At 41.7% G+C, this 144,179-nt stretch overlaps 3 protein-coding genes, 2 long non-coding RNA genes and 1 other non-coding gene across 8 annotated transcripts; 1 reads left to right on the forward strand and 5 right to left on the reverse strand.

The window, feature by feature from the left end:
• The first annotated feature begins 3,587 nt into the window (after window positions 1-3,587).
• Window positions 3,588-23,350, forward strand: LOC127533959 (uncharacterized). Of its 2 annotated transcripts, none has more exons than XR_007941856.1 (3): window positions 3,588-4,338; window positions 17,708-17,881; window positions 19,126-23,350. It is a non-coding gene; the product is annotated as an uncharacterized LOC127533959 (long non-coding RNA). The 2 variants fall into 2 exon arrangements; XR_007941855.1 differs by having other exon boundaries at window positions 17,760-17,881.
• On the reverse strand, window positions 11,408-12,969 carry LOC127533942 (uncharacterized). 2 transcript variants are annotated; one of them, XR_007941834.1, is made up of 3 exons: window positions 12,710-12,969; window positions 11,873-12,017; window positions 11,408-11,713 (listed from the first exon to the last, which is right to left on the reverse strand). It is a non-coding gene; the product is annotated as an uncharacterized LOC127533942 (long non-coding RNA). The 2 variants fall into 2 exon arrangements; XR_007941835.1 differs by having other exon boundaries at window positions 11,873-11,981; window positions 12,710-12,964.
• A 33,325-nt stretch (window positions 23,351-56,675) lies between the features above and the next one.
• trnap-cgg (transfer RNA proline (anticodon CGG)) lies at window positions 56,676-56,747 on the reverse strand. Its single transcript has one exon. It is a non-coding gene; the product is annotated as a tRNA-Pro (tRNA).
• Window positions 56,748-63,018: 6,271 nt separating this feature from the next.
• Window positions 63,019-64,935, reverse strand: LOC110969041 (bile salt-activated lipase-like). Its single transcript, XM_051948720.1, has 4 exons — window positions 64,736-64,935; window positions 64,069-64,323; window positions 63,592-63,789; window positions 63,019-63,366 (listed from the first exon to the last, which is right to left on the reverse strand). Exons 1-4 carry the CDS (start codon window positions 64,933-64,935, stop codon window positions 63,207-63,209), a joined length of 813 nt encoding a protein of 270 aa, XP_051804680.1. The 3' UTR covers window positions 63,019-63,206.
• A 9,442-nt stretch (window positions 64,936-74,377) lies between these two features.
• Window positions 74,378-97,757, reverse strand: LOC110969045 (serine/threonine-protein kinase 35-like). The gene is made up of 3 exons (XM_022219071.2): window positions 97,141-97,757; window positions 95,411-96,152; window positions 74,378-77,875 (listed from the first exon to the last, which is right to left on the reverse strand). Exons 1-2 carry the CDS (start codon window positions 97,604-97,606, stop codon window positions 95,434-95,436), a joined length of 1,185 nt encoding a protein of 394 aa, XP_022074763.1. The 5' UTR covers window positions 97,607-97,757; the 3' UTR covers window positions 74,378-77,875; window positions 95,411-95,433.
• A 4,731-nt stretch (window positions 97,758-102,488) lies between these two features.
• Window positions 102,489-129,180, reverse strand: helz2b (helicase with zinc finger 2b). Its single transcript, XM_022219070.2, is given in 21 exon segments — window positions 102,489-103,198; window positions 104,020-104,187; window positions 105,435-105,591; window positions 106,391-106,600; window positions 106,772-106,918; window positions 108,331-108,523; window positions 108,757-108,873; window positions 108,955-109,099; window positions 109,328-109,483; window positions 109,558-109,695; window positions 109,871-109,956; window positions 110,103-111,222; window positions 111,225-113,519; window positions 113,637-113,712; window positions 113,874-114,672; window positions 114,795-115,433; window positions 115,530-116,044; window positions 122,300-122,407; window positions 122,935-123,118; window positions 124,601-126,093; window positions 128,974-129,180. Coding segments are annotated over 20 exon segments (8,709 nt in total). The 5' UTR covers window positions 125,953-126,093; window positions 128,974-129,180; the 3' UTR covers window positions 102,489-103,094.
• Window positions 129,181-144,179: the final 14,999 nt, after the last annotated feature.

Here is a 144,179-nt window from a genome sequence, read left to right on the forward strand (position 1 = left end):
AATATTGTTTATTACGTTACTACTTAAAGTTCTCCGCAGCCCGGTACGCAGCCTCCGCTGCCTCTCAGTTCCCGCTGTCTCCGTTGTCTCTCCGCTGCTCCTCAGTCCATGCAGCCTCTGCTGTCTCTCCGCTGCTCCTCAGTCCATACAGCCTCTGCTGTCTCTCCGCTGCTCCTCAGTCCATACAGCCTCTGCTGTCTCTCCGCTCGCCCGACCTTTTATCCTCTGCTCCGGCTGCTACTGTGGAGATAATCAGGTCAGCCGATTATCATCACCTGTGTCAATTACCTTGACGCTGCCTCCACGCACCCCTCCACACCTCTCTCTCCTGCAGCTGAGCTCTCCCACGCCCATCGCCACAACAATACAAATGCAAATATGGCAGTACAGTATTGTGCTGCTGGTGTAAACTTCGGTCAGCAGTTTAGGAGTCTGATGGCAGTGGGAAAGAAAGAGTTCTTAAACCTAGTGGTCCTGCATTTCATACTCTGTACCTCCGGCCTGAGGGTAGAAGTGTGAACAGACCGTGCTGGGGGTGGGTGGGATCCCTTAGGATGGAGGCAGCTCTACTAATGACTCTGGTGGTAAATGCTCTGCAGAGAGGGCAGTGGAGTTCTGGTGATCTTCTCAGCAGTCTTCACCACTCTCTGCATGCGTTTGCGGTCCATAGCAGTAGTGCTGCCATACCACACGGTGATGCAGCTGGTCAAGATGCTCTCAACGATGCAGCTGTAGAAGTTGCTGAGGATCTTAGGTGACATGCCAAATTTCCTCAGCCTCCTCAGGAAGTACAGCCGCTGTTGCGCCTTCTCAACAAGCTGTGTGGAGTTGAGTGTCCAGGTTAGGTCCTCACTGATGTGAACGCCCAGGTATTTAAAGCTGCTCACCCTCCCCAGATAGCAAACTATGGGTGAATCAATGTTGAATCTATGTTGAGACCTAACGTCGAAATTATACAGAAAGCGCAAGGTTGATAAAATGTTGAGTCAACGTTTGCTTACATAGATTACATGTTTGCAAACATAGATTCAACATTAATTAAACATTGACCTGTCAAACATTTTAATTAAACCAAAATACAATGTAGATTCAATGGTATCTTTTAAACACAAACTTCAATGTTGACAAAATGTTGTTGAATCAACGTTGATCCAACCATCAGTCTTCAACCGTAACCACAATTCAACCTTCTTAACCCTAATTCAACATTGATTTAACATCTTTTTCTATCTGGGTAAAGTGTGATATATGGTTGAAAATCAAACGTTGACTCAACATTTTATCAACCTTGCGCTTTCTGTATAATTTCGACGTTCGGTCTCAACATATATTCAACATTGATTCACCCATAGTTTGCTATCTGGGTCTCCACTTCAAGCTCCTGGATGTACAGTGGCTGCTGAGGTCTTCTCTCCTTCCTCATGTCCACTATCATCTCCTTCGTCTTGTCTGCATTGAGGGTGAGGTTGTTGACTTTACACCATGACACCAGACTGGCCACCTCCCTCCTGTAGGCCGCTTTGTCTCCGCTGGTGATGCGTCCTATCACTGCAGTGCCATCTGCGAACTTTAGGATGATGTTATCCTTGTGGGAGGCGACACAGTCATATGTGAACAGGGTGTAGAGGATGGGGCTGAGGACACATCCCTGTGGGGTGCCAATGTTGGTTGTAATGCTGGCTGAAGTCCTATTACCGATTCTGACAGACTGAGGCCTGCCAGTCAAAAAGTCTAGGGGCCAGTCACAGAGGGCGGGGTGCAGACTAAGTGAGGACAGTTTGTGGGTGAGCTTGTGGGGGACAACTGTATTAAAGGCAGAGCTGTAGTCAACAAAGAGTATCCTGATGTAGGAATCTGTGTTTTTCAGGTGGGAGAGAGAATAGTGAAGGACGGCAGCAATGGCATCAGAGGTGGACCTGTTGGGCCTGTAGGCAAATTGCAGGGGGTCCAGGGTGTCGGGTAAGCTGTTCTGAATGTGGGCCAGCACCACTCTCTCAAAACACTTCATGATGATTGGAGTGAGTACTACTGGCCTGTAGTCGTTCAGACAGGTGGGTGGGCTCTTTTTGAGGAGGGGGACGATGGTTGTGGTCTTAAAGCAAGAGGGAACAATGCTTTGACTGAGTGAAAGGTTGAAGATGGAGGTGAGAACATCAGCCAGCTCGTTGGCACACGCTCTGAGTGCCCTCCCAGGGATGCAGTCTGGTCCTGCTGCCTTGCGGGGGTTGATCTTCCTCAAAGCTCTGTGTACCTGGCCTGATGAGACAGTCAGTAAGGGGGAGGGGAATTGCGTGGACCCAGCATGTGTGTGCCTCCTCTCTGTGTGGTAGTTGGAGGTCTCAAAGCGAGTGTAGAAGAGGTTGAGGTCATCCGGCAGGTTGTCTGTGGAGCTGATGGTACTGGTGGTGGTCCTGTAGTCCGTGATGTGCTGCAGGCCTTGCCACACTCGCCCGGCGTCAGCAATGGAGTAGAAGCCATTCAGCTTTTCTCTCTTAGCTACTGTGATGGCTTTTCTCAGTCTGTACTTCCCAGCTTTGTACTCCGTCTCATCGCCTGATCTAAATGCAAGAGAGCGAGCATGCAGCATGTGGCGTACCTGACTGTTAATCTAGGGCTTCTGATTGGGAAATTTTCTGACTCATATGGTGGCCACAATGTTTTCAACACAGGTGCTGATGTACCCAGTCACATACTCAGCATAATCCTGTATGCTGACAGAAGAGTCCTCTAAAGTGGCACCAGTCTTAAACACATCCCAGTCTGTCTGAGCAAAACAATCCTGCAGAATACTCTCAGACTCTTGGGTCCAGAGTTTTACCTGTTTGTTAACAGGGTTAGTTTGTTTCAGTTTTTGTCTGTAGGCTCAACACGGTCTCACGGGGATTCGTGAAACTGTCACGTCAGTTTTTGTTTCGGTTTCGTGCGCACCAACACGATGTCGTCATGTTTTTCGTGCCGCTCACCACGAGCGAAACCCGCTGTGGTAATCACATCTGAAAGTGGTTTATATCGGTGGATTCATGACGATCTAAGCTGTCCATCGGCGTTTGCGGCTGCCGCTGCGGCCGCGGACATCCGGCCGCAACAGTTTTTGTTTCGGTTTCGTGCGCACCAACACGATGTCGTCATGTTTTTCGTGCCGCTCACCACGAGCGAAACCCGCTGTGGTAATCACATCTGAAAGTGGTTTATACCGGCGGATTCATGACGATTTAAGCCGTCCATCGGCGTTTGCGGCCACCGCCGCGCCGCTGCTGCGGCCGGATGTCTGGCAGCCGCGGCGGCCGCCGCAAACGCCGATGGACAGCTTAAATCGTCATGAATCCACCGAATTTGCATAGGAATTTAAAGAATGTCCGGCGGCCGCAGTGGCGGCCGCAGCGGCGGCCGCAAACGCCGATGGACAGCTTAGATCGTCATGAATCCACCGGTATAAACCACTTTCAGATGTGATTACCACAGCGGGTTTCGCTCGTGGTGAGCGGCACGAAAAACATGACGACATCGTGTTGGTGCGCACGAAACCGAAACAAAAACTGACGTGACAGTTTCACGAATCCCTGTGAGACCGGGCTGGTAGGCTGGATACAGGAACAGAGAGATGTGATCCGAGTGTCCGAAGTGGGGGCGGGGTGAAGCCCTGTAAGCACCCCGTATATTACTGTAAACATGATCCAATGTGTTCTTCTCACGGGTGGGAATGTCCACATGTTAGTAATATTTTGGGAATACAGTCCGTAAATTGCACTGATTAAAGTCGCCAGTGGCAATAAAAACAGCATCAGGATGAGCTGTCTCTGATGCGCTGATGACGTCATGGAGTTTGCCGAGTGCTGCTGTGGGATTGGCTCGCAGGGGGATGTAAACAGCGGCCAAAAACACAGCAGTAAATTCCCTTGGTAGATAATAGGGGCGGCATTTTAGCAGTAAAAACTCCGTGTCTGGCGAACAGTACTTATGAACAGTCAGAATGTCTCCGCACCACGATCTGTTGATAAACACACACACATCTCCTCTGGCCTTTCTGGAGGCTGCAGTCCGGTCTCCTCTGTGTACGGAGTGAGTCTGCAGCTGAACGGCGCATCCCGGGACTTCGTCTGAGAACGAGGTCTCAGTGAAAATCAGAGCACAGCACTCTCTCACTTCCCATTGTGTTGTAATCCTGGCTCTTAGCTCGTCCAGTTTATTTTCCAGAGACTGCACGTTAGCTAGTAAGAGGCTGGGTAGTGGTGGTCAGCTAGCCCAGGCTTTTAGCCTAGCATGGAGCCCCCTCGCCTCTTGCCTCGCTTATGTCGTCGTCTCTTAAGCGCTCTTCTGGGGTCAGCTGGTTCACTCGAGGTCGGTGCATCGGGGCCTTCTTGGGGGTGGTGGTAGTGATGGGGTCTGGGGGGCGAACGTTGAGTCGTAGCTCTGGTGGTATGAAGCCATTAAATTCAAAATGACCGTGTGAGTTGGCAATGTCCAGCAATGCCTGTCTGCTGTATGTTAGCAGTGCACAACAAACTTGCACTGAAAAAAAAGGCAATAAGAAGAAAAAGCCAGCATAATATAGTGGAGCGAGCAAACACATCTGCCTTGGTGGGCGCCATCTAGACACTAGTTCCATTATGTGTGTCTCCATTTTCTTCATGAGAGAAGCAACAGCAGCCATCAAACAACAACCTACCATATTAAAAATGTCAGGTTTTTCAGAGAATTTGGATCAAGCAGTGAAACAGCCATGGTGTTTTTATTTTTGTGGTGGATTATTGGCTTTAATGACTCATCTCCCTGCAAGCAAATGCTTCACCTCAACAATTCCACTCGTCACTATTTTAGGGCAATATATTGGTATCAAACAGTTCAAACACAAAGTAATTCAACGTGCTTTACAATGGCCAAGAAATACATTCAGAAAAAAAAATATTTAAGGTAGACATGCATTAAATTCATAGAAATAAAACATATACAGTGGTATGCAAAAGTTTGGGCACCCCTGATAATTTTCAAGACTTTCATTTATAAATCACTGGTTGTTCGGATCAGCAATTTCAGTTAAATATGTCATTTAGCAGATGAACACAGTGATAGTTGAGAAGTGAAATTAAGTTTATAGGATTTACAGAAAGTGTGCAATAATTATTTAAACAAAAGTAGGCAGGTGCATAAATTTGCTTCCTATAGCTTCCAATGAGGGTCTGGATTCTGGTTGAAGGTATTTTTGACCATTCTTCTTTACAAAACATCTCCAGTTCAGTCAGGTTTGATGGTTTCCGAACATGGACAGCCTGCTTTAGATCACACCACAGATTTTCAGTAATATTCAGGTCTGGGGACTGAGATGGTCATTCCAGAACGTTCTACTTGTTCCTCTGCATGAATGCCTTAGTAGAATGCCAGCAGTGTTTTGGGTCGTTGTCTTGTTGAAGTATCCAGCCCCAGCATAACTTCAACTTTGTTACTGATTCTTGAACATTGTTGGTAAGAATCTGCTGATACTGACTGGAATCCATGCCACCTTCAACTTTAACAAGATTACCAGTACCTGCAGTGGCCACACAGCCCCACAGCATGATGGAACCATCACCACATTTTACTGTGGGCAGCAAGTGTTTGTCTTGGAATGCTGTGTTCTTCATCCACCATGCATATCGCCCCTTGTTATGTCCAAATAACTCCATTTTAGGTTCATCAGTCCGCAGCACCTTATTCCAAAATGAAGCTGGCTTGTCCAAATGTGCTTTAGCAAACCTCAAGCGACTCCGTTTGTGGCGTGTGTGCAGAAAAGGCTTCTACTGCATTACTCTCCCATACAGCATCCCCTTCTGCAAAGTGCACTGAATAGTTGAACGATGTACAGTGAATCCATCTGCAGCAAGATCATGCTGTAGGTCTTTGAAGCTGGTTTGACTGTTCTCACATCCTTCATCTCTGCTTATCTGAGATTTTTCTTGGCCTGCCACTCTGGGCCTTAACTAGAACTGAGCCTGTGGTCTTCCATTTCCTCACTATGTTCCTCACAGTGGAAACTGACAGCTGAAATCTCTGAGCTAGCTTTTTGTTTCCTTCCCCTAAACCATGATGCTGAACAATCTTTGCTTTCAGGTCATTTGACCGTTATTTTGAGGCTCCCATGTTGCCACTCTTCAGAGAAGATGCAAAGAGGAGAACAACTTGCAGTTGTCCACCTTAAATACCCTTTCTCATGATTGGCTCCACCTGTGTATGCAGGTCAAAGGTCAATGAGCTTACCAAACAAATTTTGTGTTCCAATAATTAGTGCTAAAGGTGTTCAAATCAGTAAAACAACAAGGGTGCCCAAATTTATGCACCTGCCTACTTTTGTTTAAATGATTATTGCACACTTTCTGTAAATCCTATAAACTTCATTTCACTTCTCATATATCACTGTGTTTATCTGCTAAATGACATGTTTAACTGAAATTGCTGATCTGAACAACCAGTGATTTATAAATGAAAGTCTTGAAAATGATCGGGGTGCCCAAACTTTTGCATACCACTGTAAGTAACACACAAGAAAAGAGACTGAGCATCGAAAGGAAAGCTGCAGTAAACAATCTGGTTTTCTGGCCTGATTTCAAAGAGCCGACAGTCTGAGCAGACCTCAGGTGTTCAGGAAGTTTGTTCCACAGGTGAGGAGCATCATAGCTGAATGCTGCTTCAATCTTTTTGTTTTTGGTTCTGGGAACACACTAAACCTGTCCCTGATGACCTGAGGGCTCTGCATGCTTCACATGTTAAGAGAACACCCACAGCACCCACAGCAGCTGTGACTGGATTGAATAAATACAGCAAGCTAGAGCGTTTTTGTCCCTCAGACCATAATGTTCTACAGAAGCTAAGTGAGACTCCACAGTGTCAGATGTCTTATGGATCAGAACTGTTCTGTAGGGAGATCTACGGGTGGTTTTAATGTTGTGACTGACTGATGTATGTATTAAGTTTATACAGATATTGTCGGCTGCACTTTTGGTGTGAATTCAGGTCTCTGTGGTGAGGAGCTGCTCTGAGGCCGAGCATGACCTTTAACCTCCACAAGGGTTGGTAAGCCAGTGGAGACTGTCACTGCAGACAGTTGTGAAGTAATAAATATTACTTTTTCCTTGGCCAACAATAAAAAACAAACCTGTTTAAATGCAATATACGTACTAAAGTGTCTGAGACAGGAGGTAAATGCAGTAAGTAGTCACTTTAACCATTTCTGTGGCTGCCAGAGAGATGTCCAGTGTTGAGCATACACTGGGTTCAGTGTCTCTGTGGAGGCACTAAAGAGGAAAGAATGAACCCAAAGAAAAAACGAGTACCGATAATGCAGCGAGTTAGAGGATGTTTTTTCTGGAGAATGCACAAACGATCTGAGGGCAGAGTGTACTGAGAGAAAGCAGCAGTAAAACACCGTCTGCTCCACCATTCGATCTACTGAGAGACTCGATATTCTGTGAAAAGATGGAGGCTGAAGCGTAATCTGAGTGTGATTCATCCCCGGGTGCACCTTATGTGTGTGAATGGCACATTGTTACTCAGCTGTAACAGTAATAGTTCATGTGGGTTTCATAGTGAAAGAGCAGAATGGGACGCTCCCAAAGGACCTCTCAATGTGTTCAATGACTTTACCATCACAGGTTTGATGTGTGATGGAAGAGACTCAGCAGATTTATAGCTGAGTTCACTTTAGAAAAAAAAGATCAATTAGAGCAAGGCCAGTCTTTAACAGCGTTTTCAATGTTTATCAATCTATCATGAAATTATATCTTTTCTCACCAATCATGGTCGTGATATTTGATGTACAGATATCATGTTTCTGTCGTTTTTGTTTTTGGTTCATCGTGAAATGTTTGAAAAATGTATAATTCTGAAATGATTGTGAGGAATCAGGTTTGGTAAACACAGATGACCTTTAAAAGAAGGCAAGAGTTTGGAGGAGCTTCAGTATTTTGTGCTTGGCATGTTCAGTTTATCCCTTTGAACCTAGTAGTAGTTTGCTGGCCATTTTTTGCTTCTGTGACATTTTTACTCACTGTGGACTCCTTTTTCCCTGCAGTATAAAGTCCTGCACCTCTGCACAATCATGACCAGAAGGAAAGGGAACTCAAAAATATCAAATGAAGAGTTTATTTGCAAAAACAGATAACTCTGTTTTGATACATTTTCAGAAAACATTTTATTTTATTGTTTACTTGAGATAATATCAATCAAACTGAAGCTGAGTGGATTTGACTCAGTAGAAAAATACATGACAAAATAGAGAAAAAATAAATTATTAGTTATTATTATTATTATTATTATTATTATTATTATCTCAAATAAACAATAATAAAAATGAGTTTTCTGAAAATGTATAAAACGGAGTTACCTGTTTTTGTAAATGAACTCTTCAAATGTACAATATGACACACTGGTAAGGACATACATTACTTAGTAGTTTTTCTTTATTTTCATGACTATTTCTATGTAGATTTTCACTGAAGGCATCAAACTATGAATGAACACATCTGGAATTATGTAGTCAACAAAAAAGTGTGGAATGAGTCAAAAATGAAAATAAAGAAAAACTAGGAGGCCCAAAAAGCTCGGCGGGGTGAGTGGGCGACCCATGAACAGGGGCTATAGTCTCTAACACAGGTCTGATTCCAGCTCACGGGTCTTTGCTGCAGCTCTTTCCCCTGTTCTTCTCCCTACTTTCCTGACTGCCTCTCTATTTACCTGTTGAATAAAGCCAAAAAACAAAAAAACAACTTTAAAAGAAAATAAAGAAAAAACTGTAAAGGAGAAGGTGTGTCCAAACTTTTGACTGGTAGTGTACAACACTGTTCCAAACAGCACTTTCCCCCTGCTGGTCCTCTCTCTGCTGTGTAAACACAGCCTGCAGTTCAGTTAGGCAAGGCAAGGCAAGGCAAGGCAAGGCAAGGCAAGGCAAGGCAAGGCAAGGCAAGGCAAGGCAAGGCAAGGCAAATTTATTTATATAGCACATTTCAACAACGAGGCGATTCAGTTGAATAATCTTTGAAGTTTGCCATGTCATTGTTCGTCGTAGCTGAGTAACTAACGATTTCACAGTAGTGACAAGGAAGCCAGAATTATTTGTTTTTTACAGAATCTCTTTTAGGGCACATGATACATTTTTGCTTTTTCAAAGCCTTTCAAACTCAGCGGTGGGAACCGGAAAGATTCAAAGTTCACACCAGGTGAGCAAGAACAACAAACTGATTTGTTCTCCAGGGGCCTATTTCACGAAGCAGGTTTTACAAACTCTGAGTTTCTTCCACAACTCTGAGTTGATCTACTCTGAGATAGAAAACTCTGAGTTTTCGGTTTCACAACGGCTGATATGAGTTGAGTTAATCAACTCGGAGTAGTTTGACCCGGAGTTACGCGCGTGCACCGCAACTCTGAAAAGACAGCATCAATGGAACCCCGATTCGACGAGTCACCATGGAAACGGGGAAGCGAAAGGCTGCGTTTTTGAACTGGAAGTTTTTAACGCGCTCATATGGCGAGTTTGAAGACGTTTTTAGAAAGAAGTGCAACACCGCTGCAGCTGCAAAAGAGAGAGAGACGGCGTGGAGAACAGCCCGGATCAATGCGTAAGTTTAAATGTAGTCCTTTGTAATCGTAATAATATTACAGGGAATAACTGTCTGAATGGCAGCCTAGTAAGTTATTTCATTTAGGTGAAATCCCGACGGGGCAGCAGCTTAAGATGAAATATAAAAACATTGTTCAAACAGGTCAGACCTCGGCATTATCTCATGGAGGTACTTCATGTTGATCATGTTTTACATTGTAAAGTAGCCTAAATATTAAGTGGCTGTTTGACTGTGCAGTTGTTTTATCCACACATAGCCTAAATGTCTGCATCCATATCATGTCCTGTTAAATAATTAAGACTATTTAAACTAACATAGACTTCTGCTCAGCCAACAGAAAGAAAGCAGATGCCTGTAAAACGGGTGGAATAAAAGGTCATGGATGCATATATATATATATATATATATATATATATATATATATATATATATATATATATATATATATATACAATATATATATATATATATATATACATATATATGGCATGCCGTTTAGGAAATTATATATATAATGAAAGTCGATATATATATAATGAAACTTGATATATATATAATGAAAGTTGATATATATATAATGAAACTTGATATATATATAATGAAAGTCGATATATATATAATGAAACTTGATATATATATAATGAAACTTGATATATATATAATGAAACTTGATATATATATAATGAAAGTCGATATATATATAATGAAACTTGATATATATATATAATGAAACTTGATATATATATAATGAAAGTCGATATATATATAATGAAACTTGATATATATATAATGAAACTTGATATATATATAATGAAAGTCGATATATATATAATGAAACTTGATATATATATAATGAAACTTGATATATATATAATGAAACTTGATATATATATAATGAAAGTTGAGATATATATATAATGAAAGTCGGAATATAGAATGTTCAGATTTTCATTCCATCTATTCAAAGTTTCATTCCATATATTCAGACTTTTTCCTACTGAGCCCTGGAAGGACATGGCAAACAAAAACAGGAACCTTATTGGACATTTGCTCTTCAGATGAGCTCTTCTGTGATTATCTGTCTTCATGGTTGTCACAGGGAACGGCGACTACGTTTGAGAAAACAGGTAATTTTTAGAGATGTTTTGATTCTGAACACTGAACGTGTTAGCATTAGCTTAGCTACTTAGCTTCGACTACATTTGCATCCCTACATAGCTTAAAGGTTAAACACATGCACCATATGTTGATGATAATGATAATATCTATGTTTATCTTTATAGCTGGTCTTAAGGCTAATTACGAGGCAGAGGTCAGCTGCTGCCTGGACACATCCATGATCACGCCACTGGTGGGACACAATTGTACTGGATTTCAGCTGAAGGCTGTTGTTCTGTCCAAACTGAGACATTTTTATTGTGACATACCCTCCACTGTTGTTAGCTTTTGATTCAATAAATTTTTTTGAGATGAGGAAATCACTATTGCATGTTTCTAGTTAAATACCCTATTTTTATGATATATCACTAAAGCATGCACTTTTTATATTTTCCATCAATTTCACCCAAAAGTTGAATAACTATTTGTGTGCAGTGTATGTAGACACATAATAGAAGCACATTTCAATAATATGTCTGCTGCAGTAGTGCAGTTTATCTACCAAGATTGGTGTAACAGTAAAAAAAAACACATATGCTACTGATGTTTCTGACTAAAATCTGCTTGAAAAGCACAACTGCTTATCTGTCAAAATGTGTGTAACAAAAGTGTGCACTGAACACTGAATAAAGTCTCTGTAGATTATAGACAAAATTTGCATCTCTCATCACAAATTTCTGTTTATTCACCCAAAGTGCATGAGTAAAATACAAAACAGGTGAAGTACTAAAAAAGATTTATTTTCTAGAAAAGCCAATAGTCAACAATGCAGTTTAATTCTGGGACAGTTGCTCCAGCACCGACGCCATGCGTCCCATCAGTGCAACCAAGGTTTTCATTCATCTTCTGGATGTTCTGGAGAATGGCAGAGGTCACGTCTTGGTGTCTTCCGATCTGTTCCAAGAACCGTTCCTCTGACCTCTCCAGATACTGCAGAGGATCCAAAGCAGCTTCCTGGTTCCCTTTTCCTGCATAAAAGCACCAAAAAGTACTAGTTGTCAGTAATTATTTTCTATTTTCATAAACACAGTTAACTTAAAGTAAATGTTCTATTTTGTGATTTTAGGATGGGTCAAAAGATAACATACTGATCATGTTGATGTCTGCATAGTCTAAACAGATCTTACTTGATTTGGTCTGTAGAGAGGAGGACGGCGTGGAGGAGCTGCAGGACGGAACCAGTAAGCTGCAGACTAGTGCTCCTGGTAACTGGACCTCATCATCCAAGGCCGACAACTTAATAAAATGAACAAGACATGCTGTTGATAGCATCTGTAATACAAATGATTTTATCCATTAACTGATTTATTGCTTTGTCCATACAATGTTAGAAAGTGTTACAAATAATACCTGTAATAATTTCCAACAGTGATAAATGCCTTGTTTTATTTTACAACAAAAAACACCAAAAGCATCTGTGTATAAGAAATCAGTGCATTGGATTTCCACATCTGCAAAGCTAGAAAATCACACATCAGAATTTTACCTTGAAATTATGAAAATAGCTGCAGATTACCAGTACTCTTTACTTCATTGTGTTAACTTGATCATTTGAATCAGTTTTTTAGACTTGTATTACTGATACGAAACATAATCAACACATAAATTAAAATGTGTTCGCAAAGAGTTCACTGGTTCTTCAAGGAAAATTTCAATGATAACCATATAGTTCAGTAATATGATTAATGGGTCATTGTGTAACAGCGTGGGAGGTTCTGAATACAGGTCTTGGACTGAAATATTGCTGCTGCTTTCCTCCGGTTTTATAAGGAGTTGTTTCATAGCTTGTTAGCTTACCAGCGGCTAACTGGCTGGCAAACAATAGTTCAACGCCAACCTCCAATCAGTGATCCGGTGTCCGGACCGCGTTAGCTGGCGGAACGTTCATAATACTGATGTGGGACTGTTGTAGCTAGCGTATTCATAGTAGGATAACAGCAGGATGTTGGAGAAATAAAACTTACCATTATCAGGATCGCTGGTCTGCATGGCAGACTCTTAGCGCATCGCACTGCTTGAATGTCTGTGTATTTCAGGCCGATTTCAAAATAAAACTCAATAAAATTCTCGTCCGGGTGAGTGTCCTTCATTGTCGCTTCGCCATACGGACATGTCCCTTCCGGGGCTCGGTAGGAAAAAAAGATTTGATATATATATAATGAAAGTTGATATATATATATATATAATGAAAGTCGATATATATATATAATGAAAGTTGATATATATATATAATGAAAGTTGATATATATATAATGAAAGTCGATATATATATAATGAAAGTTGATATATATATAATGAAAGTTGATATATATATATAATGAAAGTCGATATATATATATATATATATATATATATATATCAAGTTTCATTATATATATATCAAGTTTCATTATATATATATCAAGTTTCATTATATATATATCGACTTTCATTATATATATATATCAAGTTTCATTATATATATATCGACTTTCATTATATATATATCAAGTTTCATTATATATATATCAAGTTTCGTTATATATATATCGACTTTCATTATATATATATCAAGTTTCATTATATATATATCAAGTTTCATTATATATATAATTTCCTAAACGGCATGCCATACATATATATATATATATATATATATATACATATATATATATATATATATATATATATACATATATATATATCTTGTAATTGTAAGTAGGCAACACTCCAAAGATTGATCCAAATGGTAGTTTAAGTTTACTGAAACATGTCACTGATCTAGGATGAAGAGGATGAAACTGTGTCTGCTGCCTTTACAGAGGGGGATCCAGAAAGGCATACAGAGCTATGTTACTGATAGTTCTCTTCTCATTCACATTTTGGGTGGAATATAGAGTGTGACATTTAGCCTACACTGAAGTATTGCACATTCTCATCCTTTTTAACAGAGCATGGCTGGACAGCAGCAGGATGGTTCCTCAGCTTCCACTGCACAGACTGACACAGTGAGATGGATGTTCAGGAAACACCAGAGCTTCATTCTGTGGAATTCATGTGCAACTGTATAATTGAATGTCCTCTATGTATTCCCAGTTATCAGTAAAACAGATTTACAAACTGCATTTGCGGAGAAAAATCCAAAAAACAGATTAGGAGGGCAGATTTGGAAATTGAAACACTGGAGCACAAGTTAGAGGTGGTGATGGTCACAGGAGAATTATGTTAACTACTGGAACATGAACTGAACTATCTTTTATTTGTAGGAAATAAAGAAGAGCAAATGAAATGTGTATCATGTCTTTATTTGCTGTGGTGGTGATGATGGTGACTTCAACTCTAAAGTGATTATTGCATACGGTGTCTCTGACTGCTCTGCTGTCCTGGATAGCTGCAGGTGGATGGGCTCATCATCTGGGTCTTCAGTTTGTAGGGCAGGGTGTTGCTCTCCTCTAATAGTGGTAATATTATGAAGAACAACACATGCCACAGTAATATCACAGGCCCTCTCAGGGGTCACCCTGAGGAGACGTAGACTCTGGAAACGGGCTTTCAGCAGGCCTATGGTCATCTCCACCCGGGCTCTGGTCCTGCAGTGAGTCCGGTTGAAGTTCTGTTGGGGGCCTGGTTCAGGGTCAGGGTATGAGGTCATCAGCCTGGGTTGTCATGGTAACCCCTGTCACCCAGCAGAAGGCCATCAAACTCTCTTGTAATGTATAGTGGATACATCAGAGCATATTAAAGGAGGGAGACAAGAGAATTCTATTGTGAAAATCTTTAGTCTGCTGACCACGCTGCAGTCTGTTGCTCAGGTTAGACTCTCCATAAATCCTGGAGTCATGAACAGACCCAGACCACGTGGCCTCCACATTAGAAATGATGTATGCAGCATCACATATGATCTGGACAGTGCAGAGAATGACAGATGTTGAACTATGATGCAGTCTTTAACATTTAGAAACAGTAGTCAGTCTACCTGTAACCTACCTGCACATTTATGCTGTGAATGGACTTCCTGTTCATGATGTGAGGGAGCTGTGATGGGGATGTGTGTGCATCTATGCAGCCACTCACACTGGGAAATCCTAAAAGAAATTAAAATGACTAATCCCAGTCTGAGGCTGCAGCACAATGTCATTAACAGAATATGATTTAAAATGAAAATAACAGATCTCTACATCATTCACCTGCAATCCCATGCACAATGAGTAAAAGTCGTTTCAGAGCCAGGAACACTTTTCTGAATGTCCTCCATACAGTTGCCTTACTCTGCATCTCTGACATTATATAAAAACTTCCATTTGCAAAGAACCGCAGCGCAACACACAATATCTGCTGGATGTGAGAGCATGACTGGTTGGTAATGTAAATGTAAGGACGGATTAGGTTGTTTATGTAGATTATGGACTTGAAACGATTACGAAACGGTACCGCTCAAACCGATAATTGTCCGGAAATGCAAGAACATTTATGCTCAGTCTGATAACAATCTACCCACAAATATTTAATTATCTGTGCAGTAATGCTGCTCCTTTATCCACTGGATCGTTAATAAAAGCTGTTCTACGCCAAAACTCGCTCGCTTACTGACTGAATGAATGAGGAAATGAAACAGCGTGTGGCTGAAAGAGGGCGGAGACGGAGAGAAACTCGAGGTTTCTCAGATAAACCTGCTGCCGACCAGGTTAGAGTCATAGAGTCTGTTACTGCGGTAACTGACCGAGAGTTGAAGTTACCCCTCTTTGTGAAACAGGCTAGAGTTACCCCTCATTCCCTGGTTAGAGTTACCTCGCTTCGTGAAACGGAAAACTCTGAGTTTCCCTCATTTCAGGGTTAACAAACTCAGAGTTTTCCCTAAACCTGCTTCGTGAAATAGGCCCCAGGTCTGTAGGCGGCAAAAAAACGTATTTGGAATAGAACAGAATAGAATAATTTATTGATCCTTTACAGGAAATTACTTTGTTACAGCAGCATGTCAACATGTAGACAACCCACAAACCCGACAGAATGCTAACAGTCATCAGTATAACCATACACACAGCATATAAGTTAGAAGAAAATGTAAGTTATTAAAACATACGCACAACATACATTTCATTCAGTTAAATTATCTTAATTAATTCATTAATATTGCCTTTACAAATTTTCATGCATTCCAACTTTTCTCAAAGGATCAAACTAAATTCACAAGTAGGAACTATTTCAGTAGCTCCAAGTGCTTCTAGAAGTCAAAGCTTCAGCTGTCATTTATCAGAGCTTTATGTTGCAGAAATTATTTTGCAAAAAGCTTTCAATGTGTTTTTAGGAGTGAAGAGGTTCCCTGAATGCAGCAGTAGAGAACTGACAGGGTTCTTCTGGATCTCGTCCAATACGTCCACACCTCCCTCATACTTTGTCCCTTTTAGCCCTCATCCTTACAATGTTAATCCAGTTAAAAGTGTCTGGCTGCAGCCAAACTCATCAAGCCAACAAATCCGATTACACTCAACTCTGTTTTACACTTTGTTCCTAATGTATGTTTGATCTTTGGAAGTTATGAGTAATTAAGTTTGTGGTCAAGAGTCCAACCAAAATGCTCTTTTGTTCCAACTAAGTGAAGCAGGAGGTAATAACACGAGCATGACAGGACCTCCCACATGGCTGCATCGCTCTGTAGTAAACCCAGATTTCATTCCCTTTTCACCCTTCACATGCTTCTCATTCTTAACGTGGCTGCTTCTCATCGGCTCAGACATTATCTGAGGAAGTTCTTTCTTTGTTCAGATCAGCTGTTTTCAGTGGTTTAATATGTGTGATAGTACACAGCCACAGATCACTTTCTGCCAACGTGATCATGTCCATGTTTTGGTGGTTTCATATCATTCAAAGTGTGAACTCACTTCACCTGTTCTGAAGAGCAGCAGACATTAATCTGATGACCTGAGATGAACTCAGCAACTATACAGGCAGTAGTTCTGTGTGTTCTTTACAGTACAAAGTCATATGAAAAAAAGAAAAGTCAGATTAAAAATGTATGTTTTATTAGTAATATTCGGAAAACCACTTTGAAATTCTACAACTCTGTCTCAAGCCAGCTCAGTCAGTTCTAAAAGTTCAGGAAAAAACTTTTTTTTATTAAACTGTATATAAAATGGAACAACATATGGTTCAGGAAATATCACTAGTTGAATTTTACCTCATCATTCTTTAATGAATTGTTTTACAGTAGGGCTGCACAGTGACCCTGATGAGGATTAAGTGGTGTATAGATCATGTATGGATGTTTTCCAGTAAATTAAGCCACATGAGGATCTACACCATGAGATAAATCAGCTATACCTCAGTCAGCTTCAGTATATAAAGGTTGCTTGCATCTTAAAGCATCAGCAATGACTGTGCAGTTGTATAACATGAATTTTGGTCAGTAATTAAAACTATATATGTATATATAGACATATACGTTAGGTACATAAGGTACTTAGATAACAGATCAATTATAGTGAAGTTTGGAGGTTTGGACTTTTTCTTGTAACTGAGTGTGGCGGTGGGCGTGGGAGAGCTCCGCTGCAGGGGAGAGAGGTGTGGAGGAGGGCGTGTGGAAGCAGCATCAGGTTAATTGATGCAGGTGTTACCGATTAGACTCACCTGATTCTCTCTGCAGTTGCACGCTGGAGGAGAGGACAAAAAGGACACAGAGGATGTGGACTGGTGAAGACGCACGGGTGGTGGGAAGGTTACAGGACGAGGTCCGGTGGAGCGCTGGGCAGAAGTTGGAGACTGTTTTATTTGTGTTTGTGATTCAGCCGGTGAATAAAAGTCTGTTTGGTACTGCCAACCCGCCGTGGTTATTGCGCTGAGTGGACCCACCGACAACACATTTGTTACACTGAGTATTTTAATATTGTGGAAGAGCTGCTTTTACTTAACCAAATGATTTGGATATTTCTTCTAGCACTGGATATCTGATTACAAACAGACTTCAGTGATCTTGTTCTGTTCTGCAGCCTTGGTGAGCTTGGCATAGCAGCACATGAACCACTTCTGCATCTGCTGTAGGTTCTGGTTGGATCGGCCCTCCAGCCTGCAGCACAGAGAAGAAGAGGACTACCATCACAACTCGCAAGATGAGAGAACTGGGTCAGCTGGATGAACCCTAACCCACGACAGCAATCTGACAGGTAGGAAAACACAAGGAGGGGCAGGCTGGAGCTAACTGGCTAACACTGACTGGCGTTTGTCGCATCTTTAAAGTGGGATCCATACTTAGGTGAAGCCAGCAGCTTCACAGGAGAGCGAGGAGAAACTGGAGAGTCCAGATGTTCAGGCTGATGAGATCTGTCCGCATAGACTCAATGCTGTAAATCAAAGATGGATCTACTAAATACTGGCTTCAAGGTGGCAAATACTTATTTTGCATTCATTACTTTGTAAAAATCTGTTTTCACTTTGATGTGAAAGACTCATTTTTTGTGAATTCCTGTGAAAAAAAGCCAAATTAAAGTGACCATGGTTCAGTGTTGGAAAGAAATAAAGGGTGAAAACTTCCAGTGGGTACTCTATGGAGTATGTGGTGCTTAATCTAACCATCCAGGCAGCCAGGGGAAGCCTTCACCTTCACTTCATACCTCACGTGTCTGATATTCAGAGGGGAACAGAACGGCATGTGTCTTTCTTCCTGCACTCCTTCTGCCTTCCTCTTCTCCTCTTCCTCATCATTAGCAAGACAAACATGTGTGAGAGAAAGGAGGAAGGAGACGGATAGAAACACAAGACCATGCGGTCTGTGGGCTCCTAATCTCTATCATGTGGGAGAAACTTCAAACTGAGAGATTCACGTGCCCAAAACACTGACGCCCGCCACGTTTTCCCTCCATCCTGATGAATGAGAAGCCATATGAAAGAGTCCATTTGTAGGTTGCCATCTAAAGGAACACACCCTCATTCTTCATTCAAACCTCTAACCTCCTGCACTGTTACATAAAGAATCCACTGACTTTAAACTCACCCTGAGTGTCGTCTTTCTTTACCACTTAAAAACAGGAAGACAGTCTCCACTTGCCACACTGGTAACCTGTATTATTGATGTTACTATACTGCTCAGTTGTTCACTCAGCACACTTTATGCCGCTCTTTATGCCGCTGCAATTACAGTGTTTTCACAGGGTTAGGACCATCTCAGAGCCCTGCATTCAGTATTCAGTTGTGTTAATACCTCCATCTAAAAGTCAAAAGCAGTGTAATTATCTTTCAATATGAATGTTTTGCAGAGTAGTAACATGTTTCAGAGATGGCACCATACGACAGTAATAAACCTAAAAACATCAAAACTTCACCGCCAGGACTGACAACGTAATGAAAAATGTGAAATTATTCAGAGGCAGCAGGTTAAGCGGGACATTCTGGATGTCTCTCTCTCCTACAGTGTTCTCCAGCTCCTCCTGGGGAATCCTGAGGTGTTCCCAGGTCAGATGAGATATACAATCCCTCCAGCAAGTTCTGCATCTACCCCGGGTCATACCCTGAAAACCTCCAAAGGAAGGTCCTGAGGAGAAGCCGTAGCCACATCAGCTCGTTCCCTTTGGCTTGGAGGAGCAGTGACTCTATTCTGAGCTCCTCCAGATGTCCAGCTCCTCACCACATCTCTAAGGCTGAGCCCAGACATCCTACAGGGGAAGCTGTAAACCCATTTGTTTAGTCATAGCACAGACCTCGTGACAGTAAGTAAGGGTTGGAACATACACCACCAGTCAAAAGTTTGGAGTCAGACAACTCCATGTTCTCCATGAAAACTCCCACTTTTATCCATGTGCTAACATAACTGCACAAGGGTTTTCTAATCATCAATGAGCCTTTCAACAGCATTAGCTAACACAATGTAGCATTAGAACACAGGAGTGATGGTTGCTGGAAATGTTCCTCTGTACCCCTATGGAGATATTCCATTAAAAATCAGCTGTTTACAGCTAGAACAGTCATTTAGCACATTAACAATGTCTACACTGGATTTATCACTCATTTAGTGTTATCTTCATTGAAAAAACTGCTTTTCTTTCAAAAATAAGGACATTTCTAAGTGACCCCAGACTTTTGAATGAAGGTGTGGAATATTACCAATGCTGCTCCCATCCATCTGTCCATTTTATGCTCCTTTTTATCATCATTTCTGATTAAGCTCCTGAGACACATGGACTCCTTTGGTCCAAACAACAAGCCACCATTTTCCTGTAGCCTCAGATTTGGAACTCTTAGAAATGATCTCCTGTCTGGTTCAAAGTGCGGTTCTGGAGGATAATTTGATAACTTGAATCTTTTTTTTTTTAAAGTTGTTCTGCTAATTTAACAAATATTGTTGAAGATAAAATGCTTTGTGTTTTCTGAAGAGGGATATGATCGTAAAAGTTTGAAAACCACTTGTGTTGACAAAGCTAAACACATAAACTGATGCTGACGGGGCAGTGAAAGGAATGGGTTAAGGTCAGGATTAGATGAAGTATTCAGGTTAAGAATAAGCTGAGAGTGAAGGTCACTGTGTTAAAGTGGGTGATTCATTTTAGGTTGAAGGATCTGGGAAGCAGGATTAGAAGAATCCTTTCTGTGAGAACATGTGTGCATGCAGGATCAGTGTTCTTGAGAGGCCCTCGACCTTCTCCCTCCAGTTTCAGCACTCATATCCTGCACAGTGTGGTCGAGGGGCCCTGGTCCCTCCGGCTTCTCTTTGTGTATTACAGCTGGATAAAGGAGCCTACTGTCCTGCCCTGCTCTGCTTTACCACAGTCCTCTTCCTGCATATCATCACCTCAACATCACTGTGATGGACAGGCAGCAGGGTGAAAAACGAGAGAGAAAACACGAGAAAATACAGGGAGGCGAAAAAGAGGGAAGGACAGATGCAGGAGACGAACAAAAACACCACAGCTTAGAAGAGCATCTAGAAAAGAAAATGATTGGAAACAGACAAGGAGGTTTGAGAGATAAACAGGCTGAAAATGATGATGAAGTCACTGAATGGAGAATGCCAGAGTAAAGATAAGTGAAAAGGAAAGATAGAATCATTTAAAGCATCAGTTCAATGTAATGTCCAAAGAAAGGAGCATAAAATAAACAAGAGGAAACAATGCATGAAGCTCTCTGGTCAACATTAAGACGTAGCGGTGTGTCCTCAGTGCAGGAGATGGAGCTCATCGGTGGACATCTGTTGCTGCTCACAGCTGTTCAGCAGCCGTTGGTGACAGCAGCCGTCAGTGAGGAATCCTCCTGTCAGAGCAATTGGAGAAATATGAGCAGAATGCTAATTGTTAGAAGCTAACGGAGCATGGGAAATATGGCAGGAATGCTAATGATGGTTAATAGAGATTATACCCAGGTGGGAGTGTAAGTTATGCCCTGGAACAAAGGAGGATTTAGGGGAAGATGATGGGATGGCCATGCATACACACTGAACGGACAGTCTTCAAAGCAAATGCTTTTTTCCACAAAATGATTCTGTGATTGATTGATGAGTGAATCCAGGTGAAAGCTGTGGTTTCCCTGTGGTCACAGTCTAACTCTGCTTTTCAGGATTATTCCTCACCTGCAGCACCTCTCCTCTGGTTTATTAGGAAGTTCGCTTGTCAGTCACTGACACATGTTTAGTGTGAGGAGTGGTTTTCTGACTTCTGTGATAATCCACACTACCATTCAAAAGTTTGGGGTCATCCTAAGACAATTTAGTGTTTTCAATGAAAACTCCCAATATTTCAAAGATGTTCATTTTGTCGTTTTTTATAGTTCCATCCATTCTCTATACACCGCTTCATCCTCACTCGGGTCGCGGGGTGCTGGAGTCTATCCCAGCTGACTCGGGTGAAGGCAGGGGACACCCTGGACAGGTCACCAGTCTGTCACAGGGCTACATATACAGACACACAATCACACCATAGACTGTATATAAAGATGGACGTAGCATCTGGCTCCAAAAATGAAGCCCACCCGGAAGTGTCAAAAACTTGCAATATCACGCCGTCCACTAGGGTTGGCTCCAAAAAGCTTTTTCTCCATAGACCCTAATTCATTTTTGGAAAAAAATAAATTTGATAGACTGATTTTCTACAGCTCAGGATTTTTTTCCCGTTAGTTTTCATGGTCAAAATGAGAGATCAGGTGGCCGATCTTAAAATAAATAAATACTGAATTTTAAATAAATCGTTAAAGTTGGCGGAGCCAAGGGGCGTGGCTATACTTGATAGACAGTCTTGTCTGGAATGATTGACAGCAACAGAAGCCTCTGCAGTAAAATGTGGGCGGGATAAGAGAGTCTTCAGCTCTCAGTCTGGCCTGCCCATAGACTGGTCCTGCCCCTAGTTGCTCTCCGGTCCAGCCTGTTTGATGACGTTTTTTTCGTCACTGGCTCCAAAAAATCCAAAATGGTGACCAGGAAGTAGCAAAATCCGGGCTTCATTTTCTCTGCATTGAAACCAACGGGTGGCGTCACGGTTAGTTCACGCCTGAATCACACTCACATTCACACCTACGGACAATTTAGAGTAATCAGTTAACTTCAGCATATTTTTGGACTGTGGAAGGAAGCTGGAGTACCCGGAGAAAACCCACGCATGCACAGGGAGAACATGCAAACTCCATGCAGAAACATCCCAGGCCCAGGCCGGGATTTGAACCAGGGATCTTCTTGCTGAAAGGCAAAAGTGCTAACCACTACAGCACTGTGCAGCCCCATTTTTATAGTTTTCCTACGAAAACTCCCATTTTTATCCATGTGCAAACATAACTGAACAAGGGTTTTCTAATCATCAGTGAGCCTTTCAACACCATTAGCTAACACAATGTAGCATTAGAACACAGGAGTGATGGTTGCTGGAAATGTTCCTCTGTACCCCTATGGAGATATTCCATTAAAAATCAGCTGTTTACAGCTACAACAGTCATTTACCACATTAACAATGTCTACACTGGATTTATCATTCATTTAATGGTATCTTCGTTGAAAAAAAATGGCTTTTCTTTTAAAAATAAGAACATTTCTAAGTGACTCCAGACTTTTGAACGGTAGTGTATGGATGGATATTATTACACCTCATCATGTAAAACTGTGAATAAGCAGCTGCTTATGAATACATCTAACACAGAGAAACATAACTGTTCATTACCAACTGCTTCTGTCAACCTCAGAAATGTAAAAGACAGTTTGTGGTCTTTCTGAAATCTGGGGCTGCAGAAGTGTTGATCGTTCCGTGTGTCGCCATGATGTCAGTCTGTCTATCATTTCCATTCTCTGTCTGCCTCATCCTCTCTTCACATTAATTTTTCCAGTTGTGTCGATGTTCCAGGGTGTCTTTCCTTAAGATGTGTCCAAAAAATGTTTCTTCCCATTTCCTAATCTAATCCTTAAAAGAGAATAAAAACGGAGCAAGCAAGATAAAGAAGATAATCTAAATAATCATTCCATAAAGCAGAAGGGAAACAAATCAAGGACATGAGGGGCTAGCAGGCCCTGAATGTAATCTGTAACAAGGAGGTTTAATGCTTCAAACATGAAGAATGAAATATATCTTAAGCTCAATACAGGATTTTACAGGTAGCTGGGATTTAGATCCCAGCAGCGCATTCTGAACAGTTTGGATTGGGTGAATAAAGTTCACGTTCATGAGAAATCATTGCTTGTATAATCTTCTCAAATCGCTGGCAGACAGAAATGATCAGATTTTGGTCATTTGTTTTAGCTGATAGAAGCATGACTGAACACAGCAGACCAGAACAGCAGACTTCTTTATTGCTGTTTAATGATACTAAGTTCTGCACATTAAATAAAACAGAGGTTTGACCTCAGAGCCCTCCAGTGTACAGGAGCTAGCACACATGCAGTTGAAGTGTTGATGGGTTCTTCTAAATAAAAGCGAACAGATCTCAGTTCAGTCCTAATCACAACACAGCTCCCCCCAGGACCCTTTCTACCGGTCAGTCCACCTCAGTAACAGAGTTTTTGAATAGTTTTTTGCTCAGCCGTCTCTGATTTGCCTGAAAACATGGATATTTATGAAAACAGTTACATGTTAGCTTAAAATATCATATACTTTCCAAGATTTTATTTTAAAACAAAAAAGATATTTCAACTCACCCATAATTTGAGATTATTTGACTTACATGTTCAATATGACATTATAAAAATGTAAAATTTCATATATACCATTTTAACTATTGATTGTTTACGATAAATAATTGTTTAAAAAAGTTTCAAGCAAATCAAAAATGACGGAGCAGAAGGCCCCTGTTGTCATCAGGGTCATGGGGGTGGAGTCTATCCCAGCTGACTGAGGGTGAAGACAGGTAACAGGGCTACATATAGAGACAAACAATCACACTTACATTCACACCTACAGACAATTTAGAATCACCAGTTAACTGTGGAGAAAGCCGGAGAACCTGGAGAAAATCCATGCACAGGAAACATGGAAACTCCACACAGAAAGATCCCAGGAAGGCCGACATGAACCGGAGGTCTTCTATCTGCAAGGCGACAGTGCTAACCACTGATCCACTGTGAGTAGAGAGTAGAGAAAGAGTGAAATGAATATTATTTTTTTAGAAGTTCAAGTGAATATTATTGTTAGAATGAACATCTGCATCTCATCCACAGTTGGTGTCTATCCGTGTCAGCATATACAATGGGTACGGAAAGTATTCAGACCCCTTGAAATTTTTCACTCTCTGTGTCATTGCAGCCATTTGCCAAAATCAAAAAAGTTCATTTTATTTCTCATTAATGTACACTCAGCACCCCATCTTGACAGAAAAAAACAGAAATGTAGAAATTTTTGCAAATTTATTAAAAAAGAAAAAGTGAAATATCACATGGTCAGAAGTATTCAGAGCCTTTGCAGCAACATTCATATTTAACTCACATGCTGTCCATTTCTTCTGATCCTCCTCCAGATGGTTCTGCTTCTTTACTGGGGTCCAGCTGTGTTTAATTAAACTGATTGGACTTGATTAGGAAAGACACACACCTGTCTATAAAAGACCTTACAGCTCACAGTGCATGTCAGAGCAAATGAGAATCATGAGGTGGAAGGAACTGCCCAAGGAGCTCAGAGACAGAATTGTGGCAAGGCACAGATCTGGACAAGGTTACAAAAGAATTTCTGCAGCACTCAAGGTTCCTCAGAGCACAGTGGCCTCCATAATCCTCCAGTGGAAGAAGTTTGGGACGACCACAACTCTGCCTAGACCTGGCCGCCCAGCCAAACTGAGCAATGGTGGGAGAAGAGCCTTGGTGAGAGAGGTAAAGAAGAACCCAAAGATCACTGTGGCTGAGCTCCAGAGATGCAGTCGGGAGATAGGAGAAAGTTCCACAAAGTCAACTATCACTGCAGCCCTCCACCAGTCGGAGCTTTATGGCAGAGTGGCCCGACGGAAGCCTCTCCTCAGTGAAAGACACATGAAAACAGAGTTTGAAAAAAAACATGAAGGACTCCCAGACTATGAGAAATAAGATTCTCTGGTCTGATGAGACCAAGATTGAACTTTTTGGTGTTAATTCTAAGCAGTATGTGTGGAGAAAAGCAGGCACTGCTCATCACCTGCCCAATACAATCCCTACAGTGAAACGTGGTGGTGGAGTATCATGTTGTGGGGGGGTGTTTTTCAGCTGCAGGGACAGGACGACTGGTTGCAATTGAAGGAAGGATGAATGCGGCCAAGTACAGAGATATCCTGGAGGAAAACCTCTTCCAGAGTGCTCAGGACCTCAGACTGGGCCGAAGGTTCCCCTTTCAACAGGACAATGACCCTAAGCACACAGCTAAAATAACAAAGGAGTGGCTTCAGAACAACTCTGTGACCGTTCTTGACTGGCCCAGCCAGAGCCCTGACCTAAACCCAATTGAGCATCTCTGGAGAGACCTCAGAATGTCTGTCCACCAACGTTCACCATCCAACCTGACAGAACTGGAGAGGATCTGCAAGGAAGAATGGCAGAGGATCCCCACATCCAGGTGTGAAAAACTTGTTGCGTCATTCCCAAGAAGACTCATGGCTGTACGAGCTGAAAAGGAGCTTCTACTAAATACTGAGCACAGGGTCTGAATACTTCTGACCATGTGATATTTCACTTTTTCTTTTGAATACATTTGCAAAAATTTCTACATTTCTGTTTTTTTCTGTCAAGATGGGGTGCTGAGTGTACATTAATGAGAAATAAAATGAACTTTTTTGATTATGGCAAATGGCTGCAATGACACTGTTACGGCCATAGCCGTATTCTGGCTCCTCCCCTGTGCTTTGTGTGTGTGTATGTGAGTGCTTGTGCATGCGTGTGTGTGTGTGGCTGTCAATCTTCTCAGGCTGCTGGCAATCCGCTCCACCTGTGCTGAGTAATTGGAATCAGCTGCTGTGCCCTCGTCAGCCAATCCGGTGCGGCCCTGGTTCAGCATAAGAAGCTGGAGTGCCTGAAGATGGACGGCTTGTCACTGTACTCCAGTCTTGCCCACGTGCCTCATCGTATTAGAAACTTTGTTAGCCATCCGGTCGCTCTGTTATTGTGGAGGCACTAGTCTTTTTTCGTTGCTGTTGTTGACACACGCTGTGTTTAGGTTTATTGGGTACATTTAGGATCTTTTTGTTAATCGATAGCTCTAGTTTAGAGTCTCTTTTTGTTCTCGTTTATATTTATTTTTACGTCGTGACTAGTGTTCTCCATTTTTCTATTAATTTGTACCTCATTTTCATTTCTTTGTAATAAAAAAATCTTTAAAGCCATAACCACCTGGCTCTTATGTTGCTTCCCTTACCCATTACACGAGCCAGGGTTGTAACAGACACAGAGAGTGAAAAATTTCAAGGGGTCTGAATACTTTCCGTACCCACTGTACATCCAACACACAAACAAGCCTTCAGTCCAGTCCTGACAAGAACAAATACAGATGTACATTCCTCCTGTTCACTGCCACATAGGGATGTGTGTGTGTGTGTGTGTGTTGTCCTGGTTATATAATGACAGGGTTTATTTGATTTTCAAAGACTTTCTAAGCATTTAGCTGTGGTATGCATGTGTATTTGTCCAACATCTAGATCAGAGGATGATATCTCTCGTGTCTCTGGATTGTGTGTTTGATTAAAGTTGTGGGGACACAAATCAGTTCACACAGTCAGTCAGTGGGAAATCAGAAAATAAATCCTCATGATGTAAATCCTAAAATGTTAGGGTGAAGTGATATTTAGGTAAACGTTAGTGTTGTGTGTTTGTGTCTGCGGAAGTTATCCGGGCGATTCAGGACATGTGTACATTCAGTACGTCTGTGTGTTTGTGTTTGAGCACAACAGAGGAAGTTACCCCAGATACCCAGACAGTCCAGGGTCAGATGTGGTGCTCTGCAGATTGTACAGCGAAAGAATTTACAAGCCTCTGCAGACATGAAATGCCTCCTATCGCCGTGTGAAAAATGTTTTACGAGCTCACCGCGAATATCATCCATCATCATCAAATAGTCCAACAAGTCTGAAACAGCCCAGATTCTAAAAAAAATCACCTGGATGTGGAAATACCCACTGAGATGTGTTATCCAAGCGTACAACTTGGTCAACAGGCTGGGTGATGGAGCGCTGCCATTTATGGGGAATGCTTTTATCAGGGCAAGTCTGTTGAGCTCCAGATGTCTGGAAATGAAACTAGGTTTTTACAATGTGAGTGCACTTTAAATAGAGTTCAAAGATTTTCTTTAATCCATCCATATACCACTTAATCCTCATTAGGGTCACAGGGGGCTGAACTCTGTCCCAGCTGATTCGGGTGAAGACAGGTAACAGTCTGTCACAAACAATCACACTCACATTCACACCTACGGGAAATGTAGAGTAATCAATTAACCTCAGCATGTTTTGGACTGTGGGAGGAAGCCGGAGTAAAGGAAAAACAAAGATTTTTAAAAAAATTGACAATTTGACCCATTTTTCTGGTTAATACACGGTCTGAACATTAACCACCTTAATGAGACTTTTTGTCACTCACATCCAAAATGAGGAAAATTTGAATTTTAACTCTGGACACATGAAATCAGATCATAACATGTCTTTAATGTGCCCCCACTGTGAGCAGACATGTGTGTTTTAATGACTGTTGACCTGCAGTGGGACTCACTGACCTTCACATCCTCCTGCCAACCTGTGAACTGGATACCACAAGACACAACCGCACAAACACACACACACAGACAGGAGAAAATATAGAAATACATGTCACCAGGTACAAACAGACAGACTCACAAGATTCACATTCACAGCATGAAACTACAAATTAACGTGTTTTACTCACTCCAGTCACACGTGTGATGAAAATAGAACCAGCAGGAGGCAGTGTGTCCTCCTGACCAGCTGGAGAGTTGAGCTACAGTGCTAGCTTGTAGCACATCGTGCTCAGCTTAGTGGAAAGTGCAGGTTAAACTCTGTGTCAAGCTCTCTTAGCAAACTAAGCACCAGTTTATTAGGTAGACCTAGTAAAATTAACGATTTGGTTTGAGTCTCTCCTTGGTGAAGTTGATGATGTTCAGTTTTTGCTGAGTTTGTTGGTGTTTAATTGTGTACTGTCATTTTCTTATTGCACCATATCTGACTGGAAACCGGTCGTCTCAGCATAGACTGATTTTGGGGGACAGACAAATGAACAGTGGCGGCTGGTGGTGAAATTTGTTGGGTGGGCTAACAAATCATAGACTGTATATAAAGATGGACGTAGCATCTGGCTCCAAAATTAAAGCCAACCCGGAAGTGTCAAAAACTTGCAATATCACGCCGTCCGCTAGGGTTGGCTCCAAAAAGCTTTTTCTCCATAGACCCCAATTCATTTTTGGAAAAAATAAAATCTGATAGACTGATGTTCTACAGCTCAGGATTTTTTCCCCGTTAGTTTTCATGGTCAAAATGAGAGATCAGGTGGCCGATCTTAAAATAAATCAATACTGAATTTTAAATAAATCGTTAAAGTTGGAGGAGCCAGGGGGCGTGGCTATACTTTTGAAATGTACACATTTCAGTGAGTTTTCACGCCTGCTGAAGCGATGGTTGCTCTTGGGTCAATCTTGTACCCATTAATGATGATTTTGAAAGTGCTTTGGTGGTCGTATCTTTTGTAGAGACTATGGATTTTAATTTTATGATTTTCTTTGTGTTTAATGTTGGGAAATGTTTATTTGTTGTGTTGTCGTTGTTTTTTTTATTCTTATTTTATCCCAACACATCCTTTGCCTGCTCTGGGACTGCAGGTGGAAATTAGCATTCGTGCTATAACCTGGCATAATGCATCTCTCCCTTAAGGGTTAATGTTTATTTGTGCAATGTCCCATGGATCAAATAAAGTAAAGTAAAGTAAAGTATACTTGATTGACAGTCCCATAGACTGGTCCTGCCCCTAGTTGCTCTCCGGTCCAGTCTGTTTGATGACGCTTTTTATGTCACTGGCTCCAAAAAATCCAAAACGGCGACCAGGAAGTAGCAAAATCCGGGCTTCATTTTCTCGGCGTTGAAACCAACGGGTGACGTCACGGTTAGTTCACGCCTGTAACAAATGCATAATACCGATTAAATGGTTAACACAGCTGCAAAAACATCACCTATGATACACACAGTTACATCAATTACAGGTACACTATACTTTTAGTGCTCTACATCAACACTCTCTCACTCACACACACACACACACACACACACACACCACTACAAAACGTGTTCCAACTGCAACGACTGCCCACAGACAGCCTGCTGCAACTGTCTTATTACAACTGTTTGGCGACATGTAGTGCAAAACACACCTTCAGTTCAACAGATGACCTCAGCAAAAACAAGGTGTCACAGTCCTTTAACAGGTCAACATGGGCCTACCTTATTTGAAAAGAAGCTCACATCGACGGCCTTTCTGGGATGCAAACAGGTTAATCACCATGTCATTGAAGTCTGGTCATCTTTGGATGAAGTCCTTCTCGATAGACAGCATGGCAAGTGCGTTCAATCTGTCCTGCCCCATCGTACTTCGGAGAAACGATTTAATCCTCTTGAGCATACTGAAACACCTCTCTGACTCTGCCGATGTCATCGGAGTTGTGATGGCTATTTGTGTTAATTTCAGTGTCTCAGAAAAAGTGCTCTGAAGGTTGTTCTCCGTCAGCATCCTCAAAAGTGACAAACTGGCACAAATAGCAGCACCGCTGTGTTAACTCGCTGCTATTGGTCAAAGTCAAGGCCTGTGGGCTGAGTGAAGTTAGCCCAAATGATCAGTAAATCAGGGGGGCGGGACATGACACCTGTCAATCACTTACAAGAACGAAATGAATGAAAGCGGACTGTATCTGCTGGGGCTGTAAAAATAAGCCCATTTAGAGATATTCTATGTTTTTCTTCTGACTGATTGGTGCTGCTGCTACCTTTGGTTTCACCTAAACTTAAAACAATCTGTTGTAAGTTATTTAAAAAATAATTTTCTCATCTTTTTTGTGTTGGCCTGGGAGGGCTTAGCCCTGTTAGCCCATTTATACCAGCCGTCCCTGAACGTGAAACAGGATATAGAAGTCTGACATGATCCATTCAGCACATTAAACACATTATCATTTTTTTCTTATTGTAAGTTTAAAGATGGAACTTTTTGCTTCACTTTTTCATTGAATAATTACAGAATATCTAATCTACTTGTCAAGTATTTCAGAATCGGAATTAATGACACGGTGAGAAATAATACTGAAAATTGCAGGATTTTATGTTTAATTGTATTGTCATTTAAATACAGCCTCAAACCTCAATGTGTGGAAAAATGTACTGAAAGCAGGTCAAAAGACAGTTCTTGTCCCAGAAAATGGGATGATTTGAGACAGAATGACTCTATTATGAAAACAAAACCAACTATAAGGTCTTGGGTTATAATTTAATGAACATAGTAATGACTTGTTAATCATCAATTCATGATCAGTTGCTCATTTTCAGAGAAACACAATACTGAGTTCCCAGGTTGAGCTGAGCAGCTCTCAGTGATGTGAGCGGTGTCTGTTAGATAACTAGTGTCAGAAACAGAGTTACAGTCTGAAGAAGGTCCAACCTCAATGTAAGGAGTGTGGTCTTAGACTTTCTGACATGACCAAGGAGAATTTCTGAGGTTAAACCTATGGACCCATTCAGAACAAGTCATAAAGAAGTCATAATAGAAACAAGAAAAGCTCTCAGAGGACAGTGCTCCACCAAGGCTGCTCAGTCGTTGTATGGTTTACGACGGATGACATTTAAAAAATCTGTGGTCTGCATTTGTACAGTAGTAGGATCACCATTGTGATCATCAGCAGGCAGCTGACGTAGTGTTCACCTGTTGTCATGGTTACAGTGGCACTGTGCCGCCATCTGTCAGTGATACAGAAATCTTTACCAAATCCATGGATCTAGACTATAAGCTGCATCACTGTGAAGATCTGATCACTTGGTCCTTGTATCATTTCTGACCTTTCCTGAAAATTTCACCCAAATCCGTTTTAGAGTAATGTTGTTAACAGACAGACAAACAGAAGGACAAACAAACGCCCATCATCACATAACTCCGGTGCGTTCCTTGGTGAAGCAAAAAGACGTCACTCCTGTTGCTTTTTGAGGGAGATGGTGGGCAGATTTAGTCCAGCATGTTATTACTGGAATATTCTCTGTAACAGATGTTACAGATGTTTCATCTGTGTTGTATTTGATGCAGCACCAGCAGTGTAGAACGGGTCTGGTAGCAAATTAAAACATAAAAACTGGGGCATTTAATCACACCTTTCTCAGTTCCCGAATTTCTGGCACACGGTAACACTAATGCACAATTCAACCCAGTAGGAGGCGCTAATGAACCTAAAGTCTGTTTGCGATAAAGATAAAGAGTGAATCAGTGCAGGAACGTCAGACCACCTTGGTCACAAACTTTCTCTTTTATTACAAACTGTTCAGCAAAAGTATTTTTAAAGCATTTGAGGGTAGAAATATAAGCTGCTGGGTCTGTCCTCGTTTTAATGCAATGACGGCTCATTTAGACGTTTAATGAAAGTTTTGCAATGTGTCAAATCTCCTTTCCCTGCACCGCTTTTGTACAAATGAAACTTCATTGTGCAAATGAGCTCTCAGGCGGCTTACCATACGTTAGCTAGGACAGCTCTGGTACCGGCTAACGGAGTAGCCATACCATAATAGACCACTTTTTAAGACACTGAAAGTGCTTTAGTTTACAAAAAGTCTCAAAATGTTTGAATTGAAAAACTTTGATTATTGTGTCAAAATATTCCTATTGTTAAAGGAAAATGTAATCCATGTGTGTAACTGTTTTTCCTGATGTGCTTTTTCTCTTTCTTTTATTTTTGTTTGAAATTTTTGTTTATTTCTCTTTTTTTTCGTGGAAATGTGAGATTCTTGCGGGAATTATGCGCTGTTTAGCGGGGATTATGCGGCCTTTTGGGAAATAATTGACCCCCGCATAATCAGCGGCATTTTGGTGATTAATGCGGGAATTCATGCGATCGCATAATCGCATTTTTCTGGAGGGTCTAATAAATACTGTATAATTACTTTAAGCACAAAATCTGTTGGTTGGGTGAGGTTAGAAGTGTTTGCGTTAGCTTAACATCAGTGGCGTGCACAGACATTTTGGGGGCAGGTGCTCAGTGGAAAAAAAGGGCACTTTGTGCAGCGTGCAGAACATTAGGGTACAACAAGGCAGAAAGCTACTTTTCCTTTTTCTTATTCAGCAAATAGATCACAGCAAGTGTTGCCTCTACCTAATGTAGGCTACTAATAAAGCTACACAAACTAAATGTTCAGTTATAGTATACTGATCATGTGCTGTACCAATTCACCAAATAACACTGGTTGTGTGGTCATCGTCGTCACGTTATGTCGATGAATTGATTGCTGTGTTATTTTATCTGATTCCATTATGTTGTTTCTCACAGTAAAGATCAGGGGTGTCAAACTCATTTTAGTTCAGGGGCCACAGAAAGCCCAGTTTGATCTCAAGTGGGCCTCAGCAGTAAAAGCACAGCATAATAACTGATACATAACGACAACTCCTAACTTTTCCCTTTGCTTTAGCACAAAAAAGTACATTCTGAAAATGTTCACATTTAATTAAGTATCGTTTTGCAAAACTTTATGAACAAACTGAAACTTCTGAAGATAAATAAATAAGTGGAATTTCAACAATATTATGCCTCACTTCCTCGTTTGCACCATACAACTTACAGATGACAGAGTGCCTACAAAGGCACAAAACGTTCAGTCTCAGCTATCTGGAACTGAACAATCTAGTATTTTATTTATGATCAAAACAACTTGTCAAGATAGAGATATTATTTTAATTCTAAACATCACAGCACACAAATTGAAGTGGGAATTATTACAGAAGAAGGCTAAGTTTTCCTCCTGCTTTCTAGACGTAGAAAATTTAAACATAAAAAATACACAAAAATTGTGGCAGTACAGTGAACACATTTTGAACAGCAGTAACGTTTGCTGAAAATTTGCAGTTAATTTGTAATTTTTACCCTTTATGCAAAGTCATCTCACGGGCCTTATGTTTGACACTTCTAGTAACCATTTACTAATTTTCCTCGTCTCCTTCTCTGTCTGTCACTCCAGACTCTTTCTTTTAACTAAACCAGCATTATACATTTAAACTGTTCAGCAGAGAGCATAGTGTAAAATTCTACAAATAATTGTTTTAATGACCACAAGTGAGAAGTGATATTGAGTGACAGTGAGAAGACGTGAGGAACTGGAGGAAGAGGAGGCGACTGGAGGGGAGGAGCTACAGTCATGGTGGGTTTGGCTGAGGAGGACAGGAGGAGGTGGAAGTGAGCAGAGTGGGAGGGCAGAGAACAGCGGAGGGCTGCCAGGAGGTGCCTGTGTGGAGGGTACAAGCTCATAGCGTTTATTACTGCTGAGCCTGACAGCACATGCATCACTGCTGCTCTTTTTGTAAATATTACAACACTGAACTGATTTTCCTCTTTGTTGGGCCGATGTTGCTGCAGTGCACGTTTAATAAGATAATTACGATATTACTTAATTTGCATATTTGTACATACTTTTCTACACTGTAAAAAGCAGTCTTTTCTTTTTCTGGCTGCTGACTGGCTTGTGGTCCACGGAGTGATTAAAACAGATATCCAGACCTTTCTGTAACAATCTTTTATTCTAATATGCCAACAAACAAACAAAGGCTCTTAACCTATCCATTTATGTTTAGATTTCTGTTCTAGAAATGTATGCACATTAGCATACATTTAATGAGATAATACCTAATTTGCACGTTTAGACATAAAATATTAGAAATTAGCAATTATTTAAAAATGTTACTATTTAACTGCAGTGCCTCTTTTTAAGCTTGCAGCACCTGTTTATTTCTTCTGTTCCAACTGTTTTTCAGGAGAATCATCATAACACTGGCATGTCCACATGTTCCAGGTTGAAACAGCAAACCTTTTACCTTCTTAATTACCCATCTAGAAGTTGTGAAACAACAAGATAATTTATTTGGTGTCATGTTTGTGTCCATCTGGAAGTCATTTTTTCCTAATTCCATTCTGGTTTTTGCTCTGTTTTTGGTCTCCACCAAGGTCTGATAGAAATATTTGTGTCTTTAGGTCCTAAATGCTCCACTTTGTCAGCCGGCTCATCTCTAGCTGTGTCTGTCTACTGTTTGCTGCTTAACAGGTCAGATAAGCAGCAAATGGAAACCTTCATGGCTGAGAAATGGAGCCAATGCAGACGTACCAGAAACTGCAGTTTTTTGAATGTTCGCTTGAGGCTTCTCCGAAAACAAATTAATACACTTATCAACGTTTTTTAAAAGTTACCTGACATTTACTGGATCATACAACTCATTGATATAATAAAGAAGGAAATAAGCAAATTAATTAACAATAAAAATAAAATTAAAAAGGACAATAGAACTGCAACCAATGATAAAGTTTTAAAGAAGAAAAGCACTCAGAGATCCCAGTACTCCTCCAAAGCTGCTCAGCCTTTGTATCATTTCTGACGGCTGAAATCTTGAAAAAAAATTTGGCAAAAATCACAGCACTATAGAATGTGTAAAGGGTTAAAAATGTTTATTTTAGAGATGAATGGGAATACAGTTAAAAGGTTAAATATGAAGAGTTCATTTGCAAAAATAGATAACTCCATTGTGATACATTTTCAGAAAACTTTTTATTTTATTGTTTACTTGAGAAAATAACAATCAAACTGAACTTGAGTGGATTTGACTCAGTAGAAAAATACATGACAAAATAGAGAAAAATAAATTATTAGTGTTATTATTATTATTATCTCAAATAAACAATAAAAAAAGAGTTTTCTGAAAACGGAGTTACCTGTTTTTGCAAATGAACTCTTCATATGTCCTAAGAAAATATTAAAAAGTCATTTAGACTGGTACAGTTAATTGCTAAAAATAGGTTATGTTAAAAAGTGTGTTTAAAAACAGATATCCCTTTTAAAAACTATTTCATTGTGTTTAAATATGTTAAAAAACCCAATTTCATGGTGTATTACTGGTTTCTGTGTTAAAGCAATTTTCAAACAGGTCACTGGATGGCACACAGTGCCAGAGAGGAGCATAAAACCGCATTGAGACACATTGAGGCCAATGTTCCCTCTAATTTTTCACGAGTCGGAGCAAACACACAAACTCACTGAGCAGACCCTTACATCAGACGTGTGCACTGTGGTCACGCCAGCATCGCATCCATCCAAGTTACATAGTTTATTAAAAGAACCAAATTACAGCATTTACATTTCTGCTAAAACACGTTGTCAGCAGGAGCCAGTTGAAGGCTGCAGTGATTTTGGTAACAACGTATAAGAGTGAAGTTATTGAATATTTTTGTCTCTTTGCTGTTGCAGACGGTCCCTTTCACTCCATAGACACCCGTGTTATTTCTGCAGCTGGAAAGACAGCTACTTTAGATAAAACTGGGCTTGTAGCACATTGTCTGCCTTACAACGATGGGAAAGAGGCATCGTTCTTGTTTTCACAACCTATATCTAATGAGTTATTGATGCTGGAACTTGAATCTGTGAATATCTTTCCAACTTTACTGAACTTGGGGCCACAACCACCCAAGGAGTGGAATATTTAATTTCGAAAAAAGCATTTAGACTTAAAGCTTTAAGTGCTTTATTAACATGGAACTAAGAATTTTGCATTCTGTTATGATCACAGGTTCTGTCTGAAAAGAAGTGGCATCATTTTAAACAGTGAAACCATACTAATAAAATGTAATGACCAACCAGTGTGCAATACTGGATTCTGCAAAAACATGAAAAACTGAATGCAGAATACTGGATAAATAAATTCTCTACAGATATTTTTTCATCTATATCTAAATCTTATCTTAACACAGTTAATATATTAACTTATTTATGTGTCTATGCACGTATTTATTTATTTATTTGGTACTTTTAACATAGAGTTTTGAGTGAGTTTTTCTTTAGACAGGCAAAGGCCATTTATTGATCACATATAGGCTATTAAATAAATGTTTATTGAAAACTAAAAAACATTTAAATAAAACTTAGGAGTTTATTGAGTCACTAAAATATTGTAGAGTCTACGGCCACATCAGCATGATTATAAGCATCCTCTGGTAAATTCACAAACATATACTGTAGAAAATCTAGCTGATCTCATCATGATGTCCCTTACTATATGGACTTCACAAGATGATTGGGGATGATGGACTGTGACCTGCTGGTTGGGTTCTCTCTGTTCTCATGTTTCTTACATGTTTGTCTCCTGATACTGCTTTACTTAAAGCTAGTCCATGAGCAACAGGGGTTCCAGTCTTCCCACTCAAACATTTTTTGCTTCTTTGGACGTGGTGGAGTTACGGATGTACACATTTTTAAATGCGCAGAGCAGTGCGCAGCAGCGTCTGTAACCAGGAAACCCACAACAGGACCATAGTACCGGTCGCGATACATACACTGCCCAAAGAAATTAAAGGAACACTTTGAAAACACATCATATTTCAATACGGGGGAAAAACTAACTGCATATTTACAATGACATGGACTGGTTAATGTGTTAGGAATGAAAAGTGCCACATTGTTTGATGGAAATGAAAACTATCAACCCCCCAGGAGGGCTAAATTCAAGACACCCCAAAATCAAAGTGAAAAACTGATGTGGCAGGCTGGTCCATCTTTCTGAAATTCCTTGGCAGCAACTCAAAATGGTATTCAGTAGTTTGTATGGCCTCCATGTGCTTGTATGCATGACTGACGATGCCGGGACAAGCTCTGAATGAGACGATGGATGGTGTCCTGGGGTATCTCCTCCCAGAACTGGACCAGGGCATCACTGAGCTCCTGGACAGTCTGAGGAGCAACCTGATGGTGTCGGATGGAACAAAACATAATGTTCCAAAGGTGTTCTATTGGATTCAGGTCAGGTGAGCGTGGGGGCCAGCTAATGGTATCAGTTCCTTCATCCTCCAGGAACTGCATGAGTTCTCTTACCACATAAGACTGGGCATTGTCGTGCACCAGAAGGAATCCAGGACCACTGCACCAATGTAGGGTCTGACAATGGATCCAAGGATTTCATCCTGATACCTAAAGGCAGTCAGAATGCCATTGTCCAGCCTGTAGAGGTCTGTGTGTCCCTCCATGGATATGCCTCCCCACACCATCACTGACCCACCACCAAACCAGTCATGCTGAACAATGTTACAGGCAGCATAACGTTCTCCACAGCTTCTCCAGACCCTTTCATGTCTGTCACATGCGCTCAGGGTGAACCTGCTCTCATCTGTGAAAAGCACAGGGCACCAGTGGTGGACCTGCAGATTCCTGTGTTCTATGGCAAATGTCAGCCGAGCTCCACGGTGCCAGTCAGCGAGCACAGCGGGCACTAGGCCCTCAGACCACTCTCATTACATCTCTGATTGTTTGATCAGAGACATTCACACCAGTGGTCTGCTGGAGATCATTTTGTAGAGCTACGTCCACACACACACTTGCTGGCTCTCTGTAGGAGCTGTAGCTCACATGACCACCCGGTGCTGCTCTACCTGACCGAACTAAAGGGGTAAATAAATTTATGTGACCGAGCTAAAGGGCCAACACATTGTGTGCGTGCACGTGTTGGAAATGAGGTGTCTATCTGCTCTGCCTAGCGGACTTCTTTCACTGTGAGCAGCTGCTGTGTTTCTGCAGAACCAGACAGTTATTTGTGTCTTAGAGCTGATCATTATCAACACTTCTGATTGCTTTTGTGTCAATAACTTTAAAATTTAAGCTTTTAGAAAATGGTTTATTTAGAACTCCATGACGTCAAGCATATTTAGATAAAATTAGTGTCAATTTATAGTAAGATCACAATCATGTGATTGTCAGCAGCAGCTGATGTAGTGTTTACTTGTTGTCATGGTTACAGTGACACCGTGCTGCTTTCTCACAACAATACAGAAATGTTTGACAAATCCGTGGATCCAGACTATAAGCTGTATCACTGCCAGAATCCAATCACTTGGTCCTTGTTGTAATGGAGGCTATGGAAAGAGTTGAATTGTGGAATAAATGAGTAAATGACCAAGAGAGCAAATATTGCAAACCTTGAGTAATGACCGGGTGGAGCTCACTTAGAATTTGCCAAGGAGGACGAGACAAGGAGGTGTAATCATTAGGATTTAATACAAAATATGATTAAATCAATTTTAAAAAAAATGCCCTTGAATAAAAACAGGTTTATCCTAAAAGTCCATTAAAATTCAATAAAAACAAGTGGGCCGAAAACGCACAATGCGAGTTAAAATACTTAAAACAAACTAAAAATGGCACCGTCCTTGAGCAGGGGGCTAAAGTGCAGTCGGGGATGCAGGCAGCCTTCCGATCCAGGTCGGTGAGGTCCCCTCGGTCACACGCACCAGGTTGCACCGGAGGTGAAGGAAACCGCTGCCCCTGTGTGTGTCAGCTCACGACGCCGCTTCACTCGTCTCAGAATTCCACCCGGCTGGCCGCTCCTCTGGCACGCTGGGAACCCTTACGTAGACACAACAACAAGCGGCAGTATGCGTTCTCATACAACGACAGTGTTAGCTTAGCTCGTGTCCGACAAGTGCTACTACTTTCTCTCTCAGTACTTACACGGCAGGCAGGGACTTCTCCCTGCCGCTGTGTGTGAATCATGTCGTAACACTTGCGGGCTCGCGGGCTCGCGGTCTCCGGTGCGTGTGCCTTTCCTTCAGCCCTTTTAGCCCGGTTGCGATATGGGTCGGTGCTCTCGGCGTCTCCCGCTGCTCCACGTCCACTCCTGTTCAGCTGCTTTATTGTCCCTGGCTCCAACCACACACAGCTGAGAGCAATTGCCCGGGACTCAGTGATTGGGGAAAAACATCATGTGATTTAGGGTGGTCATAGCAACAACAGGTAGGTGGCAACCACTAATTTCACATGCAAATAAACCCAAAACACACAGCAACCCAATAAACCCAATACATGCACAGCAAACAATAAAGGTATAAGGAAAAACACAAATAAAATGCCACATCCCCTTGTGCCAGATCACATTCTGTCATTTCTGACCTTCACTGAGGTCAAAATGTACCCATCTTCCATTGAATATGGGTACATTTTGACTCATGTTGTGCATCAAAGGGCTAAAAAAAAGAAGTCATGTTGCAAACAGATAGATAACCAGACGGATGAAGGTACACCAATCATTACATAACTCTGTCACGTTCCTTGGTGGAGTAATAAAGTATCTTGCCGAAAATAAGAATAAAGGGCAACAAAATCAAAGCAAGGACAGCATTGCCTATGGTACATTATTAGGGGTGCACGATAACTATCGGGCCGATAATTATCGGGCCGATAACAGGAAATTATGACGTAATTCCGATAAGTCCGATGTCATGACGAAAAGCCCCGATAACATATATATTTTTGTCAGCACGGCAGTGCCTCGCTCCCACTATGAGACCTGAATGGCCTGCAGTGAATACTGCGTTCACGAGATGTCGGCATAATCAGAAAATCTCTTTCTCACTGGGAAAAATCAAGAATACCCCCTCATGTCAGAAAACAACTTGTTAACTCGGTCATAATTTTGGTAGTTGCTGACTTAAATTGATATCCGCACTATTTTTCCACGTTACACATAAAAATAGAAACACGAACTTAAAAAGGTCGAAAGAACGATTAGCAAACGAGGGAACGGGGGAATTTACGTTACACCTTGAATGCAGCATGCAGCAGCGTGCTTATGAAAACAAAGAACATGGCGTCGATTGTGTGGGACTTCTTCAAAGTTTCCGAAGAAGACAGTTCGCTGGTTACTTGTAACAAATGTTCCAAGCGAGTTCCACGAGGAGGGAGAACTAGCACTGGCTTTAATACTTCGAATCTGATCAGCCACCTGAAACACAACCACCACTTCGACGGAGTTTTGAAAGCGTATGAGGACGCCCGGGCTGCTAAAGATGCTAACGTTAGCAACTTAAAGCCACCCGCAAAGAAGCCACCAGGACTTAGACACATTGGCGAGGCTGTCGAAAAATCCAAGAGGTTTTCCAAAGATGACCCACGGGCTAAGGCTATTGAAGATTTAATCATGGACATGATGGCGCTTGATGACCAGCCCTTCACGCTCATCGAGGACAGAGGCTTTTCCCGTCTGATTAATCACTTGGAGCCACAGTTTACATTGCCGAGCCGCCGCTACTTTTCTGATGTGTGCCTTCCAGCTAAGTATGATGCGATTGCCAAATGTATTCACACTTTGATTGATAAGAACGTGAAAGACATGAGCTTCACCATGGATATATGGACTTGTGATGTCAGCCCTGTAGGCATGATGAGTCTGACCGTGCAGTGGATAAATACAGACTTTAAAATGTACAGAGCGGTGTTGCACTCCCAGGAGCTGCCCGGATCACACACAGGTATAATGATTCAACACACTTTTGAAGCTATGCTACAGCGGTGGAATATTAAGAAGGAGATGGTGCATGTTGTCTTACGAGATAATGCTCGTAATATGGAAAAGGCAATGAATGAGGGTGGTGTTGCAAGCCTGGGCTGCATGGCCCACTCTTTACAACTTGCAGTGAACGAAGCTGTGTTAAGTCAAAGAACTGTGTCTGACTGTGTTGCCATTGGGCGCAAGATTGTTGGACACTTTAGACAGTCTCAAGTAGCGTCCTCTGCCCTGAGGAAGTTACAAGAGCGGCTGCATGTGCCACAAACACGACTCCAACAAGACATAGCTACGCGATGGAATAGCCCTTTTTACATGCTCAAGAGTCTAGTGGCACAGAAGAAAGCTATTGCAGCATATGCAGTTGAATACATTTGCCCGCAACCCTCAGCGCCCACCAATGGACCCTGGTCGAAAACATCCTGACCATCCTCGATCCATGTGAACAGCTGACCAGGAACATCAGCAAGGCCACAGCCACAGCTGCAGACGTTATCCCCTCCATCCAAGCCTTGACGCGTCTGCTTAAGCAAACTGTTCCAACAGACCACGGCGTGAAGACGTCAAAGGACACGCTGTTAAAAGCAGTGCAAACATGTTTTGGTCACGTCGAGGAGGAGCCCCTGTACTATCTGGCAACAATAGTGGACCCGCGGTATAAGGATCGCTACTTCACCCTCGCATCAAAACGGCAAGCAACAGGTATGCTGCGGGAAAAGTTGCTGGAGAATGATGGTGCCACAGCTGCCACTCCCCAGCCAGGGGAGCCACCAGAGAAGAGGAGCAGGAGAGACGGAAACAACTCGTTGTTGGGAATGTTTGAGGCAATACTGGAAGAAAACAACGAAGCTGCCATTCATCAGGAAAACAGCAGAGTTGATGCAGAAGTAAGTGTATAGGTTTATTTAACATTTTTTAAAGACACAACTTATAACTCATGTTAATGGTCAGAACACCATAATAATTAGATTGTATTTTTCTGCTTGTGCTTTAACTTTTAGCTCCAGTCATATCTGTCGGAGCCAACGCTTCACGTGAGCCGTTGCCCACTGGAATACTGGAGGAGCAACCAGTCCCGCTTTGAGTGCATGGCCCAGCTTGCTCTGAAATATCTGTCAGCACCTTGCACTAGCCTCGACAGCGAGCGTTTGTTTTCTGCTGCTGGACACGTGATGACCGAGCAAAGAAACAGACTTGCATGCGAAAAGGCAGAAAAGCTGCTTTTCATTAAAAAAATCTTCCCCTGATCCATCCAGAGGTAGAAGAGTAGATAAGTAGTTCTCCTCTTAAAGGAACCAAAAGTTTGAGTGTTGAGAATACAGTGTGATATCAGGTCAGAACATCTGCCACCTTTTGAAATATTAAAGCTTGTAGCTATTTCCCTCTTGTCTAAAGCTTTCATAAGGTAAAAGAACAACTCAACCTCATTTACTTTAATTAATGGTATTCATTTGAATGGACCCACAAGCCAAAATCCTTTAAACTTAATTTTTTGTTCCTATCGAGTGCGCTTTTTCAGTTTGTTTACATAGACAAATCTAGCTTCTGTTATTTTTTATTGTCATTGAGGAATGCACTTTTTCAGTTTGTTTACATAGACAAGTCTATCTTGAGCCAGTCCATTATGCACTGTGCATCATTTTTTATTGTCACTGAGCAATGCACTTTTTCAGTTTGTTTACATAGAAATGTTTGAATATGACTTGTGTCAGTGCATTAATTTTCTATGGTTTTTTTTGTTGCACTTTTTCAGTTTGTAATCCTGATGCATTTATTTGCATCAATTCAAGGGGCCTTCATTCTTTATATCAATAAGTAATGCACCTTACTTAAGTTGATGTGAGATATCAATAGGTTTGTTTGATAGCCTTAAGAAAATGTTTGAGAGGCTTGCTAATAATTTTTCATTGGAAAAAATAAATATCTCTTCATTTAAAGAGTCAAAACTGTTTTTGGTTTTGTTCATAGTATTGATTTCATGATCTTAGGTATATGTGTGTGTTATCGGTTATCGGTATCGGCCTTTAGGAGCTGAAAGTTATCGGTTATCGGTTTTAAAAAACAGTTATCGTGCATCCCTATACATTATGGTCTATTATGAAAATGTTTGCTGTATGCTGTCCTTGAGTAAAATTCTTATTATTTTCATCATTATTACATGTCAGACCAAAGAAAATTTTTTATTTCAAGCAATGTTAGTAGAGCATTAGTAAATAGTCTATCAATACATAAAGTAAAACATCAAGTTTCATCATGATGTCAAACATGCTACTGACAGAATTGATTTGATAAAAATAGTATTAAAATCCCAAAATCATCTCCCTTCTGAACACTGTCTGGACTCGGCTTCCACTGTCCTAAAGTAAGAGGACAATAAGGCACACCTTTGTCTTTCTTCTGTTACAATTTGTCAAGGCTCTATGGCGGTTAGAACCCAAGCAGCAGGCAAACAGGCAGGCGGGTGGATCATAAGGATTTTAATAACACAAACTCAACATAAACACTCCTTATGGGAGGGACAGGGATAAACAGAACGGGGAACTAAAACTAAACTAAAAGTGACGGACCTGATGGCCGTGGTGGGGGACTAATTCAACTAAACAGAAGAGAGGTGACTCACACAGTGTCCAGGGGTTCGGGAGACGAGGTGGGGGCAAGGCTGAGGGAGCCGATGGCGGACGAGTAGCGAGGGCTGAGGAGCAGACTGACCAGGAGCAGACGGAGGAGGGGTGTAGAGCGGACGAGGGATTCCGGGGTAAGGAGGTGGGAGAAGGAGGCAAGGTAATCCATAAGAAGGCGGAGTCCAGGTAGCAAGGAGCGTGTGGCAGTGTGCGGCATGTAGCATGAAACAATGATCACGCAGTGGGAGCAGAGGAGAGCCAGGCTTTTATGCTGCGCTGACTGTGAATTTGCGCCGGCTGTGCTTCCAGCACAGCTGCTCATCCTTAGCCTGACGAGCCAGAGCACAGGAGCAGGAGGGGGCGTGACACAATTTCAATCAGCTCTGGTGTCAGATTGGATTTCTTTGGATACATCTTGTTTTAAAGGTTCACATTTTAGCCCTGAAAGAAAAAAGTGACAGTAAATAAGGAAAGCTATCACGGGGGCATTGATCACCACTTCAGAGCCACATAATACCTAAATGTTGGTGTTATTTACAGCATGAACATCCTTTGAATGTTCATCACTAAAATACAAGAAAAGAACACAACCACTTTGACTCACAAAACCCGAACATTTGTAAGACATATTTACTTAGTCATGAAAGATTTTTGAAACGTGAGAATTAATGTACGTTGCTCTGAAAGCTATATCTGAGGCTTTCTACATCGTCAAAAGTGGCTCTGTAAGTATTAAATCAAAGCTATAGACTTCAAAATATTTGCAAAAAATGCTTATATATCTTCAGTCCAGCTCTAATGTTCTCGATCTGGAGTCCAAAATAAATGCTGCTGAGAAGCATCGATAGCTTTATAAGTGCAGAGCTGCGATCATTAAGGAAATAAAAAGCAAACACTTGAGAGATGAGACAGGTGGCATTTAAATTAAAGAAAGCACAAATGTCAGTCATGGGACTCTGGAAAAGGGGGAACATCAAGCAGTGTGTGCGTGGGTCAGAGGGACGCAGTGAACAGCCCAGAGGCAACAGATGTAACGATGACTGGTGATAGGACTGGTGTTTGGTGGCCTTCATAGTATTACCTGACATGAAATCAGAATCGGGAACATGGGTAATGTACACTGATGCAGGAACAAGGAAACAAATCTGTCGACTCTGATGTCAGATGTCAGTTCTTAAGCCTGTTTTATCCTTTCTGCATTCGTGAGGTCCGTGTGGCTCCGTGCCATATAGATGTACCCAAAAACAAAGTGATACTGCCCTGAGCACAGACATGTGTTATGCATGTGCACGTTATGCACAGATAACGAATCACAAGACCTAAATATGTAGCAGTCAGCGGGAATTGGTGAGACTCAGAAACACCTCCACAATTTAATCAGTTGTTCCTTGTATGATTTCCAATGGATAAGTCCTGATAAGTCCACAGTGGTGGATTTGTAGTAGGATCACAATCATGTGATCACGTAGCGTTCACTTGTTGGCATGGTTACAGTGACGCCGTGACGCTATCTCAATGATACAGAAAACTTCAACAAATCCATAGATCCAGACTATAAGCTGCAGACAGACAGATGGACAAACCAACGCTGGTTGTCACATAACTTTGCCGAGGCTCTGGAATAATCAGTGCATCCAAGGCCTGAGCGGAACATGTTACACCTGAATGTAAAAGCAAAGTGGCTGACTGGAGTCAAAAACATTCTGGAGGTGAAGGTCTTCAGTCTTCAGTCTTCTAGATATTAGTCCTTCAAAGAAAGTTTTTCAACTAAGAATGCCTCCAACAAAGAGAGTGGTAAGACCAGAGTTTGTATTCTCATCATAGCCTGTATTGATAACCCATTTTGTATATTTTCAGTGCTAATCTCTAGACTTGAGCAGGGTCAGCTACATGCAATCAGCCAGACGAGCGTGAAGTGGACCAAAGCTTACAACCAAATTTTCTCTCATTTGAGAAGCAGGAACCACAGAATGTTTTTTCTGGAAGGAAGTTTATCAGAAAATGGAATTTCATGTGAAAACACTGATGTTGTAAAGTTGAATTCATAACAAAGTATTTAAGTTTATATCGTCTTTATATGTACCAGTGTGAGTGGTAAATAAAACTGTCCGATAAATGTATCACATTCAAAAGTAAAACACTTTTCTTTCAGTTACAGTAAAAAGTAGCACGTGAAGAAAATACTGACGTTCCTCAAAACTGAAGTTACATACAGTACACGAGTAAATGTACTTAGTTACATTCCACTACCAGCCATAGTATGAATATAAAGTTGTTGAATTTTGGATTCATACATTTTAAAAGGTAAATATCATTTACTTAATTAACTAAAGCTGATGTAGGCAGGTGTGTTTGTAGCTAGACTCTGCTGCAGCACAGTCTGCTTCTGCTGAAAACTCTTCCTCGTCACTCAGAGTCCCTGGTAGTAAAAAGATATACAATGTCAGGATCATATGTATATCTGTACAGACAAATGTTAGACTTAGTTCTTAGTGTATCAGTTATCAGGTACCAGTTAATTAACACCTTTCCATTAATGCCAGTGGTTTCTCCTCGACAGACCATAAATAGTTCACACAGGATAACAGAATAATTAAGTGACATTCAGTTAGTTCTCTCATCAACCGGGTCAGAGATGAAGAAGCTTCCTTTAAGTGAGGTGAGAACAGTGATGCAGGAGTTGGGAAACAGAGTTAGCAGTAAGTGCAGCAATGTATACGTCTGTGGAGCTCCAGTTTGTTTGCGTTGGCTGTGCAGCTGCTCTCCCTGCAGATATGGTAGAAACTCTGGGAGAGCGAGCTGCTGACAGTGCAGCAAGTGTTCCTGACTGACAAACAGCAGCAGAGGACGTTATGTAACACACTCCAATGTGCAAACTTGCAGTGCATTGCCACACATGGGCAGGACATATACTGGCTGGTCATACAGATGTGAACATTAATGTTTAATTCAATTGGCCGGCTGCCTGTTAAGCTAGCTAACTCACAAAGTCAAGCCACTGTACAGGTTAAAGACCCATTCAGCCATTTTGGCCCATCAAAATGAGAACTAGAAAAGCACTCTGACAGCGCAGTCTTCCTTCAAGGCTGCTCATTCCCCATATGGCATTGTCAGCAATGCAGTTTTGTTTTGTTTTTTTGTTGTTTTTTTAAATGCAGCATTTTTTATTAATTATTGATGATAAGAAATCATGTCATTATAGAATGTTTCATTTAGTATAGATGTACCCACAAACAAAGTGACCTTGCACTGAGCACAGGAGTGTGTTCTGCATGTGTACATCATGTATGGACATTGAATCACGTGATCTAAATATGTAGCGGGCGGTGGGAATTGATGGGACTCAGAGACACCCCCACAATTTAATCAGTTGTTCCTTGTATCATTTCTGATGGATAAGTTCTGATAAGTCCTCAGAGGTGGATTTGTAGTAGGATCACAATCATGTGATCATCAGCAGGCAGCTGATGTAATGTTCATTTGTTGTCATGGTTACAGTGATGCTATGCCGCTATCTAGCAATGATACAGAAATCTTTAACAAATCCGTGGATCCAGACTATAAGCTGCATCACTGCCTGATCTGATCACTTGGTCCTTGAGTCATTTCTGACCTTCACTGAAAATTTCATCCAAATCCGTTAGTCTGTTTTTGAGTAATGTTGCTGACAGACAGACAGACAGTCAGACAGACGGTGATCATCACATAACTCTGCCGTGTTCCTTGGTGGACAGGGGTGGACTGACCATCTGGCATACTGGGCAGTGTCCCGGTGGGCCGGTGTCTAGTTGCGGCTGGTCAACAGGTTCCTCCGGACCTGTCATCAGTAAATTGTTACAAGATTTTAAATTTCACGGGTCACTTCTATTACCCTGGCGCAGCTTCTGGTTGTGGGCTCAGGAAACACACAGACCAATTAGGTATGAGTTCAGCCATCCCATGTGATGCTACTCAGCCAATGAATTGATCTCTGCATTCCAGCTGCTGAACATCACAGCTGAGCTCAGAAAACAGGTGAGGGGCAGATGAGAGGAGGACAGACAAAAAGATAAACATGAAAAGCACTCAGAGAGTTCAGTGCTCCGCCAAGACTGTTTATTCCTCAATTTGTGTATTTAGAAATCACGGCAACACAGAATCTGACCGTTTAATATAGATCAACCCACAATTTAAGAAGACCTCGATGAAAACACAACATGGTGAAGCCGCTACCTCGCCCGGGTTAGGGAAACTGGGACCTTCCCCTGGAGTCAGGCCTGGGGGGGGGGCTCGTAGAAGAGCATCTGGTGGCCGAGCCTTGGGGTCCCGTGGGGCTCAGTCGGGCACAGCCTAAAGAAGTAACACCGGGCCACCGCCCAGTAGGCCCACCACCTACAGGGCAGGAAGTTGGGGTCGGGTTCTATGTCCACCGGGCAGTAGGCAGGAGCCAGCACCTGGGCGTGCCACCCCCTGGTGATGTAGACTAGCTCTGGGGTCGTGGAACGTCACCTCACTGGCGGGGAAGGAACCTAAGCTGGTGTGGGAGGTGGAGCGATACCGGCTGGATATAGTTGGGCTCACCTCCATGCACAGCAAGGGTTCTGGAACCAGAATCCTGGAGAGGGGTTGGACTCTCTCCTACTCTGGAGTTGCCCAAAGTGAGAGGCACCTGGCGGGTGTGGGGATACTCACAAGCCCCTGACTGAGTGTGGCTTTGTTGGAGTTCTCCCCGGAGAACGAGAGGGTCGCCTCTCTGCGACTTTGTGTTGCAGAGGGAAACCTCTGACTGTTGTCTATGCGTATGCGCCGAACAGCAGTTGAGAGTATTCGGCCTTCTTGGCGTCTCTGGGTGGTGTCCTGGAAGGGGTACCGCCCGGGGATTCCATAGTTCTCCTGGGAGACTTCAATGCTCACGTGGGCAACGATGGAAAAACCTGGAGGGGGGTGACTGGGAGGAACAGCCTGCCTGATCTGAACCCGAGTGGTGTTTTGTTATTGGACTTCTGTGCTAGTCATAATTTGTCCATAACAAACACCATGTTTGAGCATAAGGTTGCTCATAAGTGTATTTGGTACCAGAGCACCTTAGGCCAAAGGTTGATGATCGACTTTATAGTCGTATCGTCAGACCTGCGGCCGTATGTTTTGGACACTCGAGTGAAGAGAGGTGCAGAGGTGTCAACTGATCACCACCTGGTGGTGAGTTGGATCCGATGGCAGGGAAGACTGCCGGACAGACCTGGTAAACCCAAACGTGTAGTGCGGGTGAACTAGGAATGTCTGGCGGAGGACCCTGTCCGTAGGGTTTTCAACTCCCACCTCCGGAAGAGTTTCTCCTGCATCCCAGGGGAGGTTGGGGACATGGATTCTGAGTGGTCCATGTTCAAAGCCTCCCTTGCAGAAGCAGCTGCTAGGAGCTGTGGTCTGAAGGTCACTGGTGCCTGTCGCAGCGGCAATCCAAAGTCCCGCTGATGGACACCAGCGGTGAGGGAGGCCGTCAGACTGAAAAAGGAGACTTTTTGAGCCTGGTTGGCTCGGGGGTCTCCTGAAGCAGCTGACAGGTACCGGCTGGCCAAAAAGGCGGCAGCTGTGGCGGTTGTGGAAGCTAAAACTCGGGTGTGGGAGGAGTTCGGGGAGGCCATGGAGAAGGACTTTCGGTCGGCCTTGGGGAAGTTCTGGCAAACTGTTCGACACCTCAGGAAGGGGAGGCAGGGCTTCACTCAGCCTGTGTAAAGTTGGGGTGGAGAACTGTTGACCCGTACTGGGGATATCGTCGAGCAGTGGAAAGAGCACTTCGAGGAACTCCTGAACCCAGTAAACACGTCCTCTATGAAGGAGGCAGAGCCTTGAGACTCAGGGGGGATCTTCGTCCATATCCATGGCAGAGGTCGCCGAGGTAGTTAAGAAGCTCCTCGGTGGCAAGACGCCAGGTGTGGACGAGATTCACCCTGAGACGCTGAAGGCTCTGGACATTGTTGGACTGTCTTGGTTGACACGTCTATACATGTCACGTGGGCATCGGGTACAGTGCCCGTGGAGTGGCAGACCGGGGTGGTGGTCCCTATTTTCAAAAAGGGGGACCGGAGAGTGTGTGCCAACTACCGGGGTATCACACTTCTCAGCCTCCCCGGGAAAGTTTACTCTGGGGTGCTGGAAGGGAGGATCCGACCGATAGTCGAAACCCGAATTCAGGACGAGCAATGCGGATTCCGTCCCGGTCGTGGAACATCGCACCAGCTCTTTACCCTTGCGGAGCTGCTGAGGGGGTCATGGGAGTATGACCTGCCAGTCTACATGTGTTTTGTGGATCTGGAGAAGGCCTACGACCGTGTCCCTCGAGGGGCTTTGTGGGGGGCACTGAGTGAGTATGGGGTCCCGGGCTCATTGCTACGGGCTGTTTGGTCCCTGCACGACATAAGTGAGAGCTGTGTCCACATACTTGGCACTAAGTCAGACACGTTTCCAGTAGGTGTATGACTCCGCCAGGGCTGCCCCTTGTCTCCAGTCCTGTTTGTGGTTTTCATGGACAGGATTTCAAAGTGCAGTCATGGTGGGGAGGCTTTTCGGTTTGGGGGCCTCAGGATCGCATCTCTGCTTTTTGCGAATGATGTGGTTTGTTGGCATCCTCAGACCGTGACCTCCAGCACGCACTGGAGCAGTTTGCAGCCAAGTGTGAAGCGGCAGGGATGCGGATCAGCACCTCCAAGTCCGAGGCCATGGTTCTCTGCCGGAAACCGGTGGATTGCTCCCTCCGGGTTGGGGGGGAGTTGCTTCCCCAAGCGAAGGAGTTTAAGTATCTCAGGATCTTGTTCACGAGTGATGGGAAAATGTAGCGAGAGATGGACTGGCGGATATGTGCGGCGTCAGCAGTAATGCGGGCGTTGTACCGAACCGTCGTGGTGAAGAGGGAGCTGAGCCTTAAAGCGAAGCTCTCAATTTACCAGTCCATCTACATTCCAACCCTCACCTATGGTCATGAGCTTTGAGTAGTGACCGAAAGAACAAGATTGCGGATACAAGTGGCCAAAATGAGCTTCCTCTGTAGGGTGGCTGGACTCAGCCTTAGAGATAGGGTGAGGAGCTCAGACATCCGGAGGGAGCTCGGAGTAGAGCCGCTGCTCCTTCGCATCGAAAGGAGCCAGTTGAGGTGGCTTGGCCACCTGATTCGGATGCGTCCAGGTAGACTTCCTTTGGAGGTTTTCCGAGCATGTTCGTCTGGGAGCAGACCCCGGAGTAGACCCAGAACTCACTGGAGAGATTATATATCTCGTCTGGCCTGGGAATGCCTCAGGATCCCCCAGAAAGAACTGGGAAGTGTTGCTGGGGGGAGGGACGTCTGGAACGACCTGTTTAGCCTGCCTCCGCGACCTGGCCCCGGATAAGCAGAAGAAAATGGATGGATGGATGGATGGACAATTTAGGTGAAAAAATACTAAATTACCTGCCTGAGCACAGGCATGTATTGTGCATGCATACGTTATTGTAGTAGAGACACCAAATTGCGTGACCGAAATGTTTAACGGGTCGAGTGAATTGATGCAGGTAATTGAAACAGCGTTCTCTTGTTGTAATGGTTACGGCGACGCCGTACCGGCCACTACATCTCGCAATGGAAAATCCTTAACAGATCCGTGAATCCAGACTATAAGCTGCATCACTGCCAGAATCTAATTTCTGGTTGTTGTGTCATTTCTGACCTTTCCAGAAAATTTCATCCAGATCTGTTTGTCTGTTTTTGAGTGAAGTTGCAGACGGACAGACACATTCACAGACAAACATACGCTGATGGTCACAGAATAAGTAATAAACAAACGGAAATCGAGAGGAAAGTCGCGGGCAAGCAGCAGGGATATAATAGGAGTGATATAAGAGAAAAAATGTGTTCAATATTTTAAGTTTTTTGAGATTTGGGTATTGTTAAAGATGAATATAAGTCGGTTCAGGTTGTTCAGTCATTATTTTTCAATCAATCAATCAATCAATCAAACCTTTATTGTCATTGCACACTTTCATATACAATGAAATTTCATTTGAGCTGCCCTGCCAATGGCAGCTCGAGCTGCTGCACCTTTAGGAGCGCACCTGTCTTGAGGAAAAGGAAAAACAAAGACATTTGGAATCGGGGTAGGGATAGCAGAGGGTAAAATGAAAAAAAGGTTTGTTATACCAAATGAAACCTCCAAGTTGGGAAATTCAATTTGAGAAGGAACCTGAAAAAAACAAACCCACAACAGGCAAAGCATAACATTAGACAAGGTCAGTTTTCACTTTATTTTCAGATGTACAGTTATATCAAAAGTTATTTATTAATTAATGTTGTCAAAATGTTTTTTAACCTTACTGAATTTATTTGAATTGACAGTCAGTTATTGATTATATGCGGACACTAACAAAACTACCAGGTTACATCAACATACAGTATATCACACTAATTCAAGTTAGACATTATGATTTTTATTATGATTTGCTTTATTATATTTTCTCTGACTGGAACTCTTTGAATGTTAGTTTAATACCTCTGCTCTACTGGATTGCAATTTTTTTCTAACTTGTGCACACATTTGTTTCAGTCTCTAAAGATGTTTTAGAATTTTTGTGCTGAAAATCAGACCTTTCCGTTAGTTTTTGTCCTTGCATTCAAAAATCAGTGCTTGATTCAGTCGACCGATAATGCTGCGGGGCGATCTGGGCCAAAAATGCCAAGGCTGATTTTTTTGCCCCAGTTGAGTTTCACTTTGGTCTTTTTGTGTTTTATTTCAATTGTTTTGTGTCTCTTTGTCATCAATTTGTGTTTTATTTCAGTTGCTTTTTGACTTTCTTTAGTTATTCTGTACTAATTTCCATTATTTTATGTCTCTTTGTGGCCATTTTATGTTGTGTTTGATATTTTATGTCTTTTTGTAGTTAATTTATGCTTTGCTTTGATTATTCTGTGTCTCTGTGATTATTTTGTGAATTATTTCAGTTGTCTTATGACTTTTCTGAGGTTATTTTTGTCCGAAGTTTGGTTGGTTTGTGTCTCTGTGATCAATTTGTGTTTTGTTTTGATTGTTTCATGTGGGGCTGCACAGTGTCGTAGTGGTTAGCACTTTGGCCTTGCAGCAAGAAGATCCCCGGTTCAAATCCCGGCCTGGGATCTTTCTGCATGGAGTTTGCATGTTCTCCCTGTGCATGCGTGGGTTTTCTCCGGGTACTCCGGCTTCCTCCCACAGTCCAAAAAATATGCTGAGGTTAATTGGTTACTCTAAATTGTCCGTAGGTGTGAATGTGAGTGTGATTGTTTGTCTGTATATGTAGCCCTGTGACAGAATGGTGACCTGTCCAGGGTGTCCCCTGCCTTCACCAGAGTCAGCTGGGATAGACTCCAGCACCCCCCATGACCCGAGAGAGGATAAAGCGGTGTATAGAGAATGGATGGATGTTGTCACTAAGTGGTTGATGTTTCAGACTGTAGTGCACCCTGAAGTAGTTTTCCCTTTTAGAGTATTTACACAGTACTCCTATTATTTATCTACAGTATGAACATGTACTATTATAGGATGGGTGGATGGATGTCTCCTGAGGTATGCAGAGAATTACATCAGCAGATGTTTATGAATGTCTCAGTCCTTAAAAAAATGTTTTGTAACACTTGTACATAGAAAAAAAGAATTTGCAAAAAAAACAGAAACCCTGTGTATTTACATGGAGCACTTGTACGTAAAAATAAAGCACAAAACTATACAAATGAAGTACAAAGAAAAGAAGTGCATTACTCTGCCACAGCATCATTTCTCCGTACTGGGTCAGGCCACAGGACTTCATCTACATCACAGGACACATTTTCTCTGGGCAGGCAACAGGGTAAAAAAACCCTGGCATGCTGTATTCATGCTCCTCTTCTTAGATTTCTATCCATTGTAGTGCCTCACAAACCAGTGCTTTGGCTTATATGTACCCTCACATCATTAGCAACAAGTGTGATCAATTCTGAGTTGTGTTCAACCGGTGACGCCTGAGCTTTAACTGTGTTTGACTTTTGCCACCTGTGCTCACCATTATGCAACACAGGTGCATCACAATGACAATGTGTTGACAAGATGTGTCTAAACAGGTGAAAAGGGCTTATGGTTTTGCCAAAAGAGTGACTGATTCAGTAAGTTGGTTCAGGCAACTGAGAATTTGGTTCAGACAATAGTGAATTAGTGTTTTAGCAATTGAGAAAAACTGTAATTTCGATTGACTTGAGGCATGATTTGACAGCATAGTTCAGTTTTGAGCACAGATTGAACTGTTTTGGGGTGAAAGTTTGGTTTTGCAAGAAGAGACAGAGGTTTTGTGAATGTAGCTTGAAAATTGGGTTTTGTGTTCACAGTTTAGGAAAAAGGAGAGCAGCTTTCCAGGAATGTGTTTTAGCAATCGAGAAAAACTGTATAACACTGAATCCTCGAAAGTTTGGCCCCAGAGACATTTACACATCCTGAAAATATATACAATGTGCTTGTCCAGGATTTAAATGTGGGACGTTTCACAACTTATGCATATCCAAAGTTGTTGAAATTAATCCACTGGACTTTAAGAACGTTCCTTGAAGACGTTTCACCTCTCATCCAAGAGGCTTCTTCAGTTCTGGTGGTGGTTGGTGTTGCCTCAGCTTTTAAACCTCTGTCAGGTGTGTTCAGGGCTATTATTCCAACGACCAATACCAAGACAATGGCTTCAACAAGACAACACCCTCAGTGACAGATCTAACCTCAATCCAGACCAGATTTGCCAACTTTTGGAACTCTGCCTGAACACCACCTACACACGTGGACAAAATTGTTGGTACCCCTCAGTTAAAGAAGGAAAAACCCACAATTCTCACTGAAATCACTTGAAACTCACAAAAGTAACAATAAATAAAAATCTATTGAAAATTAAATAATCAAAAACAGCCATTACTTTTGAATTGTTGATTAACATAATTATTTAAAAAAACAAACTAATGAAACAGGCCTGGACAAAAATGATGGTACCTCTATAAAAGATTGAAAACTATTTGACCAGAGTGACATGATTAACTCAGGTGTGTCATTTAATTGACATCACAGGTGTTTCCAAACTCATAATCAGTCAGTCTGCCTATTTAAAGGGAGACAAGTAGTCACCCTGCTGTTTGGTGAAAAGGTGTGTACCACACTGAACATGGACAACAGAAAGCGAAGGAGAGAATTGTCCCAGGACATCCGAAAAAAAATGATAGACAAACATCTTAAAGGTAAAGGCTATAAGACCATCTCTAAACAGCTTGAAGTTCCTGTGACAACAGTGGCTCATATTATTCAGAAGTTCAAGACCCACGGGACAGTAGCCAACCTCCCTGGACGTGGCCGCAAGAGGAAAATTGATGACAAATTGAAGAGACGGATCGTTGGAATTGTATCCAAAGAGCCCAGAGCAACCTCCAAAGAAATTAAAGGTGAACTCCAAGGCCAAGGTACATCAGTGTCAGATGGCACCATTCGTCGTTGTTTGAGCCAAAGTGGACTTCATGGGAGACGACCAAGGAGGACACCACTGCTGAAAGAAACTCATAAAAAAGCCAGACTGGAATTTGCAAAAATGCATGTTGACAAGCCACAAAGCTTCTGGGAGAATGTCCTTTGGACAGATGAGACCAAACTGGAGCTTTTTGGTAAGGCACATCAACTCTATGTTCATAGACTCAAAAACCAAGCATACGAAGAAAAGAACACTGTCCCTACGGTGAAACATGGAGGAGGCTCAGTAATGTTTTGGGGCTGCTTTGCTGCATCTGGCACAGGGTGTCTTGAAAGTGTGCAAGGTACGATGAAATCTGAAGACTATCAAGGCATTCTGGAGAGAAATGTGCTGCCTAGTGTCAGAAAGCTTGGTCTCAGTCGCAGGTCATGGGTCTTCCAACAGGACAACGATCCAAAACACACAGCCAAAAACAGCCAAGAATGGCTGAGAGAAAAGCGTTGGACTATTCTAAAGTGGCCTTCTATGAGCCCAGATCTGAATCCCATTGAACATATGTGGAAGGAGCTGAAACATGCCATTTGGAGAAGACACCCATCAAACCTGAGACAACTGGAGCTGTTTGCTCATGAGGAGTGGGCCAAAATACCTGTTGACAGCTGCAGAACGCTCATTGACAAATACAGAAATCGTTTAATTGCAGTGATTGCCTCAAAAGGTTGTGCAACAAAATATTAAGTTATGGGTACCATCATTTTTGTCCAGCCCTATTTCATTAGTTTGTTTTTTTAAAATAATTATGTTAATCAACAATTCAAAAGTGATGGCTGATTTTGATTATTTAATTTTCAATAAATTTTTATTTATTGTTACTTTTGTGAGTTTCAAGTGATTTCAGTGAGAATTGTGGGTTTTTCCTTCTTTAACTGAGGGGTACCAACAATTTTGTCCACGTGTGTATTTCCACTACAGAGGGAGCTTCTATAGGCAGAAACATGGATGTGGCATGGGCTCGCCAGTGTCTCCTATTGTGGCCAATCTATACATGGAAGAAGTGGAACACAGGGCCATGACCTTGTTCAACGGAGAAACACCGAGCCACTGGTTCCGATACGTGGATGACACATGAGTCAAGATCAGAATTCATGAGGTGCAAACTTTCACTGAACACATCAACTCTGTGGACAGCAACATCAAGTTCACCAGAGAGGATGTACAGGACAACATTTTGCCCTTTTTGGATTGTGAGGTCCGCATAGAAGAGGACAGAAGTCTGAGTGTTGGGGTGTACAGGAAACCAACACACACGGACCAGTACCTGCTTTTTGATTCTCACAATCCACTGGAGCACAAGCAAGGAGTCATCAGGACCCTGCAACACAGGGCTGACAAGTTACCCACAAGTACCCGAGGCCAGGAAAAAGAACACAAACACCTGAAAGGGGCACTGAAAACTTGTGGATACCCTGACTGGACCTTTGTGAAGGCTCACACAAGATCCAGAAAGGAGAACAACCCAGTGAAGACCAAAGAGAAGGAGAGCAGGCGCAACAACACAGTGATCCCATATGTGTCTGGTGTGTCTGAAAAACTGAGGATTTTCAACAAACACCAGATCCCTGTCTTTTTTAAGCCAAACAACACCCTCAGGCAAAGACTGGTCCACCCAAAAGATCGATCTGTTGAAACATGGCGACCTGGGGCTCCACACTTGGTGGTCACATGTCAGTACAGTTACAGGTGATTTCTTGTTGGTATCATGTTCAAATCCATTTTGTTTTTATGTAGATTAGATTCTTCTGTACAAGCTCCTGTGAATCTGACTAGCTATGACAAGAATTGTTATTTTTGTCACAGCACTGTTGGAAAATCCAGCAACTTAAGGTTTTCACTTGAACTTAATTGTTGTTTAAATATCTGTGAGCTTCAGAGGTTAAAGCAGGGCTCATCCGGGATTTGAACCCGGGACCTCTCGCACCCGAAGCGAGAATCATACCCCTAGACCAACGAGCCACACGTACAGCTATTCATATGTGCAATTCTCTGCTGCTCAGACCTAAATTTGGACCATTGAAACGGATAATGTCGAATCTTGGAATTCTGCATTCATCTGATCCAACAGTACCCCTAGTAGAGCATTTTATATGGCCACCGGGCTGTGTTCTAGATATCATAATAAATCCTAAAATGTTCTCAGCTTCACCAGAAAACATATGACATATTTTGTTGTATGTATGCTATATAGTTGGTATGGAACAGCTGACTTCTTGTTTATAATCCACACAAGTGACACTCAAGACCACAAGCATTTTGTTTTCGAATTGTCTGTCTAAGCCTCCCATTCCCAATAACATAAAATCCCAGGAATCTTCAGAGGGTTTCTTTAGATTTGACTTTTATTCACTTGGACTCAATCGTGGACTGATTAGAATGTGGTGGTCAAATGTCAGTACAGTTACAGGTACACAGTTGATTTGTTTTTTGTATCATTTTCAAATATGTTGTGTTTTTTGTCTTGATTAGATTACTTCGTACCAGATATTGGTAATCTGATTAGCTATGATAAGATTGGTGCTACATTTGCCCCAGCTGTGTTGGAAAACCCAACAACTTAAGGATTTCATTAGATATCAGTTGTTATTTTTAGATTTCTGTGAGCTTCAGAGGTTAAAGTGAGAACTTATCGAGGATTTGAACCAATGACCTCTCACACCCAAAGCAAGAATTATACCCCTAGACCAGGGATCAGCAACCTGCGGCTTTGTAGCCGTATGCGGCTCTTTTATCCCTCTGTTGCAGCTCCCTGTAGCTTTGGAAAGTAAAACATCAGCAGGCTATTTAATTAAAATTTCTTTTATTTTAGATTGTTAATTTTTAAAATTTAATTGTAAATTTGAAGATTATGGTGATCTTGTAACATCAAAATAAAACGTCTTAAAGGGGCACCGAGGTAGCCTAGCCGCGGTAGACAACCCACAGCAACAAATTTAATTCTCTGCCAGGGTGGGTCTAGTTACCCTCCATAAGGCTCGAGGCTGGATTCTCCTAAAACTGGCCGGACCAATCACCATGAAGTGTAGAGTCAGAAGGCGGGCGTAACGAAGTGACGACAGAGGCGTGACGATTCTGACAGAAACAACCGGCGCACAATAAACAGTTATCTTTCGACTCGGCTTTGGCCACAGCCCTTAAAGATTTGAAGCTAAAATTCAACTTGAAAGATAAACAAAGGACGGCACTGAAGTGTTTCATTGAGAAGAAAGACGTATTTGGACTTATGCCGACGGGATATGGCAAATCCTTAATATACCAGTTGGCTCCGCGGCTCCGCGGGTTGGGAAGCTAATGGGACTTAGCCACAATCCACCGGTGCTCTCGGAACTACGTCAGCCTATTCGTTGCGTTGATTGGTTGTATACCTACCCAATTGCTGCAGAGGGATTTGATAGACAACCTTTTAGCCCGCCTCCCTCCCTGTCAAGCTTCCCTAGACACTTGTGCCATCAGAAACATGGGTCTAGCATGGCTAGGCTAGCACCGAGGAAGATTTTAGCAGAAATGTAGCGTTGCCTACATTTCCCATGAGCCTCGGCGCGCACTGTCGCAAACCGTCATAAACGAGCGAGCGAGCCTCAGGAAAGCGTTGAAATCATTGTTGAACAATAACGTGTGTAAATGACTCTGCGGTCTAATGTTGTAAAACCGAGTTGTCAAAGCTGCTCTGAGCTATGGAGTTAACCGAATGTTAGCTCGGAGCTAACGTTCAGTAGCTCCGAGCTAACGCTACATTAACCAATACCCACACAGTGTTTTTGCCACAAAGTTAGTCAACTAAACCAGTCACAGTCAAACGAATCCCATAGTCTACTAACCACACATTGCAAGCAACACACACAAAAGACAAAAGAATTGTATCAAACTTACAAAGAGCTAAAGTTACGTACCTGTCTAGGAGAAGCACAGCCAGCTCCTTTTTGCTCCCGGAATTCTCTCCACCTCTGAAATGCCTGTCCAAGATGAGCTTTTCTTTTGCTTCGTTGTCGATCTGACAACCTTTTTGCTTGCAGACTTTGCTCCGTTCGCTTCCTTTTGCGCTCCATGTGTGCCGTCTTCTCAACCAACTCTCCGCTCTGCTACTGCTAAAAACAACTAGCTCCACTCTGCTACGCTCCGTCAGCGCACGCGCACCGTATTTGCTGTAAATCGCTCCGTCTCTCACAGGAAATTCTAGACGAGTCGACAAAAAATTAATAAAATACAAATATTTACAAAACCAAAATGATTCATGAATTGAAAATGGGGGCATTAATAAGTGTAAATAACGAAGATTCATCCACATTAATATGAGACTTTGTTACGAGCATAAAAATCTTCCTCGGTGCCCCTTTAATTTTTGTCTGTCAAAATATGCCTTCCAGCCTGTGATGTAATGAGTCTTTTGTGTAGAAGAACTCCATAACCCAGCATGCCACGGGGGCAGAACCAGGAAGTGGCCGGACATCGAGTCACGTGTAGATCGGCTGGATGTAAGAGACACGCGAGTATATATTAAGTATTGTTGTGGTCATAATAAAAGTTAAAAGACCGGCAAGCACGCCTCAACCTACGTTTGAATTTATCCACTAATTATGACAAAAATGTTGAAATCACGACATGGCAGAGTGAACAGTCCAATTTTAGATCTTAGCTGGACAGAATTACAGCTGTGAAGAGGCCCACATGTGGCTCGTTGGTCTAGGGCAGGGGTCGGCAACCTTTAACACTCAAAGAGCCATTTTGACCCGTTTCCCACAGCAAAGAAAACACCGTGAGCCGCAAAATCCTTTTGGCATTTTAAAAGAAGACAACACTGCATATATCGCTTTTTTTTAACCTCTATGCCCTTGTTAATCAGTTGTGATTAATTAATTACAAAGCCCCTAATTAGATAGATTCATTTTTTAAATTGTGTCCTACCACTAATATTTATCTTACTTGGTTAATGTCATTTTTGCTCCTGGACCTTATATGTTACGTAATGTTAGCTGGAAATCAATAATTTGTGAATGTCTATTTAACTTGTAAAATCTATTTATCTATTTATCTTAAGCTAATAACTATTCTCCGGTAAGTCGCTGCCCTATTTTCCAAGATGACACTCCTCTGACACTCTGACCTGCTGCCTGGATGCTGGACGTGACATCGAGCCGTGCTCTCACGAGTAACGTCGTATTAACCTGACATCAAAGAGTAGATACTGAGCAAGACAATTATCCGTAGTTTACCTTAGTACTCACGAGTACCTGACACATTGCAGGACTCTGCTGTGAAGGCGGAGACGTGCGGCAGTGGCGTATTTGCAACAATTAAAAAAAAAGAAAGAAATTTTAAGGAGCGATGGCTAGGATTTAGGAATGGTGGCCTGCCGCTGGGGTGCACAGTGACGTAGTGGTTAGCATTTTTGCCTTGCAGCAAGAAGATCCCCGGTTCAAATCCCGGGGTTGAGCCTGGGATCTTTCTGCATGGAGTTTGCATGTTCTCCCTGTGCATGCGTGGGTTTTCTCCGGGTACTCCGGCTTCCTCCCACAGTCCAAAAATATGCTGAGGTTAATTGATGACTCCAAATTGTCCGTAGGTGTGAATGTGAGTGTGATTGTGTGTCTGTATATGTAGCCCTGTGACAGACTGGTGACCTGTCCAGGGTGTCCCCTGCCTTCACCCGAGTCAGCTGGGATAGACTCCAGCACCCCCCATGACCCTAGTGAGGATAAAGCGGTGTATAGAGAATGGATGGATGTTGTCACTAAGTGGTTGATGTTTCAGACTGTGGTGCACCCTGAAGTAGTTTTCCCTTTTAGAGTATTTACACAGTACTCCTATTATTTATCTACAGTATGAACATGTACTATTACAGTTGTGCTCATAAGTTTACATGCACTGGAAAATTTGTGAAATATTGTAAATTTTTTCAGAAAATATGTTCGATCATGTAAAAATGTTTCCTTCATTTCGGGTTAATGATCAGATTGAGTTATTTATTATCATGCAAATGCATTTGCTCTAATCATTCCTGACCTTCTCAGTGCCACAGCTCAGTCCTCCAGCAGTTTGTGGACTGGTGTGATGCCTCTTGTCTGGAGCTGAATGTAAAAAAAAAACAAGGAGATGGTGGTGACCTTTTCCAACCAGCAGATGGCGCTGACTGCAGCTGTCACCACCAACATCCATGGAACGCCTTTAGAGCTTGTGGAGTAGTACAAATATCTGGATAGATAGATAGATTAAACCTTTATTAATCCCACAGCGGGGAAATTTACAGTGTACAGCAGCAATAAAAACAGAGTGCAGCACACAACGCACACAGTACCTTCTCTAACACAGAGGAGATTATCAGGAAACGCCAGCAGAGGCAGTATCTCCTCAGGAAGCTCAGCTCTTTGGCAGTAAATAAGAACATTCACCAGACATTCTACTACTCCTTCACAGAGAGCACCACCACCTTCTCCATCACCTGCTGCTTCTGCTCCATCAGCCTCCAGAACAGGAACCTCCTGCAGAGGACTGTCACTGTCTGCTCTAAAACCATAGGACTGCCTCTCAGAGCTCTGTCTGCAGTGTATGAACAGATAACATGTGGACCGGATCATCCGTGACCCTCACATGATCTCTGCTCTGCGTCTGAGTGGCTTCCTTCTGGTCGACGGCTTCGCTGCATGCAGGACACAGAGGAGAAGGTCTACCTTTGTTCCCAGGACGGTCCAACTCCTCAGCTCATGAACCATAACACTCCCCACCACACAGACTTTAACATGGACCTCTGTGAACTCTGACATTTTACACTCCTTAATTTATATCTACTGTCATATATTCTGTCTCTACCTCATTGCATCTGCTTTCATTCGTATTTGCACTGGTATGTTACTAAGCTGCGTTTTTTTGGTCTTTTTTCATTTGTTTTTTAATTTTATTCTTATTTTACTTGCTGTAGACCTGTAAATATATTTATTCCTATTTCTTATTATGTCATTATTCCACTGTCTGCTCTATGTGCCTTTTAATTGACCCCTGGGGACAAAGGAAGTTTTCTGAATCTGAATCTGAACACAAGAAGCCATGACTCCCCACCAAACCATGACACTCTGCCAAAGAGTCTAAGATCAGATTGTTCAGGTGGAAAAGAACCTCCAGCTGTGTTCATGATGTTTACATGCTGGTGATGAGGTGTGGCAGACGGTTTTCACAAGAAATGTTTGTGAAAAGTTTTCTTAATTATGTATTAATCTGTTCTGTAGAATCACTGACTTCCTGCTGATGAGAACAAAAATCCTCCTTCAGCAAACTGCAGTAGGAGAAATCAGAATATACAGATGAATTTATTCTGATTCTTAGTCTTTTATTCTGCTTTTATTTGATTTATCAGCTGCTGTTGTTGGATTGAGTGCAGCAAAATTTCCTCTAATATTGATCAGACAGAAGAGTTTATTAATGTGATGATTGTTATTGATCAAACATTCATCCAGTCAATAGAATGTCTCCACTGAACATGGTCCTGGACAGCCCATAATAGTCAGACAGCCAGCAGGTGGTGCTCTGACCTTCTTTGTGTATTTTTGCTGCTGTCACAGTATTTCATCCACAAAAGGATCTGAAGGTGACATTATATTATATTATATTATGATGTTGGTCTAAAGGTGATGATGTCACTGATCTGTTGGGAAAAAAAACATCCAGAGAGCAGATTCCAGCTTCTTTAATTACACACAGTACATAGTACTCAGAGTAATCAGAGTACTCAGAGTATTCAGAGTACTGTCGGTTCTCCTGCTTCCTCTTTCTTTAAATCTTTATGTTTATTTAAAGTTCTTTTCTCTCTGATCTAAATAATCATCAGTTTCATTTTCAGTTGTTTCTCAGTTTAATTAAATCAGGGTTCTCAGGGTTCCTGGGTTTTCAGGGTTCCTGGGTTCTCAGAGTTCTCAGGGTTCTTGGGTTCTTGCTGCCGGCAGGCGGCTGTAGGTCTGAGTCCAGTAGTTGACGTAGTCTGATCTCAGGTCGTAGCTGCACAAACAAACCACAGTCAGGAGGTTCTACTTAGAACGTCAGAACATCCGTCCTCAGTTTCATTTAATCCATCAAATACAATAAAGAAGAAGCTCAGGTGGAGAGAACCCCAGTAGAACACAGCAGAACACAGCAGAACACAATAGAATCAGGAAATAGAGTCCAGTAGAACGAACTAGAACAGAACACTGCAGCAGCGTGACAGTAGAGTGCAGTAGAACACAACAGAAAGGAAATAGAACACAATATGCAGTAGAACACTATAGCAGGACAACAGAACACAGTAGAGGGCAGCAGAACACAGTAGAACCACAATGGAACCACAGTGGAACACTATAGAACAACAGCAAGACCACCAGAATAGGAACATTTAGTATATAGTATAATAGAACCTCAGTAGAATCACAATGGAACCCAGTAGATCACAGTAGATTACAGTCGAACCTCATTAGAACCACAATAGAACCTCAGTAGAACCCAGTACCTGACGGAGGACATGGCCATCTTGCTGTTGATGGTCAGATACGGTCGGTGGTATTTGGTGAATTCAGGCCACGGAACTGGAACTTTGCTTTCACCAGAGTTAGGGTTCCTGGACAGGAGAACAATTTAGGCCAGTTTAAACCACTTCAGACAGTTTAAACCACTTCAGGCCAGTTTAATCCAGCTCAGACCACTCCAGGGACAAACAAAAGCCATTTTATAATCAAACTGAGCAGAAAGCTGTGGACCAGTCCAGATCTGTCCAGACCAGTCCAGTCTTTACTGGTCAGACTGGTATAAGGCCAGTCCCCCTGTGTGCTGCAGGGGAGTTTACCCGGTCCTGGCGAAGTTGGTCCAGTAGGCCATCATGTAGCCGGCCAGGTCTCGGTGGCGGGGGAAGTAGACCAGCGGGGTGGAGAAGGGTTTACCGAACAGGTACTGCAGGTCCTCGGCATGTTCGGCCTCCACCCAACTGGGGAACCCAGGGATCCTGGTCTTCATGTTGAACAGGTAGGAGAAGGTCCGGGCTCCGCTGAGGGACAAAGAGCCACAGGTGACTTCTGGACTTTGAACTGAACTTTTAGCTTCAGCAGGAACCAGCTGGAGCTTCTGAAAGACGAAATATCTTCCAGAACCTCCAGCTGGTTCCTACTGAAGCTCCTATGATCACCACAACCTGATGACTGAGAATTTTGACATAATAGTTTTTATTTCATGATCTACATTTGGATTTCTTCTACACATGTTGCTAATAACGAAGTTATGAAACCAAAATGAAAGACTTTTTGAATCTGCTCTGAAGGATGAAGACCTGGTGTTGTTGGCATGCAGCTGCAGGGCGATCTGGGTCGGAACCAGGAACAAGAAGTCCGTCTCGATGTCGGCTACCGTCTTCTTCACCACAGCTGGATCGGGATATGAACCCCAGTGAGCAGAGTAAACGTTGAAGGCCGAATCCACGGCAGTGGTTCCCTTTTCATTGGTCAAACGAGTCAGAAAACCCTTCACCTGCTCACTGAGGACACACACACCTGCTGTTAGCACATCTGGAAACAGGCTAGCCCATCTAGAAATAGGCTAGCACATCTGGAAACAAGGTAACACATCTGGAAACAGGCTAGCACATCTAGAAACAGGCTAGCACATCTGGAAACACTTTAAACATCTGGATAAGGGTACAGGCTTACAGGTTTACTGTCTTTATGCTAAGCTAAGATAATTGCTGGCTACAGTTTCAGACTTCCTGTTACTGACAACAACATGTCAAACTGAACTTGTCCCATAGAACTTTTGTCTGACGGGCCAATCGGAGATGTGGTTGTGGAGTGACATCATCAGGATGATGGGCTGTGTAGAGTGCAGTGTAGTCTGCGTAGAGACGGAGCTCATATGGATAGGAAGCTTTCTGAGGCTCCATAGTTCAGATGCTTGGTGGATCCGAGAGCTTTATGATCCGTCACAGTCTGACATCACTGCACCTGAGCACACCTGTGTCCTCGCCATGTTTCTGCACATTTCTCTTGTTGATGGAAGGAACGTCGACTCCTGCGAAGATGTGTCCGTCCATGCTGTTGACTCCGGCCATGTAGTCGAGCTGACCGGCGTTGTGGAACAGCCAACTGGGATCATCAGCAATGAAATCACCGTCAACCACCGGAGCGAGTTCCAGGAGATCCATGACCACACCTGAGAGACAAAGAAGGTAACCGTATGTGGAGACAAAACCACCACAAAGAGACACAAAATGACAAAGCATGAAGAAAAATTACAAAAAAATGAGACACAAAGACATAAAACTGTTCCAAAGATGCATTAAATAACCAAAATGAAGCACAAAATGACAAATACAAGAGAAAATAAGGCGCACAATGACAAAAACATGACAAAAATTAAAATAAAAAATGGGGCACCCGAATAGCTGATCGGGTTAGGCGGGCGACCCATGTACAGGGGCTGCTCTCCAACGCAGCAGCCCGGGTTCGATTCCTGCCCGTGGCCCTTTGCTGCATGTCTTCTCCTGTTTCCTGTCACTTTTCACTGCTTCTATCACAATAAAGGCAAAACGAATATATTTAAACAAAATAAGACAAAAATGAAACCAAAAAATGACAAAAATGAGACAAAAATAACACTAAAAATGACAAAATAATATGACAAAAAATGAGAAAAATAAGAAAAAGAATAACAAAATATGACAAAAAGACAAAAATAAGACAATAAACAGCAAAAATTAAGACAGAAAAGGGCAAAAAACAAGATTAAGTGACAGAAGCAAGACAAAACAAAAAAATTAACACAAATTGTTATTATAATTATTATCTTTACTGTATATTGCTGCTGTAACATGGGAAATTTCCCCTGACATGGGGAGTAATAAAGACAATTACTAGAAAGAGCATTAACCACACACAAAACACCAAAAATAGATGCAGAGCAAAAAAAGAAGAAGAAACATCTGCAGGATGAGGAGACATCAGTTCAGAGTTTAACGTCTGAGGTACCCTGCTGGACATGATGGTTCAGGTTTTATTACATTTTGTTGAAGAAGTTGGGATTTTTCTCTCTTTGCGTTTCTTTTTCATGACTCCATGTGTCATCCAAATCCATTTAATCACAATATTTCATCACGATGAAATGATTTTTTTTTTAGTTAGACATCTCTGAGATCTTCTTCATGATGTTCCGGTTCCTCAGAGCTGCAGGACTTTTAATGCAGTTTTCTATTCATCAAACAGGGACTGTAGCTGTGACTGAAATGTTATTAATTCATGAAAATAACTTCAGTCATGAGTGTTTTACCGTAAAGATTAATGCGAAAGAGATCATTTCTTTATCTTACGTTTGACTCATTAAAGTCCCTCCTTTTTCAGATCTAACAGATGAACACACTGGTGGCATTATTTCCACAATGAAAATCAAATATTCCTCAGAAAGTACTTCCAACTCTGAAGCAGAAGTTCCCATAAATGTGTGGTTCTTGTAGGTTCTTTGCTTTCACTCTTCTGTCCAGTTCATCCAAACCAGCTCCATGGGGTTTAAGTCTGCAGACTGTCGGCTACTCCATGTTTTCAACCATCTGGTTCTTTGTTCCTAAGATAGTTCTGGCAGAGCTTGGACTGATGTTCTGGGTCATTATCTTGCTGTAGGATGAACCCCTGACCAACTAGAACATATCAGAGGGTTCTGCATGGAGCTGCAGAATGCTGTGGTAGCCGTTTAGGTTCAGGGTTCCTCTCACTCTGTACAAGAACTAACCCTGGATCCAGTAAAACAGGCCCAGACCATTATGGAATAAATTTCCTATCATAATTCAAGAGCATTTTAAATTGATTTGAGGGCTGTATTTATCGATTTCATTCTCAGATTTCGTGATATTGTCTCTCAGAACTCTGAGACTTCTTCTTCAGGATGGTGACATTGTTTTCTCCACCAGCACACCTCAAAGAGCAGCGTTCGATGACACTATTATTATACAGTATAGCCATTTTAATGAGAAGCTCGGACGCTGTTGCATGTATTGAATGATATTTTATTCCAACAGTGGTCAAAAAAATAAAAGAAATCAGATTTATTACAGCCCCGGAGGTAGGGAGTGGATAAAACCTGTTGAAAGAGTGTCTGCCCGTATGCGACGCTCCTCGGAAAAACAGTGAACGCACCGTATACAAACAGGGATAATGTGATTGGTCAAAGCTAGCCGGCCATCTATCGGCTGACAGCGTCGATACACAAAAAATCCGAGAGCAGAGCAGAGATCCATGAGCAGAAGTTCCATGAGAGCAACAGGAAGAGTTTGAGTTTGAGCGCAGGAAATCTGCGTGAGCGGCATCGTAACTGAGTGCGAGGACACAGTTTGAGCACGTGCAGAGGAAATTTGAGCGCGAGAGCAGAGTTCTGAGAGACAAAGGCTGTGTCCGAAATCGCATACTAACGTACTACTCATACTAAGTGTGACGTCAAAATAAGTATGTAGTGCGTTCACATTAGATAGTATGAAAAGATTGAGTACGCGAGAAATACCCGGATGTATACTATTTCTGGAAAATTTTTAAGTATGCGCGGTGACCACACTAGTCATACTCAACCGCCCCATAATGCTTTGCGAGCTATCCACCGAAATGCAAGCCTCCGCTGGATATGTGGCCGGACCGCGGCGATTTTTATTTTATTTAATGTGGTTAAGTAGTCATCCTAATCACCCCACAGATTTGAGAAATAGGCGTTTTCTGACCAACGTTTTAAATTTGTCAGACGCCTCACAACGTGCTACTGAATGCTAGCAGCTAGTTGCAGCAGCTCGCTTTGCATACAGAACAAGTAGCAGCTACCTCGAGTAGCCTGCAGCTACAACTGAAACGATTCGCATAATCTGGCTAACAACTGCATGAGGAGTGCCGGCTTGAAATTGCCACATTAATTATGCGACTGTTTGTTAGCGTAAAATCGACCTGAAGCCGGCATTCAGCCAAGATATTTGATAGCCGTACTGCCGGTTTTTGTCGTCGGAGGTTTGAAATGCATTATGGGAAATGGAGTAGTATACTATAGTGTGAACGGTCGGCATTCTAATCATACTTATAGTACGTAGTATACAGTATATACTCATTGAGAATGTAGTATGTAGTACGGTAGTATGCAATTTCGGACACAGCCAATATCACGAAATCTGAGAATGAAATCGATAAATGCTGCCCTCAAATCAATTTAAAATGCTCTTGAATTATGATAGGAAATTTATTCCATAATTAAATGGGTTAATATGCATTGGGACATAGTAAATTTTCTTCTGCCGTGCTATATAGTGCAGTGATGTGGATATTGGACACATCTGTTTGATGTCCCCAGGTAAACGTATGGCAGTGCAGTATATCGTTTCAGCTTTGAAATTGCGATGTCGCAACAGGAAGGAAGAGGTGACGTGGTCAAATTAACTCAAACACATCCTGCTGCAACTGTTTTTAATCACTTTGCACAAAAAAGGAAACTCCCCCGGGTCTCATTTCCATGATTAATCTGTAAGCAAGGTGTGCCTGACTGACAAAACGGTTGTTTGATGCATAGAATTTTACTTTATTCACAAGAAAACGAGTTTGTTGAAACACAAGAAAAACACTGAAAACAATGATTTGGTTGCAAAAAGAAGAACATACACTGTCCAGCAAAAAAAAAAAAAGTTGCGCACTGTAATATTTAGTTGGACTGTCTTTAGCTTTGATTCCAGCACTCATTCGTTGTATTGTTGTTTCGATAAGCTCCTGCAATGTCACAGTATTTATTTCTGCCCAGAGTTGGATTAATTTTCTGCCAAGGTTTGATATTGATAATGGGGGAGTCAGACCGCTGCACAAAGTCTTCTCCAGAACATCCCAAAGATTCTCAGTGGGGCTGAGGTCTGGACTTTGTGGAGGACAATCATCTCATGCTCCCTGATCCACTCATTCTCAGTGTGACCCCATGAATCCTGGCATCGACATCTTGGAACATGTAAAAAAAACTCCACTGATGTAAAGACCTGCTCATTCAGTATCTTCAGGTATCAGCTGACCTCATTCTTTGGGAACATAATGTTGGTGAACCTGACCAACCCCAGATCATAACCCTAACCCCCACAGACTGGTAGACACTAGCCATGATGAGTTCATCCCTTCATCTGCCTCTGTTCTTACCCTGATGCCCCCATCACTCTGGAACAGGGTAAATCTGGACTCATCAGACCACATGACCTTCTTCCATTGTGCCATAGTCCAGTCTTTATGCTACCTAGCAAACTGAATCCTGTTTTTCTGATTAGCCTCACTGATCAGTGGTTTTCTTAGAGCTACAGCTGTTGTGGTCTCAGTCCTTTGAGTTCTCTTCGCATTGTGAGTGTGGAAATGTTCGTACTTTCACTATTAAACATAGCTATGAGTTCTACTGTTGAGTTCACCAAACACTAAGTGATCTCTCATCATGATCATCCCAGAGTTTGTTCTGACCACATTTGTTCCTGAAGATGATGGTTCTCCACTATCTTTCAGGTTTTAATAATGCATTGGACGGTTCTTAACCTGATTTTAGTCGTTTCATCTCCTTGGTTGTTTTCTTTGCTTGATGCAGGCCAATAATTTGACCCTTCTAAGACAGATTAACATCCTGCCCATGACCACAAGACATGTCTTCCAACATGGTTGTTTAAGAAGTGAGAAGCTCCTCCCTGCATCAGCTAGGGTTAAAGAAGTCGTTGTCATCACTCCAGTAATTATCCAATGAAAGGATCTTACTGATTTGCTCAGTTAAATCCAGGTGGAGACTTTTGGACAGGCAGTATATTTGCTTGCTTGGAGCACAGAAGATTTTAGAGTTTGAATATTTGCCCACTTGGTGGCATTGTTGTAACATGTTGAGCTAAGCTGACTTCAGCTGCACAGGCTGCACTTTGCACTGAGTCCTTCAGGAAGAAGTTAAAGAAACAAAGAGAGCATTTTATCTACACTGTAGTTTCCTTCGGAGAAATGAACCATCTTTTGTTCAGTCACATACCTGATCATTTTTGTGTCGACAATAAAAATACCATCAATCCGATTAAAGGTCAAACCGAACTAAGAGGAAACCCACAACTGTCACAATTCAAAGTAAAATGTAATAATGGAATAAATGTTCAAGCGAGTAGGTTTCTACTAAGGTTTAAACCCTTTTATTTATGTATTTTATATTTTTAGCTTACATGGTTGAGGTTTTCTTGTAACCTGTGGAAAATCTACCGACTGTATGAACTTTGGATGCATTCAGAAAAATGAGAATACTGGATTCTAGCCAAATGTGTGTGTGGCTGTGTAAAAGGAAGTTCATTTAGTCCACCTGTGGGTATGAACTCTGTTGCACTCAGCTGTCCTGCTGCTATAAATATCTCCTGGAATAGTCAACATGATAAAAGCAGTCCCCAACAAATGCATCGGTTTATCTTGTCTGAGTAATGTTTGTCAAAGACTACAGTGACCATCTGTTCTGGGAAGCCACTGAGCCTTTATCCACAGACAGAACAGGGAAATCAGGAGAAAGACAGAGAACGAACACATCACTATAGGTGTCTGTTTAGTTTGCTGAAAACAAAAAGGAGGAATATCACCAGTGTGAGACAATATCAGAAATTCAATATGCATTTAGGAATTTGATCAGTAGTCACTCATCATGTCTTTGTTGTTACACAGTAGATTTCCTTACAGGGATAAGAAAATGATTGTTTGGCTGATTGATTGTTATTGGCTGCTTTGGGTGACTGACCTCTGCATCTGTGGTGAGTCTGATCTTGTTTTAACCATTTCAGTGATACCATTTGATGATTAACTCAAGGCTTGTTGGATGACTTGAGGGAAGGAGGATTTCACCCAGTATGTCTCTATGCAGTGGAAACTAAAGTATATAGTGGAAGCTATAGCAGGACGTCACACTGACTGTTCAGGAATTTCAGTCCAAATTGAACGCACAACTTCCTGCTTTCACCTCCAAGTTGCTGCTAATTTTTGGGCTGTGTGTCTGTTCTAATTATTTTTGGTGGGTTTGTCTCAAGTATCACAGAAAGCCTGGTACTGACAGTGCAGTCTTGGTTGTCTTTCTGATCAGTTTGTGGTATGTTATATGAAAACTACTTTAAGTGGTTTAAATTAAACTGGCTCTCACTCATTTACGAGACGTGATCAGGGAAGACACCTCAGTACCTCTCCAAACTCCAACACCCATCCCATAACAACTACCACCTGAGGTCCAGTGATTTCATAACACTTTCTATCCCCAAGGTTCGCACTGTCTTTGGCCAGAATTGCTTTCAATTGGCTGCAGCAATCAATTGGAATTCCCTCCAAAAATCTCTGAAAGTGCCATCACTTCCATCACCATAGATTTGTAAGCAGAAGCTTCAGCAGACCCTTGTTGACCACTGCACATGCTGAATGTTTTCACTGAATTTCTAGCATTAATTTAGGGTTTTTTAAATCTCTCTTTAAACACTTGTATGTAATTTTTTTATATATGTACTTGTTTATTTGTTATCTTTCTTCCTGCTGGGGCCTCTTGCCAGGTCATCATTGTAAATGAGAAATTGTTCTCAACTGATCTTACCTGGTAAAATAAAGAATAAAAAATATATATTTCATATACTGAACAGGGGTGCACTCACTTCTCTTCTACACTGTATCTCATCTGCTAAAATCATTGTTTTTTGATTCACATAATAGCACCATGTTTACATGCTACGGTGTGATGTTGAAAAGCCATATCCAGGTGTGAAGCGACTGTTTTGGCTCTGTTGGGGAGCAAACACACCTCACTGGTTAAACTGGTTTCATTTTTGTTGACTGTACAGAGCTTCAGTCCCACTGATGGAACTAAAGAGGCAATTTCCCCAAACAACCGGACAGGAAGTGGGCATATTTGTTACTTCCTGATTGTAGAACACCAACAAGAACACTGTATGAAGTGAGCTGTAGACACCTGCACAGTAGATTCACCCAACAGAGACATGCTGCTTTGTTGATGATTGGTTTAACCTGTCACATTCCAACTGTTCATCCTGTCAGAGCTGGGAAACTGTGAATGGGAATGAGTGCACTATTGTTGGTGCTCAGTTAAACAGAACATGGCTTATCAGCTACAGATCCAGATCAGAGCCCAGTCAGAGCTCTGGATTCAGAGAACATGATGCATGGAACAAAGATTAATCTAACACTTACTACCAATGCAGAAGAGGATTTTGGTCCATGCCAGAATGGAATAAACATTTTCCATAACAGAGACTGTGAGCATTCACTGTTTCTAATACTGTATACTGGAAGAGTACAGCTTTTGTAAACCTGATGATTATGAACCGTCCCTTTTGTTTTCATACTGGAAACATGGTTATTTTTTTAATCAGCTACTGGTCTTTTCAAAAAAGATGTGTGGAGCCAAAATAATTAAAAATGTTTTAATGATTCATTGTAATAAAATAGAAACCTGATTGTCTTTTTTTCTATTTAAATTGTACATTACCCACCAAACTGAGGAGAAAAACACATTCGCCAGATTCTTTTTGCTGTTCTCTGACTCTGTCTTTAATTGAAAATAAAATAACTTCATTTTGAAGGCGAATTTCAAAAATCCTGAACCTCAAAACCAGCAGCAGCTCATAACGGCAGAGCCAGAAACTGTAAAAAGAGAAAGAATTGTTGCAATTTCAACTTTACAAGGATCCTTGATCTAATTGTATTTGATGGTGGTTCTATTTGATAAATACTACTACAGCTACTACTACTACTACTACTGATTGATTGATTTCATTATTTTCGTGTCATGCACACAAGTGTGCCCAACCCTCATGGATTTATAAGACACTGATACACTCGCATTGCAGCAATACATCCAAAACACACACACTATTCTGCTCAGTTATCAAACAAAGGCTTGGCAAAGAAATTCTGCCATGGAAAAGGTTCCTCTTCTAAAACATAACTCAATATTTTTAGGGTCATCCAATCAAAAGCAATCAGCATAAACAGAGGACATCTTACTGAAAAGTACCTCTCTTACATCTTCGTTTTCAGGACAGTACAACATAAAATGCACCTCATTCTCAATGCCACCTAAATTCCACAGCAAACAAAGTCTGTCCTTCTCTGGAGCAGCATTAAACCTCCCAATCTCTGAGGTTAATGGTCATGTTCCTGAGTGTAGCTGTGCACACAGGAATCTCTGTACTTTTGCTTAAATTGTAAGCCGATGAAGTTCTCCAGTTCATGCTTCATACATTCATATACAACCACTGCATGCCATGAACTTTCTCTCTCCTGTATCTTGTGCTCTATGCTCTCTGCTCTCTCTCCCTCTGCCTTTCTTTAGGTTTCTCTTTATTTCATTATTTTCTGATCATCCCCAGAGGTCACTGTAGTACTTTAACTTCTGAAAACTTTAGTCAGCTTTGGAGACTCCATTTAGTTAGATTTCCCAGCTCCCTGCTTTCCTTGCTAGTTTGTTTCACTCCCTTCATCACATACACGTTGTCCCTGTTACTAATTCTTTGTAATAAAAACTCCTTTTATAATAAATCCTTGTCAGCTGTGGTCCTTGTCTGAACTTGGGCCTCTGACTTGCCATGACAGTCATCAGGTTAGCTTTCTCTGTGTCTTACTAAATAAATATGTGCCTGAAGATGGATGTTCTGACGTAGTGCTATGAAACAATTCCTCCTATCATGTTTACAGTTTTAAATAATAATTGCTCATTATATGAATGTGAATTGAACCCAGACTGAGCAGCAGGAAATGGAGGCATAGATTAAGCTATTAATTAGCTGAATAATCTTTCATCAAAAGTAAATGTTATTTTATTTTGCTACTCTAGTTTTAGCTACAAAATGTAAAAATGATTTGTCGTATGTGATGGTAAACAACTGATGATTTGATGACTGATTAATTAGATGTGGATTAATTGACGTCACTGAAATCTCCTTCAAGAACTGCAGATACTGGGGCTGATAGTACAGCCATGGTCATAAGTTTGGACACAAGTACCATGACGCTTGTGAATCTTAGAAAATACCACAAAATTGTCACTTACAATACAGTACACAACTCCTGAGAACTATATTAAGTTTCATATTTAAAAAAAACATCAAAAGAGTTTGGTGTCATTTTGTTATTCTTACCAAATTCGGTTGTGAAAGTACTGCATTTTTTTGTTATTTTCTTCTAATATTATGTTTTGGGAACAAAGTTGTTCCAATTGTTGGAATTTATTGATAATATTATATCCCTTGTTGATTTGTTGACTAATTAAACTGGTGCTGTCAAAAAATATTAGTTATGTTCTGTAATAGACATCAAAACAGACATAGGAAGTCATGCTGTGTCCAAACTTATGGCCATGGCTGTACTGCTCTGTATTAGAGGACAGATGCCAGGCTACTGCATTTTCTATTTAGCAATCTTAATTTAACATCATCAGTGTCTTAGTCACAGCTGCCCATGTCCTGCAGATGATGAGTGGAACAACACCCTCAGCAAACTCATGGAAACTGACATGCTAATGAAATCTCAGCACTGTCTTCAGTGAATTCCTTCCCATTGCTGCTACACATTTCATGCTAAGAACTCACACAAGCAGGACACAGATTCATGGTATTTCCAACCTTTATTGAAACAGAGCTCTGATACGTACAAAGTATGCAAAAAACAAAAACATATTTCAACTGAAACAAATAGCTTTACATAGTAGCAACCATGTACAACCAGGAATTGTAAAAACAAATAGAGTCAGAAGCAGAGGACCAGAACTAAACGAGCCAGGCCTGGACTGCTCCACAGCGTCTCCAGGAAGACACTGTTGCATAGAAGAGTGTTGCATGTAAAACAAGATATCCATCAGTCACTGGAGTTTAGTCAGACAGTGTGTTCCCGTTATCCAAGCAACAAGAAAAACATCCAGAGGTTGTTTCATGGACAGCAAAGGGAATGCGTGTCACTTTGCTGAAACTGCTCGACATTTAAGAACATCCCTTAAAAATAAAATACACTTAACTCTGAATAACTCTGACAAATGACAAGAATGTGTGAGCTGACCATCCTAAGCTCAGCTCCTCCATTAGCTCGTCTCACTTCTCCTCCAGTTCAAGATTATCAGAACACAACAAAATATTCATACATTAGTGAAACAAAGGAGGAGAACTGAGGTATGTCATTCACAGAAGTACAGGAAGTGAGCTAAAGGTGTGTAAACATCTGTAGAAGCGTAAACACATTTCTACCAGTGCATCAGGACTAAGACATGCCCACAGCTGATTCTAAACCTGTGTGATGCTTCAATAGCTGTGAAGCAAAGTTTCCATCCACTTATAAGACCGCGTAGATCATGACAGTCTGGAATCTCCAATGACTTATAACTCTGTATTTTCAGTCAGAGAATGACTGAAACACTTGCTTGTTTGTGACACATTTAGCAAACTCCAGTCGAGGCTTCAGAAGCACCTCTATAGAAGTATCTTCCTTCTATTACAGCAGCCTCTCAGTCCATGCTGATGGAAAACAGACACCTGGGCTCCAGCAGCTTCCAATTCTTGCAGATCTGCTTTTCGTTGATTCTTGGTTGAAGGTTTGCGTTTTCTCTTGATCAGGGAGAAAACACAAACTTTCTACTTTCCACACATTTTTGGGAACTGAAATTGCTTCATATGAACTTCCTGATTTATTTAAGTCACTAATTTGTTTGTTTCGATCTTTGATGAACTGCTCAGATTTTCCTACTGGACTGTTTGTGGCTGACAAATGAGCCAATAAAACGGTTCCTAATCAAATTGGCGTAGAGAAGTCATTAGTTGTATTCAACTGTAATCATTTACGAGACATTTCGAGGCCATGCCCCTTAGAAAATTGGTTGAACAGTTTTCTACATTACCAAAACAAACCTTTTAAGCTGATGTATGTATATTTCTGACCTCGCAATTTTGGCATTTATCTAAAAGACGTGGAATACATCTATTTAAGAACCAAAATACATGATAAAGATTCATGTGTTTCAATGACCCCAACAAAGAAAAGTTCTAGGAGTCACTGAAAACTCTACACTGCCACGATACACATGGTCTTTACAAGCGGATGGAAGTTTTGTTAATAACTGTATATTTATCCAGTACTTTTTAACATGAATTAACATTATTGCATATAAGAAACCTCAATGAAGCCAGCAAGCGCACTTAACTTGACATGAAAATGACATCTGGCAAGCTTCTTCTCTAACTGAGGAATTCTTTGTTGGAAAAATTAACAACAGTTCAGTAAAGAAATGGTGAAAAAGTCCATAAACAAGAGGTAGTACAATTACGTCCAAAACTTTGGAGTCATTCCATGTCCGAATAGTACCACTGGACTCTGGGACCAACATCCAAATTTTCCTCTGTGGCTCTTTCTACAAAACAACTCCAAACTCACCATTTTTCACATTCCACTTCTGATCACAGTACATATTCGTGTGGGGTTCAAAATAACTTGAAAAGCATAATGGGCCCTCATTTTCAGTGAAATTACTGGCTTTGTTTCTTTAAAGGTGCAGTGTGTAGGATTAAGTGGCATCTAGCAGTGAGGCTACAGACTAAAGGAGAACCACCGGCGGAGCTCGTTGGAGCTTGGTTGGTCTGCTGATGGCAGTAGAACATGACGGACACAAGGTTTCATTCTAAGGTAACGAACACACATTTCTTATTTTCAGGTGATAATACACTGATTTGTGAAGAGATCCCTGTAGATCCGACACACTGGACCTTTAACATGTACAGCACCTGTTCAAACAGCCCCTGGAGTTCCCTTTAAAGACATGACTTCACAAATAACTGTTGCAGTAAAACACTAAATGCATACATGCTCTTAATTCCTGTCTCATTACTTAATTGTCTGTCTCATTACTAATTACATCATTAAGGATTTTTGGGGGGGATGAGGCAAATTACATGAATCATTCCTCATCCACAGTAATGCTTTAAATGGTGAAAAACATGGTGAATAGTGGACTACATAATGATCACACACCCTTAATGATGTACTTGTCTCAAATCAAAGAGGATGAAGCAGCGAATCTTTTGACCTGAATGGGAAATTAGAGTTGCAACATGATCCTGTGTGGGTCATTTATAACCAGGATGGAGATGAGGTCCCGCTTCAAGCACAACCTACTGACTGTCTTGGACAGGCGCTGTACGTTTATCATGCTATAGATACAACGAATAGGAACTTTTTTGGAGTGATCTCAGTGCCTCCAGGCTGACAGACTGATGAAAACAGGATCCCATTAGAATGAGCACAGGCTAAACATATCTGAAAGTGTAATAGTGGCTAATAGGGTTGTTTGTCAACTCTCACAAATGTTCTCTGCTGCTCATACTGTCTCTGTAAAAGCTCTGGTTGTATCATTACTGAATTACAATATTGAATTATCGAGATTTTTGCGTTAAGTATTGATTATCAAGATAAGCCAAAATTCTTTAAATTGAATTATAGGAAAGTTAACGATACCATGAAGCTGATATCAAAATAACATCTTACAGATATGACGGAGCATTTTATACATCCAGGCCTGCTGATGACCACAGCTTGAGTAGTGCATCTCAGAGGAAAGCAACAGATGTCTGGAGAAATGCAGAAGGTGGCAGGTGACACCGTTTTCTGTCATTGCTGCCACCAGATCTGATGTTAACTGAAGAACTTTTGCAAAAACACTCAGTTTATCAGAAACGCATCATCCCAGCCCCGACCATCAGCAGCAGAACATCTCACAGGACCAGACTCCACCCAACATACTCCATCACAGGAAGTGAGAGGTCTACAGCAGCAGTATCTGATTGTCAGTACGTTCATGAAAGACTTTAGTGCCGAGGCGATCACAGCGTCACCGTGGCAAGATTGTGGTGGGAATTTCTCCAGACCTCTGTTCTCTGACAGAGCTGTGGCTACATCAGTTACAAGACATTCTCCATCAGAAAAGCTCCAAGAAAACAAAAATCCCATTTTCAGCATCTAAACTGCAGAGGAACTGCTTTTCTTTGACCTTCCTTTATCTTCACAGTCATCAGACTCAACACAGGAAGACTCTGGGTGGTGGAGCAGCTCCAGGCAGCAACACATCTGCAGGAAGAAGAAGGAACAGTCAGAAAAGTGGACATACAGCAACAGGATGACAGCGTCCAGTTTCTTTACATATGTAGATGTCCTCCAGTGGAGACATACAAGATGCTCACTAAAGTATAGATTAGTCACAACAAAGCTGGAAAATGGTCAGAAAGCAGTGTCTGGTGTTACTAAAGCAGTCAGCCCAGGGATAAATCTGATGACAGACCTGCTGCATCTGCCATATAACAGGCTACCACAGTGCACTGAACACACACTGTTTAAACTAGAGTCACTGTAGTCAAAGGCAGCGGTCCATGTTTCCAGACTGTGAAAGACAATACTCTGGCTCCAGATTCACTTCTAACGTTACAGATGTTTCACTGCACCAAAAGTGACACCAGCAGGCTTTGTGCTTTTATGAAACAGATGAAATGTCACACTGTGATCTCCATTTATTCTGACAACAAGAGCAGTTTCCGTGTAAAAAGCATCACACTCCAGTTCTTCTCCAGGCCCACAGAACAATGACGCTAAACGGTTGAGAATATGCATGAACAGCAGCAGGAAGTGGTGCTGGGTTCATTACTGGGTGGTCAACAGTACACACATTATTACTGGAGGGTCACTGAGCTGACCCTACTCAAACCAAAGGTAACCAGAAGTGTTTACAGCTGCCATATCAAATGAGATGTGAAGAACAGCCAGAGCACTGAAGTTAGCAAATAAAAGGAAACGCCCATTATCAGAACACAATAACACCAGCAAGCCGCATAAGGGACATGAAAACTTCCCAAAGGACATACTGACTTCTAATTACAGGCACACACTGTTGTCATATTCAAGCACAGCAACAAAATATTGAAACCCCATTAAACAGGCTGTAAAACTAAAAGTACTGGACTCTATAAAAACTGTCTGCTGAAGAACAGAAGGAACCAAATGTTTTTCTCTGGCCATCAAAACAGCCACAGTGACGTGAGGACGCTGTGGACTTTTATTTTTGAAATTTTACACTCGAGTCTACACTGCCTCTCCCTCCACAGATCTTTATTTTCTAGCTGGACACCTGTCAGCAGCTCTGCTAAAAACAAAAAGTGTTTTCCTGGGAAGCCCCTGGGATTCTGCCCCAGCTGCTGGGCACAGATGTTCCTAACATCCAGCCAGGCTGATCTGAACCTCTCTGCAGCAGTGAGGATGAAATGTGCAGCAGTGTACAAACACAGAGATGTGCTGAGTCAGTGCAGCAGGGCTCTGTTGCTGCTGCAAATAGACTCTCTAAAAGCAGTGCCCACTCCAGAGTGTCTGCTGCACTAACACATAGAAAGACAGATTTACAGCAGCACAGGAACATGTTTAACTTAGCAAGAAAATGACTGAATATAAATACAATATATAATACAAAAAGCTGACAAGTTCAAAAAACAGGATCAGCTGATTGCTGGCCTCATCTGTTACTGAGGCTGATTGCTGGCGTTTTTACAATTATTGGCATCGTAATTTCTATTGACCAATTATCGCAAAATAAATGCAATGCACTACTTAGCGGTGATCGCCTCAGCCGTTTAACCGGGTCTATCTAAACGGAGACTCTCTGGTCATTAAGATGTTCTAAAGCAGGGATGGGGACAGAGCTTTGGTATGAAACAAATCTAACTATAACACTATCTACTATGCACACACTACTGTTCAAAAGTTTGGGGTCATCCAGACAATTCCATGTTTTCCATGAAACTCACACTTTTATCCATGTGCTAACATAACTGCACAAGGGTTTTCTAATCATCAATGATCCTTTCAACACCATTAGCTAACACAATGTAGCATTAGAACACAGGAGTGATGGTTGCTGGAAATGTTCCTCTGTACCCCTATGGAGATATTCCATTAAAAATCAGCTGTTTACAGCTAAAATAGTCATTTACCACATTAACTATGTCTACACTGGATTTATCATTCATTTAGTGTTATCTTCACTGAAAATAACTGCTTTTCTTTCAAAAATGAGGACATTTCTTCGTGACCCCAAACTTTTGAACCGTAGTGTACCTGTAAATCTACAGCGTATGTATGAGCAAATAAAGAAATTCTAATTTTCCTCTAAATTTGTTCAGTTTTTTTTTTGTCTTGAAGAGAAAGAAAGAAAAACAATCCAAGACTACTGATAAGATTGCCGTTAAGGAACCAGATGGATAAGCCGTATCAATAAGAATAATGGCACTGCCACCAATCCAGCACTATCTGACTTCCTGTTACATCACATGACTGACAGCCAATCACTGAAAGCCCTTCATCACATACAAGTGCATTTAAAAGGTGAGGTAGCACATTTAGCTGAGGATGGACACAATCCTCTACAAGCAGAGTGTACCTGTTACACAGAACAGGATTCTACATTTCTTTTCCGTGTGTTTACAGGTGGTGCAGCTGGAACTTACTCTCTTGGTGGTACTGGGCTGTAGCTATTGCTCAGGCATTTTGCTGGACCTCTTACTCTGTAGCTAGTGATGTTGAAGCTTTGACACTTTATTAAAAACATAGTTTATTAGGCTGTAATGACACACAGTGCTCCAGTAGGACATCTACTGGTCAATAAAATCAAGTGCAATCGAGATGTGTTATTGCAGCCCGATCTCACGAGGATTCGTGAAACTGTCACGTAAATTTTTGTTTCGGCTTCGTGCGCACCAACACGATTTCGTCATGTTTTTCGTGCCGCTCACCACGAAATGCACACCAATGTATTTTAAACGGCGGACTTTTCGTGCCACTCAGAACGTATTTCAAAAGAATGTGTATATTATATTTTTAATGTAAAACCGTGGCGAATCCAACGCTATATTTTGCATGACATCGTCCCTAAACATAACCCTAACCATAATCCTAACCATAACCTAACCATAAGCCGGTGGTACACTTACCAATTTGCATAGGAATTTCAAGAATGTCCGGCGGCCGGCGGCCGCAAACGCAATCACACAAGCAGTATACGCCGATGGACAGCTTAGATCGTCATGAATCCGCCGGTATAAACCACTTTCAGATGTGATTACCACAGCGAAAAACATTTCGTGGTGAGCGGCACGAAAAACATGACGAAATCGTGTTGGTGCGCACGAAACCGAAACTAAAACTTACGTGACAGTTTCATGAATCCCCGTGAGACCGGGTTGGTCATTGAGTGGTTCCTGGACTGTTTTTGATATGATTCATCATGTGCATTCCTGTTCAACTCCACCAGAAGATTTTATGGTTTCTAGTGGATACAATAATAATAATATTACTAGTAATAATAAAGACAACAATTATTGAAGACCATGTTTCTTATTTGGCATGTCTGTCTGTAACCCTATACACTTTTTGCTTATATTTTGGCGTTGTGAAACCTTTAAATAGTCAGATGAGCTCTACAAATACAGATTGATGTCATTTCCACATGGGCTGGAGCAACTACAGATTATTTTATGTTTTGGGGTTCAGGCGATTCGTTGATGTCTGAAGGACTTAACTGTTTCGAGCGTCAAACGTCAAGAGTCACGTGACCAACCCACGCCTCGGCACAGCGGATCCATACATTTGCTTCATGAGCTACCGTGCATGTGTCGGAGCCTCGGTGTCAGAAGAGCATCACCATCTGCAGCTAACACTACCTGGTAAGGGGACCTTCAACTACCTGTTCCTAAATGACAGACTCGTCTCTCAAGCACAATCATCAAAAAAAAACTTAACAAGAAGCACAGCCATTGCCACAAAGTAGGACATTCACCGCTTTCACAGTGACAAAGGCTATGCTAGCAGCTAACAGCTAGGTTAGGCAGCCACAGCATACCCTAAAATATTATCTGGAGACAAAACAAAGTTTTAAGATGTAGGACTTAGGGTGTGATTAAAAATGATAGAACAGGAGAAAGAGAACAGACGTAACTGCTGGACACAAGCTGTTTAATGTCAATAAAACAATCTGAGAGGACCACTACTGCCTCGGGTTTAATTATAATGACAGGTTCACTGCTATCACATGGTATGCATATGTAAGATGTAATGTTTAGAAATTCAGTAATAATTTATTTAAAAGCCTCCCTCTGAAGGACAGGTTCCCTGCTATCATCCCTGTTAATATATAACATTTTATGTCATCAGCCTTCCTCTATCACGAAAAATTGATGTCAATTTTGACCTTGAAAAAAACTTCTCAGGGTCATTCCACCTCAAGTCACCAAATTAAAAAATTTCATGCCTGACCGTCTCATACTTGTCAGGTTTTTTTTTTTCTTCTGTGCATATGCAGGTTACTAAGTAAAACGTGTAAAAGATTTGGTCACGGGCAATTTTTGTCTTCTTTAGTTAAAACCATGTATAGAGAGGAGTGGGGTTATGTCTCTTTTTGCATCGTTTTCTTTACATCAATCTGTGGAAGAATGCTGGAAATGCTCCACAGACTGGTGCAAGAATACCTGAGAAATAATGCAAGTACAGTTCTGTAAGGTCACTGATATGTGCATGTGGTCTTCAATGGTACTTTGCTGCTTTTGCTTTGACAGAATAATACAACCCAACTCTATGATGGTGCAAATCTGGTCAAGATATTCCATCAACCATAAAACCTGTACTATTCACCTTAAGAGGCAGGTTTTCTTTGTCTACGATGGAACCAATAGGAGCTTAAAAATGAAGATTATGGTGCCAGTCAGAGAAAAAGAATGATTATGTTTGTTGCATTTCTGGATATCTACAGGACAACAATTAGCTTGTATGACAGGTCAAACCATTCCAATAGTGGTTCCAACTAGAAGAGTGGTCTAAAAGAAAAATCCTGGTCATCCATCTCTTACTCCTTCAAACAATATTACAAAATAGGTGCCAGAAGCAATTTCCATGTTACCTGCATACCTCTTTAATGACTGACTGGCACTGTACTCCACATTTTAAAGTTCCTATTGGTGCAAATCATAGGGAAAGATTCAGGTTCTTAGAATGAAAACTAAAGGTTTTATGGTTGGTGGAATATCAGAGTAGAAAGAAAGACCAAATGTACACCATCAAATAACTGGTTTGCATTTTTGTGCTCCAACTGCAGTGTCTGAAAAGCTGATCAATGTGCGAGCCGCTGTGTCAGGACTTAATGTGCAGTGACAGATAGCGGAAGTGAACCAGCCTTTGTTAAATGTGACCTCCAGTACTACATGAGGGGACTGACGTGTTTCAGCTGTACAGCCACTTGGCGTGCCAATCACAGATAGTCTGTGCTGCATGTACTCTGTTACATAAGTGACTTAAAGTGCTTCAGGCGAGGATTTAGAGCTTCATCCTGCTGCGTGTAGGGACAACATGTTTTGATGAGCAGTGCTGACTTATCATTTTTACATAGCATGGGAATGAGCCTGACAGATTCATTATGTGAATGTTTATATTTGTCCCATAAATGCCACAGAACACACAGGGCTACGGGATACGTAGCATGCTAATATACTCTGAACTACTGATGCTGCACTGTAAAACAGTTTTAACAGACATTCATGCTCCCAGTTTGGGAACATTTTGGGTTTTGATTCAATGCTACAGGTTCGCCAGCAGACACAGATGAAGCTGAGATACGATATGTTGGAAATAAGTTGTCATAAAATGGCAACACATGGTCGGGTCGATGATCAGGTAGTGTAAATACTATGCTCTGAATACATGCTTCTAGTACAGCACAAAGGAAAAAGTAGCCACTCTATAACACTCCCAGTTAAACCTGGGCTTCACACCACTTCCATGGACTTGACCTACTAATTATTCATGACTTGTTGGATGACTTATTAAGTATTTACATAGATTGAGTAATTCAGACATTTTCTTTCTTATATAGTTTTATAACAAAAGGGCAATTGGATAACACGAGGTAAGACGGAGGGTATGGCAGACGGAAACAAAGGATGAATCTGGTAAATACTTGCAAATAGCAAAGGATGTAGGAATTGAGGATAAGCATGGGAAATTGAATGAATGAGTGACATGTGACAGTAGTACCAAAAGGTGTGCTGTTTTCTTCATCAGATTCAAGCTGGATGTTGATTTCTTGTTGTATGGAGGGACTGGCTGGGAGAACAAGGAGCTCAGTTTGAGAGAGGATAAATTCAAGATGCCATTTTTTCACCCATGCCGAGATAACTGAAAGGTCTGATGAGATCTGGGCAGTCTGAGGGGAACGACAGGAAGAGTTGGGTGTCATCAGCATAGCAATGATATGAGAAACCATGGGAGTGGATGACTGCACCAGGCGAGGTCGTGTATGTTGAGAAGAGGAGGACCGAGCACTGACCCCTGAGGAACCCCTGTGGATAGACTGTACAGTTCAGACACTTCTCCCTTCCAGGATACTCTGAAGTATCTTTCTGAGCAGTAGGACATGAACCAGTAGAGGACTGATCCTGTGATGTCAAGCTCAGTGAGTGTGGAGAGGAGGATTTGGTCTCAGAGGAGTGACCCTGTTTAAAAGCAGACTGATTCTGGTCATACAGGTTGTTTTTACAGAAGAAAGCAGAGACTTGGTTGAAGACAGTTTGCTCAGGTATTTCAGACAGGAACGGCAGAAGTGAAACTGGTCTGTGGTTTTCTATCTGGCCTGGGTGAAGTGTAGGTTTTTTGAGTATTGAAGTAACGAGAGCTTGATTAAATACAGCAGGGAACACACCTGTAGCAAGTGAGGAGGTGATGATGTGTTACTGTAGGGTTAAGTGCTGGAGAAATGGTTTATAAGAGGTGGGATGGTATCGGGTTCAGTGGACAGATAGAGGGACGACAGTCCAGCAATAGTTTAGAGACTTCTTCCTCTGTCAGAGAAGAGAACGAGTCACAGCGTGGCTCTGTTAGCTGGTGGGTGGACGGTGAGTTGGTCAGGCTCAGAGAATTGGTTACTGATTGCAAAGACTTTGCCGTGAAGAATGAGGTGAGCACGTCTGCAGTGAGCAGAGTGGAGGGTTGGGCAAGAGGTGGGTGGAGGAGTGAGTTAAAAGCAGAGAATATTTTTTCTAGCATCTAATGTGCTTCAGATCTTGCTCTAATAGAACTTGGTTAGTTTGTGAACTGGAGAATAACGTTCATAGATTTTGATCGTTACTCAAGTCAGTGGGCTCTCTGGATTTATGGCATTTTGTTAGAGGGCAGATGGTTCAGAGAGGAAGTCAGTGAGAGTCTGTGGCCTTGTCTACTGGGAATAAGGAGAATATGTTATGAGGCAGCATGGAGGCCAAGACCTCATCAGAAAGCTGGTCAGTGTGATGGACTGGAGATTGAGACGGAAGGAGACCATTTGCAGAAGAACAGGAAAGTCTTCTGGGTGAGGAGACAGTGAATTAAATAAAACAGTGGTCTGACAGATGAGGGCAGTGACACTCAGATTCAGCAGAAAATCAAGTCAAGTATGTTTCCTGCTTTGTGTGTGGGAGGGGTGGAAACCTGCTGGGGGTCAAATGATGCCATAAGTGACAGAAAGTCGGTTCCTTGGGCTCTGTCTGTGTGAATATTCACGTCTCCAGCGCTCAATTTAGACGGTCGTCAGGTCGCCATTTGCGACTAAAAACGTCGCAAATGGCGACCTGACGACCGTCGAAACCGAGCGCTCCATCGAGCTGAACCGCCTATCATGTTTTCTTCATGGAGGCAGCCACTTTGATGATGTCATCAACCTGCCATGATTCCCAGTGCTCGCGGCGACCTGGCGACCGTCTAAATCGAGCGCTGGTCTCCCATGATAACAAGTGGTCTGTCACAGACCTGAATGACCGAGAATAACATGTCCAATTCAACTACAAAGTTACCCACTAGTTAATGTCTGTACCATAATCACATATTATTTGATCTAAGTGTCTAATGCAGCACAATCTGAATTAATGGTGGGGTGAGAAATAACAATGAATACTTCAGGTTTTTGTCATTGATAGTTCCTGAGAATGCCATTCAAAAAATGTGCTGAAGTAAAAACTATCTTGGATGGCATTTGATATATGCAGCTGAAATTTCACAAATATCTTTAAAAAACATCTGTTTTATGCTATAAAAACTGGGCATGCGCTGTTGTAAAATGTTACTGACTTGAAATGGAAAGACCCATATGTTAACATACCTGCTCACTTCAACTCACTAAAGTCATTGACACACTTATAAAACAATTACTCAGCATGGGGGATCTGCAGGGAGCTGTGTGGGGGATGGTGGAAAGGCTGAATGGGATGTGTTGGTGGTGAGTTTGGGCAGACTAAAAGCAGAGCAGTGGATGGATGGTCAGCTGTGTTTGCAGCTCCACCCTGCTCCCCATCTCCCTATCAGGACAGGCACATGATGTAACAGCAAACAAAGGCAAACAGTGTCATACAGTGACCCAGAAAAGAAGAACAGCATTCTGCTGTCTGAGTTCAGGAACAAGCAGTGCACCGATCATATGCAGAATGAAAACATTAGGGCCCCGGGAGTCAAGGGGTGGCTGGGGCTTTGATAGGACAAATGATGTCCAGGATAGCTCCAGTACAACCAACACACACTTATCCAGGGAAAACAACTATCAAGAACAGCAGATATGCAAAGCCCTGCTGTTACTAAACAGAGTGTGTGCTGTGGACAGGACATCACCAGCAGCCCCACCCGTCCTCTCTTTACCATTCACCTACACACATAAATGCCATGGAGGATGTTACAACACCTCACATATCAAATGTCATTTACTGCCACTAAGTGTACGCAAGTGTCACTAGTACTGGGTAGGGATGTCCTGACCATAATGCAATCTGAGTAATTTAATCCAATTCCATTTTCCTAGATACATAGTACATAGTTATTAAAATCAATCCCGTGTGGAAGCTTGACTAATAAAAAAACTCTGCAATACATTAACGATAAAGCTTCATTGTTGCAACCAAGCTGTTCCTTAATGGTGCGCGATGGTCCCGAGCCTCGTTCTAAAGCCCAAAAAGGACATCATCTGAGATGTAACGTCAAGAGGGTTGGGTACACTGTGGCTCCACAATCTCCACAAAAAATCTGTATTCTCTACATGCATGTCAGAAAAGGTTTTGTAGATTAGCTGTTTAATTAGGGCTAGGTGATAAGGCCTAAAAAAAAAAAAAAAGATTTTTTCACAAAAAAATCCCAATTTATTCGATTTATTGACCCCCTACCTATAATCAATTTGCAGCTGACAAAGAAATTGTTCAAAACAAGTGATGCCACATAACCCAAAGCAATTCCAAACAAGAAAAGCACTCAGAGAGTGCAGTACTCCACCAAGGATGCTCAGTTGACGTATTATTTCAGACGGATGAAATCTTCAATAAACAATTACCCTGTGCTAAGTACAGGCATGCGTTATGCATGTGCATGTCATGTATTTACACCAAGTCACGTGTAAATTAATCTTTTAACCCTTTAAGCTTCAGTCAATTCCAGCCGTTTTCAGTACAAAAAAAATCGCTAATATTCTATTTTTAAATAAAAAAAATTACGAAAAATACGGGTAATATTGGACGCGCATCGGGAGGTGCATTTCCTTGAAAATGACCGATTCGGGGATTTTATACCGACTTCAGGACATGTTTTGGACAAAATAGTTTACTGGCTTGTGTCATCTGATGTAAAAGGTTGGATTATGGCCGTTTTTTGTGGAATCTTTTTTTGTGTGTGTAATAATAAACCCGGAAATGTGAGTCGCGCTGTGTGCGTTGAAGCCGTGTATAGAGAACGGATGGATGAATATTTGTTTTTGTCGGACAAATGTGTTTTTCTCACTCGCTGTGGTAATCGCATCTGAAAGTGGTTTATACCGGCGGATTCATGAGAATCTAAGCTTTCCATCGGTGTATAGTGTTTGCACCCGTCGGACATTCTTGAAATTCCTATGCAAATTAGTAGGTGTACCGCCGGCGGTACACTGAAGCTTAAAGGGTTAAAGGTCTGTTGATCAGTTCATCAAGCCTTTGTTTTGCTAGTGTTAAAATAACCGTTCCCTCCATGCTTTTATTTTGAAGGTATGTTTTGTTTTTGTAACCATTCCAGCGGCACAGGAAGTGATTCTCTAAGAAGGGGTTTCTTGACATGAGGAAGATGTTGCCCAAAAGTCTGAAAATTCACATAAAGATGAAAGAAAACAGTTCCACGCTGTTGCTGTTTAGCAAGGGATGTGTATAAACTTAGAAGCAGCTGGAATGAGGACAAGGAATGAGTGAAGGTAGGAAGGTGAATTTGTGTTCACAATATTATATTATAGAAATTCAGGCTGATGGCTGAGCTCAACGTGTCTGGCTGGGGTTTGCTACATCGTGACCTAAATACGTAGCGGGCGGCAGGAATTGATGGGACTCAGAAACACCCCAGTTCAATCATCTATTCCTTGTATGATTTCCAACTGATAAATAATGGTCATGTTGTAGTAGGATCGCAATGATGTGATCGTCATCGGGTAACTGACAGTGTTCACTTCATGGTTACAGCGACGCCATGTCTGCAGCTATATCTCCCAATGGGAAATCCCGAACAAAGCCATGGATCCAGATTATAAACCACATAATGGCCAAAATCTAATCACTTGGTCCTTGTGCCATTTCTGACATTCCCTCAAATTTCATCCAGCCCCGTTAGTCGCCGATCGTCACATAACTCTGCCGTTCCTTGGTGAAGTAATAATGACTGAAGATGCATTTTCTTTCTTCGGAGTAAGATCTGTGCCGCTCGCCGCCATGTTGAGGAGCGGGGCGCACTCTGAACTACGGGAGCCTAGCAGGCAGGCGTTGGTGGCGGATGTTGATGAGAAAATCGATTTTCATTAAAACAAATCGACATTAAGTACAAACTCGAATTAATCTATAAAATCGATTTATCGCCCAGCCCTGTTTAATACAATCACATCCCAAGAAGGAAGGCATTTTGACTGCAAGGAGTTTAGTGCTGAGCATTATGGGAGTTTATCTAGCAACAGGCCACCATGACAAAGACTTCTGTGATGCTTACTGGTCCCTAGCCAGAAGTCAGATGACTTGGACAGCATTCCTGCATCCCAGTGGCATTTCTAACAGCTCAGCCTACGCAGTCCATATCGTGTGTCTACTGACCAAACATTTTAGATTGTAACAGAACTGATTATTTTTCATTAATTGACATTACCTTGTAGAAATCTGTTTTCACTGTGGCATGAAAGGTCTATCTAATAAGTCCTTTAAAAAGAAAAGCCAAATCATAATGACCATAATTCAATGTTGCAAAGCAATAAAAGGAGAAAACTTCCAAGAGGAAGTAATACTTTTTATAGTAACTGTACTTTGTAGTTCTGCATGTGAATGCTGCAATGCCAGAACTATTCAGTCCCTCCAGGAATTTGCGATTTTGCAATCGCGCAAGTTCATGCGAAATCAACCAATCTTCACGAATTTTGTGCGGCCTTGCAATTTTGTCCAATCACCGCAACTTTCCTGCAATTTTGGCCCGCCTCCCATGAGTTCCGCCAATCATAGCAGCTCCCAGCGCAAACATAATGCACATACGTCACCGAATTCACTTCCTTGTTTATGGTTTGAAGATGCAGACATGTGAGATACTAATGTCTCTCATTTACCAACAAGAATTACTGCTGAAGACCATGATAAACAATTAATTCACTGATGTTCTTCACCAAAGCGGAGCTAAACTGTTTTACAACCGTGCAATATTGTGGTGGAATACAAAAAAGAAAAAAAAATCATCGATTGATACACTTTTTTTTAAAAAAAAAAACATGAAACATATTAGAACGACTGAAATGAGCGGACAACAGACCAGACAAATCACCATGATGGAAACTGTTGCATCCAGATCCGTTAGCGCACTGATAGAATGAAGGTAAATTAGATTAATTATTCCACCAAAGAACACAGTGGAGTTATGTGACGATCAGTGTGTGTGAATCCTTCCTCTGTTACCAACATCACTCAAAAACAAACTCAGGGATTTGAATGAAGTTTTCAGGGTCGGTCAGAAATGACACAAGGACCAAATAATTAGACTTCGGCAGTGATACGGCTTAAAGTTCGGATAAACGGATATGTTAAGGATTCATAGCGGCATGGCGTCTGATAGCAGCACGGTAACCATGGCGACAAGTGAACGCTACTTCAGCCGCCTGCTGATGATCACATGATTGTGATCCTATAACAAATCTACCTCTGTGGACGCATCGGAAATGACACAAAGAACAACTGATTAAATTGTGGGGGGATTTCTGAGTCCCATCAATTCCTGCCGCTCGCTACATGTTTACGTCATACAATTTGGTGTCTGTGCGTAACGTACACATGCAGAACACACACCTGTGTTCAGCGCGAGGTCAGGTAATGAACAGTCTTGGTGGAGTACTGTACTCTGATCGCTGTTCTTAATTGACGTGACAAGCTGTAAGTGTGTGTGTGTGTGTGTGTGTGTGTGTGTGTGAACACGTGTGTGTGTGTGTGAACACGTGTGTACCAGGAAGTGAAAATAACTTTTGGAGCCAGTGACAGATATGTCCAAATATGATTCATTCAATAGTAAATTATCATTTTGTGCCGCAAATCCACCAACCACGTCATGTTAAACCAGTACGTGGCTGCTGCTAATGTCCCACCGTGGTGTGCCAGCTTTTGTGGAAATGGGTTGGAACATTAAGGGTGCTTTCACACCTGTTAGTCTGTTAGAGTGGTTCGTTTGGACCCAAAAGTTGTTACAATGTTGCTAATTTCAACTGGTTCGGTTCGCATTCACACCAGTGTTTTCGAAGTTGAACCAACTACGATGAATGATATATCTCCCTCCAGTCGTTTGGCGGCGCTGTTCACAAAAATAAGGTGTTTTAGATGACGTAGTGAACGCTGATTGGCGCAGCATGTGAAGAGGGAAAAATGCCGGAAGGTTTATTCGTAAACAATGAACTATGCTCTCCTGTTCCTTCTTGTTGCCATATATTCGTATCATTGCTTTATGCAGCAAGCACAAATACTGCTGTTGTTCCAGCATGAAGCTCGCATTCGATACGAGAACATTACACAGTCGTTTTTGGCACGGAGAAGATGCTTTGCAAGATGTTATCGGAGAAAGTGGGCGATGCTGCACAACCTGTGCAGGTTGCTACGGAAGCTCCCGTAGACCAAAAAGTCTGCTGCACCATCAAGCCGGTCCGAATGGAGACAGGTTTGTGTTCTCACCAGGAGCAAACCGAACTGGAGTTCACATAGAAGCGGACCGAGACCACCTCTCGAAGGTGGTCTCGGTCCGGTTCTTTAGTCGGCACCAAAAACATCTGGTCTGCTTTCACACCAGCCCAAACAAACCGTACTTGCTGCTGTTGCGGACTCCAGTCCGCTTTAAGCGGACCAAAAGGCGTATGTGTGAAAGCACCCTTAATAATTTCTGAATAAATATTGTCAGTTACAGTGTTGAAACATTTTCTAAAAGCTGGAAAAAATGCAGTTTTTTAGTAATTGTCATTGTCTCCCGCAATTTCATCACAAGAAATAAGCTTAAAACATTGCAACTTTTATTGCAATTTTGTAGAAAAACTGCCGCAAATTAAGGCATTTTCGGCCGCAGCAGTCACGAAAAACGCCCGCGAAATCCTGGATGGACTGACTATTGTCTTAGCCATGTCATATACTACCCTCAGAAAGAGTTAAATCTTTCACAAATGACATGTCAGAGTATCATGAAGGATCGTACATTTACTATTTTCCCTGCATATGTACGGATTATCAATACACACACGTCAGTACATTAAAGTGTAGACTGTAGCAGTGCTCCAGAAACAGAACTGTCATGATGCAACATTATGATAATTAATTAGTAATGTTGAAAATGTACTGAAAACAATGAGGTAAGTTACAGAAAAGAGAGAAACTACCATCATCAGACTTAAGGCCAGTTCATGGTTTTGGAGACCACGTGCACAGGAAGCAGCTCTACTCATGCTCTGGTTTCTTTACACCACCGACCGCTTTCAAGCAAGACAATTTTCTACAGACCAGTCATCACGCACATAGTAAAAAAAAATCTTTTTTAATACTATTATCTGAAAAAAAATGTTCTAAACAAATAAAATTACTTTGTATTGCTAAATATGTTTCCTTTTTCTTCTGTCTCAGCCTCTCCCTCTTTTCAAAAAAGCTCTCCAGAGACGTTTGTTTTTACTTATTTTGTAGATTGACGGCTTCATTTAACGGACGGACATGAAAACTGACAGAATCAAGAGTGGGAAACAAGCGAGATGGAAATAGCAGGAAGATGCTCTTGTCATTTTTCAAAATAAAAAACAGTGCAGACTACTCCTGAAATAAAATTAAACGTTTTTATTCTCTTTGTGCAGCCCAGTATCAAATAACCCATGGCCCGGTAACGGTCCACGGCCTGGTGGCTGGTGAGCACTGTGCTACACAGCTGGTTGTATTTCCCCACACAGGAAACACAGAAAAACACTGAAGGATACAGGAGCTGCTGCAGGTAGAGCTGCAGCACTGAATCTGTTTGGGCTCTGTCGATGAAAGCGTGTCCAAACACAAATCCTCCAAACACTAGCAGCGACCACGTTATTAAAACTCTTAATGACAGCTCATAAAGGTGTGGATGGCTGAGAATCTCCTCACAATAAACATTTGTTTCAAGCACCGTTTGTTTTCCTGTCACATGTGCAGTCCAAGTGCTTGTAGTCACTAAATTTGGGCTGAACATGGATTGTATCCACAGACTCTCATGGACTGAAGTGGGTGATGATATTTACGTCACACGAACCCTTCATGATGCAGATAGCTGAAATTGGGATGTATCTGAAATCCAGAAAAGTTCACTGGTCCCACTTTGAAACTTTAAAGTTGTGTCAAGTTGCCACATTTTAAGGTGTGGCGTCCTGTTTCTGTCCCACACAGAGGGAAGATGACTTTACTTATGGGGTAACTATGCACATGTTCAGCAAGCATGTTCTCGAAGTCACTTGGTGTTGAAACATGTCAGAAAAAAATAAGTAACTGATGAAAAAAGAAAGCTTGATAGAGAAGGTATAACCCTTTAGAAAGTTTCATATATGTGTAGAATCAGATTTTTGGCAATGTAATCACAGTAATTTCTTAAATAATAAACAGAAATACTCATTTGAAAAGCAAAGTAAAACATATAGCTTGCAACCTAAATATTTGGTTTCATGATTTTTAGTTTACATTTCCTGCTGGTTCCTACATTGATCAGAATTTCAGCTTCACTCGATTCTACGACACTGATCTCGTGTGGGTACCTCATTTTCTTTCGCTTTACATTGCATATACAGGAGGTCCTCGGTTTGCGACGTCCTCAACTTACGCCGCTTCGTCATTACATTGGAACTGGTTCGGTGGAACTAGTCGGTGAACAGAGCGGACGAATACGTCTACACAGGGCGCTATAAGACGGCTTTGCTTACATTTGCTGCCACAAGGGATTATGCTACATTAACTTTCATTATGGCTCCAAAGCATAAGTCAGACTTACAGTTTTTCGCTGATATTTTCATACCGAGTTGTGTTCCAGTGTGCGTTAATGACCGTTTGTCGTTACTGTAGTGGTACAAACATGTAAACTGATCGATATCATGATGCACTTAACGGCTTTGTTTACATTTTCACCGGAGTTCCGACTTATAGTGAAAGGTAGTGTCTACAGATACGGACCCGTACCCGTAGCCTGTGGCCTACGGCTACGGCACGTTCCCTTCTCATAAATATTAATGAGCCGGCTGATGAACGCGCTTCGTGATTGGCTGGTTATCCGACGGACATGAATATTAATAAGCCGGCTACGCTGATGAAGGTGCTTCCGTGATTCGAGGTGAATCTTCGTGCGGAGCCTGTCATGTCAGTCATCTTTGTGTATTAACAGTGTATTAAAGTCCATTCATTCCATATCAAGTTCCAATAAAGTTATAAGAAATATTTTACAATCAGTGTGCTGGAGTCATCGTTGTCTGTGGAAAAGTCCGACATCACTATCTGACTTTTTCACGAACAGCGATTTGGGGGTTGAAATCAGCACTACTATTAAAAATAGCAAAACTTTTTATTCACGTGATCCTGTTCTAATAAAGCACAAACAGCAAACAAAACAAATGGCGGAACTAACAGCCAGCATTCTACAAGTATTTTTTTACCTTCAAAAGCAGCGACAGACTATTACATATTAACAACCTAAACAAAAACCTGACGTATTTTCTGCGTCTGTCAACACAGACACTGCACGTCAGTCACTTTAATGTTAGCGGACTCTGTTGAATGGCTAAGTTACATCACCACAAACAAATCTCACAATATCACAGTAAATCGAGTTTGTGGGTTTTTTTTAATTCATGCCGAATTAAAGAGCTGCTCCTCACCATTCACGAGTGTTTGTTTCATATTCGACATCCTTAACTTTATCTTGTAAATTAGCGTCCGAAATTAAATGGGAACATTTGCAATGGAGTTCGTCAGCCGCTTCCACCACTGAACGCGGTAAACTAATTAATAGGAACTGGACTTCAAACAATTTAGACACGGCGTCTAAAAGCGTAAAAACTACATTGTCTAAAGTGTGAGAGGAGACGGTGTATTTTTGGTTAAATTATACAATGTTCGCCGTCAGAGTCATTCATATAAACTGCCTGTAACGTGCAGCAATAATCGGCGCCAGCTCTTCAGTGACCTTAACGGGTCCGTACCTCTAGTACAGATGCTACGGGTACGGGTCCGTACCTCTAGCATCAACCATAGTGAAAACTGACTTACATCACACCATAGGAACGGAACTCTGACGTTGGTTGAGGACCCCTTATATCATGCTACATAAAGTCTACAGTACGTTAGCACGTTAAGACCTCCTTTAGTGAAGGCGGTGAAACAGTAGGGTACTGTCCTGCCACCCCCAGAGCCCCAGAGGCCAACAGAAGGCTCTCAGTGTAAGCTGTCATCACAGAGGGATTAGACAGCAAAACCAACATGATCCCAAACAGAGCAGACTGTCTGGAAACATTTGGTACTTTCACCAAATTCACAATCAACTGTCATCCCAAAGCTTGATAAACTGAGAAACTGTGGTAAAGAAAACCGTCGGTCTCAGGCTAACCTGAAGTCTCAAGTCAACTTTATTCACAGAGCACTTGAAAAAGAAACACCGCAGAAGTGACAGGAAAAGGCCTCTTAACATGGGTAAAATGGCACTCTCTAAGGCCACGAAACGAAAAGTTGATGTGGAAACAGATCCTTTAATAATGACTGGACTGACTGCTTTAATAGTGTGGACCACATGATATTTTCTCTTTGATCCTCACAATTTTGGAATCCAGTCGCGGGCCGGATTGGATGGTTCGGCGGGCCGTATTCGGCCCGCGGGCCGCCAGTTGATGATCACTGTTCTATACCAATATGGGATCCAAGTTTCAGACTTATGTTTAGTTCAATAAAGCTCATAAGACATAGTGAAGAAAAACAGTACTGGCAGGTAGGGAGAGATGTTGAGAGCATCAACAGACAGAACATGAAAAGAGTCAACACAGTCACGGTGGGATGAAAAGAGAAGCTTCAGTACCTGTAGAGCAGTCTGGTTGAGGGTCATGTAGCATACATCACGTGGTCCATTCTGGCCTGTAGCTCAAAAGCATCAGGCCGGTCCTGAGGGTTGACAGCGAGCATGTCCTGAAGGAGCTTCCTAACTTTGTCTGACATGCATGACCTGCGTTTCAGTGGGATGTTCAGCACCATCTTTGGATTCTCCAGCAGCGCCTCACCCACCGGTACAATGTCCGCTCCCTGTCTCACATACGTTCCAAGCAGCTCCCGCTTAGACTCTGCATCAATGAAGGTAATTCTCTCCAGCATGGCCCAGATGATGATACCTAGGGCAAAGATGTCAGCTTTGGCTGTGTAGTGGCCCTCCCACACCTCTGGAGCCATGAAGAAGTCTGAGCCACACGCAGATGACAGCCAGTACTTGTTAAGGTTGACATTTTTACTCTTGTCTTCGCCCTCCTTGCCCTCACTGGTATTTCCTAAACCAGCGCAAACTTTACTCAGGCCAAAGTCAGCCACCTTGAGAACCGGACTCCCCGACTTCTCTGAAATAAGGATGTTGTCTGGTTTTAGGTCTCTGTGCACAATGTTGTTTTCGTGCAGGAACGCAACGGCGCTTGTAAGCTGGAGCATAAAACTGCTGTTGGTTTGTGGGTCGGGCCGCCGAGACAGGATGAACTGGTTGAGGTCCCCTCCTTCACAGAACTCCATGACGAACCACAGGTAGCAGGGCTCCTCTGGAGGACTGAGAACTCTCTCACCTGTCATTCACACACAGGTACAATGGCACACAGTTATTCCAGGAAGACATATTTGGCCAAACAGGGATAGGTGGTAGGCCTGTCAATGCATCCTGCCATTCTTTATGAGGGTTTATTAAAAAAGTTGCATGTGGGCTGTAATTATTGAATTACAACAGACTTTGCCATGCCAGCTGAGAGCATTGCTGACATGCTTTGACATGTCTACAGATCACTAATAAGAACAAACATGTCAGAATGACTTGAAGGGTAACAGACTCAGAGAGAGACATTCAGAACTTAGAGACAGCTCATGCATGTTACTAGCACCACTCTAAAGACATCACTGACTGAGATGCATGTTTCTGTTACGAACAGATCAATAGATACACTGGTGGACAAAGAATAAACAAGAAGATATGTTAGAGTGATACAGATAAATCACTGCCTTAATGTTTTTAAAGAAAACAACACCTGAAACCAGAACAACACATGAAGACAGACAAAAAGCAAGACCTCTGTGGATGAGTGTGTGGGTTTGCAGGACTGGCCGTGGAATGTGTAAATTACCCAGTGGAACACAGCCAGCCAGGCAGACTCCATTTTAGTCTCTCTGCCCCCAGGAGCTCCCTGACAAAAAGTCTGACCATCCCCCAGACAGACAACTACCCTGCTCTGAATGACACCTCTGGAAAGACCTACCAAACTAAAACCACCAGGTTTAAACAGTCTCCTCTGGTTTTCACTAGCACAGGACAGACTGGACCTGGAGCCTGAAGGGCCCCAGGGACTCTGAAGACAAGCCAGACCTCTACAGTAAAGTCTAGTCTGCCTTTATACACGGAACAGAAAATCATACTAAACAGTCTCTCACTTTGAAATGGATGTAAACTGGACAACCAGCAGAAGAATGTTTGGCATTAAATCAAACCTAAAGCAACTCTCCTTCCTGTTGTTCTGCTGCAGTGACTCAGCTCAAACAGCTCAGAGGAGGAGCTCATCTGCTCACCTTTCAGGGAAGTCTCCACCAGTCGCAGGTACTGTTTGGACCGTTTGTTTCCGTGGCTCATCTTCTGAGCCATCCCGTTCCTCTGCAGCACACACTCCTCCAGCTGCACCACGTTCTCATGCCTTTTCTCCAGACTCGTCAGCGCCCAGAACTCCTGCAGGGCGAGCTCCACGTTTTCTGGTGCGTCGCATCGCAGCTTCTTCACGGCCACCGTAGCCCCGGACCTGCGGGCCACGGCCTCGTACACAACCCCGTACGTACCCCGGCCCACCTCCCGTAGCAGGTTGTAGCGGGGCGCCCTGGGCTTCTGCTTGAACAGCCCGCTGTCCTCCTCCATGTCATGATCTCCTTCCGTGTTCCCCACGTTCAGACACCGCAGCACGCCGGACTCGTCCGCTCGTGCACCAGGGCAGGCTTGCGCGCTCCTCGTGCGTCTTCGCCAATTGTCGCCGCCAGCTGTATCCATACGGTCCCGTGAACGTTCCTCCGGTTACACGTTTAGCAGGAACGGTGACATGTCGTCCACCGTTGTCGTCCACGCCATTCCTCACTCTCATTTAGCGAAAGGAGCAGCGAGAGGAGGTAAACATGAGACAAGACTGCTGCTGCAACGTCAGAGAGTATCCGCTCTACACCTTCACAATAAAAGCCCTGAAGTTCATTTTTTAAAAATCAAAATCTGCTTTATCTACACAACATACAAGGACTGTTGGTGTCAGCCTAGGAATAAAGAAAGAGAATAATAAAAAGAAACGAAATAAAGAAAAACAGGGAAAAATAACAGTAATAAAAATAAATGGAACGCAATATATACAGATATTTACAAGCTAGAAAGGAATATATAAACACAGTAGTGCAAAATTATAATTGCTAGATGATGATCCAGTGCAAAAAGCAGATAATGCTCTTCGTAGTGCAAAAAGTAATGTACATATTCACTGGAATACTGTATACTGTACAGGTGTGGAGGAATGGCCTCTGAGAGCGCAGTGACGAGGCTGCCATCTGCGGCTCCATCTTTTAACTTAATTCACAATTTAACTTTAACAAATTAACAAATGAACATGAATGGGACTGATTAATGAAACATCTGTTTCGTAGAGAGGGTCAGTGAAGTTTTCCTCACCTCTGTTCAAGAACGTTTCCAGAGCTGCTGCAACAGCAGAGCTCTGAACATTGTCAGGGACTCCTCACACCTTCTCCACAAACTGTTTGAACTGCTGCCATCAGGAAGGCATTTCAGGAGCATCGGAGAAAAAACCACCAGAATGATGATCAGCTTCATATCACATGTGGTCAGGTTATCAAACTGCTGACCTGATCTTTAGATACTGGAGAAACGCTATCTCATCACATATGATGACAGTAAATATTCATTTGATTTGATCTGTTTTTGTTGTTTTTAGTCATAAGTATACCAAGTTGCTATTTGATGTCTTGTTAACGCTGTGAAAACAAGCTTGTTTTACTACTATCTATCAGAGGTATTCAGGGTTTCTGATGGTGTTCAGGTTTGGTTAGTGTCTACTATATGCAACATCAGTAAAACATGACACCAATAACTGTAGTCAGCTGGGAAACAAAAAGTCAGACATCTCAGTGGCACCACAGTGAGTTGTTATTATAGGCTATGTTGAAAAACTTATAACTGGTCTTTTAAGAGTCAAGTATCAGAATCAAGAATCTTTACTGTCATTGTGTTTACACACAGCAAAAATTTCTATTGCTGACTTCCAGCTATAAACAATAGAAAACAACAGCTCATGCATCATGTTACTATATATTCATTTCTAATGCGCCATGTTTTAAACGATTTTATTGTTTGGTCAACATCCACCTCGCTTTTAAAACCAATCTCTGTTAGCCACACTTAGTATTTTTACGTCTGAAAGCAGCAACATGATCACTTCCGGTGTATTGTGTTCGCTTGATGCCACCACGGGGACTGAGGTAACCAGGTTCAGACGTACCATTGGTAAAGTACACGGGGTTCTAAAGTGCAGTTCACATTTCTTTGTGAGTGAACATACATTACGAAAAATCTCACGTGAACATAATATACACCTTTCAAATGTTATGTTCTGCGTATTTTTTGCATATTAGAGGCATCTAATGGCGACCTCTCCGTCTGAAGTGGTTCATAACATTGGTGTTTTACAGAACTCAATGTGGAGAGTGAAAAGGGATCAATGGTCGTTTACATACTTTAAAATAATGCAGTAAATCACGAGTTCACAGAAATTAGAAATGGATGCATCGTTGCGTTCAAAACGTTTATCCAATCCTTTGTTTACATTTAGCCCTCTTCCTCCCCCCGCCGGCTCTCCACAGATGGTCTCTTCCATCCGGCTCCATCCAGCGTGGTGGTGCACGTGCGGGCGTCCTCGTTTCACCAGAGCACGTGTCACAGCATGCTGGAGGGATGACGTAATGTCTTCAGAACGCATGCATCCGTTTAAAGGATAAGGATACCATGATGTAATGTTTATTTGTGAATAAATATTTATTCTTTTTTCATATTGTTTTTTTAATAACATTTTATTGTGTAAGGTCCCATCAGTGTACTTCTGGAAGTAATGCTGTGGTTGTGCTCATCATATGCAGAGGTGGAGCTGGATGATTTTTTAAGGGTATTGAGGCTGAGACCATCACTCACGCTGAGATGGCACAATGTGTTTTGTTGTTGTTTTAGGAAATCACACATCTCCACAGATTGACACCTTTAGAGGATGTACTGACTTAAAAATTACCGTCTGTGTTCAGTAGCAGAACTTACGTACAGTATAATAAGGTCTTTATGCAACCCTTAACTGAAATGAACTGGAACTGATGCAGAAGTTCTGCCTTTTTGATTGCCAATGAGTCTCATGAGTAATGGACAATATAGGTCTCTGCCTGGAGCCAGTCTCTTTCAGAACTGTGGTGGTTCTAAACAGCTGGACTTGTGGTGCCTGGTGTCTGTTTGTATGTTTTTCAGCAACAGTCGAAAGCATTTTGTTGTCCTGTGCTGACATCAGCCCTCATGAACAAAGAGTGTGATGGACAAGGATGACTTCATCTATCTGCTGTGTCCTGCTGACAGAATGTTTGGTTTATGAGTCCATGGCCAGAAAAAAATCCATCTCCTCTGTGCATAAGCTATACTGTATGTATTACCTTTATGCTTGTGAAACCCAGGTGTGCATTTACCTTACTGCTCATTCACACACAAGTACCACCCATCGATTGCATAATATACTATACAGTCTATGGTACCACCAGGCCCCATGTGCTTATAGGCTGAACTACATTCTCTATGCAGAACAAAGAATCTATTTTGAATTTAAATGTGTTATTTGAGGGCTGCACAGTGGACTAGTGGTTAGCACTTTTGCCTTGCAGCAAGAAGATCCCAGGTTCGAATCCCAGGGTGGGTCTGGGATCTTTCTGCATGGAGTTTGCATGTTCTCCCTGTGCATGCGTGGGTTTTCTCCGGGTACTCCGGCTTCCTCCCACAGTCCAAAAATATGCTGAGGTTAATTGGTTACTCTAAATTGCCCGTAGGTGTGAATGTGAGTGTGATTGTGTGTCTGTATATGTAGCCCTGTGACAGACTGGTGACCTGTCCAGGGTGTCCCCTGCCTTCACCCGAGTCAGTTGGGATAGTCTCCAGCACCCCCCGCGACCCTAGTGAGGATAAAGCGGTGTATAGAGATTGGATGGATGGATTATTATTTGACACAGTCAAATTGAATAAAAAATAATATCTGAAAGTGTGCAGCAGAGGATGAGATACTTGGACTCCAATTCAGTAGATCCTTTTCTTGAGCACAGATGTAGTCCAGAACGGATTGGACAGCAGGTGGAGGCAGATGGCACGTAAAGTATCCGTGTGTGTGCTACAACTCATGTACAGAACACAGGATCATACGGTTTTTGGGACACTTGAAGAAAAGAGCAGATGACCAGATTGACACCAAACAGAGTCATCGCTACATACATGATAGCTTTTGTTTGCCTTTTTGAACAGTCCTGTCTGTTAATGCCCAACTCTGACCTCCTGGTTTTTAACAAAACATTTCTGTTGTACATTTGTGGCTAACACAGCCAAGCTTAGGGAACCGTGATGGCACCATGAAGGCTATTTTCCTGACCTGACAAAACCCTGTTGAGCTGCAGAATGAGGTCAGGTCGGGTGATTGCACATAGCCTGAACTCTTCTAGGAAGGCTTTCTACAAGACTTAGGAATGTGTTTAAGGGAACTTTTGACCATTCTTCTTGAAGCGTACTTGTGAGGTCAGGCACAGATGAGAAGGCCTGGCTCTCAGTCTCCATCTAATTTATTCCAAAGGTGTTCTGTTGGGTTGAGGTCAGGACTATGTGTAGGCCAGTCAAATTCATCCACACCAGACTGTCATCCATGTCTTTATGGACCTTGCTTTGTGCACTGGTGCACAGTCATGTTGGAACAGGAAGGGGCCATCCTCAAACTGTTCCCACAAAGTTGGCAGCATGGAACTGTCCAAAATGTCTTGGTATGCTGAAGCATTCAGAATTCCTTTCACTGGAACTAAGGAGCCAAGCCCAGCTCCTGAAGAACAAGCCCACACCATGATCCCCCCTCCACCAAACTTTACACTTGGCACAATGCAGTCCCACAAGTATGGTTCTCCTGGCAACTGCCAAACCCAGACTGGTCCATCAGATTGCCAGACAGAGAAGAGTGATTTTTCCTCCAGAGAACACGTCTCCACTGCTCTAGAGTCCAGTGGTGGTTGTTTTACACCACTGCTTCTGAAGCTTTGCATTACACTTGGTGATGTACGACTTGGATGCAGCTGCTCGGCCATGGTAACCTGTTCCTTGAAGCTCTCTACGCTGGTCTGGAGCTAAGCTGAAGAAAGACCAAACTAAGTTTGGAGGTCTGTAGCTATAGACTGCAGAAAGTAGGGGATTTCTGTGCATACATACGCTGACCCCGCACTGTGATTTTACGAGGCCTACCACTTTGTGGCTGAGTTTCTGTTGTTCCCACTTGGTTACATGTTGTTATAATACCACTAATAATGGGCTGTGAAATACTGAGTGTTAAGGAAATTTCACTAATAGACTTATTGCACAGGTGGCAACCTCTTACGGTACCACATTTGAATTCACTGAGCTCCTGAGAGCGACCCATTCTTTCACAAATGTTTGTAAAAGCAGTCTGCATGCCTAGGTGCTTGATTTTATACACCTGTGGCCATGGAAGTGATTGGAACCCCTGAATTCAGTTATTTGGAGGGGTGGCCCAATACTTTTGTCACTATAATGTACCTTCTTTAAAACCTTTTTATTAAGACAGATGCAGCAATAAAGTTCCACGAAATGAAAGCATGAACAAATCATTTTTAATGTTTTCATACATTTATATACATGTACTAAAAGTCTGAATGTAGAAAGGCAAAGAATGAAAAAAATAATTAAAATTTCCCTGAATACAAACATTCCAAACAAAGATAATCCTCAACCAAACAATATTAAAAGTTACCAAAAACAATATTATGTAAGATCATTCACAAAAGTGCAATGACTGGATCAGCTGCCTTCATTTAAAAACAGGAACAAATGACTCACTGGAGGCAATTTCAGACAGTAGTATTTCTAGATTAAAAATAATTAAAACGACTCAAATAAGAGCTGAATTATGTGTTGTCAGCTGCCCAAAGTTAAGACTAGGATAGTGTGACACACATGAAACCATACACATTTTAAGGAGAAGAGTGCATGTACATCAGCGCACAAAACAATGCTGTCAAATACAAACAAAACAAATCTGCTGTAAAACTGGAAAACATCAATTCATCTATCCATTATCTATACACTGCATAATCCTCTGTAGGGTCATGGGGGCTGGAGTCTATCCCATACATTCGTATTTCAAGAAAATGTGCTGTTACATCAGCCCCTGATGATGGAGGGATCAGCTGCTGTCTCAGTGAACTGAGATCTTGTCTGCCTTTGCCACTGCACCGTGATGACTGTAGTGCTTCAGGAGATGTTCCCATGTTCGATTGCACCTGAGCAACTTTTGGTTCCCTTTGAAAGAGGAGGTAGGAAAACAGGAAAATATGAACTTTTCTGATGTTACACTGGGAAAGCAATAAAAATAAACCCTGAAGAATGGTGGAAGCCGGTTAGAATTTCCAGTAAAACATAGATGAGATTTGTCCTTTATTGGAAGTGTTGTAATGGAGATGTGTGTCATCTAGAAGCATACAGTCACTTTCCTGATCTTTTCTTCAAACCAGGTGAGACTTTTCCCACCCAGTGATGGTACAGGCTAATTACAGCTGTATGAGACGAACAATAAGAACAGCAGTGTTTTCACCTAAATCCACCCATCAGCATAATTAGCTCAAATAACACTGATAGATTGACGTTCTAATATTAAGCAGGTATGTCAACATCTCAGTTTGTTCTCAGTATGTAACCATAACTGCTGTACAAGTAGAACTCAACCAACTGAAATGTTGACTTAATGCCTGATTTCTTAGGAACAGGCATATTTTTTCACAGAAAACATTTTGACATGTCATAGTAAGGAAAGTCACTGTGCAGAAATGACGTTCTCTTTTTCATGCTGCACTACTGCCATAAGTTACTGGAACACTTAGCGAAACAAAGCTATCAGTCAAGTCCATCTGTGCTTTCCAAACCATGACAAGGCAAAATGTATGCGCTGAAAATGGTCTATCCCGTTCATAGTAGTTGAGACGTTTCACTAAAAACCACAAATGTAACCGTCATGATGATGCCAGAGAACAGGCATGAGGAGACAACATAAGTTATCTTAAGTCATGATGTATTTAGGTCTTTAGCATTAGCATGTAAATAATAACATAAAGCAGCTCTCTCACCAATAATGCACAGTCCCTCCTTGGCCCTGGTGATTGCCACGTTGATCTGGTGGGGATCTCCTACAAAGCCCAGATGTTTGGACAACCATGCTCCATCTGGTTCACTCACTATCTCTTTGCTTGGAAGGGAGCACACTGTAGATATAATGACGTACCGCCATTCACTTCCTAGAAAACAAAATGTTGTTAATACGTGAGTCATGAGCTTTCTTCAGCAATGTCTTCAAAGCAATACATTGTCTTTGTCTAATTTTATTACAAATGGCAGCTAAATGTACTATTTTAATGATTAATTAGTGGACTTTCGTTCCAAATGTTTAAAACAGCCATTAAACATGGCGCAGTGCTATACTGGATTAGCATCTTCACCACTGGAGAAAGCAAAGCATTAGAATGAAAACGGTTAGAGCACACTTATTTAACACTATTGCTTGGATGTTTCCCTTTGCATAGTTTAACTTAAAATACTTAAAGCTTACTAGACCCTAAATATTCTTGTTCTTATTAAACAACACAATCTGATAAACCTGCACACAAAATAGAAACACTTTCTATTTCACCCAGTGACTGTTTTGATAAAGTTTTATTCAAACAAGCCTGTGTGCACAAAGACACTGAAAAGAAAGAAGATTATCTGAATGGACACGTATGAGCAGCACTACTTTGAGTTGTGTGAAGTGGTCGAAGGAGGGATTTTCCACATTTCAGCATTAATATTCATCCGAAAACATCACAGAAACTCTTAATTCACAGCTTGTTTACCAAAATCACAGCACACCCTTTTTCACACACTTTGCTCCGCAATTTCTAATCTATTAGGCAACTGAATGAAACATCCATATTAATAAAAAATTACTGCAATGGAAACAAACGCCTGCAGCTTCAAGAATACTGATACCCACTATTGAAATCCAAGTTGTTATTTTCCATAGAAGATGTTGAGAAGAGTTTCTTCCCACTGTTTGGCACTAAGTTTAATTAATACCTGCAGCATTAGACAACAGTAAGATCCATATGTGTGTCTCCAAGGAGAGAGTTACACACATTTGCACATGGAACTACAACACTAATAATTTAATCAAATCCTGATAATAATCAACGTTCTCCAGCTCTGTGGGTGGTATCTGTGAATGCACGTCTTGAAGGGGATCAATACTTATGCAATCATTTATTTTACATTTCATGTTTTTCATTAATTGTCATTAATTTTTTTAATTAAATGACCTGAATTCAAAGAAAACTGTTTTCACTTTGGCATGGAAGAGTCTTCTTTTTTGGGGGGGAAATTGTTGTCAATAAAGAAAAACTGTATTAACCATAATTCAACACTGAAAGGTATTAAAAAGAGAAAACTTTCAAGTGGGGGTGAAGTTCTGTTTGTTTTTGGGTTGTTTGTTTGAAAGGTGCACTGTCACCTTGGCTTTTAGTGATTGTGGTAACTGTGATTCCATCCAAGTTTGTCTTCTTCAGTTCATCTCTGATTTCCGATACTTGGGCGTTGTAGGGTGACAGAATCACAATACTTTTCTTGTCCACTTTGGCCTTCTCCACCAGCATTTTAGCGATCTGAGTCTGCAAAAGAAACAGTTCAGTGACCATACACAATAATGATAAACATCACTGAATAAAACAGCTCCTTTCAGACATTCAGAGACAGATCAGATTAATGAGACGCATCGATAGTGCATGTAAGCCAGCTGAATTCCAGGTAATGCTTCCAGCTGTTTGTCCTTTGAACAGGATCCATATGAGCATCTTACATAGCAACCTCATGGAACCCTGAGCTCTGCCACAGCTGCCGGGATGTTTTTATTTTTCTGCCTATAAAGCAATAGTTAGATTATCCTCACACACGGAGTGAATTTTCGTTTTTTTTAAAATTACAAATGTACTATATAGCAATTTTACATAGTGTCCAATCTATCTTCTTCTTTCTTCTTTTCCTTTCGGCTTTTCCCTTCAGGGGTCGCCACAGCGAATCAATTGCCTCCATCTAACCCTGTCTGCTGCATCCTCTTCTCTCACACCAACTACCTTCATGTCCTCTTTAACCACATCCATAAACCTCCTCTTTGGTCTTTCTCTAGGCCTCCTGCCTGGCAGTGGGAAACTCATAGTGTCCAATCTATATATAACAACATACGATACCGCTGCTCTCTTGGTCGATGTTGGGGTTTGTTTGAATGAAGCTGTGAGCAACATTAACACAAAAATGACCCATGTCTGAATGACAAGATGCCATTAATTCAACAGAATGATGAAGCCTGCAACGTTACACACCTCATGTCTGAAAGAAGGCAAATGATTGCAAACAGAACTAATCACAACTTCATGTCCCAAATACATTACACTTTAAAGAGGAATACCGTACCACTTTGTCTCTCTCTTGCCGATTTGCTTTGGAGTTGGTGTTGCCCTTGGCTGTCTTGACGACCAGATGGACGGTCTCTCCTTTGACATGCCCAAAAACAACTGGCATCACCTTGTCGTCAACACGCAGGACACTGCTCGGCTGCTTCACCCCAGTTTTCAGCTTTCCTTCATAAAATTCTTTCGATGGGAAGTCACATATGTCCTCATGCTGATAAAGTAAAACACAATGAATAAACATGTTTATCTATCTATCTATCTATCTATCTATCTATCTATCTATCTATCTATCTATCTATCTATCTATCTATCTATCTATCTATCTATCTATCTATCTCACTGTTCACTACAGTTGAAGACAATGTTTATTTAATATTCTCACCATTCTGTATTGGGTATTCAGCATCACTGCTCTTTTCTCATGGATTGCATAGTAGCGTTCAAACAGAGACTTGGTCATCCCGAGCTTCCTTGCGTGCACATTGGTCACAATGGGTTGTAGCTGTTTGTGGTCTCCAATCAAAACAATCTGAAAGCAGTAAAGTAGATGTTAGTTTGAAATTCAGCATGACTCAGCTTGATGAGGGTAAGAAAGCAAGTGTCAGCTGAGATTTTCAGGCTTCATCATTTTTACAATGACAAGAAATGATGGTTTAAATATATGTAAATGGACTTGCGCTTATATACACATCAGAGTACTCAAAGCGCTTTTTACAACAATTGCTCCCATTCACCCAGACACACACTAATGTGCAGGTTGCTAATCAACCTGCAACATCAGTCAGTATACATTCATACACCAGTGGAACAGTCACTGGTAGGCAATTCAGGGTTCAGAATCTTGCCCAAGGAAACTTCGGCATGCAGCACATGACGAGGCGAGAGCGGGAATTGAACCGCCGACCCTTTGATCATTGGACGATCCGCTCTACCACCTGATCCACAGCCGCCCCAATAGATGTACTATATTACCTGAAAAATGCATTTTAAGTTAAAACTAATTACCTCAGATTATCCACTGCACAGAACATGATAAACCTGGTATGGACGTGGACTGAATGGTTGTATTTATATAGCACTTTTATCCAAAACACTTTACATGATATGTCACATTCACCCACTGATGGCAGAAGCTGCCATGCAAGGTGCTAACCACAACCCATTGGGAGCAATTAGGGGTTCAGTGTCTTGCTCAGGGACACCTCAACACAAGCTTGACAGGCCGAGGATCGAACCAACAACATTCCAGTTACAAGACGGCCACTCTACCCACTGAGCCATGCCGCCCCGGAGTAAAACAGTAAGGCAGCTCGACTATGTTTTTGTGGTTTGTGGTAGATTACCCATCTTTGTCACAGAGCTCATTGCCCTGCATGCAAATGTTCCACGAGAAGAATTTGACTAGTCACTATTTTCGGGGAACATCAAAGCTGCTTGTTTCGCTGAGCTCTGCCCACAATTAGTATGATAGGTTTAAAGAAATACAAACAACACATAGCCTTTCTTTCCCGATAGTAGAGTGCAGAGCAGCCAGTAAAGTGTACAGTGACCAAAGTTAGGGCTCAAAAGTAAATAGATATTTGGCTACTGAAAGAAAAGGAACTATGGGCACTATAATGAAAATATAAGACATTTTGTCATGAGCTAGGCAGGGTAGAACCCAAGCAGCAGGCAGACAGACAGGTGGATTAATAATGAGGTTCCTCTGCAGCCGTTTCTGATTACCCAGCGAGCGGAGCAGGAGAGGGAGGGGCCATGACACATTTCAGATCACATGGATCACTTGCTTATAATATTTTTCTATGTACTACTGATATGACTGGTCTGAAGTAGCTCATTGTAAAAATGTTCTTTATTTCTCAATCAAAAGTGACATTTAGCATCATGAAACTAAACACATTAATGTAAATGTTGATGGAAAGTTCAGTGGAAAAAGCACACCTTCTCTGGTTTGTTGCAGACCAGTGGAATGAGGGCCTGGGGTTCAGTGGCCATCGCACATTCATCAATGAGGATCTGACGGGCTCTGACTGTCTTAGTCAAGCTTGGGGTGGAAGACTGCGTACATGTGCACAGTATGATGTCATGCTGTTGGAGCTCATATGCCCGAGCATCTCTTAGAAGGCTTGTGTAGCTAAGAGGAAAAACAATTATACAATTTGAAGAGTAGGCATTATGAACTAATTATCAATACAAATATTTTTATTACTACTGTTATTATTGTTTTTAATCACCAATTAACAACTGCAACAGAAATGAAGTAATTGCAAATACATAGTGACATAGTTCTGTCGTTTGGTGATTAATTCGCTTTGCAATACAACCTATAGTTACTAAAAGTCTGGTAAACACTGCACTGAAACTTACTCTTTCACCTCCTGAGCAGTCAACTCCTCTCCACGTCGAATGCGTTCATCAAAGTTTTTAATTTTATCTGCATAAGGGTTTGGGGGCTCTCGCATGCGGTGATGCAGAGTGATGCTCCTAGAACCAAGTAATGTGTCAGTTTGTGTCAGTGTTAAGGAAACTCTTCCAAAGGGAGAGCTATGAATTGGGCTAAAATACCTGAGCTCTGGTTTGGAATGATCTTGGCGGAGCGTCCTTTGGGAAAACTGAAGGTTGCTGTCTGGAATAGGGTAATCAAGCACCTCCACCTGTTGGCTGTAGACTCTCAGGGGTCTCAGGCTGTCAGTGAACCTCATCAGGTACTCTGTATCACAGCATTCAAAGGACAGACAGCACATGTAGAATCCATTTGACTCAGTAGTGATTACATACATCTCTATCATACATCCATATACCGCTTAACTGGGGATCTTCTAGCTGCTAGGCAACAGTGCTAACCACCCTTCTAACCACCCATCCACTGTGCAGTGCCAGTAGTAATTACAGTAATGACAAAAATGTAGATGAACCTTTAGCACATAAAGGAACTTGCCTGCCACAACATCAACAGACTTGTTGGATGGACCGCAGTAGAGAATAACTTCTTTTTTGTCCCTGTCCTTTGGGTCATCAAACGTCCTCGGGTTCTTAGCGTTCAGCTCGATAAACCAGTACACTATGTACACACCAACTACTGTCTTTCCAGTTCCTATCAGGCAAATGAAAAACAAAAGCTTAAACCTGACCTCTGAATATGAAACACTGATGCAAACGTAGACTTACCAGGCGGCCCCTGTATAAGTGTGAAGGTCTTATTTAAAGCAGCCTCCACGGCTTTGTACTGGCTGTCATTTAGCTTTGGGATCCCCTTGGGTAGCTCTTTTCTCATGATATCCCATTTTACTACACTGTGTTGTACTACTGCAAAGACAAAATGAAAAATGGTTTGTTTTTTCATTGTTCTTTTTATAAACACAAAAAATAAAATCCAACAAACGTATAAAAAATAAGAAAATGACACAATCTATATTTTACATGCAACTCAAAAGGATTTTAACAGTTAGAAGTACTGGTTGCGACTGAAAATTGGACATACTCTCTTTTGGAATGTGTTTTCCAAGTGCTATTATCTGAACAAGATCGCATGCCGTTCTTAGGCTTGAAACAGCAGTTTCTGTTCGGCTGTGGAAAAAGAGGAAGAAACAATTAATGAATGAATTTTTCACTGAAGGAGGAGACTTTTTTGTTAACTGGATCAATGTCATTACAAACCAGTTAATTCAAACTACAAGCAATGTAAGGAGAAATCAATCTACAATTAAACTTACATGTCTGGCAATTGCTTTGGGATTATTTCAACGGTGAAACGGGTGTTTTTCTGAAAAATGGAATCAGTTATGGTCTCCATTGGCAGGTGATTGATGTAGAACTCCACTTTTCTTCCATCATCTTTTCGTTTTTCTTCATTGTTTGTGACACCATGGGCAACCCATGTGAACACTCTTGGGTCCACCGGTGCTGAATGTTCCAGATCTGAAGTCAACTTCAGACCTCTTTTTCGTATGCACAGTAAGCATTTTGCAAGGTCAATTTTAATGGCCCATTCATTGATCCACTCCACAGGTAAAAAGAAGTCTCCTGTTAGTGTGTCTTCCTGCTTTTGCTTAAAGTTTACCACCAGGTTCTCAATGACAATGCTGTCACTTTCAGTCACTGCATGGGTAGCAGACTCCATCTCACACAACGGTCTCCAGATCCGTACATACTCCGTGGTGTCACTATAAAAATCCCTTGATGGATGATGTGCAGATCTGGTGAAGCATGTGGTGGGGTTGCGGACATGGTCCACACAGATCTCAAACTTTGGTTTAATGTGCACCAACTGAACAGCAGGAATCTGATGACCTCTTTTCATCTCTGATGTCATTTGAACCTGAATGGTGTCTCCTTGCTGCAACTGGAGGTGGATGTCAACCCAATGCTCGCTTTCTCCCTCAGGTACCTTGTGCTTCTCAGGACTGCATGTGTCAGTTTCAGAATGAGGAATGTTGGAGGACTGTGGCAGAATAATTTGTTTTTCCACTTGCTTGGTGTCAGCATCCATGATGAGAGATCTAGCATGGCCAAAATTTCCTTTGTCAATAGCCTCAACAGTAGCTTTCCATATTGCCAGTGGAACCTCAACACAGGGACCACGGTCTGACATCGTTTTCAGCTCCTGGTGGATTTGCATGACGTCAGCTGCGTAGATCCGCCTTTTCCATTTGAGAGTGATGCAGTGATTGTCTTCATCATAAAGTGGTTGGTCGTCTAACTGTAAATCGTTGTACATTACTGATAAACTTCCAGCAAACATGTTCCTGTTAAAAGGAAAGGACACTGCAAAGCCATCTCCTTCAGGATCCATACGAACAACAAAGGCTAACTTTGAAGCACTTTGTTTTTCATGCTCACTGCGTAGGAGATCTGCTCAGCCTTTTGTTCATACTCCTTGGCCTTCTTGACGTGGTCATCAAATTGGCTGCACAAGGAGGTGATATCTCTCTGAGTGTACTGGACATCCCTCTTACATATGACAGAGTGCAAGAGTCTCTGCAAGATGATGTCCATGTACCGTCGTATCGGTGAAGATGCTTGTGTGTAAGATGTTAAGCGCAGAGAATAATGTCCAACCTCTGCTTCTGGACAGGAGCGTGAGCAGATGGCATACGCTTTGCTAGAGCACCTTTTGAAATGATCGATGACTGGCTGGAGTGGAGGGTGGATGTCATCTGCAGCAATCAGGTCAACCATTTTGTCTGTGTCATCTGTTCTGGCAGCTGACTGGATATCTTTCCAGACTTCTGTGAGTATGCGGAAGTTTTCACAGCTTGGGGTGTGGTCATCATTGTCAAATCTGTGCCTCACATGGAAAGACAATGGTATTAATTGTGCAAATTTCTCCTTGAATTCCTCTTCCTTGTTCTGATCTGGTTTTCCCTGACAGCGGAGGGGTGTGCAACGGCTGGTTTCTTCAGAACTGATCAAAGTCTCAGACGCATGTTTGTTAAATAACACGCTGAGCTCTTCAATCATCAGATGGGCTTTGCGTTTCCCAGGCACCCTGTCGTCAGACGGTGAATAAGCCCAATCCACAAGTCTAATCATTCTTTGAGCTTTGGCAAAACGGTAAGCCACTGTGACACAGTCCTCCACTGTATCAAATTTGGGGCTCTCTTTATATCTTTCAGAGATGATCTGTTCTGCCTTTTCATATGATAACTGCCTGTCAGAGGTGATCAGAGAAAGTTGAAATGTGGGCTTGCTGATGATCTTGTTTGTTTCCTTTTCTACTTTGAACATTAGTGAGACCACTCTGCGATCTTGACCTGACAGAAGACTGAAGCATCCAGTGCTCAGGTGTTGGGGGAACATATGAATAGGCGGCTCCCCTTTGGCGTAGTATGATGTGCCACGATCTTTCACATATTCATCCAGTGCACAACCTGGACTCACAAAGCTTGCCACATCAGCTATATGTATCCCCAACTCATAATGGTCACCAATATCCCTGACACTGATGGCATCATCCAAATCTTTTGCTCCTGCTGGATCAACAGTGAACGTGATTGTCTTTCGTTCATTCTCTCTGCCTTTACTGTCTTCATCTGTCAAGGAGAAATCTTCACCATTTTCACATGTAGGAGCTGTAACTTTAAATTCTTCCTTCAGTAGCCAACGCATATCATTCAGAGTTTCGACTTTTGGAATAATATGTGTGACATTCCCCAAGGGATATAAACAATGCTCTTTCCATCCAATCACTTGCACTACAAACACACTGTTTCTGTTTTCATTTAGATGCTGAAATCTTGCAATCGTCCAGCTCCTATCAATTTGCTCCCATACTGGAATGAAGTTGCGTCTTTTTTTACTGATGAGTATGCACACTTTGGGTGCACTTTTCAGAATGGGCATCATTGTCCTCGTGATAAACCATTTTTGGTCATTTTGTTTTTGTTTGCTGTAATCTTTTTCCTCAAGTAGGCACACAAGTTCACGGGCTGATTCATCTTTCTTGGTAATGCCAACCACCTTTGCTGTTTTTGTTACCTTTTCCGTTTGTAAGACCACTTCATCTCCAGTGAAGGCCTGGCCTAAGTTCCATCTTCCTTGAATCCTTACACGTTTGGTAGGGTTATGAGATGGAATGATGTAACCTCTGTTATATGTCTCCCTGAAGAGCCTTCCTCGCTGGTAAACCTCTGGCTGTTTTTTACATAACTCCAAAAGATGGCTGTCATCAGTGATACAAAGTGGGGCTCTTGACTTGCAGTGATTAAAGTTCTCCACCAATTCCAAACTGTCCTCATCTGAACTAAATTCAGTTTCCAGCTGTTGATATTCATCTTTCAGCTCCTGAAGAATTGCATCGCACAGAGTGTTGCTCTCATCCACATGTTCATACTTGTGGAACCTTGCAGTTTCCACAACATCCTTTTCAAAGAAATCTTTGGTGAAATGTTGTGGTGCAACATTGTTGTTGCTGATGCAGTGGTTGATGAAGCTTTTCCATATTCCTGAGCACTTCCCAAAGCAACAGAGAGCGGCAGCATCTCCAACTACAACCACCTGAGACTGAGCCCTCGTCATTGCAGTGTTTAACACACGGGCATCATTGAAGAGCTCCAGACCATGCAGTTGAGATGTTGTTAGGCTGTCACGTGTATGCACAGCTGTCATTATGACGGCCCTGAACTGTTTGCCTGTTGACACATGAGGAGAGTTTTTACAGCATAAAATGATTTATGAAAGGCAAAAGTAATGCAATGTTGAAATAATGGAAATTCATGCAGGTTTTCCAAAAGCGAGATTACAATTACCTTGCACATTTGAAAGATTTTCAACATGGACTTTAGCCAGGTTTTTATTTGAAAGCGCTGTCCTAATTTTCCAAACCTATGAGCCATGAGAAACAATTGAGATAATGAGACATTTACCACTCTGAATATATTTAACACAGTGTGTTAAAACATTGGGTTTACGTTGTGTGCATTACTACTTGTAACTAAGGTTAATGTTTATGCCTTATGATGAATGGAATTTTAAAAAGATTTTACCTGAGATCCCTCTGTTAGGACACAGATTGAGGTTTGGTCCTGGGGCCCCCACGTTGATGGCCAGTGTTGCAGAATGTCCGTCACTGCTTCAACCACTTTGGCAACCTCATGCATGTTATACCAAGACTTGGATATAGTGTCCAAGAGGCACTTTCCCCTAACATGGTGAAACTTTAGGGCATGGCCATTTGCAGGAGCTGAAACATTTGCAGCAACTTTGATGACATCATTGTTTCCAGTGTAGAAATGAGTGGACACAAACTCCACAATTTCTCTGGTAGAGCGGTAGTTTTCACTGAAAATGATTCTGCTTTTCTGGGCAGCGTCACACTTCTGGCCTTGGTAGTAGTGGAACAAGCGAGTCAGGAGTGTGTGATCTGAACGCTGGTGATCATCCACTGAGAAAAGCTTGGGCCCCATTTGCATGTGATCTCCAGCTAAAACAACTCTGGTGTTTGGCCCAGCAAGAGCAAGGGCCATCAAAGCTTCGCATTCTAGCATCTGAGAGGCTTCATCGATTAGAATGTGGGTGAAGTATCCCTCTCCAAGCTTTAGGTCATGAAAACGTTTTGCCATTGAAGTGGTCGTTATGACTATGTTGTGACAATCTAGGGCTGCTTTTGTAGGTGGCAGAAAATACTGTTTATCTTGTGAAAGAAAACAGTATTTTAAAGTAACCTCATCTGTGGCAAACAAAGCACTCCCTTGTTTGTTTGCTTTTATTCGTATTGGCCTAATTTCGTCCTTTTGTTTGCCCACAAATGGATGGAAGTGATCTCTGACATACAGATCTGCTGAACTGAAAGAAATCAGAAGTGACAAAAACAAATAAGTCCTGATGTGATGATAAAACTTCTTTAAACAATACAAATTACAACAAAGAGCTAACATTCAATAAATACAGATTCAGTAGTAGCCTACCTGTTGGTATGGGTGCAAATTAGCACTTTGTTGCGAGGATCCTTGCAAAGCTGTCTGGCTGCGGTAGCCAGGGTGAACGTTTTCCCAGTTCCAAACGGTCCATAAATGAGGAGTGGTGCCACACACATTTTGATATCAGAATTCCCTGTGATAAAGTTGATTGCTGACTGTTGCTTTGTGTTCAGGTCCTCATAAGTGCCTGTACTGACAGGAACTCCACAGCTATGTAGGTCTGGTAGCACTCTGCTTGTATCTGGGAGAAGGTCCACAGCCTTGTGCATGGCACAGAAGCTGTAACGGTCAAGCTGAAACTGCACTTCCAGCTGATGTGATTCATCGCTTTTGAGTGCAAGATCAGAGCAACATTGTTTAGACAGCTGCAAATAAATCTTGTTCTCTGCTGTTTTGTATGGCACGATGCTGGCTTCATAGACTTTGGAGTTTGGGTGATATGAGGTCGAAGGGGCTATGAGGGCCGACTGAATGCTTCGTTTTAGAGCCAGTCCCTCAGGGCTGTCTACTGTAAGACTGCAAGGAATCGAGACAGCACAGAACAGCTCTCCATGAGGAGCCTTCTTCAAGCCCAGCTGTGTGCTGTACAGTGCATCCAGTGTTGTAATTTCTCCATAAACGTTTAGTCTAAAATAATTAAGAAAAACAAGTTTAGGCAGTGATTTGTGAACATATGCAAATTCCAAACACATAGCAGAACACTGATTTACACAAGTGTGTTACCTTGAAACAACCTGGTCCTCTGCTCGTTCCTCATTGTACAGGAACTGGTGCATTCTTTCTCTGTAGTTCTCACTAGTCAGAGGTGATTGGCTGTTGTGGGAGGATTTATACAGAAAGCTAATCTGTGGAGGCTTGTACTCCTTTAACAGCTTCTCCTGTTCTTCTGTCCTGGACAAACCTGGGATGATAACCCTGTTTCCTCTGTGCCAGCGCTCAGCACTTTGAAAGGTGGCTCCAGGGATCCCAGTTGGTTGTTCAGTTTCATCAAGTGACAGTTGGCCTACTCTTACTTTGAGTTTCTTCAGGAGCACTGGTCTCATGCCAAAGTCTAGCACTAACCACTGTTCATACAGGCCTGGGTTGGCAGATGTGAAACTCACAGTAATTTCATAGGCCATGTCTTTACTGACCAAATGTTCACCGGACAAGTAGATGCAGGGCACAGAACTGGTGTCCCCAAGAGTGAACGATGCTCCTGGTTCCTGCTTCAGCAGCGCCACATGCTCCAGCTGTCTCTACATACAAACAGAACAACAGGGCATTCTGTGACACAATTCTCAACACTTGAGACATGATACAAATATTTCCAATCAGCTTCCAGCGAACAAGGTCAGACATGAACTCAGTGCACATGGTATTCCAGTTATGGTAAAGATGCTCGCAAGCATAGGACACAACTTGGAACAAGTGAGTCCTCTAGCTAAATTGTAGGTGGAGATTTAAAGGATTACATTTGTGTCATTTCTTATCATGTGCCTATGTCCTGACACTGGAAAACACACATCTGCAGCCGCTCCTACTCTGTTTACTGACACCTCTTTACTTTGTTTTCGTCAGTGCCTATGGAGGGACATGAAGTCAGGATTTACAGCCCTTGTCAGATACTTTTCTACTTTTCCATGCAAACACACACTCCTGCTGTGGCTGTTTCCAGACTGTTCTAACAGATGTAACAAAAACAAGTCACAACAGGAGTTCTTGTACATACACAGGTGATTCAGTAACTTGACAATCACTATTTCCATCACAACACACAGAATCTCTCAAAGGTTTGTCCATCCCGGAAGAAAGCTCCATCCTAGTGCTCCATAAATAAGCAAGAAAAGCACTCAGAGAGCAGCAGTCCTCAGGCTGCTCAGTCGTTGAGTGATTTCCAACTGATAAGTCCTCAGCGGTGGATTTGTAGTAGGATCACAATCAGCTGATGTAGTGTTCACGTGTTGTCATGGTTACAGTGACGCTGTGCCGCTATCTCACAATGATACAGAAATCTGGAACAAATCTGTGGATCCAGACTATAAGCTGCATCACTGCAGAAATCTAATCACTTGGTCCTTGAGTCATTTCTGACCTTCCCTGAAAATTTCATCCAAATCGATTAGTCTGTTTTTGAGTAATGTTGCTGACAGACAAACAAATCTGTTGAATCTCTGATCTGCACTGTAACAGCACATGGACTGTTTGACACTAAGTCACTTTAATGCCAATTTGCACTCGTCTTGCCTTCCATTGTACTTCAACATTCACGTTCTGAATAACAGAATCTAAATCTGTGTCTTATGTAGATTAGAATGTTGTCTTTTGTTTTTCTCTTATGTTTGTATTTCACATTTTTAGGGTTAGAGAGAAATGCAGTTTCAGTTCTCTGTATGTATACGCATGTAGCAGAACCGACAATAAAGAAGGCTTTGACTTCGACAAATGTCATGCCACGGTCCATGGGGGAGTAATAAAAGTACCTGTGTGGATGGTTTTTGCTTTTCTATACTTAAGAGAGTGGCCTTTCTGTTTCAGAGCATTTTTTCACGTTCAGGTTTGGTAATATTTTCCCTCTAAACTCTGCCCTCAAACAGCCCCTGCTTCTGTTCTGTTTCTGCTCTGAACTGTTTGTCTGAACTCAGGTATACTGATGCTGGCCACATGTACGGTGTTTCAGTTCTAGTGCATCTCCTCAGGCTCAGACATACAGTCTATGCAGTTACAGGCTCCTGTGTGTTCATCAAGCTTCTGTTTTCAGGTTTGTGCTCTCACTTCCAGAAATTACCCAAACAAAAGTTTCCAACCAATACATCACCATATATGATGTTCACTACTGATTTACTGGTTACTGGATGCATCAGCTCCAGTCTTCCAGAGCTTATCAGATGCACGTTATTGGTTTTCTTGTAGGACTTGTGGAATTAATACATATGCTTGTGTCCATTGTTACCATAGATGAAGATATACATTGAGTTAGTCATACTTTGTCTGTGTTTAAGAGCAAAGGGGGAAATGTGTCCTGAACATCCAACTTCATGTCTTTAAGGATTTAAACCAGTATGTACTATAACTTTCAGACAAATGAACAATGAATATTTTAAAAAGTTGTAAACCGATAGATGTACCAATATTAAATCCTTGCGAGAGAAACAGAGAGAACACATAAGCGTCAATTTTGTCATTTGTTTTGCTATTCATGTTTTTTGTTTTCTTACTTGTCAAGCATGTTATCATGGATGTGTTCCAATGCTGCCAATACATCTTTACCAGTTAGATTTTACAACAACAATAGTACCAATAAAATTAAATAAAATACCATGTTTTGCTGGCAGTGATCTGCTGAACTGTACCCACCTGTAAGAGGTGCTGTCAGAAAAGTGACTTCATTTTCTTTAGCGAGGCAACGGGGAGCAAATGTTGTGTAAAGGTGGATCATATACTGAAAATGGTACTAAGTCCAAAATTCCCACAAGAAAACGAGTAACGTTCATATTTGAAGCACTGAATGACCAATAAAAGAACTGCCCATCAGGGATGCTGCAACACGTCAGGCAGACCTGCCACAAGGCAGCAACAGTTGGACTGGTGAGCATCGTACCTGGCATTCTATTGGTCAAAGCCTTTTGCCAGGGATGCTTCACAGAGATCTGAAAATCAGAGTTCAAATCTGAAAGTAATAAGCATCAGAATGTAGAAGAAAGGGGATTTAAGGGACTTTGGTCTGAGTAGTTCACAAACTGCTGATCTACTGGGATTTTCACACGCAACCATCTGTAGGGTTTACAGAGAATGGTCTGAAAAAGAGAAAATATCCAGTGAGCAGCGGTTGTGTGAATGAAAATGCCTTGTTGATGAGAGGTCAGAGGAGAATGGGTAGACTGACAACAGTAAGTCAAATAACCACTGGTTACAACCAAGGAATGAAGAATATCATCTCTGAACCACAACACCTCCAACCCTAAAGAAGATGTTCTACAGCAGCAGAAGACCACACCAGGTGCCCCTCCTGTCAGCTAAGAACAGGAAACTGAGGCTACAATTCACCCAGACTCACTAAAACTAGACAATAGAAGACTGAAAACCATTGCCTGGTCTGATGAGTCTCCATTTCAGCTGCAGCATTCAGATTGTCAGAATTTGGTGTAAACAACATGAAAGCAGGAATCCATCCTGCCTTGTATCAACGGTTCAGGCTGATGGTGGTGTAATGATGTGGGGGATATTTTCTTGGCTCATTTTTGACACCTTAGTACCAACTGAACATTTAACCAGTTGCGCTTCAGTGTTCCGCCCGTGGAACACTTTGAGATCTGCATAAGCATTTCCTTAAATGTCTGAAGCTGCAAACGCGATTATACAAACACTATACGCCGATGGAAAGCTTAGATTCTCATGAATCCGCCGGTATACACCACTTTCAGATGTGATTACCACAGCGGGTAATATAAATACATTTGTCCGACAAACAACAAATATCCATCCATCCTTTCTCTATACACGGCTTCAACGTACACAGCGCGACTCACATTTGCGGGTTCATTATTACACACAGATGAAAATAATCCACAAAAAACGGCCATAATCCAACCTTTTACATCCAGACGAAACAAGCCAGTAAGATATTTTGTCCAAAACATGTCCTGAAGTTGGTATATACTCCACGAATCGGTCGTTTTCAAGGAAATGCACCTCGCGATGCGCGTCCAATATTCCCTGTACTTCTCGTCATATTTTTATTTACAAATAAAATATTAGCAATTTTTTTTGTACTGAAAATGGCTGGAATTGACTGCAACTTAAAGGGCTATACGCCTCAACCTACCTGAGTATTGCTGCTAACCATGTCCATCCCTTTATGACCACAGTGGACCATCTTCTGATGGCTCCTTCCAGCAGATTAATGCATCATGTCACAAAGCTCACATCATCTCAAACTGTTTTTTTTAAAACATGATAATGAGTTCACTGGACTCCAATGTCCTCCACAGTCATCAGATCTCAATCCAGTAGAACCTCTGGGATGTGGTGGAATGGGAGATTAACATCATGGATGTTCAGCCGACAAATCTGCAGCAACTGCATGATGCTATCATGTCAATATGGACCAAAACCTCTGACCAGGGCTGGACTGGGAAAGAAATTCAGGCCGGGAGATTTCCAATCAGTCAGGCCACTTCCGCCACCGCAAGGGCTGTGTCACGTGGGATAATGCACCAAAATTTTGTTTTTTTCCTTCCAAAAATATGCCTTTTACAGTTATGTTATAGCAATTACAACACTACTAAACAGACAGTAAGTCTATTAAACACAACCATAACGACAGCTCCATACAGTCCAGTACTTTTCTCTTCTGTAATCTCTTCACTACCCTCACCAATTTTTCCAATGTTTTCCTTTTCCTATTATTTATATAACATGTGGAATTAAAAAAATATATATTATTTTATCAGCAAATCATTTAGATGTCAGCTGGTCATAGCTAATAGTATATGCAAACACCAATGTTCATTTTATAATTGAAAATTGTAAGTCAACTGCCTATCCTACCTGAAGAGGGGGTCTCAAACGTTTTCAGGCTTCCTGCAACCCACCTGACACCTGTGGAGCTTATTTGGGCCAGACATTTTTTATTATATTTTGGCCTTTGAAGTCTGATGATGCATTTGTGAGAAGAACCGACCGTTTGTATTTCTCAGGGTGCTCCATAATCTCCGCTCCTTCCACTCTCTGGCCTCACTCTCATATCACCGCTCTGCAGTTCGTTCTTGCCATAGATATATACAAACGCTAGATGTCTCGAGACGGAGTCGGCGGCGTCGTCACTTGGCGGCCATCTTAGGACAGGGGACTGCTCTGGCGCACTGTACTGTAGTCAATGGTAAGGTGGATGATTTCCTCACTTTAACACTCATAGCTCGCTCAATTCTTGATTGATTTACAAACGGTTTAGTTTATTACAAACCTTATTAACGTGGCTATGATTCAGGCTCAATTCCGAAATCGCAGCTTTTCGTTTTGAAAAATGCGGCATAGTTGTGTGTCTTTTCTGCCTGGCTACTCACATTGAAGATGGTGTTACTCACAATCTGATTTTCAATTATTAGGTTTTCCTGAGACCAACGTTTTTTGAGAACCTAATCTTTAGGTGAAATTACATTCTTTGTGGTTGTGGTTGTATTTATTTGCTTGTTATGAGACTTTGATTGAGACCTTAGACTTATTGTTTGTATACATCTATGCCTGGATTAGTTAGCCTGCAGCCAAAATGCATTGTGGGTAATGTAGGCACCGGGTTCATGAAAAGAAAAGACATCATCTCTTTTTGTTGTGCATTGATTTTGGTTGAGCTTTGTTTTTATCTGTGCATTAGAAAGCTGATAGTAATAAAAAAAGTGCAATGTTAAATATTAAAATTACATTTACATCCATTTATGCTGAGAAAAGCTGATATCTGTGTTCATTATTATATGAATTCAATGGTTTTAATTATTCTTATGTAAGCAGTAAAACAAGTACATCTCTGACGTTTATAACAAACCAAGCTGTTGTAAAATCGGTTGAAAATTGAGCAATCTACAGTGATTTTAAAATCCATGCTCCATTGACTTTAATGTTATGAGTGATCGAGCAGCCCTGTCCCAAGATGGCCGCCATGTGGCGACGTTGCTCCCCATAGGCTGACAGCGCTCACGAGCCATCTAGTGTTTGTATATATCTATGGTTCTTGCTATGAAGGGGCGGGACATAAAGCAACGAACTAATCATGGCACGTTTCTTCTAAAAAAATGTCACTTTGACCAATCCCTATCCTAATGATTTAGAGCTCAGAGCACGTGCTTTGTGTGAGTGACAGGAGGGTGGGCGTGTACTCTGTAAGGCTTCTAGCTGCTGTCTCTGGCCTGTCTGCCAAAAAGCCGATCAACTTTTTTCCATTGGCCTGCCAGTCCGTGGCTGGCCTGTCCAGGCAGGCCAATAAGGAGGCAGGCCACCGGGAAAAGTCCCGCCTCTCCCGATTGCCAGTCCGGGCCTGCCTCTGACGAATGTCTCCGACACCTTGTTGAATTTATGACACCAAGAATTAAGGCAGTTCTGGAGGTGAAAGGGGTCCAACCTTTGACTAGTAAGGTGTTCCTAATGAAGTGGCCAGTGAGTGTATATCTGGGTACTTGAACCTTTTTGTGTTACTCTTTCCTCAGGCTTTTGTTGCCTCTTGGTCATTCTTTGCATGCTCTCTGTTTTGTTTAGTATTCTGGGTTTTGGTTACTTTTGTCTGAGGTAACTGCAACACCTTGACTGTCTTGTAGCTGAACTGTGATGCTTAGCCTGCAAAAATCTGGGTCTTATGGAAAATGGTGTATATTAAGGACCACGAATGAAGACAAATTTTGGATTTCAATGTGGGTTTGTAAAGCATAAAGAACACTGCAGTCTTCATCTTGACATAAAGCAAGGCACATAAGGTTGAGAAAGGTTCTGGATTCTTAACTATGCATGTAGTCTAAAAATTTTACCTCTGTCTCAACTTCAAAGTTCCATTTCAGTGCTGTGTTGAGGTTTTCAGACTCCAGGATTAAATCTTCATCACAAGAGATTCTGACGTCATCAACATGTTCCGATATCTGGTCAGTGAAGGGGAGAGGAAAAATATTCAATTTTCATTTGCAATATGTTGAAAGAACATGTTGTATTTAGTCAATTAATCAATTATTATTCAAATAATGTCAAAGTTTAGTTGACAGATGAGGGTTTGTGGTGGTCCAGCCTGGCTTGTCTGGCTCTTTCTAACCAATACATCCTCGACAGACTGTGAATGAGCTCCGAGCCTATTCCGTTTCATTACAAGACTACTTTTACCTTTTCATTTCTGCTTTCGATTTGCTGCTTTGTTTTTATTATTGTACATCTTATTTTCTCTGGGTGTGTCATCAGCGATGTGACAGCATTATAGGTTGTGAAAAAGTTTGCAATCACCTGAAACTAGACTAGGAGGGTGTGTATATGATAGGGGTATTGAATGACTTTTGAATAAAGCCTGAGAACATGGTTTGTTCGTTCAGTCAGCTGAACCACCAGCACACCCTGACAAATAAACAACCTGTAAAAGAATGACAAATATTCACACAAAAAACTGCAGTGTTGTACTCACGATGTACACTTCATTACTGCTGTCTTTGTATTCCTCCAAGAGCCTTTCGTTGTAGCACATGAGGCCCTGGGCTTCAATGTTATGTCTGATCTCCTTCTCTTCTGCAGCTCGCATCATCCACTCCTGCAGTTCCTCCTCAGAATGAGCTCTGGGGCAGTTGGTGCCATACTCACAAGTTTGTGGTCTGGGATGAAATGAGAGTTTTAGCAATGCAATACAGTTCATATATTAACCAAACAGCTATATAAACATTAAACTTTCTCTAATGATGCAGACATAGATGTATTTTTTATCATTCTTGTAGTAATGTTGCTGGTGCTATGGAAGAATGTCTCGATTAAAGCAAATTAGCAAAATATATCGTGACATGGATTTCCTCTTGTTGAACACTACCAAGTTTGGGGTCATCCAAACAACTCCATGTTTTCCATGAAAGCACCCTTTTATTCATGTGCTAACATAACTGCACAAGGGTTTTCTAATCATCAATGAGCCTTTCAACACCATTAGCTAACACAATGTAGCATTAGAACACAGGAGTGATGGTTGCTGGAAATGTTCCTCTGAACCCACAGGGGTACAAAGGAATCCATTAAAAATCCATTAAAAATCAGCCAAATAGTCAGCAAAATGAAGCTAAATTCCTGTTCTTTAACATGTTTCCCATCTTTAATGAAACACATAATGAATGCAAATACATACGATGCTTTTGTTCATTTTAAAGTGCATCTTCCATCCTGCAGCATTATGTGTGTGGTGCCTTTGAATCAGTGAAATGCTGTTTTTGCTGTGAATAAACTATGAAATTACCAAAGCTGCACATATCTGTTAACTAGTAAAGTGCAGGTGTTCATGCTGGGTGATAATATAACTTGTTCTTACTATCTACAGCAGAGAGCTACATTATTGTTCTAAGACACACTGTTGTACTGGATTACACATTTCTTCAGTGTCTATGTGGAACAGAGTCAAAAACAAACATCTTCAGTAGGAATGTGACGACTATGAAAGTGTTGAGACAGACTAACACATTATTTGTAATTAGTGATGGGAAGGGCCCAGTGAATTGTACTTTGTGCATATCTTCATGTATTTGCACTTTACTTGAGTATTTCAATTCATTCCACATCATTTAATTGATTTAATTTAAACTAAATGGTTCCTGAAAAGTGTCTGGCTGGGGCTTCTGCTCAGGTTATGGACGTCTTCAACAGCTCCAGCAAACAGACATTTCCCCTCAAAACAGTTCAGATGGTTTCCTTTAATACCAGTCTGGAGAAGACAACCTGTTTTTTCCTTCTCTCCTCCCAATTAACTATCTCAGGACCACTTAGGTTTAACGTGTTGTGGACAACAACCACCCAACTATGACTGCTTACAACAGAAACATGCTACTTGATGCACATACTGAGGCAGACGTATCAACAGTCCAATGTAACATGCAGTGTAATTAGTCACTCACATGAATAATTTCTCTGGAGAAAAACTTATTCTATCTTTGTGTACATTTTGCTATTAAAGCTTCTATGTTTATTCTTCTGCAGAGTTTTGAACACAGGACTTACAGAGAAGTCAAAAGTCAGATTTTCTTCTTTAAATGCGAGCTGATTTGTTAGGAAGAGGAACCCTCATGGATGTAAAGTCTGACTGTAGAAGAGCTGTTTACCTGGAACACAGTAAGAACTCAGCTCGGCGGTTGTGTGGAGGCTGTCTTTTTCTCCACTGGATGGTGGTGTCTGCAGAGAGTAGACGGGCGTGCTCCAGGGAGGAGCAGTGATCGTAGAAGCTCTCTGGGGAGGACAGGGCCAGGCAGCAGACTTTGCAGTACATGGTGACCTGTCTGGGATGAGGCTGCTTCTGCCGGCTCAGCTGAAGCAGGTGAGGCTGAACGGAGAGCCCGCTGTACTCCGCCTTCCACACCGCCATCTCCACCTCGCTCTGGGCGAACTGGCAGTGCCCGACGTTGTGCCAGCAGGGCTTGCCTTGCTTGACATGACTGCAGTACTTAAACTGACAGTTTTTGGGAAGAGGACGAACCTGCTGGTAGACGTGCTTTCTGCTGTTCTCTGATAGGTGGTAAACTAAGACAGGGTTCCAGGTGTGAGCTGCATCTGATGCGCAAGTGGCATTCCACCTCTTGACTGTCAGTTTTTGTGGACATTCAAGGAAACAGTCTTTACAGAACTCTATGAATTCACCTGAAAACTCCTGGAGAATGCTCTCAGCTGCACGCTCCGGTGTCATCGCACTGGACTCACTTACACGTCGGACTAAGTCCTCTTTCTGTATTTTGTTCTCTCTAAGATGGTTCCACACGGCGGCCTCTTCATGGCTTCTTGCAAAAGTGCATTTCTGACCCTGTGCATTGTGCTTGCATACAGAGCCCTCAACAAAGTAGTTACACACTTTGTAAAGTACATTTGGACCCATATGATTAGTCACAGGCCGCTCACTGACCAGCCTCCACTGGTCAGAGGCTTTATCTTTAGCTAACAGCAGATTTCCTCCACATTTGTGTACAACTGACTGAACAGAGTATGTTATTTCCCTGTCCTTAACAGAGCACAGATCACACGCAGCCTTCAAATCTAAAGTTGCAAAGAGGTCACCCTGAGGCTCAGCACTGTTTGGCGGATCAGGTCCTCTCTCAGACTGAGCTACTAGACTACGGAGACGCAGGTGGTCCAAACCCTGATGCCTTTCAAACGTCCACACAGCAGCTTCCTCATCACTCCTGGCAAAGGTGCACCGGTTCTTGTGCTCTGCGCAACCAAAGCCCTCCTTAAAGAACCAACAACTCATATATTTACTTGGGTTTGGAAATGTGGGCCGTCTGGAGACAGGCCTCCATTTGCTGCCACCTCTGGCCTTGCAGACCAGGACATCGTGCGCACACTGGTGGCTGACTGGTTTCAGTTTGTACGTAATTTCATTCTCCTTGACACAACACTGAGCACAGACAAGTTTGAGGTCATGTGTTGATAGAAGAGGAGACAGTTGGGACCCACTCGCTGACATTGTGATACAATCATAATGCAAAAATCAGCAGCTAAATGAGGAACACATCATTTCCCTACACTACCGTCCTGCAGACTAAAGGAATGTATTCACAGCAGCTACCTGAACGTCTGGAGAATGTCCAACTTTGTTCAAAGATGTCTGGAAAAGAACAGAGTGGAGAGGACAGCATGGTGAGAAGCTGTGGAACATATCTGAGAAAGCCAGGAAAAAGCCAGAGTACACAGATTAGTTCAGCAGGTAGAAGGAGGGGAGGGGACGCTTCGCTGTAGACATTTCATTTAGTGTTCAACTTAACTACTGGACATAAGATGTGTTCTACATTACTTAGTACTACTAAGGCCGTCCTCCATGTCTGAGCAGCTCAGGCTTTAGGTTTCCACATTACAGTGCTGGAAGTGACCTACTGCACCAGGACTGACCTCTAGAATAATCCTGACATGTGCATGGGCTCACAGAAACTTTCAAGTCTGAGCATAAAAATTTGAGAACAGTCCTGAAGTGTTAATCTGAACAAACGTCACTCTGCACAGCAAAGACAAACACCCAAGAGAAGGAAACAACAACCACACCACAAACCACATAACTGAGCAGAAGACAATGTCAGACCGGATCACAAGACATTCTGCAAATTTTCACAAAATGAGATAAGACAGTCACAGTGGATGTGGCATATGTTGTGTTTCACTGGTCTTGTAGAGCTGTAGAGCAATTAGATCTCATTTTCTGTGACTGCATCAACATCGATATTTTTAGTCAACACATGATTTTAACTTTGGTTCATCATTAATGTTCTTCTTCAGTATCATAAGTAACTGTTGTGTCATTGTGCCAGTTGTGTTTGGTTCCAGTCACAGTTCAGTATTACACCAGGTGGTGTCAGCAAAGTCTGACTTGGTTCAGCGTAAAGGTTTCCAAGTTCCAGGCAATGGACTGAGTATGAAACAACAACTGAAACGTGGTATATTAAGGGTACATGTCAACCAATCTGCTGCTGTGCACTGCAAATACTGCAATATATATATATATATCAAGTGAAAAAGGGCATCCCTGAAGGTTCTGTGCTGGGCCCACTATTATTCACTATTTACATAAATAATCTCGGACAGAATTTTCCCTTTTCATTTCTACGCTGAGGACACGGTCATATATTGTGCAGCACCCACTCAGGCCTTCCAGTATTTACAGCCTACGTTTGATAGAGTCCAGGAACAACTTTGTCTTCTGCAACTTGTTTTAAATACAAACAAAATTAAACATATGTACTTTTCTACTTCAAAAACTGCCAAATCAGCAGTATCTGGAAAACTTTTAATAAGAAATGGTCAACAAATAGAGTTGGTGTCTGCTTTTAAATATCTAGGATTTTTAATTGACGACCATTTGTCTTTTAAGGAGATCATTCAATATATGGTTAAAAATGAAAACTCTTATTAGGATTGTGTTACAGAAACAAGTCTTGCTTTTCTGTTTGTGTGAAACAGAAATTGGTGGAAACAACCTTTCTGCCTGTTATTGACTATGGAGATGTGTTGTGTATGAAGGCTTCTGCTGGTTGTCTTAGCATGGTGGATAGTGTTTACCATGGGAAGCTGAGATTCATGATCAGATATGGTCTCCTTACTCACCATTGTGTTCTATTCCAAAGGTAACTGGACGTCTTTAAGTGTCGACGTCTCAGTCTTTGGTGTTTTGGTGGTGTTTTTACAGAACCATTCTAGGTATTGTCCCTTCCTATTTGTCTTTTAACAATGAAACATGGAAGTCACAGTCTCCCATCTATGGATACCCTAACGTTTGTCATCCCCAAAGTACAATCTGAACTGAGCAAGAAAGCATATAGGTTCTTTACACCTGATGGTTGGAATAAACTACAATCAAAACTTCAACTTCACTGTTCCACTGAGTGAGTTTAAAGCTCTGGTGAAATCATTACAGCCAAACTTGTTGTGAATTTTATCTGCTGTTCACTGTTTTTAATGTGACGATGCTGCTGCTCTCTTGTCCAGGTTTCTGTTGTAAAGGGGATCTCTGATCTCAGTGGGACTAACCTGCTTAAATAAATGCTAAATAAGAACATTTGTAGATGAACTGAGCAGGTATGATGGTGATACCACTCCAATACTGTCCCAACTGGAAGAGTTCTATGATACTGTCACTGGGCTTAAAGAAAAATCCTGGTTTTCCTTCTCATAGTCCTTGTAAGTATTTAATTTGAAGGACTATGAAGTCTTGGACCAATCATGTAACTGGTTTGCATGAATCTATCAGAGCAGGATTGGTCCATTGAAGACCTCATGAACAGATCAGTGAGTCTTTTTAAAGATTCAGAACTCTATCTACATTACTAGATTCACCACAGATTTTACACTTCAACTCAACCAACATTCACCACTTAAGAAAAAAACCACGAGTGAAACTGAAGATGGACAGGCATGGAGCATTCAGTAAACACACATCACTCTAACATTGTCTAAGTCTACTTGTAAAACTCAGGCAGCCTGGATAGGAAACTACAGACACTTTATACATATGCAACACTAAATTATGAAATACGTAGTAACTGTGCAACAACACACCACATATCACACACAGGATTAGGATTTAAATAACAACAAAGCTTACAGTGTGACTACTGATGTCAAAACCTCATGTATCTGACTGTGTTTAACTCACCTTTCAACCAATTACATGAAATATCACTGTGATAAAGTCTGTCGAGAACGAAGTTCTCAGTGAGTCCTGTTCCTCAGTAAAATTCTCCACCGGTTAGTCCACTAGGAGGCGCAGTTAGACCTTTAAACCAGTAGTTGGAGCAGAGATGAGGAACGAACACACTGCTTCCTCATTTAAAGGGAAACCTGACAGTTCTGTCCATCACTGACTGTAGTGTACTATTTACACTACTAATAGTACTACTGCGAGTTTTACTGCAGGTTCACGGCTGGTGCTGAAACTACATCAATATCAATATTAATATTAATATTAATATTAATGAGAAGAAGTGAGATGCGGACTCACCGGAGGGAAGCAGCAGGAGTCTGTCTGTCTGTCTATGTGTCTGTCTGTCTATCTGTGTGTGTGTGTCTATCTGTGTGTCTGTGAGTCTGTCTGCACCCGAGCACCGCAGGAAGCCTTCAGCTCGTCTCTTTGCTTTATATCCAGCTGAACTCCCTCTTAGTTTCCGTTCACAACCTGCCTCGCTTAAGTTTCGTTTCCTACATTTTGCGTCAGCATCACATCTCCAGCTCCTCCCCGTTACTGTTATCATCAAAGTCACGGGAGGATTCAGAGGAAACGTTGCAGGTCCGACCCACCAATGTGTGTTTTGTAACAGAATGCCAAATGCAATCCAATCTGCCTGCGGGTCTAAATAAAGTAACCTTGAACCTTGAACCAGTGAACTGTTTTCTCTCCAGATGAAGCGTTTTCACTGAAATGTGGCGGAGCTGATAAGATATGAGCTGCTGTAGACAACCATTAAAACACAGCTGGGCTCCCAGAAAAACATTTTCTAATTGAAGACATATCAGGGTGTACATATAACTGAGGGACTTTTGAAGTCCATGGCATATATCTGCATACATTCTTATTAAAAGTAAAAAAGAAAAACTAAGGTTTTTCTGTTCATTATCATCATGTCTTTACAAATTCCACAATTATTTATTATGGAAACAGTCACTTATTAATAAATGACTGGATGTCACTAAAATGTCGACTAAGTAACAGTTTGAATTTAACACCAACCACCTTCTAATGAGCTAAACAATAATAAAATGAGCTGATTCAGAAACAGTTTGGATTGTGTTCTTTTTATTCAGTTGATATAATTATGACAGAGATTTCTTTTTTGGTAATATATCACATTTTATATGGAAAATAGAAAATTGTATCTGTTTAATACAATAACTTTGTAAATAACTTTCAATTTCAATTTTACTCAGTTGTATATATAATATTTAGAAGAATCTTTCTCTAAAAATGTCATGTGGTGTTTGGTTATAGGCAGCCATGTTGGTTTTAGGCCTGAAAACAGTTAAAAAAAAAAAAAGTCAACTATGATACAAAAAGTTTAGCAATTATATTCTGACCCAGAAGGATCTCTTGTGCCAAAGTGCACTGATGTGTTGGTAAGCTGGATTTGTATATTTTATTTGCATATGTGTGTATAATAATATGTTTGTTTCCCTGTACAGTCTGGAAGCACTCGTATATGGGTGCAGCAGCAGAACAGGACACTTTTATTGCAGTCTCTTGCAGTACAACGTCTCCTTAGGTTGAGTTTTTCCAGTATCACTGCAGACCAATTAGTCATTTGTTTATTACACAGTTCCATAGATGTCATTTCATTGATTTCATGTTATCAGTTTTGTCTTAGAATGTAGAAAAAAGGTGAAAATGACACAAAACCATGGACTGAGTCACTGTATCCAACCTCTTCCTGGATGCTAATGTGAAATATGTTGACATGCCATCACAGTAACATGTTAATTATTTCATTCTGATCAGCTGTTAACGTGGGCTCTCATTAACCCGGCCCACTGTTATGCAGTACTTCAGCTCATGTTGAATTGACTGCTCACACAGTAAATCACACAGTAAACTCTGGTCACATGAAACTTGTCCTACTTGTTCCCTGATAACTTATACTTGCAGCTTCCAGCCACTCCCAGCAGACTTCATGAAAAAGGCATCGTAAAGAACACTCATGTAAATACAGGGACAACACCCAGGTGGAAAACATGGAGGTCTAAAGTTTACAACTCTGAGGTAACAAAGATGATCTCATCTGTGCAGGAGACCCAGACACAGCTTAACCCACTCCATGAGACTTTTCAGGAAGGAAACACACACTGAAAACAAACTATTTAAAACAGCCAGAACATCTTAATGTGTGCAACAACACTGGCTTTCCTTTGGCTGCACACCAAATAGAAAGTTTCTAAGAATAGGATGTTGTTTTTCTCATGTAACAAACAGAAGGAACCAGTCCTGCCAGGGTCATTATTCTTCTTCAGAATCAGCCTCTGGCTTAAACACGTACACCTGAATTTGTTCAACATAACAAACTGCCGTTATGCCATGTAGAGTACTTTTGCAGTGTTTGAACAGAATCCTGAATGGGCTGGTGAGCTCCAGCTGCATTTGAAGAAAGAAGCTCAGATGGTAGAATTTCATATAGGCCATTTTAAGGCAGGATAAAAACTTCTATATGTGTAACTTTGATACACAGAGATGTGTTTATGGGTTAATGAAGGACTAGAGAGCCACTTTAGCCCATTTTGTTGCTTGCTTGTTAAAGTATGCACAATATTTAAGACGGCTGAGTAACGTTTGGGTAACATCCTGTCACCATAACAGCAGAGGAACAGAACAGGCTTTGTACATGAGAGCATGCAGAAACATGTAGACTGTCAGTTTTTAAAGATGCCACTGACAAAACATGTTCTGTACGTTTCTCATCCTGTAACAGCCCATATCATTGTTGTGGAATTTTACATTTAACAAGGTTCAGAGTGAGAAAAACAAAAGCTTCAATCAGACTGGATCCATCTTCGAGTCATTTATTTTCCTGCAGTAAGAGGGGAAAGGTCAAACACAAGATAGCAGGCTGCTGTTGAAGTTCCCTGTCTGATTCAGAGCACAGAAGTTCTCTTATACAAAAATGTGCCTGACGCTGAGCTCCTGCTGTTGCTGGGCAGGTTACACTGAAGACATCGATGTTCTGTCACCTACACAGCTCTTGGTATGAAGTCTGAGTCAGTGGTTTCCATGTCTGGTGAAGTTCCTGCTTTAGTGGCAGTGGATGTGAAACCATTACATGTGGGGGGGCATGATGACCTTAACTTCATCTGACAGAAAGCAAACGCTCTACTTAGCAGTAAGACTTACGAGTTCAAAAGTTGAGCAAAGGTCACACTGAGAATGCCAGGGCTGTCTCTCTACTGAAGTCTTTAGGTTGATTTTTTATGTTTTTCAGGAGCTGCTCATCCAAACACCTTTAACCATGACACTTTCTTTCATCCCTACCAACACATCCAGCAAGCTTCAAGTAAATCAGACAAACGGTTGATGAGAAAAGCAAAGAACAAACACACATATTGAAAACACTTGATGCAGTTCTAAGACAACAGATGTAAAAACTACAAGTTCAACCTTGAATTAATTATTTCTGAACACTGTCATAGTTTGCTTCATGTGGTAAACAAAAACAGATAAAGATCAGACACCAACAAATCACCTTTATCAGACTTTAAATCACATTTAGACAGTTCTGTTTCTAAGGTACAAACTGGCTTGACTTGTTGTTTTATATCATTTCCAAATGAGGTTTTCCAAATAATCAGTAATGACTTGCTGCTTGTCTGCATCCTTTTGAAAAAGCGCTGTAAGGTAAAGCTGATGATTACTGAACATCAGGAACACTATGCTGCTATAGAGTTCCTCAGGCTCCACTGACAGACAGTTTTCAGCCAGAAAGGTTCGCCTGGTTAGCTGCACTTCTTCAGAAACTGTCAAATACACTTGAGAGAAAATGAAACTTAATGTTAAAAGGAATGACAGAGGGTGGGGCTTCTAAGGAACAAGAAACTTAGTCAAAACAGATATTTCTGAAAGTCTTTGATGAGTGGTTTCAGCAGCTCAGCTGGTGAAACATTTTGGGAGTGCTATGTAAAGAAACAGGAAGCTGAGTTTCTTGAGGTGCTCCACCTTTTATTCCAGCTGTGCTCTTTGTGTACTGACGACGTATGCTGTGTGGTTTCAGGGTTCATGTCAGATATGTCACTAACTACACCACAGAGGACTGCTCTGCCCACATGTCCCCTCTGGTGTCATGAACACTTGTTTTCAGGTGGTGCAAACAAAATTTTCAAGTAAATAATTTGAAATGAGTTTTCTCACATTGTGGGTGTGGAGGTGAGGACTGGGGAAGCTATGGCCCCATGTTTAGCTGTTCCATTTAAAAGTGGACAAAGGTCAGCTAACCCTGTGCTAAAAGTTCAGAGAAGTAGACAACATAAGAGCATTTTAGTGCATCTGTCAGTCTCCACACCTCAGGTTAATGTGTGTGTTTTTTTTTTTTCTATTACAGTTTCCTGAAATGTTGTGCAATGAGTGCACTGCAGCACTACTTTTCATGAGAAGTGAAACTGAGTCAGGGACAGAGGCAGCAGGAAATCAAGCAGAAACTTGAAGTGGCCTTATTTTGACATCAAATACTGTGATGCATGGTGAAGGTGAATGATGGGGGTAAGAATTAGAGCCACTGATGAAGTCTAACATTAAATTCAGTGTATGAAAACTCACCAGCCTCACTCATTAGTTTGTGGATAATGGATGGAATGGATAGCTACTACGTGATGGTGACCATATTTAGCTGTTTTTATTGCTGTTTATTGAACCCTATTCTACCTGATAAGGCTGTAAGAGTTACAATGACAGGTTGGCAAGTCCCAGATGATAAGAAAAGAAATAAAATAATAAAGTAAACAGAACAAAATGAATGACATATTAATCAGACAGAAGCAAAACAGCTACATATATGAATTAATGAAGCAGTACATGAGCTCCTCCTGTCCACAGGAGAGGGATTCAGTCAGAAGGAACCCAGAGTCAGATTATTGCTGGTGATGCTCAGACAGCACCGCATGCAGCTCTCTGTGGAATTTAAATGACACCAGGCAGCTGTTATATAGAACTGTGGCAAATTACCCTTCTGACATTCACCACCAGTAAAATGAAAGCACATTTTTACAATTTCAGATTCTTTATTAAGGCAGCTGATCAGAGCATGAGGAGCCCAAACATACGAGCACCTCCAGCATCGAGGCAGGAATGAAAGTTAGAGAAATCAGCTGACAGTTTTTAGTCCAGCAGGTTTGAAATTACACAGGATTCCATAGAAATCTGGGTTTACTCCGATGACGCTAAAAAACAAGCACTATCCTATCCCAGATAGCAAACTATGGGTGAATCAATGTTGAATCTATGTTGAGACCTAACGTAGAAATTATACAGAAAGCGCAAGGTTGATAAAATGTTGAGTCAACGTTTGCTTACATAGATTACATGTTTGCAAACATAGATTCAACATTAATTAAACATTGACCTGTCAAACATTTTAATTAAACCAAAATACAACGTAGATTCAATGGTATCTTTTAAACACAAACTTCAATGTTGCCAAAATGTTGTTGAATCATCGTTGATCCAACCATCAGTCTTCAACCGTAACCACAATTCAACCTTCTTAACCCTAATTCAACATTGATTTAACATCTTTTGCTATCTGGGTAAAGTGTGATTTATGGTTGAAAAGCAAACGTTGACTCAACATTTTATCAACCTTGCGCCTTCTGTATAATTTCGACGTTAGGTCTCAACATAGATTCAACATTGATTCACCCATAGTTTGCTATCTGGGTTGGCTCCAGTCCTCCAGACGGAAGTTTAACCAGAAGTTCTTGAAGAGCTAAGTTGTTTTACTTTACATTGTGGACACTAGTTCTAACATTAACACACAGAAAACCAGGAAAGCATTTTTCAGAAGCCGGTGAAAAATGCATTTCCTATTCCCTGAAGCCAAAGTCAGCATGTTCAAATGTTATTCTTTGTCTCACCACTTGAAAAAAGACAAAAGATGCTGAATTTTAAGGATATATTTAGAAAAGACGAGAAGGTGGGCCCGTCTGTCTTTGTATGTTTATCTCTGTAGTTAGTTTTTTTTTTCTTGTATTGTTGTATTGTAATGTTTTTGTGATGGTGAGTGGGGGGTTGGAAATTTAAAAGCTTTTGCTTCATCCATCCCCTTTTCAAACCAAGATATATTTTTATGTCTGTTGTCAAAAGAGCTGTGTGCAGGTTTGAAATAAATTTACTGAACTGAACTGAACTGAAAACTAGAAAAATGCTTGAAAATGATGTCACTTACTTGTGAAAACTGAACAGCTCCATTTACTATCAGCTACAGATCCTGATTGAGGGTCACTGGGTAATCTATAGTGAGAAGAACAAGCTAACTGCTAAAGATTATTCATGGTATTGTTCTCAGTAGAGCAACAGGAAGAAAAGGTGTTGTTATAACCATTCTGTTTAGCTCTGAATGTGACCTGGATTCCATTTTAATAGGTGTGTGTGTGTGAGAGAGAGAGAGAGAGAGAGCGTGAATGCAAATACAGTAGATGCCGATCAGAACAAAGAGATGGCTGCTCTGGTGGTTTCACATCATCCTCTGATAAGCGACGGTCCAGCTGATGATGGCAGACTAAGGGGTGAAGATGACACCCAACCAGGCTCTAACTCCAACCAGCTCCAGTCACACCGGCCACTCTTTGTTTGATCAGTTTAGAGGTAGACTGGTGGACAGTTATTTTCAGTAATCCAGCTTTGTCCTGTCTCTTTCAGTTTGGGAAGTGACTTATTGTAACTGAGCTCCTGTCATGTCATTATCTCTGTTTGTTATCGTTGGTTCAGCCTGTTCTGTTTGTTCTGTTTGCCCTCTCTGACTTCACTCCAAAGTCAGTCTTCATTTATCTTTGTTTATCTGTCAGTATTAATCATTATACTGGCTACCTGGGGCTCAGGAAAGGTGGTGCAACAGCAGAAATACCATCCACACTGAAGAGCCTAAAGCATTGTCACCGCTGTGGGAGCGTGCACGTGCTCACAGTACTTCTGCTGGAGTGCTCAGGAGCCTCTGAACTGATTCAACAGAGAACATCATGGAGATTTTCAGAGGGTAGGACATGGCTGGGCCAACATGTGGTCGGTGTGAGCTTTGACAGCTGTGAGAGGAGATGAGACAGGATGAAGCTTCATTCACACTCAGTCATTTATCAACACAGTGTGGTCTGAAGGTTTGACTCCTCTCATTGTCTTAGTCTGAAAGAAATCCTCCAACATTGCTTCTTGTTGATGCCTACAAAAGAAGAAGAAGGAAGTCTTGTCTTGGCCTGGCTAATGTTGAGTTCTTCCTCTTTGAACTAATGATCCTATTTAAGCTGCTTCATCAGCTGACTGGGATTCTTCCTGCTGTGACCATGCTCCTGTTTCTGTTTCATAGGTGAACTGTTATAAATTAAGCTCTGCGTCGGTGTCAGACCTGCATAGGAATAATAACTCAGTGATTTATGACGTGTGTTTTGGCAGACATCGGTTGGGTGGGGTTAATCTTTTCTTGTGTTAACAGCTTTATAATCCGTGACAATGAATGAATCTGACTGCAGGCCATCCCCTCAGCTGTCTCTCAAACAGGCACTGGAAATGAGCGTCTCTGGAGTGTAGTGGAACCAGTCTGACAGGTTTATGTTGGCAGCACATACAGAGCCCATAAAAAGTACTTAGGCCCCTTGAAATTTGAATCAGGGTCAATTTAATTTGTCTTTTTGACAGGGATTTACAAAAATATATCAAAGTTAAAAAAAAGATGTCTGCATCTCAATGCCAATTAAATAAAAATATAAAATGTTGCGTTAATGCTAAATAATTGGTGTTCACCTCCTTCAGAGTTACTCACCTTTTTACACACAGGTGCAGCTGGTTGGTGCTAGGAGTGACACAGCTAATGACATGAGGATCACCTGAGGGCAGTGGGTGTGTTTTAATGGTGGCATACAGGGACCAGTGAGTGAAGACAGAAGAATACTCCAAGCAATTCCATGAACAGGCCACTGAAAAGTATCAGTCAGGAGATGGATACTGATATTTTCAAATCACAGGAAATCCTTTGGAGTCCAGCTAATCCTCCTGTGTGTTCCACAGACACTGGTTCTAAACAATAAGATGCAAAGATCAGTTCTCTGTCTGTAATCCATGGAGTCAGTTAAAGGTGAATCATTTATTTGAGACTGTTTCTGACTGTTTAATGTATTTCCCACTAAAATTACAGAATAAAACCCATTTGAAGTTCTTACCATTGCAGTGGATTCTGTGATTTAACGAAAATGACCAAACGTCTTGGCAAGTAGTCAAATAAACCATCTGACACAGAGTAAATGCCGGGCTCTGAGGTTCCTGTCGGAGTTTTACTGTATCTACTGTTTATCTGCAACATCAGCTGGTTTCTGAAAACAAAACTGATAAAACAATAATGCATAAGAAATGTTGCTGAACCTGTTTCCTATCTCTACCGTAAATAACACTGAGGTTTCCAGAGATCATACGAGCAGAAGGTAGCCCAGCAGGAAGCAGGAAATGAAAGAGGTTTAATGGTAAAGTGTTTCCTCAACAAATACTTGAAATAAAAGCATGAAACACCAAGGCACTCTCTGGGTGAATAAAATGCCTTTAATACTACATGGCAAGTCAAAAAAGGAGACAATAAGCCCCGACGCGTTTCAGCCTACAAGGCTTTCCTCAGGGGGACAAACAGAGTAAAAGGACACACCATGTGGTCCTTATAATCAAAAGAACCAACCAATAGAAATCCTCCACCTGTCAAGGAGGAAGTGGAGAGAGTAAAAAAAAAAAAAAAAAAATCAAAGAAAAACAGAATAATCAATATCCTCATTCAGTCCAGGATATTTCGTAGCTTGTAATTTATATATCCAAAAGGTCTCACGTTGTCTTAGTTTTTTCAATCTATTTCCTTTTTGTATTGAGTCCTGTATATGTTCAATTCCATGTATTTGGAGAGAAGATGGGTTACTATTGTGGAGGTCCAAGAAATGTCTAGCCATAGGATAATTGGTGTTAGCTGTACGGATAGCATATTTATGTTCAGCCAATCTGTCCTGCAGTCGTCTCTTAGTCATCCCTATGTAGAAGACTTGACATGTTGGGCAGACCAGTCTATAGATGACAAAAGTAGTTTTACAATTAATGAAGTGCTTAATTGAAAACTCATGGCCTGAATGAAGATAACTCCATTTTAATATATTTTCAGAAAACTTTTTTTATTATTTACTTGAGATCATATCAATCAAACTGAAGTTGAGTGGATTTGACTCAGTAGAAAAATGCATGACAAAATAGAGAAAAAAAATAGTGCTATTATTATTATTATCTCAAGTAAACAATAAAAAAATGAGTTTTCTGAAAACGGAGTTACCTGTTTTTGCAAATGAACTCTTCGTTTCTTCCTGACCGTAGAAACTATGCAACAAACAAAAAATCTAAAGCCTGTGATCACTGAAACCAAACGGGCCATATTTGTGATTTCCAGTTAGTCTCGCGTTATTAACACAGTTTTAAAATGGATGCTGGAGCGTTTTCAGCTTTAGGCCTATTTTAGACCTCATCATGGTTCCACCTGCTGAAGAACTGCTAAAGAAATAGAAAACAGCTGATTGTGTGACTTCAGAAAGATGGAAAAAAATGAGAAAACTAACTAGAAGTTGGTGACCTTCTGAGAATGAGTGGGAACACTGCTGCTGCACTATTCAAGAGGTACAGATTAAGTCCTAGTAGAACCAGTCAGAGCTGCAGAGTCCTTTCTGTGACAGCAGTGACACCACACAGTGTGCTCCTCAAACAACAGAGCTCTGAAAAACAGCCTAGTCACAGGGATATCAGTGGAGCTCAGACGGTACTAAAAACACTGCAGAGCAACAACTGCTACAGATGGCACCCAGCAAAAAAAACATTTGTTGCACTTTGACACAAAATTGCAAGATTAAACTTAAAAAAATAAAACATGAAAAATATAGCATGAAAACGAATCCAATGTTACAAGCACATTCTTTACTCCACTGAGACCAGGATCAGTTTGTTTGCCTTTATGAGGTGCAGCATGTTTGCATGAACCTGCAGGACCACCACAGTGAATGAATGTATAATATTAAGAGTGAAGCACAGAAGTGGGACCTCCTTGATGCAGGGCTGCATGACTGAGAAATGTCTGTGTGTGATGACATTTACAGAGAAGCTTGACAGAACAGGAATATTTGAGTATGATAACGATGCAAGGACACGCTCAAAATCATGGTTTCTAAAAAAGGAAAGAGGGAAAACTATGAGCTGGCCAAGTCTGTCACCTGACTTCACAGCAAAAGAACACCACTGGAATCCGATCAAGGTAAACGTAGCTCAACATAACCCCTCCAGCAAAGATTTAACTGAAAAAAATCGTGTCTGGAAAATGGTAAAACATCTTTCCAAACATCTGTATTATCAACCATGCTGAGGACTATTAAGTCTGGATGCACACTACCATTCAGAAGTTGGGTCTCACTTAGAAACGTCCTTATTTTTGAAAGAAAAGCAGTTTTTTGTTCAATGAAGATAACATTACATGAATGATAAATCCAGTGTAGACATTGTTAATGTACTAAATGACTATTGTAGCTGGAAACAGCTGATTTTTAATGGAATATCTCCATAGGGGTACAGAGGAACATTTCCAGCAACCATCACTCCTGTGTTCTAATGCTACATTGTGTTAGCTAATGCTGTTGAAAGGCTCATTGATGGTTAGAAAACCCTTGTGCAGTTATGTTAGCACATGGGAGTTTTCATGGAAAACATGGAATTGTCTGGGTGACCCCAAACTTTTCAACGGTGGTGTAGAAAGCAATGAAAAAATAAATATTAGTAATGAAATGTGTACTAACTTTTGTTGTTTTTAGTGTTTGGCCACTATTTGTAATATATAAAATATAAACCGCTGTTTTTTTTTTATTTGAGAAAATAGCACATACCCTGCTGTTCAGCTTGGTTTTAATGCAGTAAGGTGATACAATTTTGAATCATTTGACATTAAAGTGATGTTTTCTTAGCTCTGTTGCACTCTGCATACGCTCCACTGTCCCCTGTGCACTTTATCTGAACACAGATTACAGGTGGAATTTGGACACATGTGACACAAATGGCTTCTGAGTCAAAATTATAATTCTTCTTATTACAATTAATTCCACTGTCATTTCAAGCCACTTGCACAGTAACACTGAGCCAAGCAGTGGAACGGACAGCTTTGATGAAAAGCGTAACTGAAACTACATTTTAGGAAAATGTGTTAATTTTCCAAAAAATATCAAATATTAACATGCTCTTCAAAATGACTCTCTGTGATAGCTGCTGTCTGTGCATGTCTGTTTATTCCTCCTGGTATGAAAGTTCATGTATTTGATGACTGAATGTTCTTATTCACTGTGATACTGTGTGATATGTGCTAAAAGAGGAACAAGGACACAAACTGCTGCACAGGAGTTTGAAGGATAAGAAACCAGTCCTGACCGCCTGCCTGTAGCGACCTACAGATAACACATACCAAGATGTGTGACCCATGTCTGTATAAAAACTGTGCTATTTTACACCTTTGCTAGTCACTCCAGACTGTGTTCTGTTCAGGTTGATTCCTTGCACAAGTCAACCTTTGCTCTGACTTGAGAGATGACTCTGAGTATTCACTTGGAGAAGTCAGGACTCCACTGAAGAATTCTCCAGACACCTCTCTTCTGAGGCAGCTCTTAGAAGTTGCTGTTCTTCCCAAATGAATATGAATGCATCTCCCCAGAGCCTCACAGGTGTGTGGTCTCTCATGTGAAGCTCCACTCTTGTTTGTGTGAAGGAGGCCAGCCTGACTCTGAGGCCTTGGAATGCAGAGGAAATGTGATCTCATCATGCCTCCCTCGTGGATGTAAATCAGAACACCCATTTCAGGGAGGATGCAAGGAAGATAGACCCACACAGATAATTCTGTGGAGAGACTGGTTGTTTGATCATTGAACAAAGAGAGAGAGACTGCCCCCTGCTTTCTCCCTCTGGCAGGAACTGCGGGACAAACTGATCTATTAGATGGAGGGTGACTTTATACCTCTGGCTTTTGTCTTTGGAACCATGTCTTGTCTGCATACATATGGTTTATTACCTCTGATGGACACTTGCTCTTTGTGAATTTACACTCTTTTCCCCCCTGGACTTCTGCTGGGTATTCACCCACCTTGTGAGTAGGCCTTTGGTTAGTTCAGTTAGTTTGGTTTAGTAGCTTACCTGCTTTGTTTGCACTCCGGGTTCGATCCCCCGAGCCTGTGCCACAATTTGGATATTTTTTAGGAGCACAGACATCTGTTCAAAGCAAATGGAATAGACCTGAACAAGTCGGGGGTGTAACTATTGATCTTGAACCTATTTTACCTTCTGTGTCACCCATCAGTCCTCTCTGTCAAGGACAAAAAGCAAAGTAGATGAGGAAGGAGAAAGACAAAACAGAGCCGGGATAGAGCCCTGAGGAGGAGAGCTCTGACCAGGAGAGGAGGGGTCTCCACCAGCCTCCCACCCCCTCAGCTACACCTGCTACAGTTGTCGAGTGTGTTCATTTTTTGACATCGAAGACAAACAACTTCTCTCAGTTAAAGCCGTTTATTCTGCAACAAGTAGCTTGATCAAGGACCGTTACTGATTTGAGGAGTTAACGAAGGTGTTAGTCTGAAGGCGTCTTAACAGTAATACATGCAGTATACAGTATACAATGTATATTTATGAAATGCACATTAATCTCATTGGTCAAAAACTGATGGAGAAGAGCTGCAGTTTACACCTGGCGCTCTCTCATTGGCTGACAGCCTTGTCCACCTCTCCTCGCCATACGATCCTCCAGTTCATCACCAGCTCTGACTTCCTGCAGGAGAAGAGGAGATCCTCCCTCCCACTGTGACAGGTTGACAGATGTGTTTGTGTAAGGCAAAGTCATGTGCAGGAACTTATGATCCCGTCATGTGCACTGTCTTCCTGTTGTACCTAAATGACTCTGCCGTCATTGACTCTGCTCTCCAATTATTCACGCTTCATGTTTATTCACATAATGTTCTTAAAACAAGTGCGGCCTTCAATGAGAAGCATCCAGCATGTGTGTGTGCAGCAAGCGTGTCAGGGAGTGTGTGTCTGTGTGTCTGTGTGTCTGATGTAAGCTGGTCAGTCTTTTGTCCTCTGTTTGACCCAGTGTTACTCAACTTTTGTTTTATCCCAATTCACATAGTGCTGATGATGTTTACAACCGTCATATTCACTCACAGGTTAATACAACTCTGTTTTATAGCGCACAATGCAATGTGTTCCTGTATTAACATTAACGGCATGCTTGTTAATGTTAGTGTGCAATAATATGCTTGTAAATAGAAAGTGGATTACATAATTGTTAGTGATGAATCAATAGTAAAAAAGATGACACATTGACTTGCAGTAAAACACAGATAAATGATTGCATTCTTGTTAATGGTCAAAATTATAAATCCTAACACAGTCCATCCTTCCCAGCCCTTAAACCCACCCAGCTCACTCTCCTCCCCCCACTTGAAGCTCACTGACCATATGATGGAGATGGTCGACTCCAAACTGTAATGCACCCCACGTCCCTCACCCATTTTCTCTTCCATTCAACCACCGCCGCCTCACCCAGCCCCCCAGTGTTCCTCGAGGCTCAAACTGATGTGTTTTGGGTCCACGCTGCAAGGAAACAACAGTTATGACTCTTTCCAGGATGAGCCGGGGCCCATGGCGTCTGGTTTTAACGTCTCTGTCCTTTCAAGTCAGAGAAAAAGAAAGCCCAATATTTTTAGGAACAAGACACAGAATTCTGAGAATCTTTTTCATCAGATAGCCATTCCCTGAGAGTCACAGCTCCTTCCAAACATGAGGGAGGACAGGGCACAAAGACAGTTAGCTAAGATGTGGTAAACATCAGATCACTGGCAAGAAAGAACATTTTTAATCAACGATTTTATCACCAAGCACAGTCTGGATCTGATGTTTTTCACAGAAACCTCTTTGGATCAGAAGAACAGTGCAGCTGTTCTGATTGAGTCACTCAATAAGAGCTACATGTTTTTAAATGAGGTCAGAGAGCATAAAGAGGTGCAGGAGTAGTTGGTTTACAGACTCTGTTCAATGTAAGCAGCTCTAGTACTGTAATTTTTAAAATGATTTTATTTTTTCTTTCATTTTACCTGAGTTTTAATTTCTTTGTTTTTGTGATCATACATTTTCAGGTTGATGTTGTTCCTTAAATTAAACGGCTCAAAAGTTGGGGTCATCCAGACAATTCCATGTTTTCCATGAAAACTCCCACTTTTATCCATGTGCTAACATAACTGCACAAAGGTTTTCTAACCATCAATGAGCCTTTCAGCACCATTAGCTAACACAATGTAGCATTAGAACACAGGAGTGATGGTTGCTGGAAATGTTCCTCTGTACCCCTATGGAGATATTCCATTAAAAATCAGTCATTTACCACATTACCAATGTCTACACTGGATTTATCATTCATTTAATGTTATCTTCACTGAAAAAAACTGTTTTTTTTTTCAGAAATAAGGACATTTCTACGTGACCCCAAACTATTGAACAGTATCATTTGTTTTATTTCTATGATTTTAATGCTTTTGCTGTCTACCTTTTAAATCATCTTTGTTATTTTTTTACTTTGTGAATTGCGCTATGTAAATGGAGGACGTGTTCTGCTGTGATGTTGACTGACTGAGTGTACGGTGATTGATCAAAGGTACTCAGTGACCACAGGCTGCATTGTGAGTCAGCCAACAAGACAATGGAAAACATGCTCAGCAATTATGAAGGTATGGACTCAGATCACTTTACTGTCAGACAAATTACCCTGCAGAACTAAAAGACGCTGCAGGGTCAGTAGTTAAACACACAGTGGAGACGGATAGGGTGAATTTCTGTTGTACCTTTAGCATGGCAGCAGAGCTATAGAGCCCAATCAGAACCTTAATTAAAGGGACAATCAGAATGGTGTGACACACCAGTGCTGTTGTGTTATGTGAGGATACAGTGGAGCAGCTTATCTGCTTTAGTTACAATGAGCTAAGGCAACATGAGGGTTCTTCTTTGTGTCATTTGGTTGTGTGTGTGTGTGTGTGTGTGTGTGTGTGTGTGTGTGTGTGTGTGTGTGTGTGTGTGTGTGTGTGTGTGTGTGTGTGTGTGTGTGTCCCACTGGGTGTTGCCAGGGTGACATTGTGGAAGCGTGGCAGTAGTGCAAGTCCATAGGGTGCCTCTCCGCTAAAAACAACACGCCTGCATTAGAGCATAAGAAGACATGCCAGAGTTTCTTACTGTGTGTGTGACGGGTCACATGGGGTCAGCTTAGGCTTAATTTTGGAATTGGAAGTCATTGTTTAGGTGTATTGCTGGAAGTCAGAAGGTTCTGATTGCATTTCATTTTGGATATTGGAAGTCCAAGATTAGACAGAATTTTGGAATTTGGAAGACACTGTTTAGATTTCATTGATAACATTACAAGCTCATTAGATTTAATTTTTTTTGAAAGTTAG

Source organism: Acanthochromis polyacanthus, chromosome 5, assembly GCF_021347895.1.
Source record: "Acanthochromis polyacanthus isolate Apoly-LR-REF ecotype Palm Island chromosome 5, KAUST_Apoly_ChrSc, whole genome shotgun sequence".
In the NCBI taxonomy this organism is placed as follows: Eukaryota; Metazoa; Chordata; class Actinopteri; family Pomacentridae; genus Acanthochromis; species Acanthochromis polyacanthus.

Excerpts from the sequence above, each read along its gene's own strand:
- LOC110969041 (XM_051948720.1), bottom strand. The coding sequence starts at position 64,935 with ATGGATCTCCTGGAACTCGCTCCGGTGGTTGACGGTGATTTCATTGCT. Across the intron at positions 64,324-64,735 it reads GAGGACACAGGTGTGCTCAG|ATGGGCTAGCCTGTTTCCAG; the intron begins GTGCAGTGATGT and ends GCCTATTTCTAG. Across the intron at positions 63,367-63,591 it reads ACCAACTTCGCCAGGACCGG|GAACCCTAACTCTGGTGAAA; the intron begins GTAAACTCCCCT and ends TCTCCTGTCCAG.
- LOC110969045 (XM_022219071.2), bottom strand. The coding sequence starts at position 97,606 with ATGGATACAGCTGGCGGCGACAATTGGCGAAGACGCACGAGGAGCGCG. Across the intron at positions 96,153-97,140 it reads GGTGGAGACTTCCCTGAAAG|GTGAGAGAGTTCTCAGTCCT; the intron begins GTGAGCAGATGA and ends TGTGAATGACAG.